Source organism: Pleurodeles waltl, chromosome 4_2, assembly GCF_031143425.1.
Source record: "Pleurodeles waltl isolate 20211129_DDA chromosome 4_2, aPleWal1.hap1.20221129, whole genome shotgun sequence".
Taxonomy (NCBI): domain Eukaryota; kingdom Metazoa; phylum Chordata; class Amphibia; order Caudata; family Salamandridae; genus Pleurodeles; species Pleurodeles waltl.
The window spans coordinates 73,279,508-73,423,686 of record NC_090443.1 but is presented as its reverse complement, the minus strand read 5'-3'; the positions used below and the strand labels follow the sequence as shown (position 1 = coordinate 73,423,686).

The following is a 144,179-nucleotide window of genomic DNA, read 5'->3' as shown; positions in this document are numbered from 1 at the left end:
CTTGGGCAACAAACAATCATATACTTACAGAGGCTCAATTGGGGTTTAGGCCTGAGGTAGGCACCCTGGAACAATGTATAAATCTTAACTTAATAATAAGCAAGTATACAATAGCAAAGAAGGGTCATGTATTTCTCTGTTTTGCAGATCTTAGTAGTGCCTTCAATCTGGTGAATCATGCTAAGTTGTGGAAAGTCTTAATAGATATGGGTGCGCCCTCTGATATAATAAGCTTCTTGGCACAACTATACAATAATCTAACAGCACGGGTGAGATATGGAAAAAATGGAGAATGCACGCCAGGCTTTAGGATAGGGAGAGGAATACGCCAAGGTTGTGTTCTAGCGCCGCTCTTATTCTCTCTTTATATAAATGGTGTAGATGCCCACTTAAAAAACTTAAAAATTGATTGCCCTAAAATAGGAAATTGCTCTATCCCAATTGTTTTATATGCAGACAATGCAGTTTTGTTGTCACGAACCGCAAACGGGCTACAGCAACTAATGGAGGGCTTCACGGAATTTATGGAGGAAAGAGATATGATGTTGAATATGAGTAAAACAGTGGTTATGACATGTGGACAGGGAAAGGCCAGGAAGAAAACTTATTTTATTAAGGGCCACAAATGCGAAGAGGTGAATGGATTTACATATTTGGGTATACAATTCTCTAATACGGGACACTGGAAACAACACTTAGAAATTACCAAAATGAAGTACATTAGGACAACGGAGGCAATCTTTAGATTCTCCAATAAAATTGGTAATAAACCCCTAAGGGAAATGCTGCAAATTTACAAAAGTAAATCAATCAGCAGCATTACATATGGTTCTACCCTTTGGGGCTCGATACCCGAGATCCATTCATTACAAGTGTTAGAGAATACATTTTTTAACAGACTACTTGCAGTCCCAAATACCACTTCCACATACATGGTACATAAAGAACTGGGTAGTCCCTATGTGGAGGATTCAATATATATAAATGCGTTGTCAGCTTGGCATGGTATTTGGTCAAAGGAAGGGGCGTATCCTACTCGAAAGATTATTAAAGATTGCCTTACATTAGAACACAGGGACAGAATCCCATGGTTCATGCACATAAAAGATCTATTGAGAGGTATAAATCTAACACCTAATTTAGACAACCCAGGCATAGTTCTCCAATTTAGCAAGAAAGAACTGAAAAATCATTTAATGGCTTGGAGGGCTAGCGAAAGAGGAAACAGAGAATGCATGAAATCAACGGTAGCTCTCTATATGATCGAAAACAATGAGTTTATACCAAATTATTTATTGACAGTTGTGAACACCCCGCATAGATTTTATTTGACCCGATTACATTTTAGAATGTTACATTTTTTAGTAGCCTTCCCAAAAATGAGAATTTGGAGTAAAAGCCTACCGAAGTGCCCCTGTGTGGGACGATTTGCACAATCTACAACGCACTTTATTTTATCTTGTAAATTTTATCATGATATTAGGAAACAATTCTTAAAACCACTATTTATTATTAATAAGTTATTTTATTGCAGAGAAGCTTTTAACTATTTATTTAAACTGGATCCGAATGAGAAATGCGAAGCAGTGAATTTTTTTATCTTACATGCAATTGAGCAGAGGAAAAAGTTGTCCTATTTAGAAAAACTCCGATATGAGAATGAGTAATCGCATAACTTGTCACAACAAAGATTTTTACCTTTTTTATTAGTAATGTATTTGGATTTTTTTTTATTGTATATCCGTTTATTTTAAAGAGACTGTTCTTCTTTCTTTTCTTTTTCTCTTTTATGGAGTAAAATCCGAATAAAGATTGTTTTGAATTGAATTGATTAAGAGAAGGTTCAAACACTGACCAACATTCCAAACAAGGAGGCTGCTTTTTAGCCTACCAGGCAGACAAAGAATAGAACACTTCATTTATCTCTCCACCAACTCTCCAATTATCACCTGAATGGAAAAAAACTAAAAACATGCCTTCTCAAACAGGATTGCATTTTCCCTATGTCCTTTTTTAGTTGGTTGTGTCCGCACCAGGTCACCCTTCCCTGGAAACATTCATGCTCTATAAACAGTGAAGTCAATAACTAGGACTTAAACAATAAATTGTGATCACACTGTTACATGCTAAAAGCAGGTGCTTTGTTACATGAAATCGCACAGATTAACCCAATAGGCAAGGTGGTAGAACAGTTCCATTGTGATAAGCCTTGTTAGGCCTTTTTGAGAAGGGTTGTATATTGTTTTGCCAGTTGTAATTCTGTAGATATTTGTAAATGTATAACTGAATGCATGATGATTGCCAGATTATCTGCACTTCAGCAGGCCTGTGTTGGCTATAGTTTCAAACCAGCAGTAGGCTATAGGCCTTGTTCATTATTTAGCAAAGTTAGCTTAGATGCAGTTTGTTTCGAATGGCTTATTATGAAAAGTTATGACAATGTTAGTATGCCCAGCTTGCTTATTGTGAAAAACACCTGTTAAAGGCAATATGCTTTAAAGGATGAATATTTATCACACTGTGATAAAGTCTGTGGGAAGGGACATTGGTACACAGGATCTCATAAATTACCTTTGTAGGCATGGGCTTTTGTTGCTCACCCCCTTTAAAAACTCCTAGAGTCAGATCTGTCCTGTAATAATTCTTGCTAGAATTTCTTTTGACCGACTTAGTTATGTGCCACGATTTTTAAATGTAAAAAGTCACTGGAAATGCAAGCATATATATAGATGGATTTTGGTTAGCCCTCTTCTGTCATTGGTCTGTTTGCTTCTATTCATGATTGCCAGCATGGGGCAATGAGTCATCCCACTTCAGCCACTGGCTCTCTTGTCCCGGAAGTGACAAAGTTTGGTTGATCACGTGCACATCCACCTAAAATGAATGTGCGTCAGTGCCGGGGCTGGTGGGTCTATCATTCAGTGTTCCATGGTCTCCTTTTGTAGGGCCCCTTTTATTTTATTCCCCTTTTTTAATTCTCACTTATTAGAGCATACTACAGTTCCCCAGATAGTGCTGATCATTTCATCTGCATTGCACCCCATTCTCTGCAGCCACCACCTCTAAACCAGGACTAAATAACAGATAGGTATGGAACAAAGTAGCTTATTGGTTTCCGATTCCAAGATGGCCAACACATTGATTCCAAACCTGGCAGCCATGCTGGAACCGTAAACGGTAATATACTATGTACAATACCATCTCAAGCATTTGCCTGCCATGTTTAACCAGAAACATAAAGTATAAGTGGATGTATAAGTGGATGAATGAGTGGATGCATGCATGCAAGGAAGATGACAGTACATAAGCGATCTTCAATGACGAAATCTATGAAGGACGGAAGTAGCACTTTTATTTATAAGCCAGAACTATGGACATTGCCAGAGCTTGTTCATTACTCATTCTTCCTGATATTGTCCTCCCTCGCTGGTTCAATAGGGGGACAGGGGAGTAGGGAAATAGGGGAGAGAATGCAAGCTAATGCCGAGCTAGGCTTCACACCGGAAAGTTGTGCTGAACTTCCCAGCCAAAGTCTGCATCTCTCTGAGGTTGCGTTCATAGTACAGTTTGCAAAATGCATGCAGATAGGATATGTTATTATATTGTTAGTGTATGCGTAGCACAGATGTATGGCCTTGTAGATGCCCACATGTTTCTGTGTTGTTCTAAAGTCTGGAAATTCCTGTGATAAGTTTAAAATATCGTGGCCCTGTGAAGGAGTGTATGGTGTGATCGTCTTCAATCCTTTTCAATGGTTGGGATGTTGGTAAATTATACTGGCATTAGGGAAAAGGTACACTGGGGTTGAGACCTATTACATATGTGCCTTTTAAGGCAGTAACATGGACAGCGGTAATAGAAAGGCTGTCCATCGTATTGCTATACAGTGGGCCAAAATATCACTCGTGATATTAAAATGTAAGACATGTCTGAGCTGTGGTTGTGATCTGTTCTGTTCTATGTAGGCGAGGTCTGTGGGAACGATGCAGCTGTTCATATGTTGAAACATCAAGTGGGACATCTAATTAATACAAAGCACAGTATGCCAGTTGTGCGTTTCATATACACACATACATAATCGAGTAATTGTGGGAGCTGTCTAAATATGGCAATGCTTGGATAGAAGGACTTTCATGTAGGTATGATATTTGGTTATAAACATTGAATATGATCAAGTAATACCTTATCAGACATGAGGCACGAAGTGACGGCAGACAGACTGATCAAGGACACCTCATCCAGGCATGCTCAAAGTCGCGATGTATCACAAGCCAGCTTTGGCGCAGCTCAGAGCCTGTCGTGGTCCCAGAGAGGAAGCAGGCGTGGAATGAGGACCCTTCTAGGACAAATGGAATCTGAAGAACAGTGATGGTACTGGTGCAGCTGAGGTCTGTGAAGTGTCACAACAGAAGTTAACAAAAGGAGGGTCAATGAGACAGGAGCCTAATGGGAAACTGGAAGGGTAGAGACATGATGGCCAAGAGCAAGGGCTGCAAAGAGGGTCAGGAGCTGGGGAAATGACAAGTGGCCAGATACAGAAACAAGACAACAATGAATTGCAATTCATTGTGGGAAGGTAGGAAGATGGTTACGAGTTCCAGGTGGTGAACATTCAGATCTTTGTTCTGGAGAAATCAGATGCCATGCCCCAAAGTTCCCCCTGCTGAACTGAGCTGAGTCAGTGGCCAGGGGAACAGTAGGAGCTAGGAAGGGAAGAGAGCTCACTGGAAAACCTCAGACTGTGGAGAATGTTGCAGATGACATTGGGGGTCGTCTAACAAGCAGAAAGAATGAGCCTCGAGCAGCCATTTGTCTGAATGAGGCTAACGAAGGAGCACTTGTAAAGAAAGATGGACTGCCACTGCATGAAGAACCTCCGAGAATACATGGTGAGCCGAGTTTAAAGTGACAGGTAGACATCAAAATCTCAGGTAACTACCATGCTCTCACTAGACTGTTACTGTTAATGACCACCTGAAAATAAGCACACGAATTATGCATCTTGGAGTTCAGTAGCTCTACTCGTGTCTCCACACTGTATGGCCTCCGAGGTCGGAGATAGCAAGAACATATAAAAAGTCTCTACCAGGGGTAGAACATTCACACTGTAAACATCTAATATTGGCTTGATAACCCTTGTCTTCTCTGCTACAAATGATTACATGGAGGAAACTCCAAGGCACTGCTAGTTCTCCAGAACTAGCTCAACCTCACTGCTCCTATGAATGAAACGGATTTGTATAGCGATTGGTTACTCTACCTGGAGTGTCTCCACGCTTATGTCTAGCTCAGCCATTCGCCTGAAAATAAAGTTCTGCTAGTCTAAAGTGGCCTGGAAAAGCCAAGTTTTCAGTTTTTTTTCAGGAAGACTGATTCCTGCTTCGCAAATCTCAGGACGTGGCAAAGTGTTCCACATTTTTGGAGCCAGGTGTCTGACAGAGCATCCCACCATTTGTGCTCTCTTGATTCTCGGAATAGATGCTAGGGCCATGGTGGAGGATCTGAGACTTCGAGAAGGACAGTACCAGGACCCCATAGGGAGCAGATATCGGGGGCCATTGCCCTGCTGTATTTTGTGGCAAAATCATAAGGCTTTAAAAGCCACTCTCTTTCTTATGAGAAGCCAATGTAGAGAAATGAGGGCCTGACCCATAGAGGAAAATTTAGGAAGATTGAGTATCAGACATGCTGCAGCATTCTGCACTCTCTATAGTTTAAGGAGTCTGTTCCTGGTGGCCCCCACGGTATATAACATTACAATAGTCTAAACTTGATGTGATTAGGGCCTGTACCACATTTTTCCTGGGATCTCTGGGCAGAAGGTCTATAATTTAGAAAAACAGGTGCCTGCCAACATCGATATCTTTTTATCAAAGCTCAGCTGAGAATCAAACCAGATCCAGAGATTCTGGACTACCGGCCTGGGGAACGGTACTGATCCCATAGTATCCAGCCACCAGACGGAGGACCAGATTGAGGGTTGTTTTCCAATAACAACCACTTCAGTTTTCCCGGTGTTCAGGTTAAGGCAGCTCTGTTCCATCCAGCTTACAAGACTGCCCCAGCATGATCTGAAGCATTCAGCAGAGGACCCCTGGTTCTGGGAGAGATTAATGATAATTTGGGTTCCTCAGCGTGGGACACTATTTTCACACCCCAACTCTCAATCACTTCCGCTAAGGAGCTTATGTAAAGAATGAAAAGCGTAGAACTCAAAATTGAACACTGGCGCACACCTTGTTTTAGTGGAAGCGTTTTTGAGACATAGGACTGATGAACCACATGGACAGTACGGTTAGATATGAAGCAATCCACTTTAGAGCCAGTCCACTGATGCCCATTGACCAAAGTCGCTCCAACAGAATACCATGGGAAACTATTTCAAACCCTGCATTAAGATCTAGCATTATTAGTGCGGCGGTATCTCCATCAACGATATGCCTGAGTGCTTCTGATGCTAGCAGCAGAGCAGATTCAGTGCTGTGGTGCGGGCAGGAGCTCCACTCGCTCGCATGTAGCACCTCTTCAGTCTTAATAAACTGTATCAGCTGCTGGTTAACACATTTCTCAGCTACCTTAGCAGCGAATGGCAGCAGCAAGACGGGCCTAGATTTATTGGCTTGCCAGGGTCTAGCAAGAGCTTTTTCAAAAGGGGGACCACAGTAGCATGCTCCCAGTCAGAGGGACCCTGCCCTAGCTTTAGAGACAGGCTCACCGGCTCATAAAGAGCAGGAGCAATAACCCCCATGCCTCGCTCAAGAATCCTAGGGGGAGCTGGGGCCAGAGGTGTCCCAGATTTAATCTTGGCAATCACATGTTGGAACTCCGTTACAAATGTTATTTCCAATTTGGGCAGACCTTCCTTTGATACACTGGGAACAAACCAAGAATCCTGGCAGGTGGCCTCCCTAAATAAAAAATAAATAAAAAAAAAGATACTGGCACTGCAACAGTGCAGTCCAGAGATTTAACAATGGTACATTTTTTGAGTGCAGCTTGCCCTGATCTGCGTATGATAGACTTTTAGGGTCTGTAGGTATGCCTCTCTGTCAAGAGTGCTATAATTCCTCCGCCATTGGCGCCCTAAACGTTTACAGTGTTTTTTTTAAAACTCTAAGCTCTTCATTAAATCACTCCACTGAGGGTGAGGAGTGAGTGGAAAAGCATCTCTTTATTGGTGCCACAGTGTCCAAACCATTAGTAATCCAATTTGTAAAACGTGAGCTAGCTACATTAGCGCAATCACAGGAAGTGGGGACAGATGCCTCTAGTGCTGTAGTAAAAAGCTCAGTAGTGACTTTGGCGCAGGTCCACATCGAGTTTTGGTGTCCAGTGATGGCCTGGTGAACAAGACAGAGCCCCTTTACTTGAAACAGTATAGCATAGTGGTCTGACCAAAACACTTGTATAGGAGAGGAGACGTTAACATTAGGGGAGTTCGCAAAAATTGGATTGAGAGTGTGACCCATCCTGTGGGTTGGATAGTGCACCAATTGCTTCATCTGGCATACGGCTAAATCCTCCTTTAAAGTTACTGCATTATGGCAGGATAGGTCCTCGAAATGCAAATTGAGGTCCCCCAAAATAACAAAAGTAGAGTGTTTCAAAGCCAGCGGGGGAATGATATCGGCTAAGGCAGACGTAAACTGAGCGGGTGGACGATAGATGAGTAGGCCCGCTGGTGTACAATTGCTAAACAGTGTAAAGTGTAATCTTTATATGTGTTAAAGTGCAGGCCAGAGATTGCTTGTGTATCTCAGCCATTCCTCCACCCCTGCCACACTGCCTATCCCATCTAGCTAGTGCCTATCCGGTCGCCTCGAGAATATCAGGAGCTGATGAATCCTTGAGCCACGTTGCTGATAGAAAGAATGCGCTCGGGCAGATTTCCCTAACAAAGTCCCAAATCTCCAATCTATGCTTGGGGAGTGAGCAGCAGGTTATGGTGAAAAATTCTGATTACGAGTCTATTGAAGAAGTCTCTCTCCCTCAAAGATGAGTGGACTCTAGTTTTCAGGCTAAAAATGCATTGGTTGCAACTTCACTCACATTTACAAATGTTCAGCGAGTGTAAACACTTCTTACACACCTTAACTTGGGCCAGCAGTGGCGTAGCGTGGGGGATTCAGGGGGGGCCGCCCGCACCGGGCGCAACATCTGGGGGGGGGGCGCGCTCGCGAGTGCTAAAATCCACGGGTTAGGGGGCGCAAATTACTTGCCTTGCCCTGGGTGCTGACAACCCACGCTACGCCACTGTGGGACAGAGAAATAATATCTTTTGATAAGTACACTTTGCACTCTAAGGGCCAGATGTAGCAAAGGGTTTTTCCCATTCTGTGCCAATGGGAAAATGTGTTGGTACATATGGCCCTAAGTCCTCACTTGCAGGGATCCTGGCCCCTGGCGCCGTCCAGGCGTAGACGAGCTTGCCTTAGCTGTGAGTAAAATAAAAACTGGGGCCAAAGCAAATCAGACTGGAGCACATTTACTCCTGCTATCTCTGGCAGACTACCCTCCCAGAGTTAAGCTACTGGGAAAGAAAGTTTGAAGTCTAAATAAAAATGGTAACTGAAAAGTGAGAACATTAACACATAAAGGGCTAGATGTATCAAAGGCTTTTACCCATTCTGTGTATATGGAAAAAAGTTTTGGTACATATGGCCCAAAATCATAAAAAATACCGGTGACTTCTGAGCCTAAAACGGCCGCCAGCCAGGATGGGAGCCAGGCACCTCTCAAGCCTAGTGCATTAGAAGAAACTGGAAGCTGGTAAGTATTATGCAGATAGCAATGCTGTAGAACGCAGAAGGGATCCTGCTTCAGGTGAGGAGGAGCCCTAAATGTCCGCGCTGCTCGCTTGATTAAGTAGAAGAACAAGTTACTTACCTTTGGTAACACTCTTTCTGGTGGATACTCTAACTGCAGATTATTTACCTTTAGAATATTCCCCTGGCACCAGACAGGATCCAGAAGTTTTCATAGCAGTGCTCCCGCTGCACAACGAGAAGGTGCTGTGCAGCCCTGCATTGACTTTGTTTGCCCTGGAAATGACAGAGTGGAGCTGCATATAAGCGCCAACCCGGTGCCCCGACTTCAGCCCGCAGAGCACAGAACAGTTAGAGGTGTCAGTGTGCAGGTCTTTAATCATGGACCTTTTTAAGATGGTAGAAAGGAGCATACTTCATAGAATGGTGAGGTAGGAGGACTGTGAGGAATCTGCAGTTAGGGTATCCACCACAAAGAGCATTACCAAAGTGTAAAGAAATGGCTCCCTGTTGCAGTTACCCCCCACTTTTTGCCTGATACTGATGCTGACTTGACTGAGAAGAGTGCTGGGACCCTGCTAACCAGGCCCCAGCACCAGTGTTCCTTCACCTAAAATGTACCATTGTATCCACAATTGGCACACCCTGGCATTCAGATAAGTCCCTTGTAACTGGTACTTCTAGTACCAAGGGCCCTGATGCCAAGGAAGGTGTCTAAGGGCTGCAGCATGTCTTATGCCACCCTAGAGACCCCTCACTCAGCACAGACACACTGCTTACAAGCCTGTGTGTGCTAGTGAGAACAAAATGAGTAAGTCGACATGGCACTCCCCTCAGGGTGCCATGCCAGCCTCTCACTGCCTATGCAGTATAGGTAAGACACCCCTCTAGCAGGCCTTACAGCCCTAAGGCAGGGTGCACTATACCATAGGTGAGGGTACCAGTGCATGAGCATGGTACCCCTACAGTGTCTAAACAAAACCTTAGACATTGTAAGTGCAGGGTAGCCATAAGAGTATATGGTCTGGGAGTCTGTCAAACACGAACTCCACAGCACCATAATGGCTACACTGAAAACTGGGAAGTTTGGTATCAAACTTCTCAGCACAATAAATGCACACTGATGCCAGTGTACATTTTATTGTAAAATACACCACAGAGGGCACCTTAGAGGTGCCCCCTGAAACTTAACCAACTATCTGTGTAGGCTGACTGGTTCCAGCAGCCTGCCACACTAGAGACATGTTGCTGGCCCCATGGGGAGAGTGCCTTTGTCACTCTGAGGCCAGAAACAAAGCCTGCACTGGGTGGAGATGCTAACACCTCCCCCAGGCAGGAACTGTGACACCTGGCGGTGAGCCTCAAAGGCTCCCCCCTTTGTCACAGCCCAGCAGGGCACTCCAGCTTAGTGGAGTTGCCCGCCCCCTCCGGCCACGGCCCCCACTTTTGGCGGCAAGGCTGGAGGGAACAAAGAAAGCAACAAGGAGGAGTCACTGGCCAGTCAGGACAGCCCCTAAGGTGTCCTGAGCTGAAGTGACTCTAACTTTTAGAAATCCTCCATCTTGCAGATGGAGGATTCCCCCAATAGGGTTAGGATTGTGACCCCCTCCCCTTGGGAGGAGGCACAAAAAGGGTGTACCCACCCTCAGGGCTAGTAGCCATTGGCTACTAACCCCCCAGACCTAAACACGCCCTTAAATTTAGTATTTAAGGGCTTCCCTGAACCTAAAGATTTAGATTCCTGCAACTACAAGAAGAAGGACTGCCTAGCTGAAAACCCCTGCAGAGGAAGACCAGAAGACGACAACTGCCTTGGCTCCAGAAACTCACCGGCCTGTCTCCTACCTTCCAAAGATCCTGCTCCAGCGACGCCTTCCAAAGGGACCAGCGACCTCGACATCCTCTGAGGACTGCCCCTGCTTCGAAAAGACAAGAAACTCCCGAGGACAGCGGACCTGCTCCAAGAAAGGCTGCAACTTTGTTTCCAGCAGCCTTGAAAGAACCCTGCAAGCTCCCCGCAAGAAGCGTGAGACTTGCAACACTGCACCCGGCGACCCCGACTCGGCTGGTGGAGATCCAACACCTCAGGAGGGACCCCAGGACTACTCTGATACTGTGAGTACCAAAACCTGTCCCCCCTGAGCCCCCACAGCGCCGCCTGCAGAGGGAATCCCGAGGCTTCCCCTGACCGCGACTCTTTGAACCCTAAGTCCCGACGCCTGGGAGAGACCCTGCACCCGCAGCCCCCAGGACCTGAAGGACCGGACTTTCACTGGAGAAGTGACCCCCAGGAGTCCCTCTCCCTTGCCCAAGTGGAGGTTTCCCCGAGGAATCCCCCCCTTGCCTGCCTGCAGCGCTGAAGAGATCCCGAGATCTCTCATAGACTAACATTGCGAACCCGACGCCTGTTTCTACACTGCACCCGGCCGCCCCCGCGCTGCTGAGGGTGAAATTTCTGTGTGGGCTTGTGTCCCCCCCGGTGCCCTACAAAACCCCCCTGGTCTGCCCTCCGAAGACGCGGGTACTTACCTGCAAGCAGACCGGAACCGGGGCACCCCCTTCTCTCCATTCTAGCCTATGTGTTTTGGGCACCACTTTGAACTCTGCACCTGACCGGCCCTGAGCTGCTGGTGTGGTAACTTTGGGGTTGCTCTGAACCCCCAACGGTGGGCTACTTTGGACCAAGAACTAAGCCCTGTAAGTGTCCTACTTACCTGGTTAACCTAACAAATACTTACCTCCCCTAGGAACTGTGAAAATTGCACTAAGTGCCCACTTTTAAAACAGCTATTTGTCAATAACTTGAAAAGTATACATGCAATTTTTATGATTTAAAGTTCCTAAAGTACTTACCTGCAATACCTTTCGAATGAGATATTACATGTAGAATTTGAACCTGTGGTTCTTAAAATAAACTAAGAAAAGATATTTTTCTATAACAAAACCTATTGGCTGGATTTGTCTCTGAGTGTGTGTACCTCATTTATTGTCTATGTGTATGTACAACAAATGCTTAACACTACTCCTTGGATAAGCCTACTGCTCGACCACACTACCACAAAATAGAGCATTAGTATTATCTCTTTTACCACTATTTTACCTCTAAGGGGAACCCTTGGACTCTGTGCATGCTATTCCTTACTTTGAAATAGCACATACAGAGCCAACTTCCTACACAAAGTAAGTGTCATTTCAGATGGATACTTCTAATCGCAGATTCTTCAGTTTTTAAAAATAAATACCAACGCAGTACCTGTCAAAGGTTGAAGATCTGTGCAGAGACTTCTGTTGAAAAAGTTGTGCAGGACCAATCCGCCAAAATGCCCTTTCTTTCGAACCTGGCTGTCATAGCCATCATGCTTCATGAACTTATACACTGACACCGACGTTGTGGTCTGCCAGGTGTCAAACACAGCCACAGTGCTTGCCAGCGCAATGGTAGCATGGTGATGACCCTGGTGAAGTGAGCTCACAATGGTTCCGAAGGCTGTTTCTTGGCCAATGTGTAGCGGATGTTAATGCAGAGATTTAGCCACCTTGACAAAGTCTTTTTCTGCATCATCTTCTCTTTCTTTACTTGCGAGAACCCCATAAAAATCTGATCATCCACAAAATGTTCTGTGGTGCAATTGATGTACAGCTTTTTTGCAGTAGAAGCTGATGGAGTCTCCTCTTTTTGAGTGGTCCGGTGGAGCACAGAACACTAAGAGAGTGATGGAGTCATGAATTTTGGCAAAAAGGGCATCCTGGGTCTCAACACTAGGTTGCCCAGGCAAAAAAGGTGGTCTAGGGTGACTGCACTGAGAGAGCCTAGTGCTCACTCACACGAAGAGCTGAATTCGTCAATTAAAGCTGAGGTAATCAATGAGGAAGACAATTGTGAGAGTTAGAAGATGCAAAAAGCAGCTGTGCACTGGCTCGAACGGGGTGCACATGAGGACGAACCAAATTAAGATCCTACTCTGGCATCACAAATGGTTTGGAAGGGAAAGCGCATGAAACCTTTAAAAAAACGAATCACAACAGGTGTGGTAAGCAAGGTTGGTTGGTCAGTCAAACTCAAAAAGGCCAAAAGAACTGACAACCTTTTAAAGCGCCCAATGCAAGGCCTTGCTGGGCCAAAAAGACAAAACAAACAATAAAACATGCAACAGTTTAGATTGAAAAGGGTTTATTTTGTGAATTCCATGCCAGCCCACAAGTTTGTCCAAGTGCCGAGCTGAAAAGGACTTCAGAGACAGACCCTTGCAGCAAGGATATTATCTGCAGCCTCAGGTGGTAGATTGAATGCAGTCAACAGCCACTGCTCATCCTCTATTCATGGAGGTGTAGATTGCACAGTTTCATGTGTAGAACCCTGTCCCTCCTGCTGCATCAGAAGATACTCCAGAAGTGGTAGCCTGATAGGACAACAGATGCTCATGCCAAGAAGTTCTGGGTACCACACTCTCCTGGCCCAGTCTGAAGCCACTAGGATGACTTGTGCCATTCATTCCTTATTTTCCTCAGAAATCCAGGCAGGAGAGGCAAAAATGGATACAGGGGTCTTGTGTTCCACTGTAGCTTGAATGTGTCTCCTAGAAGGAGTGTTTTTGTGAACTCCAATGTGCAGATGTTTTAGCACTGTGCATTGACAGTGGCAAAGAGATCCAGCCAGGGTTCTCCCCACTGTCAGAAGATGCCCTGCACAATCTCAGGGAACAACTGCTATTTGTGATCTGCCAAACACCACCCGCTGAGCTTGTTCACCCTGCCATTTAAAGATCCCACCAGATAAATTTACTTCCAGGCAGATGCCCAGAAGCTTTAGCCAATTGCAGAGGCACAGCCGCTTATGGCACAGGATCCAATACCCCATTCCGCCCTGCTTGTTGCAATACTACATGCCAGTGGTGTTGTCCATGAGAGCCTGCATCAGCCTTCCCTTGATAGGCAGCAGGAATGCCTTCAATACCAGATGGAAGGCCACAGCTTTAAAAGATTTATGCAGAGCCAGGTTTCCCCCGTGACCACAGCCCTCTGATCTCCATCTCTCCCAGATGGCCTCCCTAACCTATAAGCGAGGCACCATCAAGACCGTCAGCTCTGGGTAATGCAGGGAGAGGAGTCTGACTCTGGCCAGGCAGCTACCACAGCAGATCATGTGCAGTCTCCTCTGAAACCTGAATGACATTAGCCAGGTTTCCTTGTTGCTGGGCCCAATGAGACATCAAATCCTATTTCAGAGCTCACTTATGTCAACTGAGTTAGTGGACAAGCAGAATGCATGAGGCCAACAGGCCAAGAAGTCTCAGAGCGACTCTCACCCACCGAGATTTGCTGTCTTATAGAGGGCCCCCAGTACTTTGGCCTAGGACTCTTCTTTTCTCATGTTATTCTCTATATAGGCCTCGTTGGTAGGGTTACCACACATTAGCTTCCCCAAAAAGGTATAGGATTTTACTGTCTCTAACATTCCTGAACCCAGGGACCAAGGAAAACTAGTGTATTTAGGTATCCTCTTATCAGGCAAACACATTATTTTACTTTTAGATGTGTTTATCATTAAGTGATGTGTTTTGGTGAATTGTTGCAGTGCCTCCATGTGACTCTTTATACCTTTAGGTGTAAGGTCCAAAATGATGTTGTCCACATACAGTAAACAGGCTATTGCTCCCCTACCAATTGTTGGAGCTATACCCTTACTCTGAATTAATAGAGTTGAGAAATTTCAGATGTACAAGGAGAAGAGTAACGGGGCCAAGAGATTCCCTTGTTTTAGACCATTTTGGGTTGCTATTTCTTAAGGCAGGCTCTGATCACCCCCTAACAGTACCTCACAAAAGGTAGGTGAGTGAAGTGCAACTAATAAATCAAGAAGGGTGCCCGGCATGCCCAACCCAGCAATCTTTCTCCACAGCAATGACTGGTCTATCTTGTCAAAAGCTGTTGAGAAATCTATGAAGGCCGCATTGATCACTCCATTTTTTACTTTTACGTATTTCTGTGTGATCGACTGCAGTGCCGATATATTATTGATGATTCCATGATTTCTCCTGAAAACAGTTTGTTCAACTGGGATAATTTTATTACCTTCACCCCACTCACCTATCTGAGATAATAGGCATTTTTAGAAGACATTGCCTACAGCATCTAAAGGGACAATCTAATAATAAATCCCTGGCAATTTGCGGTCTCCCTTCTTGAATAACGGGACTATAATACTTCCAGTCCAGGAAGGGGGAACTCTCCTGGTCATATGACAGTTTTTACAGACCAGGAACAATATTTTACTTCAAAGGATTGCTTCCCATTTTATGGCGGAAATTGTGACTTCATCAGGGTCCATCGCAGCAGAGGCACGCATTCCCCTGATAGCAAGCTCAATTTCCTTTACTGATGGAGAAAAAATTGCATACCTCCCTGCTAACTTGGTAGAATCCTCAACTCCTACATTTGCTGCATACAGGTTAGAGATAAACTAGCTCCCTCAGTGGACGAGGGAAGAGATCTAACTCTTGACCCACAGCACTCTGCTTCTAAAGCTCAAAAAGACCTTGTCTGACCCTTAACAGCAGCCCCCCCCTTAGATTAATACATAGCCTGTCACTCGCCTCCTTGTTTAACCGTGCTTTAACTGGTACCTTCACCTCTAAGAGGCACACCCTAGAATTCCTCTCAGCGAATATTGCAAATATTGTTTCCTGACTAGAGCATTTATTTGTCTGTTTATTAAGAAAATCGAGAGGGGATCAGGTTTAAAATTACCCTTATGTTGCTTTTGGCTGGCAATTATTGCTATCTGCTTCATGAATAAACTAAAGCCATCCAAAATACTTTCTTCTTAAGCATCTAGGTTTTAAGTGGCAGTTCCAATTTACACTTTAGGCTATTAATCATTCTATGATCCCACTGAGTTCTCCCTATGTTTTTCAATCAAATTTAGAGGAGGTCCCATCAAACTTCCATGAACAAATGGTAGACATATTTAATCCCAGGGAGATCAACAAACGATGGTCACTAACAGGAGTATCCACTACCTTTAATTCACCCAACAAAGTGAAATGTGATACAGCTAGCTAGTGCATAGTCCAAAATGGCCCCTCACCTCGGAGATTTATGTGTGTATTAGGCTGGTTAATCAGAGGGATTCTCTCATTTGCAATAATGTAATCAATGCTTCTCAAATGGTTACATAAATGCTTCCCTCACTTATTGGTTCTTATTTTTTCCAGAAAGGCAATTGGGGGTATACGCAAGTCCTCCTCTTTTTCTTCATCACTTAATTGGTGCAAAGCATAATTAGATATTTTACAATTTAAGTCCCCTACTAATAATACGTGAGGGACCTGGTCCTCATCTACAAAGTTTTTGATAAAAGAGCAGACCTTTATCAAAAGGTCATCATAAAGTGTATCAGGTGGAATAGAAGTGTCTTCCAAAAATAGAGGTGGGCTCCCCATCAGGGTTGCACAATGTTACTGCCATAAATAGATTGGATGGATCTCTATAACAAAAGTATTTCCACATAAATGTATTGGACCGAAGGAAGCCAACCCCCCCCCCCTTTTGCGTGACCCCTCCTAGAGGGCAATGCTTTACAATCAAGAAAAAAAAATGTTTCACACTGTAACTGCCTACCACACCAAGTCTCCTGCTGGTGAGGAGGAAAAGACAAAGTCGACATGGCACCCCCTTCACGGTCCATGCCCACCAACCACTGCCTGTGACATAGGTAAGTCACCCCTCTAGCAGGCCTTACAGGCCTAAGGCAGGGTGCACTATACCACAGGTGAGGGCATAGATGCACGAGCAATATGCCCCTATAGTGTCTGAGCCAATTCTTAGACATTGTAAGTGCAGTGTAGCCCTATTGAGTATATGGTCTGGGAGTTTGTCATAATGAACTCCACAGCTCCATAATGGCTCCACTGAATACTGGTAAGTTTAGTATTAAACTTCTCGGCACAATAAACCCACACTGATGCCAGTGTGGGATTTATTGAACTAGCTCATTGCTAGTTACGGAGCATTGATAGCCGACTAGACGTACATGCAGTGTTTAAAACTCCAGGTAGCCAGTTCCACATTTGGGTTTTATCATTCACCCATAACTTTTTTGGGTTCCCTCATTGGCACCCATCTACAATATTCCTCTGAAATGGACTATCAGACCCTGGAGGTCTATCAACGGATCTTCATTAAGAGGGAAGGGAGGGCACCACCCTCCACCCCTCTCAAACCTTTTCCCCCAAGTTCGGGACTACTTCCTGTCCACCACCTTCTTCAAATACTAGAAAAACATCAATACCTCTACATTGCAGACTTTAGCAATTTTGTAATATCATATTCACAATTTTATAACGAAAGGAAACCCTAGGTGTAGTTCCTAATTCTGAAAATAATAACGAAACCAGAGCAATATCTCTACTTTGAATTAAGTTAAGAGTCTTGATCTCCGAAAAACATGCAAGTATGGAGGACCAATTCAAGATTAAATCAGAGTCAAAGAGTGGAATAAAATCTAATAAACAGATATCAGCATCACAATGGATGGAGTAGTCAATTTGGGGAGACACATACCATTGCCCCCACTATATTCTTTACACTTAGGAAACTAGAATTTACACGTGGAGGGTCCTTTGAGGAGAATCAGACCCATCTCTGAATAGCAGTTTTCTATGTCCCTTTTTGAAATTCGGCAATTCAATCTTCTTTTCCCTTTCCATGTTTTTTCTCACCTTTGGATTTAATGGAGCAGCTACATTTTGATTCTGCCTGGGATTAGGCTTGAAAATAGGACACACTTGCACTTCTGTGTGTGGAATTTTCCCTGCAGGTCTCCTGACTTCAAGATTATCCAGGTCTGAATCAAACATGAATCTAATGGAGCAGGGTGGCCCGTCGGCAGTGATGGCTGCTTTAGAGGTGGCTTTACATTGTGGCTTTCCTGCTTGAGAGCAGAAATCCACTTGAGTATACTCCTTGTTGTGGACACCCTCTAGATTTGTTGCTGGGGTCACCTCTGCCGAGACTACTTGGCCACACCCATAAAGTCTATTTTGTGCTGCCTCTCGCTTATCCATCAATCAGTTCTTTCCGAATTGCCATCACTGTTTCGAAAATACTGTCCAATTCACCTACAAACTTTTCAAGAAGGCCTACAATGGAAGATAAGAGACTCTCTAAACAAAGTAATGAGGATGAGACCTTTACCTCTTGATCTGGGAGGTGACCTAACTAATTGCCAGTTACTTCCTAGTCTGGGATAGCTGATAACTGGTGGGTGCTGTTTTGCAGCAGATTCAATTTTGCTTTAGTAATTGCCCTCTCCATTATCAGGCATCCTGATCTCAGTTTTCTTGCCATCATTATGGTTGTAAAGTACCAATATAATAATCCCACTTCTTGAAGTTCTGCGGTCAAAGTAATCACCTGAATCACTATACTGCAGTGCCCCAGACACTATTTAAACAAAGGACCAGCTAACACAGTCTAAGTTGGACCTCTCCTGCTTAGTGCCTGTAGTATTCTCAAGAGCACGCTGCAAACTTCCAGAAAGCCTGAAAGCCTGTGTCTTGGAAGGCATCTACAGGGTTCAACCACTGGTGCCCCACAGTGGGTATTTGGACACTTTGAAGGACAACTAGCCCCTACTCGTCACAGACTTCACAAATGTGCCCAACCTGAGCCCCCAACAGAGCCTTCAGGTCAGTAAGCAGAGCAGTACATAGGGGTGGCCACAAAACTAATAGCAGCGATCTTTTACAATTCCTAATGTAATGTAGGTTTTACCCACAGGATGCAGATCATGCAATTTTTGTTGGATAAGTTGGGAAGAATAGAGGGAGCTGGACAAGCGGTGGTGTGCAGCTGCAAGCTTCACAGTGACCTAGCGAGACCGCCTCTGCTGCCTTTGCGCTCTCCCCCTGGCGTTGTCCCTTCTACTTGGAGGATTCCCAGTGAATGTCTCTGCCAAGCGCTCACCTTGTGGGTCTAATTTTCCCCTCCAGGGCAGGTATGGCTAGAAACAGTTCAAAAGAACAGTAGCCGGTGACCGATGAGGAGGGCACCGTTGGAGAGCTGAAAGGCTCAGCAAGGCTTGTAGTCTGGAAGCCACAGCCCAGAGACAAATCTAAGGGCTCGGCAGTAGTCACTGCTGATGGCTTTGAAATAGCTGCTGCAAGCCATGAGGTGTCCTGCAGTGTCCCACACGCCATAATTGCCTTGCCACCTTGATTCGGCTCAGGCACCGGCTGCCTGGCCACAGAAAGGGGGGGGGAGGGGAATGCATCACCAAGAGTGCTGCCTGACGACTCCTGCAGCGCCCCGCATCTCTCCCTGCTCCTCACCCACTGTGGCTCTCTGTCATACGCATCTGCTTGCATCACTTCTGGTAATGACTCTGTCTAACTTAAATTTTGCTCTACCTGTTCATGTTTTTGTATTTTTACTAAATTGTTCAGTCTGGATGGTTTTTGTAACTTCTTTAAAACCTTTAAAAAAAACTGTGTTTCATGCACTTCTGTGCAAGAACTTGAGTGAAATACAGATTACACGTGTGGTATTTGCACACAGTACCTACAAGCCTGCTTCCATGGGCACCAATTTGTGCTGCACTGTAAGTAATGACTCCAAAACAGTAATATGAAATTGAGGCGTTTTATGTGTGAATTACATGTTTTACAAAAACTCAACAAATAGTTGTAAAGCCTACTGGAGAAGGGGAGCAGGGAATGCTTCTACATCCTTTCATCATGTGTGACCATCTGGATCTTGGCATGAATGGTGGTTGATGACATGCTAGTGCTTTCCATGGTTAAATTTGGTAGGTTTTCATTGCTGGGACTCCGACCCATTCGCAACAACTCAACTCTAAACTGTTCAGACCCATCTCATTGCACCAATGGAACTATGTGCTAAAATAGGTCGTACTGACACAGAGCTTGAATATGTAGCTCCAATTACCATAAGTTCATAATTACAAATAAATCTCCCTATCTGAAGATTTTTGCTGTGCAAAGGGTGAATCCTCCCTTGCCTAGTCCCTTCTCTTTTCTACATATATGTGTAGTTTTCTCAGTAGATTACGACCACTAGCTCTGCTGAATTAACCCAAGTGTGAAAGGGCAGTAGGACAGACAAGTAATAAACACAAAATGTTTTCTTGCCTGTAGTAGTAGTTTTGAGGCTTGAAGAGTTTTCTAGATTCACATGCTGGGCGTTATTCTGCCATTTAGTTGTTGGGTCTGGGATTCTTTCCTTAGTCCTCTTTTTGTTGGGCATAATTTCCACCTTTTGTAGACTTTGTTTATGTCCTTATTGACTTTCTTCTATTTGAAGAAAAAAAAACTTAACTCTTAATAGAAACATATTATGTGTTAATATTGCACCTCATTTCTCTGGGAGGTGGATGGGTCACACACGTGAATCCAGTAAATTCTTCAAGCTTCAAAACAAATCCAACAGGTAACCATTTGGTTTGTCAGTGTAAATTGTTTTGGGATTCTCATGCTGTGCATTTATTTTGTAGCTGCATCTTTCCTTTATTTTTGAATGCTGGGTCGAAATCAATTGGTGCTTTCAAATAAATGATTTTGTACTTTTTTTTTTACCCAGTTGCGGATCCTTGTTGACTTAAATGTCCACACAATAATGTTATGCGAATTTATGTATGGATGACCAGGTGGCTTCCATACAAATATCATTGATCGATAAGTTTGCTAAAAAAAGAGCAAAGGCGGATCCTTTTTTCGTTGTAAAATGGGCTATAGGCTTTTCTTCCAGTTGCATGACAGCCGGTGTGTGGCATTTCGGAATATCTTGGAATATCCATCTTACAATGGTGGCCTGTCACTGGTGAGCCCATGCTTACTCTCAAAAAGGAAACAGATTTGGCTTCCTGTACTGACTTCTTTCATTCTTTCCAGCTACCACGACTGCACAGCTTGCGTCCAGAGTATGGAGGGCTCTTTCTGCCTGTGTTTTTGGTTGTTGGAAAAACCCTTTTTGGGCTTGATTCTCATGAAACTAATATGACCTTTTGTGGGAAGACTGGATCAGTTTGCATGACCATCCCGTCCTTGTGTATTCGCAGGTGAGGTTCTTAAGTGGTTTAATCTTGCAGTTCGCTAACTCTTTGCAGTAATGAAATGGCAATTAGGAGTGTGTTTTCTAAAGTTACGAACTTTGGTTCTGCTTTATGAAGTGGTTGACATGGTTTCTTCATTAGTTGTAGTTAGTACCAGGTTTAGATTCCACAATGGTATTGGTGCTGATCTGAGGGGGCTATTCTCTTTGCTCCGTCTACCAATCATTTAGCGACTGGTATGATGAAAAGGCTTCTACCATTGTCTCATCTTGTGTAGGCTATCGCTGCCAAGGATAACATTTTCTTGTGCTTGTCCTTTTAGCTCTTTTTAAAATATCCATCGTTCTTTTGGGAAGATCTAAATGTTCAATCTCCATGAATTCAGGAGCTAGGCTGCTAGGCTCAGGTTCTTCGTTTCCAGGTGATAAACCCTGCACTCTTGCATGGAGAGTAAGTCCTGACCAGCAGGTAAGTTTATTATTTGTCCCTGTACCATTTCTATTAGATATGAGAATCGTGTTTGTCTTGCCCATTGGGCGCTATCTGGGTTAACATCATGTAAGACTGTTTACATTTGTTTATCTGTAGAGGTATCACAGGTGTAAGTGGAAAAGGGAAGGCCAATTTCCATGACCAGTCTCTCGCTAGGGCATTCCCCAGGCGTAGTTGGCGCGGATACCTTAATACGAAGTTTCTGATGGATACAACTACCTGTGGATTCCTCACCTGATGAATACTCCCATGGCGCCAGCATTCGATGGAAATCTTCTCACTAGTCTCTGCACGTCGACGAGGACGTCACTCTAGCCCACGCGACGCCGTCTGACGTCATACAGGCAATAAGAGGTCCTCGCCGACGTGCCGATGACAGTTCCCTTTTTTCCGTGCATTCGAAACGGTTATCTTCGAGGGAGCTACTGTTACCTTCGTGTTTACAGTGTATTGTCTGCTGCGTAGTCTTCTCTGCGGTAATAATGTCTCAGAGGAAGTCGGGTTTCAAGCCCTGTCGAGAGTGTGGGGGCAAGATGTCAGTTACAGATCCTCACTCCGACTGTCTATGGTGTTTGAGCTCCGACCACGACGTCTCGACTTGCGATTCATGTCAACACATGAATCCGAAGGCCCTCAAAGAGCGTGAGGCCAAGTTATTCATGGCAAAGTCAAAGAAGAAGGAGAAACATCATAAGAAGTCTTCTTCGCCAAGGTCTCACCGGCGTCATCGAGACTCCCGGCGCCGTAGAGACTCACGACGTCATTCCAGCAAGGAGTCTCGTTCGACGTCACCTTCGGCTCGGCGTCGGAGGACTTGGGAGGTCAGCCCCACGGTCACGCCGCATCCATCGACGCCGTTGCCCTCTCCGGCGTCACCGACTTCGCCTGGTCAGGCGTCAGTGATTGAGGTGGTGCAGCCTCTTGTGTTTTCTCCGGCGTCGCAGACGTCGAGGCCGGCGTCGGGGTCGCCCTCGATCCAGGCACCCCAGTATCCGGCTTTTCCCACTCCTGGAGCCGATAGTACCGCGTTTCTTAATGCGATGTATACCATCTTTCAGCAGATGGCTCCAGGAGCTGCTCCGGCTGGTCCTTCGGGGCCCTTGGCCTTTTCGTTGGGTGATCCTGCGCCTCTTCGGCCGGCACCCTTTATGCCCTTTCTCCCTTTTGGGAATGTGGGCTCGGCGCCGGTGGCCGCTCCGGTGGCTTCGGATGTTTCGGCCCGGAGGTTGCCCTTCCGTCGAAGTCAGGATTTTGCCCTGTGACTCCGGTTGGTCCATCGGCTCCAAGACCTCGTCCTCCGGCTCCTACCTCGGCGCCGAAGCTGCCTGTGGCGCCGGACGCGGCGTCAGATGCTTCTGGAGATCGGCGCCGTTCTTCGACGTCGGCGGAGGCCATGTCGACTCCGCGTATCGAGGAGAGGCTTCATTCGAGGAGGCGTGCTCTCCGTCTTTTAGAAGAGCAGGAGTACCAGCGAGTCTTAGAGGAGGGAGAGATTGAGGACTCTGGAGACGGACTACATGGTCTGGATACAGCCAGTGGGCTGGACACTTCCCCTGAGTGGGACCTTTCATCTCCAGGGGAATATACGGAGGAGGCTGCTTCCTTTCATGCTGTGGTGAGGAAGGCAGCGAGCTTTTTGGACCTGCCTTTGCCGGTGGCAGAGGCGAAGCAGAATTTGCTGACAGAGGTATTGCATCCGGCCTCTGCTGCAGCTGAGCCTCTCTTGCCATTTAATGAGGCTTTGCTGGATCCGGTGTTGGAGGGGTGGAAGAAGCCGGTGTCTTCCTCGGCCGTTCATAGGGCTGTGGCCAGGAGGTATCGAGCTGCACCATCTGACCCTGGCTTTCTCTCTAGACACCCTACGCCGGAGAGCTTGGTGGTGCAAGCCTCCTGTTCCTCAAAGTCAGCGCCTGGTTCCTTCCCGACGGTGCCTGGAGACAGAGACTCCAAGAAACTGGATGCGCAGTCCAAGAAAATATTTTCGTCATGCAGTTTGGCGTTGAAGGCCACCAACGCAACGTGCATTCTGGGGAGGTACATCCATGCTCTGATGGATGATATTTCGTCTTCATTTACGGAGCTCCCCCAGGGTCTCTTGGATGTGGTCTCGGACGCCCAGGCTGCCGCGACCCAGATTATCCAGTCTGGGCTGGACACGACCGACTCGGTGGCCAGGGCGATGGGCACGGCTGTGGTGGCAAGAAGACAGGCCTGGCTCCGAAACTCAGGGTTTTCGGCGGATGTGCAGTCAACCCTGCTGGACCTCCCGTTTGATGGGGACAGACTGTTTGGAGCCAAGGCAGATTCGGCCTTGGAACGATTTAAGGAGAGCAGAGCCACAGCCAAATCGTTAGGACTGCAAGCTCCTTCTTCCTCTGCCTCTTCTAGATTTTTCAGGAGGTTTCGGGGATTTGGGCGTGGCTCTTCTTCCTCTTCCTTTCGGGGGAGGTTCCAGCAACCCGCCTCTTCCCTCCCCTATAGGTCATTTAGAGGGAGGGGGAGAGGTGGGGCCCGTACCAGAGGAGCCTCTCAACAGCACTCTGCCTCTTCCTCGTCCTCTGGAGGGGTGCAGCAGGGGAAGCAGCCTTAGGCTTCCACCGTTTCCCACTCACTCCTCTCCTGTAGGGGGAAGATTACAGCATTTTCTCCACAAGTGGAAGTCTATCACCACGGACACTTGGGTTCTCGGCATTGTGGGGAAAGGCTACGCCCTTCCCTTTTGGGAGTTCCCGCCCCTCATCCCGCCCGCCCATCTTATTGTTCAGAAGAACACCTCCTGTTGCTAGAACAGGAGGTTCAAGTCCTCCTTTCAAAGGGCGCGGTAGAGTTGGTCCCAGAGCAGGAAAAGGGTCGAGGTTGTTACTCAAGATACTTCCTGATTCCCAAAAAGGATGGTCAGTTGAGACCAATCCTGGATCTGAGGATCTTGAATTGGTTCCTCAAACAGGAAAAGTTCAAGATGCTGACCCTAGCACAGGTGCTTTTGGCGTTGAACAAGGAAGATTGGATGGTGTCTGTCGACTTACAGGATGCTTACTTTCATATCCCGATACTCAAGTCGCACAGGAAGTATCTCCGGTTTGTGGTAGGGTCGCAGCACTATCAGTTTGCGGTCCTCCCATTTGGTCTTACTTCAGCACCTCGAGTCTTCACAAAGGTGATGTCAGTGGTTGCGGCGGAGCTCAGAAGGAAGGGGATAGCAGTATTCCCTTACTTGGACGACTGGTTGATCAAAGCCAAGTCCCCGGAGCTTGTGTCGCATCATCTGCAGTCAACAACCCAGTTGTTGTTCGACCTGGGCTTTTCGGTGAACGTGCCCAAATCTCACCTGGAGCCCTCTCAGCGCCTCCTGTTCATAGGGGCAGTACTGGATACAACATTGAGTCGAGCCTTTCCTCCGCCTCAGCGGATTCAAGATATTCAGGAATTGGTTCCAATGTTTCGAAATGGAGCGGTAGTTCCAGTCCTCAAGGTCCTTCGTCTGCTCGGTCTGTTCGCCTCCTGCATTCTGTTGGTCACGCATGCTCGCTGGCACATGAGGGCTCTTCAGTGGTGCCTCCGAAGGCAGTGGTCTCAACACAAGGGAGATTTCGAAGGTACTGTCAAGATCTCCAGAGATGCTGCTGTGGAATTGAAGTGGTGGATTGCGGGCAACAATCTTTCACAGGGAAAGCCGTTTGCGCAGTCGCCACCAGTGGCCACGGTCATAACGGATGCTTCCACCCTAGGATGGGGAGCTCATCTGGGGGATCTGGAGATCAAAGGGCTTTGGTCTCCAGAGGAACAGGTGTTTCATATCAATCTGTTGGAGTTACGGGCTGTACGTCTGGCTCTCAAGGCCTTCCTCCCATCCCTTCGTGGTCAGTCGGTACAGGTCCTGACGGACAATACTGCCACGATGTGGTACATAAACAAACAGGGAGGAGTAGGGTCGTACCTTCTCTGCAGAGAAGCTCTTCGGCTATGGTCCTGGGCAAAGGACCATCAGATTTGCTTGGTGGCAAATCATCTGGCCGGGGTCTTGAATGTACGTACGGACAGTCTCAGTCGACAATTCTCGGCAGACCACGAGTGGCGTCTCCATCCAGATCAAGTCTGTTTAATCTTCCAGATGTGGGGGTTTCCTCGGATAGATCTGTTTGCCACTCGGGAGAACGCGCATTGCCCGTTATTCTGCAGCCTCCAGTATCCGATGCAGGGAGCGTTGGGGGACGCGTTTCAGATAACCTGGTGCGACCAGTTGCTTTACGCGTTTCCCCCCATACCCTTGATTCCTCGAGTGTTGAGGAAAATTCGCCAAGACCGGGCCCAAGTCATCTTAATAGCTCCGGATTGGCCAAGGAGGGTATGGTACTCCGACCTTCTCCAACTCTCACTGTGCCCTCCGCTCCGTCTCCCTCTCAGGGCAGACCTCCTCTCGCAGTCGCAGGGGCAGGTTTTACACCCCAACCTCCAGAGTCTGCACCTACATGCTTGGAGATTGAACGGGGCAACCTGAGTTCCTTCTCTCTCCCGCCTGATGTAGTGGATGTTATCTTAGCGGCCAGGCGACACTCCACTAAATCTATCTACGCTAATAGGTGGTCTAAATTTGTTATGTGGTGTGGAGAGAGACAGATTGATCCCTTACATGCTCATCTGTCACATGTTTTGTCTTTTGCACTGTTTCTAGCGCAGAAAGGTTGTGCAGTGGCTACCATTAAGGGTTATTTGTCGGCCTTGTCAGCCTTCATTTGTCTTCCAGACCAACCATCGTTATTTAAATCCCCTATTGTTCTCAGATTCTTGAAAGGTCTTCTGAATCAATATCCTCCAAAACCATTCGTTATGCCTCAATGGGATTTGTCCTTGGTCCTGACTTTCCTTATGGGGTCCCCTTTTGAGCCTATGCATTCTTGCCCCTTAAGGTATTTGGTTATTAAAACAGTATTCCTGGTAGCTATAACATCTGCAAGGAGAGTGAGTGAGTTGCAGGCCTTATCGGTTAAACCCCCTTATATAACGTTTTATGGGGATAAGGTGGTGTTGAGGACCAAGGCTGCTTTCCTTCCGAAGGTTGTTTCACCCTTCCATTTGGCTCAGACAATCACTTTGTCCACGTTTGATCCTCCGCCTCATCCTTCAAAGGAGGAAGAAAGACTACATCGCCTGGACCCAAAAAGGGCGTTGAGCTTCTATATCGATAGAATGAAGGATATCAGGCTGGAGGATCAGCTGTTTGTCGGATACGTGGGCAAGAGGAGAGGAAAGGCAGTCCACAAGAGAACACTCTCCAGGTGGGTTGTTATTTGCATTAAAATCTGTTACTCTTTGGCAAAGAAGGATCCGCCTGAGGGCATTAGAGCTCACTCCACCAGAGCTAAGTCGGCCTCTTCGGCCTTGGCCAGGGGTGTTCCTGTGGTCGACATCTGCAAGGCCGCAACTTGGTCGTCCCTTCACACTTTTGTGAAACATTACTGTTTGGACTCTGAGGTCAGAAGGGACGGTCATTTTGCACGGTCAGTGCTGCAGGATTTCTTGGTTTGACCATTTAGGCACCCACCGCCGGACGTGGTACTGCTTTGGGACTCTATTCATCAGGTGAGGAATCCACAGGTAGTTGTATCCATCAGAAGAACGAGTTACTTACCTTCGGTAACGACTTTTCTGGTGGATACATTAGCTACCTGTGGATTCCTCACGGTCCCACCCGCCTCCCCGTTGCCTTTTTGGTCTCTCCAAGCAATCCTTGAGTGTGCTCCTTTTGGTCTTCAAAGTTGCAATACATTTTGCATATATGATATTTGTATATATGTGTATATTTATATATAAATCTATATATATTGTGTATATACATGATTCGTATGTATAAATATATTTATTTGTTTAAAAAAAAAAAAAAAGGTTATATTAAATCTACAGCTATTTTATTGCAATGTTGTGTGATTTACAATATTAAGAGATGTTGCTTTGCTCTTTCATTACATTGGGTTATTATTATTCTCATGCACGTAAAAAATGTTGGTACTGTCATCGGCACGTCGGCGAGGACCTCTTATTGCCTGTATGACGTCAGACGGCGTCGCGTGGGCTAGAGTGACGTCCTCGTCGACGTGCAGAGACTAGTGAGAAGATTTCCGTCGAATGCTGGCGCCATGGGAGTATTCATCAGGTGAGGAATCCACAGGTAGCTAATGTATCCACCAGAAAAGTCGTTACCGAAGGTAAGTAACTCGTTCTTTGGCACTTTGCATATTCTGGTGTTGCGTACAAGTCTATCTCTGATATACCCAATTCTTGAAACTTCCTTTGGAACACCTTCCGTCTTAACTACCATTTGCGGGAGACAGCTGCTTGTCTTCTTAACCTGTCTGCCTGTTTTGTTTTTTTATTTTCACCTGGTGTGTGTACTGCTTTCAATTTATTATATCTTTGTATAGTCCCTTTGCAAAGGTTTTGGGCTAGATTTGCTAATGTATAGGACCTTGTCTCTCCTGGATTGCAGAGATATACATTGTGGCTGTTTGGTCTGTTTGGACTTATATCATCCCTTCTCCTTACTTGTATGTGCAAGGCCTTTATGGCTACGAGGACTGTTTTCAGTTCTAACATGTCTGTGTGTTGGACTGCTTCCCTTGTTTTCCATAGTACACTAATGTTTAGGTTCCCCTTGTGCTAAGGTAATAGTCACTGTAGGAGTCAGCTGAAGGAAGGGCCTGCCTACTTTTGCTCGCGACCATTGATTTTGCAGCCAGTACTGAATTGGTCTCCTTGTATGGGGAATCAGTGGAATGCACGAGGCCTTCATGCCCATCATCTTTACCACTGTCAGACTGCTCCCTCTGGTAAGGGTGAGCTTGCTCTGTCAATGCCAGGGCCCCCTTTATTGTAGGAAAGGCATTTGCCCTAATTGTGCTGATTCTTGCTCCTAGGAAGATATTTTCCCTTTCTGGTTTCAGTGAGGATTTCTCTAGGCTTATAGAGAAATGGTAATACCATGAATCAGTAATGTACCAGGTTCATGACAAAGCATAGGAATCTCTTGACCCTGTTGTTTTAGGTATAAGCATCTGGGAGTCTTTAGGGTCCTTTGTTTCCATTGAATCCTTTGCGGTCACAGAATTACCTCCTGGAGTGGTGTAGTTTTAAATATGCGTGTTTTATGAATTTGTTTAGAAAGTGAAGGCTCAGAATAGGACGGAAATACATCCGGAAATACAAGCGCTAGTCTGCCTCTGCTGCAGGCATAATCGATCTTCTTTTTCAGGTGATCTCTGGTTTTAAGCTTGGAGGCGTTTTTAAAAGTTCTTTGTAGTAACCATGCTGAATAATGTCGAGTATCCATTGTCTGTGGTGATGTCCGCCCACATCTGGAGACATACCACTATTTAGGCAGCCCCACTGGTGTTAAGCGGTGAGATGCGCTAGAGGTAAGTCACCTGCTCGAAGATCCTGGTCCTGTGGGAGACTGTTCCCTTCCTCCTGCTCTGCCTCAAAAGGGCTGACCAAGTGCTGTGGCAAACGGCCCCTGCTTGCTATTATGCGGATTGTGGATCGAAGTTTGAAAACTTCCCTTTCCCGATAGCCTTCTCATGGGAGCCGATCCTCTTCATGAGTGTCCACGGAACTGCAGTGCTCTCATGGTCCTTGCTGTGTTATTGTCTTTTTTGATTTCTAGGAACGACTAGTCTACTGGCATCCTTAGATGTTCCCCAGTGATGGGGCATTAATGATGTTTGCTTTTATCTTGTGTTTAGAACCTGCTCACCTAACCTCACTCCTCAGTGGCTCAAGCACTGCTATGGCGAACTGCTGCCTGTGAAGAGGAGCTTCTCTGAGGCCAGAGTAGAGAAGCCTCTTGCCGTCCTGCCTAAAAGACATCACCTCTAGATGGAGATCGCTTTTCCATTGTTCTCTTGCCATCGCCTCTGTGTCAGAGAGCCACCTATTGCAGCATCAAAGACTGGGAAGTAAATGCACAAGAGATTTCTGGGGTAGATTACAACTTTTATGTTGGTTACCCGGGGTGCCCTTCTTCCTCAGCAGCCGGATTCTCCTGTAATTTCCACTTCCCTGGTGTCCACAGGCCTTCACACATCTCTGTTGATAGCAGCCATCAGTGACTCGACAGTCAAGGTTGCATGACCCAGAAACTGTGTGAAGACAGTGCTCCCTCTGTGCTGCAGACATGTTGGATGCGTCTTTATTACTCTTGGAATGTGTCCTTGAGCATCCAAAAGCTGACATTCCTTCCAAAATTACTATGGACTCATCCACCAGTCTAGAGTGTTTTCTCCGACTGATACTCTGACCACACCTAACATTTAATAGCACTCCAGTTGAGATCTTAAACAAAAAGCATGGTGCTGATGTGTACCAACTAAATCAAATTACTTGATCAAAATATGTGCTTAACCTCCTTTAATCATTTGTGCCACGCAGACACGCCATGCATAGATCATAAGTGTAAATTGTAACATGCTTGAGCTCCACTGTGCCTAGTAGAATGGGATGTTCAGAACTCTGTTGCTTTACAAAGAGTCACATGAGCCCACTTTTTGGTAGGAATATATGTAGACTTCTGAACTATTCCTTGAAGTGAGTAAAGTTCTATTGTTTTAAAAAAAGACAATAGCACCGACTGGACATTCTAATAAAGGATGTGTTGTTTTGAATGTTAAATGTATCCTTCGAAGTTCAAAACCTACATGACCCGAAGACCAAGCTTCTGCTGTTTTGCCACATTACACCGTGAAGGTCAAAACGAAAAAAGAAGGAACTTGGTATAACGAGCTTTGCAGTATTATCCAGCCCCTTAGAAAATAGACAATACTCATCAGAAAGACTGCCCAATACATTGGAGTGCCAAAAGTCTACGACTGGATGAATACTTTGGCTTTTTCAAGTCTGAGCTTCTGTTTTAAGCAGGAGGAGCCATACATTTTCCCTTACCAAGAGTGGTGGCAACCACCACCAACTGAGTGTTTTGAGAAGGTTTCCCATTACAAGTCTTTTATCCTTGGAGGGGTTCGTTTTGCATGTAAAGACTTCATGTACAAAGCACTGAGTGTGGTCTAGACCGCACAGCAACGGACCAATTCATCAAGCAAGATTTCATACTCAGTAGAGTGCTGGTAAAAAAAAAAAAAAAAAGTAACACCATACGAAAATTTGATTTAAGGTGGTGTTAATTCAAAACCCTTCATCATACTATAATGTGGTGAAAATAGTTGGATGAAAAGGCTCATCTTCAACATATGTATCATGAGCATACAAATCTATATCCACCTTCTGTATTCTTGGTCAAAGAAGGAGGAGATGTATCTGAAACACTGCCCACAATATTTGAATCTGCTACTAGTTGAGGTTCTAAAGATCGTACAGGGTCAGGATACAAATTAGATAAACACATTTCATCAGTTAGCCACACATGCAGATTATCCAATAACTGTACACGCTATGTGATCTGGCTGTTCTGTTTCTTCTTCGGGAAAAGCTGACAGTATTGTTGCTAGGTCACTTGTGACCACAGGTGGAAGAGTAGGCAATAAGGGATACACAGAAGTAGTGATAATAGCGTACTGCTGCGAGTTAAGAACTCTATACCAGTTTGTTTCTTAAAAACCCAAGAATAACCTGGTTAAATTTTTTTTTTTTTTTTAAAGAGAGCCCTGCAAAGGTAGCACACAAAGTGACCATTTTTGGGGCGCCAAGGCACTAATTCAAATGTTCTGTGGAAAAATATGATAAAGAATTATTAAACTGCGTGTGTAAGATTTCTATTAGCATGCAAAACAAATTGTGACAGAGCTTCCTGTACAGGATACCTACCACAATTAAAATTGCCAGTGGTAAAACGTACCGAACAATGAACACATTTGGTAGCACACTCTCCCCTTTCCTTTCTATCATAAATATTCTTATTTTTTTTCTTTTATTGCTATTGCTTGGAAGCGAAAACATAATCAAGAGACAAACTCTGGAGACATTGGTTTTGGCCTAAAGTCCCTTATTTTGCTGTTAGCAAATGAAGAGTAGAATAGAGTTGCTTTTGAATCATCGCCACCAAACCGAAATACACCTGGTTCTGATGTATTGTACCGCGCAAAAAGAGGGCGGTGCATTCAACCCTTGAACTGAGGGCTTAGACAACTCTCAAGGAATGTTTGCAGGAAATTCAAGGCAGGAAATTCAAGACAGGAACACTATCTCTGCTATACCACTAGGACTGGAACGGGATTCCACTGGAAGACCGTCCCTCTCTCCTTAATGGGCAGTAAAACATGTTAAAACTCAATTGACTATTCCTTTCTTATCGGTGTTAAGAGCTATGCAGAGACTCCTCGTAGTACTAAATCCTCTTAGAAACCCAAAACTGCTTCAGATCTGGAACCAGGTCCAAGATCTGATTTAGTATCAGCCCTTTTTTGGACAGCCACGAGGAGAGATGGTTCCCAGGAACTTATCATTTCAAGCATAAAAAAAACCCAAAAACCACAAACTCACCAAAGCTGGTTGTGAAGTACATGGACGAAGCGCTTTCTGTATGTGATGCACTGTTTGAAGCCAGTTGAATATGAACGTTTACAGCAGACTGAGGCTATATTGAAGAACAGTCTACTGCCAGAAAGGGAAACCACAGAAAACAATGCGGGAGAAAAGTACAGTTCCATCTAAAAGGGTTAAACGCAAGAATCTCTGTGTCTTGGCCGACAGGTGGAAAAACCAAGAACTGGAAGTGGCTCCTGGCATAGACAGCAGAATAGTGAACTACCTAGGGCACAGGAAATTAACTGAGTTTCCATTAATCTGTGTTACGAATAATGTTCACTTGGTTTACTGAGACTACTTTGAATCCCACATTTTTTTTTATTACCCCATGCTGGGAATGCCATGAGTGGGCTGTAAGTTGGCACAGTAGTTACAGAAAACAGCTGCACAAATAAAACAGTGGGAGGAAGGGTAGACATACAAGGTCTGACACTTCCTACTCTATAGTGTCGGTTTTTCCGACAATCGAGAATCTGGAGCAATCCAGCGGACCCTCCTTGAACAAAAGGGGAGATTTAAAGAATAGCATTCGCCACTTCTGTTTCTGCACTCCATCTCTTCACTCGCTATTTTAATTTTTTCCCTCTTTCCCCACGGTATCTGAAGATATTTCACAGTTTCTGATCTAACCACTGTATGACAGAATAGTGCATAATAAGTAAATCTAAGGCAGATCCACACTGCAAAATATTTAATTTAGTTTTAGTGCATGCAGGGATCTCTAGGCAATTTCCATCCAAGTGGCTGAAATTAATGAAATGTGGTGGCTGCCTTTCTTTAGGTCTAGCTAGCACACCATTTCAGCTGTCGAAAGAGCGATTGTGCACTATACTGAGGCTTAGAGTGGCATTTGGGTCAATCCATTGCTCATTACTGCTAGGTTTTCTGGTTATTATTCAAATATTATTAAAACACTTTCCTTACTCTACTTGTTTTTGTCCCTCCCCTGAAGCTTAGCTCTTTCACAATATTTCTTACTGCATAGGTTATTTAGTCCTGTTAACAAATAACTACTTTTTTCTTGCTGTTTCAGCACTCATTAGGAGTGCATTTTTGCTTGTTCCTTGTGTGCTTCTTACTTTTTCATTTTCACTGTGAGCTGAGTTCCACAGTACTTCCTCCAGTTCCACCCATCCCTGCTTTTCTGTTGCTTTTCTCCATCCCCACCAGTTCTAGTGTTGTTCTACTAACCCTTCATACTTCCATTGATTTTCGTCCACCCATCTGTCCATCTGTTGCTCTTCCACCCTCCTCTGTTCTGTTTGTCCCGGCCAACCCCAGCTCATCGCTGCTGAAACCTCTGTCCCCCCAGTTCTTCCACTGCTTTCCCATCCTTGCCCATCTTCCGTTGCGTTTTGCTCCCACAATCAGTTGCCCTACAGCTCTGCCATGCCTTCCTACTCCATGTCCCAGTTGCTTCTCTGCCAGTGACATTCCCCCTTTTTTTCATTAAAAAAAAAATTCAGCTTTTTCTTATGGTCCAGCAGTTGCACCCTAACAATGGGCTGTTCACTCCTTTATTTTTAAGGTAATGCGCTCACCTTAAAAAAAAAAAATTAAAAAAAAATTCCTGATTGAAAATGGTCGCCTGTCACCTTGGAATGGTATATTAAGCAAAAATAAATAAAGAATGGCTACTGGTGTTTTAAAATATGTTTGCATTGTGACATTATAAGACATATACAAGCACTGGTGGCTATTTTGAAATGTTGATGTTTCAGAAAATGAGTTTCAAAATGGCTGCCAAAGCGTGTGGATGCGTCATGACACACGGGTGGCCATCTTGGGACAGCTAAGACGCACAACAGGCCATTTTTAATTATACAGACATATTTTCGCTACGCTTTATAAACATGTACCGGAATAACTCAGCCCCACATGTTAAGGGCTGGACATGTTGGCTTTCCCAAAGCCTGTTAGGAACTGGATAAGAGAAAAAATTAGACCAAAATTTACAAGTTTAAAATTCAAAAATCCAGACAATAAAGACAACAAGGATTGGAATTACTTAAGGGCCTGGAAGTGTCTGATCGTATATTTCTACTTAATATTTTTTTTATATAGCACTTTACCACAACCATCTGGCAAAGGAAATGAACGGACCGTCTCAGCACAGTGAAGTTTCCTCTGTGTATTTTTTTTTTTTATCCTTCAATGCAGGACCACCAGTTACAACAAGCTGCCTTGTTCCAGGGCTTCCAGCACGCATCCTGGCTCCAGGTTCTACCTGGACCTCATTCTCCAGTACTGCACTAATAAACAGTTGGGCTCAACTCAGCAACACACTGGTGTTCTAGGTCTTGCCACGGTGGTGACAATACCACACTACACTGCCACAATTTTTCAACACACAACTCAGTCCCAACTGTACCTAGTCAAACAATGAAGACACAGAAGTTTCCTATTCTTTAAATTATAGAACTTAGTTTTTTAATTTAGGAAAAGTGATCAGAAAAGCAGTACATAAACTTTTTAAAAACCTATCATGTGAGACCCATCAATACAAAATATCTGAATGCTGAACAAAGCCCACAGATCAGAGGACGCAATTAGCACTGAAACGAGATTTTTAAAAGTGATTGTCCAAGATTTATTTTTTACCTTTCAAATACATTTTTAATGGCTGTCGGAGGGCTATCAGCTTCCTCAAATAGACTAAAAACATGCTGGACAGTCCAGTTCAACCGCAGAACAGAACCATCCCGGAATACTGGGCTGCACTAGAATGCAAAAAGGAGTGCAAACGGGTAGCGATACGGAGCTGCTGAAGCAGCCCAGTTAAGTCTGGACATTAACTGCCTATTCACCCCTCTGCCCAAACCCCTTACACTTTTTTAACTTCGTGAAAAAGTGTCGACTGAGAGCTGCCTGGAACACAAACTTTGGGGCAATGTTTTCAATTTGAACCTCTTGCTTTACAGATTTGCATTCATCACTGGCAAGTTTAATACTTACAAAACCTCCGTTCCACACCAACGCAGATGCTAAAGTGCTTAAGATTGGGTTTAGCCCTCTGCCCATGCTCTCCAGTTGCAAGATGTTCTACCACTCACAACTTTTCTTCAGGGTCAGAACTCAGGAATCTCTCATTTCCTGGTACAAGTTCTTTACTTCCATATTACAAGATGCTCATCTCTAACAAGACCTGCACTCCAGTAAAGCAAAGGTCTCCCCACAATTGCAAGCAGGGAGGGTAACTGAAATGCATATCCTTTGTGCTCCGACTACTGGCATTAGCATGTCCCCTAGACTACACTACACTATGGGACCCTGAAGTCAAAATAGAAGGCGTACGGGATTCTGGTTGGGTGAGAGTTGAAGAAAGTTTAAGAGGGTGGTGGACATAAAGACTTTCTTAGCACAGATTCAAAAACTAGTGCAGATTCCATATACCCACAATGCATACTGTAGAGGACGTTCCATTAGTCGGCAAGAATGGCGTGACCAAGAAACCCAATGAGAAATGGGGTCGTTTTGTAACGCCGTTGCTGTTCTGAGGTCCAGAATGACCATAACTCCGGGTACGGGGCCCAGCAGCCTTTTAGAGTCACCTGCCAGTCAGGAAAACTGCCTGTAGCCTAAACTCTAGCAACCAAACAAAGGCTGCAATTCGGGAAAACTGGAGGAAGATTTATGTAGAGAGCTTCCCCTTGACCTCCCTTACAACAGTCTGTTTTCCCTTGTGGTGGTATAAACCTGCAATTTACCATGCTCATGATTCCAAGTTCTTTGATTCAGAGGTATGGGGCACAAACGAAATAGAAACATTGAAAAGACTCTGTATTTAAAAGAAAACACAAAAAAGTTGCAATAAGTGTAGACACTAGTGTAGACACAAGAAAACAGAAAAACAAGGATTCTTGTGATACAGGACCAGCTGGAAGGTTTTTCCAGCTCCTGGGGTACACAGCGTGCTACCCATTGATCAGGTTTCACAAGTATTGCAGAGGTTGAACAATAAGGCCATGAAAATGAACTATTCTGGTTTTAATACAATGCCAGCAGATACCACTGACCTCCAAGCCAACAATATGGAAAAAGATGGGAGAGTAAATGCATAAAAAATATTCAGGACTGCCAGCTCAAGAATCTCACTTCTGAAGAAATTACTTGGGAGAAAAAGTAAGTCTGCTTATGGCATTCCTTTATTTTATTACGGGACGCTGCTCCAGCACTCATTACCCTCTTTTGCTAACACGATGCTGCTTCCTCACAAACTTCAGCTCATGCCCAAACGTGGCTTGCATCTAACCTGCTTGAAGTGCTCATATGGCTCTGTCTTTACTTATAAGAGACTACATCCCTAACTCAAACAGCATAATTAGAGTTAGAGGAGCATGTTTAAATTGAACAATCCCCAAAAATAGGAAGCATATAAAACGTATGCTTGGTGCAGCCATCCGCTGTTCCTCCCGCCCCATGACCATTAATAAAACAGAGTATAAACTTTGATTCAGCCTAAGGGATTGGAAAGAGTTTTATGTATATATGTACTGTTTTGGTGTTTAGCTGAGGGCATGGAACCACCAAGTGACTTATCATGAAATGTCAATTGTTGACAATTCTAGTAGTCCGGAAAAGTCAGAATCACAAGGCCTCATTTTCATTCTCATTTGCCTTCACTTTCAAACTGTAAGGTAAAAGCTTGTTCAAGTCACTAGGTCTTGCGAAAAGCAGATATCGAACTTTACCCAGAAGACAAAATCAGTTCACCATGATAGAAAAAAGACCTCTTCCTACTTACTACCTGTATACGTTAAAAAAAAACAAAAAAAAAAAAAAACCACAGAAGATAAAAGATAAGCTTTGTTTATTTGATGGCTTTTTCACCATTGCCGAGAGCTTAAGGATAACACTGGGGCCTAAGATGAGATGTGTCCACCTCCCTGTGTACAAACCAAGAAATCAAACAAGTGCAATAGTACCCAGAATCTATCTGCACTGAAGAAACCACAGGCCCATTTCCTAAACTTGCACAGAGGCTTTGTGGCCATGGATGTCCGAGTGGTCCTGGCCAGACTTACCTCCAACAAAGCAAATAAGAGATGTATGTCTTGTCTGTTTGAGCTGGACAAGGTTTCCGGGTAGAAAGGGAGTGTCCAGATTCCTTGTTGTCAGGATAAGTCTTCAAATTACAGACCATGAAGGAGGGACATTACAGAACAGACGATTATCCTGTGTGGATGCAGCTTATTATTAACAGCCATGCTCAATTGGAGGCTTTATAACACGCACTCCGACTGAGAAAGAGGTGGGACCAGGACAACAGAGCATGTGTGTTAATTTAGCTCCCAAGAACAGACACCTTCATCACTGTGAGGGAATGACACAAAGGACCCAAAGAAAACTATTGCCAAAACCACCTAGAGCATATACGATCATACACATCACTGGAGTGCAAATGAACTAGATGATGGGATACAGGGGAGGTCCTGAAACTGCTCACTCACTATGGCTTCTGCAGATCCAAGCGCCCTCATGTCTTGCTCTCTGGACTTTCTATAAGCCTCACTCCAATGCCCCCAAACCGAGCCACACTGCAAAAATCTTTGGTATGGATAGAAGAGGTTTTTCTTTGAAACTAGAAACAACTGATTTAATAATTCCTCAAATAGCACATTATTTCTCTTTAAAACAGCAAGTGAGGGGAAAAGATATATTTCAGAGCGAACCCACTAACAAAGACAGACACCTAAGCTGAACCCACTGCCTTGATGGTCACGCAGCTGTAAATCCAACTTCTATTTGTGGGTTTCACTCCAGAGTTAAATCATGTGTCCAGAAATTATACTGTCACAGACTCGCTGACTTCTATCTTTGAAATGGTCGTCTGACTTTCTTCCTCTTTTTCGGTTTAGTCTCCGTTTTCGGCAAACTGTCTGGCTTAGCTGGGTTCGGAGCAGATGCAGCCTGATGTGGTGGAGCCTGCTGAGGGGTGGCGAAAAAGCCTCCATTGGGTATTGGTCCAGGAGGGCCCTGAAATATCCTGTTAAAAAGGTCCTGTAAGTCTGCTGCTGAAGCAGGGGGGCTCTCTGGAACAGTTCTAAGAAAGACGAGAAAGAAATATGCGATTACATGACAGATTCCTCCTACCTTCAAGCAAACCCAGCTCATTTGCACGCTCCATTTACTCAAATTTGAACAAAATGTACGTTCAAGTTATTTCAGCAAAATGCACTTTTAATGTAGAAGCACAATTTGAAACTAGTTGCTTTGAAATAATGCACTTCAAACAAATCTAATCTGAACTATTTACAAAGAATATTCTAACCGCAGTCCTATCACCGCTTTCACTCATTACTTCAGTGAACTGTCAGTGTTTTGTCCAACCTGCTGCTATTAACAAACACGCGAGTTATTTTGTCAAGAAAAGTTTATTTTAATTAGCAACCTGTACAGTGCCACTACTGCAAAATAGAACAGGGCATACAACAAACATTTAAAAACAAATAGTATTGAAAGAACCAATTAAAAATAAAGATTGGCGTGAGTGAGTGCAGATCCTTCAAGCATAAACGACAGACCTGGCGATATCTGCTTTGAGTATAAAGCATCCAGATACATCACAATGCTCTTATGTCTCATTTTCTTCTGGGGTTTCCATTTAATGGGATTAATCCTCCACCCACTCAGTAAAATGATGACAGATTTGGCAATGGCTAAAGGGAAGGCCCCAATCATGTGTAAAGTTGGAAGCAGCAGGGCGCCCCATACACAGCTCAAGTCAGCAATGGTTCACAACATTTAAATAGCTTTCAAAAGCACGGTGCTTTTACTGCTCGGAATAAGTGTAAGCCTTCCAAAAATCAAGTTAGTCTGCTGCGTTCTTAATAACTGTTCCCTATAGACATGCAAATATGGATCCCAGGGTGATTTTCTTAGAAACGTTCTACATGTGCCACAAATGTAAAACGCTAAAAATACTTTCCCAACCTAAGTGAACCATCTCAGTTGCCCTTTACCTGGATACCTCAGAACATCATACATCATCTATCTGTTATGAAAAAACTACAACGTATCCAGAACTCCGCAGCCAGGCTACTACTACATATAAAGCCGCAAGCCCACGTCTCCCCTGCCTTGAGAGCACTACACTGGTTACCCGTTGCCAGAAGATGCACTTTCAAGCTGCTTTGTATCACCCACAAAGCTATACATGGAACAGGACCGCTTTTTATCAGAAAGAAAAATACATCCAACAAAGAACCCTCCGCTCAAGACTGGCACCCCACCTTAGAACACCACCATACAAGAAAAAGACTGTAGGTGGTACATCCTTCTCCGTCCAAGCAGCCAAACTATGGAATTCATTACCCCCAACTATAAGAGCCACAGATAACTTTCTTGTCTTCAGAAAACTACTCAAGAGTTGGCTCTTTCCTTCATAACCACCTTTTTCAAACAACTATGAACTGCATATGCCTATGTGGATAAATATTTTTTTCAGATTATATGTATATTTCTATTTATTTATAGTTTCTTTGGAAAATATGTATTGCTACTGTCATAACAATAAAATACACACACACTCTTTTAAACCTGTCTGACTAAGTATTTTTACCCATGATTCTAATTATGTGTTGTATGTGCATATGTGTGTGTATTCATGTGTGTGTGTATGTGTGTATAAATATATATGTGTATATGTGTATATGTTGTTTCTGTGCTTGGCATGTTTGTGGATCATTGCATGGCTCCTGGTTTTTGGGTTGTTATACTAGATATCTATGAATTTCTGCTCTCATTTTATCACACTTATCTACTCATCACTCTTATGACATGTCTCTATCAAACTACCCTCCATTCTCACTCTGACTCATCCCAAATCCCTTCGACCACTTTCATCTCCTAAATATCTCTGCCTAAGCTCTTCCCTCCACCTCCACATCTAACTCACCAAACCTCACTCTACCTCTGTGACCTCCCAGACAACCCTACTAAATTCTCCTGCATTCATCTCACCCTGCTACTATGCTCTCCCTAACCCTTCCACATACTCTTCCCCCTCCGCCCCCCTTTACTCATCTCAAGCCTTTGGGTTGAGTAAATGAAGGATATACTCCCAATTAACACTTCTGGATTTCTTTCCTCCTCCACCCCTACATTACTCCAGTCAATCTAACTAACAAACTCTTATATCCGCGGCTCAAATTAACTCATAATACTAAAACTGTACTCATTATTAAATGATACTAATCCATCACTAATTCTTGTTGGGTTCCGGAGTAGCGTGCTACTCATCGAAAAGCGCGTCGACGCCTCGTCAGGGGTAGTAAGCGCTATATAAATACAATTACAATACAATACAATACATTATATTCCTGCTCTGCCCTAACGTCGCCGTACACAAGATCTATAGTCAATACAGGAGTCATCTTAATTTAGCGAGAGTCTATTTTTAAAGCCTAACTCCAATAATAGAGCAGCAGCCACTTAAAGAAGACGTCCTCACTGGTTTCTAGTGGTGAAATATTTGTAAAGACCCATATTTCTGCCCCTTGAAAAGAGGTAGTTTGTCCCTAAAGCTTGTATACCTCCTGTGCTTGACTTTCCTATCCCTAGGGATCAGGATGTTGGGGTGACAGTTTGTAGGATCACCCTACTGACCTTTCTTGCATACTGGGAGCCATATCTGCACTAAGAGTGGAAAGGGGAATTAGGGCACCTATCAAAATTACATTGCTCAGGAACAGGATATACTTGCTTTACAAATGGATATTAGTTTTATATTGGTCAGCTGGAATTATGTCAGGTCCTTTATCTATCCCACATTTTTGGTGTTTGATCGCAGCTAAAGTCTCTCTCTTCAAGAGTGAATAGGTGGCCGATTTTGGTTGTTTGATCCCAGCTAAAGCCTCTTTAAGAGTAAACTGGTTGGGTACATTATAAGATTGTTGTTTCTAAGGGGCATGTTTGTTAATGCCATACCAGGTCCCTAGAGAAAGGAAACCAATTTATACCAGCAATCCACAGTTGAATGGCCTTCAGCTTCGTGGCTGAAGCTCTACTATCTTTTGTTGCTAAGTGCCAGAAATCTTAAATCAATGACTGATTGACTCTATGAATTTGAACACTTTTGACTAGCTTCACCACTCTAATTTATATTACTGAAAGTAATCCCTATCTTTCGTAGGGTAAAGAGTGTTTAACAGCAGAGGTGAGTTGTCCCCGCTGGTTGCTAGGAATGGTAAGGAAATAGATGATGTGCAGGATTGCAGAAAGCCTTACAAAACCCCGCTCAAAGAAGAAAATGATATAAGGAAACACAGATAGTGGACTGAATTCTCTCACATAACACTAACAGCCCGATATATGTGGCTCTTTTAGCCCCTTAACCAGTGGAATATAAGCACCCTTGAGGACTGGGTTGACAGCTTAGGCTTCCAGAAAAATACAAAAAGCATGCTTGGCAACAAAGTCAATCTATACTGGTATTCCTAGTGTTAGACAAAGGGTAGCAATGTTCAGCTAAGTATGCTCACTGTTGCGGACAGTTGCAATACTAATCTGTTGCAATAACATAATTCCAAGAATGATTGCAAGTCTCAGTTTAAAAACTTAGTTGGAAGCATGCATTTTACTTGATTACATAAACTCGGGTTGTGGGAGAATGGTGGCAAAGGCAATATGTACAAGGCCATTCAATTTGAACTTATATGGAATGGCCAAGTATAGTGGTACCTGCCTTCAAAACTGGCTTACCCTATGCAACAAGTACTAGGGATACAATAAGACTGTGTGCAAAGACCTCTTTCGAGGGATCGTCTGAAACATTCTCCATTACTGTCCTGCCACATGCATTTCTTTTGCAGTTAATCTTCAGGTTGTTTTTTCCTAGTGGAATTGAGGTCTCTTGGACCGTCTCATTGAATATCCTTCAACTTAAACGGTCATGAGCAGTGGTCATGTTTTTCTGTTTAAAAGTATGCTGTGGTTTTCCTAGCCTCTGAATGAGTACATATTCTAATGATAGTATACTGGATGTTAGAATTCCTAGGTTTTCTAGCAATTTTCTTATTGAACGTAGACCTTTACAGCTCTCATGTGCCCTTCATGTTACACAAGTTGTTTCATTTATCTCTTTCCTTCGATGAAATTCGAAAAAATGCGGAAAAAGATATGGAGCTGCATCACTGCTATCAATGAAAATAAGAAAGGACAAAGTAAGCATGGAAGACAATGCAGGTCACTTGACTCACAATGGAAATAGGTGCATTGGATAAGGTAAAATAAAAAAATAAGAGGGACAACATTTTATAAGTGGTATGCTGCAGTAAAGTGCAGGAGGACAATACAAGGGATGCTACCAATGAACTGCAATCCTTGCTGGAGAAACACCACAATGTAGCAGAAACCCCGAACGCAGACTAGAAGAAAACCTGTTATTTGTGCAGCACAGATACAACCAACAAATTAACTCTACTAGTGCACAGACTGCGTTCTGATCCCTGCTAGAACAAAAGTGAATCCCTAAAGTGTGAGTTTGGGTCTGTGAGGACTATATAGTAAAAAACAACAATTGACAAGTTAGTTACTGATTTTTTATTTATACTTCCTCACCCCCCCAAATTCCTCAGACTGTGGATAGAAGTATGCCCCAAAAGGGTCTGGCCATACCAAGGCAGGGAAATAATCTCATATTGCAACCAACAATCCAGTGAGTAGAAAATAATGAACTAAATATATTTTGCCCTAACTGAGACAATCATTGGTACCAACATTTCAGCAAGGCACTCTTTTTGATAAAACAAAATCACTTTTAGGTGCACATCCATCAAGTTACATCCATATCCCTAACTCAGAAATATTATTAGTTTGCTTACACAGAAGAGAAGGCAAGATAGTTGCCCTAGTCTTGAGGAGACATATAAAAATACAAGTGCCGAAACATGTTAAAACTCGTAAAGGAAAGACCATTGACAAGACAGAGGGGCAGTAACCTTTATAAAAACTAGGTCAAATTAAGTAAAGCCCTGGACATTTTTATAGATTGTTCATAGCTTCTTTCAGATATAAATTAATCCAACTAACAATCCTACATGGTCCATTCTATTTAGAATACAAAAGGACTTGCGTTACAGAGCATTTATTTGTTTTCAACGTATTAGAAAAAGAAAAGCATCTATTCCAAAAATGAAATTCCTTTCACACATGACCACGTGTGATGCACAGAGTAAGGGCACTTTAATAACAAGGACATCATGAAGAGATAAACTTAATGTTTGCTGATTTCTCCTGCACCAACTATCTGGCAATGGTTACTCATAAATATTTTAATTTTGAAAAATACAATGCCTGTGTAGGAAGTTGGCTCTGTATGCACTATTTCAAAGTAAGGAATAGTATGCACAGAGTCCAAGGGTTCCCCTTAGAGGTAAGATAGTGGCAAAAAGAGATAATACTAATGCTCTATTTTGTGGTAGTGTGGTCGAGCAGTAGGCTTATCAAAGGAGTAGTGTTAAGCATTTGTTGTACATACACACAGGCAATAAATGAGGAACACACACTCAAAGACAATTCCAGGCCAATAGGTTTTTGTATAGAAAAATATATTTTCTTAGTTTATTTTAAGAACCACAGGTTCAAATTCTACATGTAATATCTCATTTGAAAGGTATTGCAGGTAAGTACTTTAGGAACTTTGAATAATCACAATAGCATATATACTTTTTACATAAAACACATATAGCTATTTCAAAAGTGGACACAGTGCAATTTTCACAGTTCCTAGGGGAGGTAAGTTATTGTTAGTTCTTGCAGGTAAGTAAACCACCTACGGGGTTCAAATTGGGGTCCAAGGTGGCCCACCGTTGGGGGTTCAGAGCAACCCCAAAGTTATCACACCAGCAGCTCAGGGCCGGTCAGGTGCAGAGTTCAAAGTGGTGCCCAAAACACATAGGCTTCAATGGAGAAGGGGGTGCCCCGGTTCCAGTCTGCCAGCAGGTAAGTACCCGCGTCTTCGGAGGGCAGACCAGGGGGGTTTTGTAGGGTACCGGGGGGGACCCAAGTCAGCACAAAAAGTACACCCTCAGCAGCACGGGGCGGCCGGGTGCAGTGTGCAAACACACGTCTGGTTTTCAATAGGTTTCAATGAGAGACCAAGGGGTCTCTTCAGCGATGCAGGCAGGCAAGGGGGGGGCTCCTCGGGGTAGCCACCACCTGGGCAAGGGAGAGGGCCTCCTGGGGGTCACTCCTGCACTGGAGTTCCGATCCTTCAGGTCCTGGGGCTGCGGGTGCAGATTCTTTTCCAGGCGTCGGGATTTTGGATTCAGACAGTCGCGGTCAGGGGGAGCCTCGGGATTCTCTCTGCAGGCGTCGATGTGGGGGCTCAGGGGGGACAACTTTGGTTACTCACAGTCTTGGAGTCGCCTGGGGGTCCTCCCTCTAGCGTTGGTTCTTCACCAGTCGAGTCGGGGTCGCCGGGTGCAGCGTTGCAAGTCTCACGCTTCTGGCGGGAATTGCAGGGGTCTTTAAAGCTGCTCCTCTGGAAACAAAGTTGCAGTCTTTGTTGAACAGGGCCGCTGTTCTCGGGAGGTTCTTGGTCCTTTTAGAGCAGGGCAGTCCTCTGAGGATTCAGAGGTCGCTGGTCCTGGGGAAAGCATCGCTGGAGCAGTTTTCTTCTGAAGGGGGGAGACAGGCCGGTAGAGCTGGGGCCAAGGCAGTTGGTGTCTCTATCTTCTCTGCAGGGTTTTTCAGCTCAGCAGTCCTCTTCTTCTTAGGTTGCAGAAATCTGAGTTCCTAGGTTCAGGGGAGCCCTTAAATACTAAATTTAAGGGCATGTTTAGGTCTAGGGGGGTTAGTAGCCAATGGCTACTAGCACTGAGGGTGGGTACACCCTCTTTGTAACTCCTCCCAAGGGGAGGGGGTCACATTCCTATCCCTATTGGGGGAATCCTCCATCTGCAAGATGGAGGATTTCTAAAAGTTAGAGTCACCTCAGCTCAGGACACCTTAGGGGCTGTCCTGACTGGCCAGTGACTCCTCCTTGTTATTCTCATTATTTCCTCCGGCCTTGCCGCCAAAAGTGGGTCCGTGGCCGGAGGGGGCGGGCAACTCCACTAGCTGGAGTGCCCTGTGGTGCTGGAACAAAGGGGGTGAGCCTTTGAGGCTCACCGCCAGGTGTTACAGCTCCTGCCTGAGGGAGGTGATAGCATCTCCACCCAGTGCAGGCTTTGTTACTAGCCACAGAGTGACAAAGGCACTCTCCCCATGTGGCCAGCAACATGTCTCGAGTGTGGCAGGCTGCTAAAACCAGTCAGCCTACACGGGTAGTTGGTTAAGGTTTCAGGGGGCACCTCTAAGGTGCCCTCTGGGGTGTATTTTACAATAAAATGTACACTGGTATCCGTGTGCATTTATTGTGCTGAGAAGTTTGATACCAAACTTCCCAGTTTTCAGTGTAGCCATTATGGTGCTGTGGAGTCCGTGTTTGACAGACTCCCAGACCATATACTCTTATGTCTACCCTGCACTTACAATGTCTAAGGTTTTGCTCATGCACTGGTGCCCTCACCTATGGTATAGTGCACCCTGCCTTAGGGCTGTAAGGCCTGCTAGAGGGGTGACTTATCTATACTGCATAGGCAGTGTGAGGTTGGCATGGCACCCTGAGGGGAGTGCCATGTCGACTTACTCGTTTTGTCCTCACCAGCACACACAAGCTGGCAAGCAGTGTGTCTGTGCTGAGTGAGGGGTCCCCAGGGTGGCATAAGATATGCTGCAGCCCTTAGAGACCTTCCCTGGCATCAGGGCCCTTGGTACCAGGGGTACCAGTTACAAGGGACTTACCTGGATGCCAGGGTGTGCCAATTGTGAAAACAAAAGTACAGGTTAGGGAAAGAACACTGGTGCTGGGGCCTGGTTAGCAGGCCTCAGCACACTTTCAATTCAAAACATAGCATCAGCAAAGGCAAAAAGTCAGGGGGTAACCATGCCAAGGAGGCATTTCCTTACAGCCTGCAATTACATCTAATTTGTCTCATTGCATGAAAGGCTGCTCTGCAGTACACAAAGTATAGTATACGAGTCAATGGCAAAAGGGGTACTTCACTTCAATTTATATAGTAAAGGCCCAACCTCTTATGAAGCCATACAAAGTCAAGATCACAATTTTGTTTTATGGTGTAAATGTTCCGGCAAAGGATTTAAATTCAATCCATGCCTTGCCCCCACCCAATAAAGCAAATAATTTCTTGTTTCTGACATTTCCAAAGTATACAGGGGCACACTTGAGTACAATTTGTGGATATCAGACAGTACTGTGCTGTTCTTATAGATAGGACCAGTCCTTTGCACTGACCAACTACTTGATTTCATAGTTATTGGTGCACGGGTTTGTAGTGTGCCTGCTATTCCAATCATTTGTGAATTATTTGAAGCTAGTAACCGACCATGCACTTTGCTTGATATATTACTCTCAACTATGACGGGGTTCGCTAGAATGTAAGGGTCGGGGGGGGGGCGAAGGCGGGGGGGGGGGGGGGGTCTGTTGGTTTGAGAGCATGGCGAGTGGCTGCATTTTTTTTTAAAGCTTTCGGGGTTACTGCAACTAATATTTCCAGTGGAAGATTGTGAACCTTTCCCTGTCAAGTGAACCATCACAAACTGAAACACATTCCCACATTACTTTGGCTCAGGCTGCACAACCTGAACTACTGCCTATTTTCTGACTTCGCTATCTTTTCAGCTGGCATGAAAAATACAGGGCCGACACCTTCTAGAGAGCTTGGAAACCTTGTCACCTACGTTGTTCATCAATAATCACATGCAGCGTTTGGAAGTAAATGCCATCCTCCGAGCCAGTCAGACCCACTTTGGAACCACGAATACAGAGGGACACTGGTCTGTGAACTAGGCTTGCAAATCTAATGTGGTCACACCTGGAATGCAACTTAGGGACAAGATAAGTATGATAGTGCTTCATATAAACCTCTCTGCAACAAAGTGTAGGAACTTATCTCTACACATGCATTTATACATGTTTTCTAACCACTTATCCAGACACTTACCACTCCAGTTGCTCCTTCGCTACAAGAGCCCGCTTAAACAGGGCGCAGGGCCTACGGCAACATGACAGCACCTTTCTGGCCCTTACACAGCACACACTCTGCTTACACACCAGTGAAATTACTCATCCAGGCTATCGAATACAACATCTCCCGGAAAGGTAACAAACAGTTCTACGATGCCATACTAACAGCAGCCTTGTTCTATACAACTACTAGAAGACATAACATATTATGGCACTAAGAGTATCCTTAGGCCACTGTGCAACCACTCAACTCAACACAACAATAGTTGCCAGCGTATTCCAAGCAAGACCACTGCTGCCACTTTATTGGGATATCACATTTAATACACTCAAAACTGTCCTAACTGTAATACGATCGGAATTCTCATGCCACTGCAAATACTCACTTCAAATCTACTTGTCAGTGATTTCAACCCACTGTTGCCACTACTTTGAAAAGCACTTGCCGAAACATTGTCTACCAGAAGCTCCATCGTCCAAGAACGACCCCCATTCTATTTCTTCCAGAGTATCAAGCACTCACTACTTTATTTTTCAACTGCCTTATTGTTGGCTTGTTGACAACAGACCACAAACCGCACTACCATGTCAGAGTCTGTAATTATCAAGGTCCTATACTAATTACTACCATGGACCATACAAAATGAGAAGACCTGCCTTCCATCAATCCGAGAAGCCAACTCACACCCACCACAACGCTCGCTGCCTACCTCAGTGCAGCTGCCTTTGTAGCTAAACCTGGTACTTGGCTCAAAGTGTCTGTCGAAATTCATATGTTTCAAAACAACTACAAGCAAAAATGGGAACAATTACCAAAGCCTCCAAGTCAGCAAGGACCGAAAAAGATGTCTCAGAGCCTGTGGCATGGAAGGTGTGCCATGGGCTCAATCACCTTCAGTACTGAGATGCAAGGTAAAGGAGAGTAGGGGTGCATATTGGAGTATCAGCGCAGCGGACATACCGACAGTAGCGAGTCAGTAAATGATGCGGCTCAGCACACAAAACAATGTAAAACCAGTCCTTTGCCTGAGTTTATCAGACACACATTAAAAAACGGTTCTTCATTATTTTCTGCAACATGGTTGTAGCCTCAATGGAGACTTTCAGTTCACAGACCTGTTACACTATAACCGTTCACATCTTCAAACAGCAGATTCGACCAACTGAGACAACACAGAATGGATAAAGAGTCTTAATCCTCACTCTTCCTCTATCATGACTGATTGGGAACTGCCTAAAACTGGAAGCATGACTGGAAAGACAACTCCAGACAGAATAAGGGCTCCGAACATGAGAGCCCATCTTTACGTGAAGGTCATTATGTTATAACAAAACACATACTCCAGCTGAGAAGGAGAACAACTGAAAACACGACTGACTATGGCAAAATGTGTTCCTTGCGCCGCATTTACCAGCCAGTAATGATGCAACCGGAATACAATATATACCAGACGAAGGCTTCAATAATAAAGAATGCGTATAAGGTCTGGGACAAAAGCAGAATCATTATGAGAAAATGCAGTCATTGACTAATGCTGGAGCGGCCCAAATTGTTGCTCTGCCAATATCTTTCAATGGACACTCTTCTTTAAAAAGGTAAAGGTACTGCTTTTGCCTCGGAGAAAACACTACTGTGAAACGGAATTCCATTTGCACTTTCCTGACAAAGTAAGAGGTTGTCCAAAGGACCACTTTTTCACAACTGAAGTTACACACTTGTGGATTCTTCAAGCAGATACAACTGTGATAGGAGCATAAGGCTGATTATAAAGTCAGTGTCACAAGCCAAAGGCACCGTAAATTGAGGACTATGAAAGACGTACATGGATTAGATCACGCTGGATTGGTTGTCACCAAGGAGGGCAGACATGCCACCAAACTATTGCTTCACAGCTCCAGTTTTCAGGGTAAAAAATTGCTTAACTAGATGGATCACTTTTTAGGTTTGCATGTGAAATCTATTGTGTTAAATATACCTTAAAAGGGACTTCCATCCCTCCCTTGTTTTTCCCTTGCTTTTCAAAGGGTCCTGTGCTAGCAAATACCTTTCCTCTGTTTCCATTGGGTGTAGCATACTTCTTCCCTTTACCAATGCTTTTTTTCTTGTATGTTTGCTCTTACGAGTGTCCCGAGGCCCAAATACTGTTTCTTCCGGTTCGTGGGACATCTTTTTTAAGCTGTTGCCTGCACAGCGCATGTGCTCTCCCATTTATAATGTGCAGTACCCTGCACAGCGCATGCGCTAGGTCGAGCGTTCGACCTAGTGTAGACTTTTAAGTATACTTATATTGTGGGCTCGAAGCAATTTAATTTGTTGGTTGCAGTGTCCTTTAAAAATCCTTGCTCGCTAGTGGACAGTTCTGCCTGTTTGTCCCTCCTTTTTATCTTTCAGAGCAAAGACCAACTACTGTATAATTACACTTTGTCCTGTTTATCTCTTTGTATGGGACATTTCCCCCTAGTTTTTGCCTGCTCGTCTTATATTGTGGGTGGGTGTTTCAGAGCAGCCACGCTTCCTCTGGCATGTCCTACAAGCAAGTCTCCCTTCTCCCCACTACCCTTTGCAAACATAAAACTACAGCAGAGCGGGCATTTCCAGGGCCAGATTGCCCTAGCTCCCTTTGTCTTGTTCTTCTGTCTCTCTGCTTCACGCTCATGGCAGCTATGGTGTTTTGAATCAGCTGGCACTGACATCCTTAGCACCTCCTGTCCGTCCCTCAGTTTCCTGTTTGTGTCTGCTGTCCCCACTACCACTCCCACATCGTTCCTTGTTTGTATTGAGGATCAGTGAAAGAATTGGTGGAAAACTGCACTGCACCATTGTAGAGTTTATTGTCAGGCACAAGACAGTTACTTCTACAAGCAATGTAACAAATGCACGTAAAGTTAGGATTAGGTACTTGGAATTACACAGAAACCCATATTTTAAGGCTCCGACCTGTGTCTGAAATAGGTTTACAAAATCAGGAAAGCTTAAAGATGCAGATTCTGACAAGGATGTTTATTGACCCGATCAAAAACAACAGCTATGATAAAGCAACAGTTTCTTTGCCAGAGCCAGTGCTCAGATATCATTAACATTATGGCAAGCCGGATAGGAAACAAAGAAAAGGTTTTGCTTTTAGGGTTGAGCTGCTCTTATTTTAACTTGGCTTAATCCCTTTGAGCATCTCATCTTGTGTGTAGGGGGAGTGGCAGCGGGAGATTTACCAGCAGAGGAAACATTGTTGTATAAAGTCTAGCAGCGCATACCTCTTTCCCCAAGCTAACCTGGCATTAGTACTTAGCCACTCAAGAATAGGGCTGTGATTAAACAGATTTTCAGTGTTTTCCTATATCTCATTCAACAACCTAATTCCTTAGATAAGGGTCAGTACTGTAGTGTTTGTAATATCTTTGCAATAGGTCTGTAGCCTTGGAAATGCGTAATGCACTATGACCTCTGGGGGGCTAAAAAAGGAAAATGTCACTTACCCAGTGTACATCTGTTCGTGGCATTAGTCGCTGCAGATTCACATGCTGTGCATAGTCCGCCGTCTGGTGTTGGGTCGGAGTGTTACAAGTTGTTTTTCTTCGAAGAAGTCTTTTCGAGTCACGAGACCGAGGGACTCCTCCCACTTCAGTTCCATTGCGCATGGGCGTCGACTCCATCTTAGATTGTTTTCCCCGCAGAGGGTGAGGTAGGAGTTGTGTATGCTAATAATAGTGCCCATGCAATGGAATAAATACGTATGTACAAAATGAAGGTTTAATGTAATATATTTACAAATGTACAAATGTTCAAGATCTACTTCTAAACGGCTACAGGCTCCCGGGGAGGAGGGTGGGCGCATGTGAATCTGCAGCGACTAATGCCACGAACAGATGTACACTGGGTAAGTGACATTTTCCGTTCGGTGGCATGTGTAGCTGCAGATACACATGCTGTGCATAGACTAGTAAGCAGTTATCTCCCCAAAAGCGGTGGTTTAGCCTGTAGGAGTGGAAGTAGTTTGAAATAAAGTTCTTGGTACGGCTTGACCTACTGTGGCCTGTTGTGCAGATAACACATCTACACAGTAGTGTTTAGTAAATGTATGAGGCGTAGACCATGTTGCTGCCTTACATATTTCGGTCATTGGAATATTTCCTAGAAAGGCCATAGTAGCACCTTTCTTTCTGGTTGAGTGTGCCTTTGGTGTAATAGGCAGTTCTCTCTTTGCTTTAAGATAGCAGGTTTGGATGCACTTTACTATCCATCTGGCGATACCTTGTTTTGAAATTGGATTTCCTGTATGAGGTTTTTGGAAGGCAATAAATAGTTGTTTTGTCTTCCTAATTTCTTTTGTCCTGTCAATGTAGTACATTAGCGCTCTTTTGATGTCTAATGTATGTAGTGCTCTTTCAGCTATTGAATCTGGCTGTGGGAAGAACACTGGTAATTCCAATGTTTGGTTTAAATGGAACAGTGAGATAACCTTTGGTAAGAATTTTGGATTTGTTCTTAGAACAACCTTATTTTTGTGTATTTGAATAAATGGTTCTTGTATGGTAAACTCCTGTATTTCACTTACTCTTCTTAGAGATGTGATGGCAATGAGAAATGCAACTTTCCACGTTAAGTATTGCATTTCACAAGAATGCATGGGTTCGAAAGGTGGACCCATGAGCCTTGTCAAGACAATGTTGAGGTTCCATGAAGGAACAGGTGGTGTCCTTGGTGGTATAATTCTCTTTAGGCCCTCCATAAACGCTTTAATGACAGGTATTCTAAATAGGGAAGTTGAATGAGTAATCTGCAGGTAAGCAGATATTGCTGCGAGATGTATTTTTATGGAAGAGAAAGCTAGATTTGGTTTTTGTAAATGTAGTAAATATCCTACTACATCTTTTGGAGATGCATGCAATGGTTGGACTTGATTATTATGGCAGTAACAAACAAATCTTTTCCATTTACTTGCATAGCAGTGTCTAGTGGATGGTCTTTTAGCTTGTTTTATGACTTCCATACACTCTTGTGTGAGGTTTAAGTGTCCAAATTCTAGGATTTCAGGAGCCAAATTGCTAGATTCAGCGATGCTGGGTTTGGATGCCTGATCTGTTGTTTGTGTTGTGTTAACAGATCTGGCCTGTTGGGTAGTTTGACATGAGGTACTACTGACAGGTCTAGTAGTGTGGTATACCAAGGTTGTCTTGCCCATGTTGGTGCTATTAGTATGAGTTTGAGTTTGTTTTGACTCAATCTGTTTACTAGATATGGAAGGAGAGGGAGAGGGGGAAAAGCGTACGCAAATATCCCTGACCAATTCATCCATAGAGCATTGCCTTGAGATTGCCGGTGTGGGTACCTGGATGCGAAGTTTTGGCATTTTGCGTTTTCTTTTGTTGCAAACAGATCTATTTGAGGTGTTCCCCAAATTTGGAAGTAAGTGTTCAGGATTTGGGGGTGAATTTGGGTGATCCCGAGAGAGATTGTCTGCTAGCTGGTTCTGGATCCCTGGAATAAACTGTGCTATTAGGCGAATGTGGTTGTGAATTGCCCAATGCCATATTTTTTGTGCTAGGAGACACAACTGTGTCAAGTGTGTTCCCCCCCGTTTGTTTAAATAATACATTGTCGTCATGTTGTCTGTTTTGACAAGAATGTATTTGTGGGTTATCATTGGTTGGAATGCTTTCAACGCTAGAAATACTGCTAACAATTCTAGGTGATTTATATGAAACTTTCTTTGATGTACGTCCCATTGTCCTTGGATGCTGTGTTGATTGAGATGTGCTCCCCACCCTGTCATGGAAGCATCTGTTGTTATCACGTATTGTGGCACTGGGTCTTGGAAAGACCGCCCTTTGTTTAAATTTGTATTGTTCCACCATAGAAGCGAGATGTATGTTTGGCGGTCTATCAACACCAGATCTAGAAGTTGACCCTGTGCATGTGACCATTGTGATGCTAGGCACTGTTGTAAGGGCTGCATGTGCAATCTTGCGTTTGGGACAATGGCTATGCATGAGGACATCATGCCTAGGAGTTTTAATACCATCTTTGCGTGTATCTTTTGTGTTGGTTACATAGTTTGTATCACCTTGGGAAAATTTTGAACCCTTTGTGGACTTGGAGTGGCTATCCCTTTTGTTGTGTTGATTGTCGCTCCTAAGTATTGCTGTGTTTGACACGGCAAAAGGTGTGACTTTGCATAGTTGATGGAGAAACCCAGTTTGTAAAGGGTTTGTATAACATAATCTGTGTGGTGTGAACACTTTGTTAGCGAGTTGGTTTTGATTAACCAATCGTCTAGGTACGGGAACACGTGTATTTGCTGCCTCCTGATATGTGCAGCTACTACTGCTAGACATTTTGTAAAGACTCTTGGTGCTGTTGTTATTCCGAATGGCAACACTTTGAATTGGTAATGTATTCCTTTGAATACGAACCTTAGGTATTTCCTGTGCGAGGGGTGTATCGGTATATGGAAATACGCGTCTTTTAGATCTAACGTTGTCATGTAGTCTTGCTGTTTCAGTAGTGGTATTACGTCTTGTAACGTGACCATGTGAAAGTGGTCTGATTTGATGTAGGTGTTTAGTGTTCTGAGATCGAATATTGGTCTCAGAGTTTTGTCCTTTTTCGGTATTAGAAAGTACAGTGAGTAAACTCCTGTGTTCTTTTGTGTTTTTGGTACTAATTCTATTGCGTCTTTTTGCAGTAATGCTTGAACTTCTAGTCCTAGAAGGTCTATATGCTGTTTTGACATATTGTGTGTTTTCGGTGGGACGTTTGGAGGGAGTTGGAGAAATTCTATGCAAATGCAATAACCATGTTGGATAATTGCTAAGACCCAAGTGTCTGTTGTTATTTCCTCCCATGATTTGTGGAACTGGCTTAGTCTTCCCCCCACTGGTGTTGTGTGAAGGGGTTGTGTGACCTGTGAGTCACTGTTTATTTTGAGGGGTTTTGGGACCCTGAAACTTTCCCCGGTTTCTTGGGAATTGGCCCCCTCTGTATTGGCCTCGAAAGCCACCCCTTTGATATTGTCCCTGGTAGGTAGGTGGTCTTGTTTGTGAGGTGCTGGCTTCTGTGGCTTGACCTCGAAACCCTCCTCTGAAAGTTGTTTTGCGAAATGTGCCAAATGTGCCTCTGCCCTGCGGGGAATAGAGTGCGCCCATGGCTTTGGCTGTGTCAGTGTCCTTTTTTAATTTTTCAATTGCAGTGTCTACTTCTGAGACAAACAATTGCTGTTCATTGAACGGCACATTGAGCACTGCCTGTTGTATCTCAGGTTTGAAGCCAGATGTGCGCAGCCATGCGTGCCTCCTTATTGTCACAGCAGTATTTATTGTTCTTGCAGCTGTATCTGCTGCATCCATAGAAGAACGTATTTGGTTGTTGGAGATATTTTGCCCCTCTTCAACCACTTATTTTGCTCGTTTCTGGAATTCTTTGGGGAGGTGCTCGATGAGATGCTGCATCTCGTCCCAATGGGCCCTGTCGTATCGCGCTAGGAGTGCTTGCGAGTTGGCGATGCGCCACTGATTTGCAGCTTGTGCTGCAACCCTTTTCCCAGCTGCATCAAACTTGCGGCTCTCCTTGTCCGGAGGTGGTGCGTCGCCTGATGTCTGCGAGTTGGCTCTTTTACGAGCTGCTCCTACGACTACTGAATCTGGTGTCAGTTGTGATGTAATAAAAGCAGGGTCTGTGGGCGGTGCCTTGTATTTTTTCTCCACCCTTGGAGTTATTGCTCTGCTTTTAACAGGCTCCTTGAAAATCTGTTTAGCGTGCCTTAGCATTCCCGGGAGCATGGGAAGGCTTTGATAATGGCTGTGGGTGGAGGACAGGGTGTTAAAGAGGAAGTCATCCTCAATAGGCTCCGAATGTAGAGATACATTATGAAATTCGGCTGCCCTAGCTACCACCTGTGCATATGCTGTACTGTCCTCAGGTGATGAGGGTTTAGTTGGGTACGACTCTGGACTATTGTCCGATACTGGAGCATCATAGAGGTCCCATGCTGCCTGATCATTGTGGCTCATGGTGGTATGAGCTGGTGATTGTGGTGGAGTCTGAGCCGGTGATACAGGAGTTAACTGTGGTGGAGAGGGTGGTGGAGTTACCCTCTTTACCACCTTTGCTTGTGGTGGCTTGTCTTGTTGCTGGAAGTCAAGTTTCCTTTTCCTTCTGATTGGGGGAAGAGTGCTGATTTTCCCTGTACCCCTTTGGATAAAGATCCGCTTTTGCGTGTGATCTACCTCTGTAGTTTGTAATTCCTCCTCAAATCTGTGTCTTTTTAGTTGGGAGGACAGTGATTGTTCCTCTGAGTAGGAACTGGTTTTTGGTTCGGTTACCGGGTGTTTTGGCACCGAAACCGTGTCTTTAGTTGTTTTCGGCTCCGACGAGATCTTTCTCTTTTTCGGTGTCTTGGCCTCTCGGTGCCGACCATCTTCGGTGCCGCTATCTCGGTGTCGAGCCTTTTCTGCACCACTCTCTCGGTCCCGAGAGTGTTGCGTGCCTGTGTCTCGACCTGAGTCGGACGACTTCGGCACCAGCTCGCCCTTTTTCGGTGCTGATGGACGGTCACCTACTTTATGGGTTATGCCATGGCCTGTTGGCAGTGGCGTCCCCTGGGCTTTGTCTGTTTTTTCGTGTGTTCTTTCTTTCGACGTCTTACTCACGGTTGGTTGCTCGTCGACGTCGAATTCTTCGGAATCCGATTCGCGGATGGAGAAAGTTTCTTCTTCTTCCTCCTCCTCGAACCCTTGTTGTCCTGTCGGCGTGGAAGCCATCTGCAACCTCCTGGCCCTTCGGTCCCTGAGCGTTTTTCTCAACCGAAACGCGCGACAGGCCTCACACGACTCTTCCTTGTGCTCGGGGGACAGGCACAAGTTACAGACCAAATGTTGGTCTGTATAAGGATATTTACTGTGGCATTTAGGACAGAATCGGAACGGGGTCCGTTCCATCAGTCTCGATGTTGCACGCGGTCGGGCCGACCAGGCCCCGACGGGGGATCGAAAATACCCCGAAGGGTTACCGGAGCTCTTTAAGGCTCGGTGTCGATTTGCCCTAACTATCCCGATACCGAACGAAACAATACCGACGAATTTTCCGTTGATTCTGACTAACTTTCCGACCCGAAACATGGAGCGAAAAGGAACACGTCCGAACCCGATGGCGGAAAAAAAACAATCTAAGATGGAGTCGACGCCCATGCGCAATGGAACCGAAGTGGGAGGAGTCCCTCGGTCTCGTGACTCGAAAAGACTTCTTCGAAGAAAAACAACTTGTAACACTCCGACCCAACACCAGACGGCGGACTATGCACAGCATGTGAATCTGCAGCTACACATGCCACCGACCATATAGTTTCACTGCATTACTTTCTCGCATTCTTTTTTCATGTGGTTCAGCTGACTGTATGGTTACATGACAATGTTTCTTAGAAATGCTATTTTTGTTGTGGTGTCCTCTAGGGGCAGTTCTGAGCATTGCAGTCAACATACTGTAATATTTGAGGTACGAAAACCTGCCCCATAATGCTTTGCAGGGCATTACTTTTACATAACACTTTTACTCATAACTCAGTCTTTGGTGGTCCTAAGACATTGGGACCACCTTCAAAACGGTCTGTCTACATAATCTCTGGCCCCCACACTAGGTTAGTGGGAACCCCAAAATAATAACCACTCCTGCCATTTAGTGTCTTTAAAGATTTTTCATGGCTATAACTTTTGGTTTACAGCTGGGAGAAGTTATGTTTTAAAGGCCTTGTTTGTAATATCATTGCAGTATGCCTGCTAGTCCTAAAAATGTTCTCTAGGGGCAAAGTATATGGTTACACTGCATTACTTTCTCCTGATTTTTTTCCATGGGGTCATCCCCTCTAGGGGCTAACAATACGGTTACATTGCCAGGTTTCTTTCAAATGATATTTTTGTTATGGTGCCCTCTAAGGTCTGTTTTGAGCATTATGGTCTAATGCCAAAAGTTTATTTCTGATAAAGGTTTATATGATAATTGTATATGTTTTAATAATCTCTCCTTATCACAATTGTGACCATAATTCAGGCCAACTTAACATCCTCACTATACTATGACTGCTTGAACACTCTTGATATGTTTGGGTGACCTTTCTAGTTTAATTCTCCTGTGTGGCTGTCTTGTGTCTTTTTGGGGGGGAACTGTGTTAGCCAGCCAGCAACTCTGATGGTGGGGTGGTGTAAGTGGTTTTCTATTTGAATTAGCATAGCAGATTTTAATTAGGATGCTAAATGGCAAAAAAAATATTTTTGCTGCAGATAGAGGAAGAAGATAAATGGATGTGCTTTAGTTATATGCAGGGCCACTGAAATAATATGGCAGGAAAAGACGAAATTATGAGGCTTGGTTGATCAATTTATGTGGCAAGAAAAGTCCAGTTATGAATTTACAATGCCAATAGCTCTAACTCAAGCAAAAGGGAGACCTATTGCATTCCAAATGCTTGTTTTCTAAAGTAGTGCTTACAAGAATCAACTCGGAACCCTGCACTAGGCGAATGTTGCCTAAATGAAAGAAAATTATTAAAAACAGTCACTGGCAAAGCTAACAGGTCTCTCCTATGAAAGAGCTATTGGCTTTGGCATGTGTTTTAGCCCTGTTGTACTCTAGAATGGCTGCTGTTCAGAATGACTAAATGTTAGTGGGTACAGTGGAGGTGAGTGGGGTGCTGTGGAGCTGAGTGCAGTGGAGTGGGGTAAACTGGAGTGGAGAGGGGTGGGATAGTTAGGGGTGGGGTAGTTAGGGGTGGAGTGGGCGGGAGTGGGGTAGATTGGAGTGGAGTAGATTGAATTGGAGTGGGGTAGGCTGGTGTAGGGTGGGGTAGAGTGAAGAAGGGCTGACTGAAATGGAGTGGGGCGTATTGGGGTAGAGTGGGAGTAAAGGGGGTAGAATGGGGTAAAGAGGGGTAGAGTGGGTAGACTGCGGTGGGTGAGGCAGACTGGAGTGGGGTAGATTGCAATATGGTAGATTGGAGAGGGGTGGAGAGGGTAGACTGGAGTTGGGTAGACGGGAGTGGGGCAGATTGGGGCAAATTGGGGAGGAGTGAGTTACAGGGAAATGGAGTAGATTGGAGTTGGTTAGATTGGGGCGAAGTAGATTGGAGAGGGATGGAGTGGGGTAGAATAGAGTGAGGTGTGGTAGATCGGTTAGAGGCACTTGATAGGGGTGGGGCAGACTGGAGTGGGTCGATTAGGGTGGATTGGAGTAGGCTAGACTGGGGTAAATTGGAGTGCAGTGGGGTAGATTGGGATAAACTTCAGTGGGGTGGGGTAGATTGGTTTAGGGTATACTGGATGTAGTAGATTAGAGTAGGGTGAGATTGGAGAAGGATAGAGTTTGGTGGGTTAGGGTGGTGTTGGGCAGACTCGGGTGCAGCAGGGTGAGTATGGGTAGTAGATTGGAGTAAGTAGATTGGAATTGTGTAAACTGGGGTAGACTGGAATCAGGTGGGGCAGATTGAGGTGGAGTGGGGTGGGGTAGTTTGGAGTAGAATAGAGTCAGTGGAGTGGGGTGTAGCGGGTGGAGAGGGATAGACTGGAGTAGAAGGGTAACTTGGTGTAGAGGGAGAGGATTGCAGTGGAGTAGACTGGGGTAGAGAGGGGCAGATTAGAGTGAAGTGGGGTGGAATTTAGGGAGGCAGATTGAAGTAGAGCAGATTGGAGTAAAGACTGAAGGTGAATGGGGCAGATTAGGGTAAATATGAGTGGAGTACACTGGAATGGGGCAGATCAGAGTTGGGAAGGGTGGGGTACACTGGAGTAGAGTGGTGGGGTAGATTAGGGTAGACTAGGGTGGAATGGAATGGGGTAGAGTGGAGTCGGTATATTAGGGTGGAGTGGAGTGGGGTAGATTGTGGTAGAGTGGAGTCGAGAGTGAAGTGGGGTAGATTTGAGTGGATTTGGGTAGAGAGCAAAGCAGTTCCTTTATAGGTGTTAAGCAACATGCTTGATGGACCTGAATTACCCCTGCGAAACCTCGAGTAATTCAGTAAAATGAGGCACACTTTTTCAGACATCAAGAGAACTTTGTGACAATCAAAGCGAGTAACAATCCCACTGGTTAAGAGCGCACCCGGAGCAGACTGGCAGAGACAAGGATCCAGGATAAAACAAGGAAGAGGCAAGCAGGGCTGCCCCACCGATGCACTGGTAGTCATGGAAAAGGCTCAAGTGGTTTCTTATGTTATGCTTCAGATCAAGAACTCATTTGACTTCTGGCATCTGAGCACACGTTGTCAGGAGTCCCTGGCCCAGGTGACTTAGATATAGACTGGACAATGGCTAGGACTAATATTAAGGGTGGCATTGGCCATCATCTAAAAGACACATCCAAGTCATAGATGCTGCAACTCAAGCAGCACTGGTGCTGAAATCATTGAAGGGTTATAATTAGTAGTCTGGGGGCCCGTTTGAGATGCTTGGTGATTACAAGGGGTGGCACAAAGCTGAGCAATGACTCAGTAACAATGATGGTGACAAAAGTGCTAGGACTGGATCATCATACGCCAAATAGATGGGCACAATGGGCTTTTCCGGCAGCATAATTCCTTTATTAAAAAACTTCAGGAGGGCTATAGGCTCCAGGTATAACCTGGTATGGCCATTCCTCTCAAACGACACAAAATATGTGCCTATCACTGTACCTACATCTTGCTTGCCTGCAAGAGAAACACCTCCTTGCAACTGAACTCCAGATGGTGTCTCGTTGGTAGAGGGGGCAGGTATTTGGCACAACCTACTCATCATTCGCATGGGGGGTTGGAGGGGTAACTGGCAGGGTTCTGGTCCCTTCGGGGTCCTTTTGATACATCATCGAACTTGTGCCGGCACTAAGGTCAGATATTGGGTAGCTGAGGGTAAACTAGACTGAGACCATTGGCCGTGACAATTATACAATTCACAGAGGCTAATGCTCCCAGATATAAGGGAGTAATCATTTTTACTCCGCTGTGAACCAACTGCACATACGGATTTAATGTTATGCAGTGATGCTCTCGGACCCAAAGTGGTTGACTCAGAATACTTGGGCCGAACTCTCTCTGATCACTGCCCGCTTGGATTACTGCTGTTGTGGGGTGTGGTGCGAGCCCCAATCACCATGGTGAAACTGCACACAGAGGTGCTGTTGGAAGCTCTGTTTAGAGACACCATATGCACTTATATCATGCAATATCTGGCCAAGAATGAAGGATTAGTGGCAAATTGTGGAATGGCAAGCCTTCAAAGCGGTTACCCAAGGACACTACATAAGACTATGTGGGGTACAAAGCAGGTTAGAAATAAGGACCTATTAGAGACTGAACGTCTTGTACGCGAAACCGAAAATCAAGCAGGAAGCTGGGCAGTGGGTTGTAGCACTACAGAAACAACAGTAGGAATTATTGGACAGGTTGGGGAAGATTAACTCTAAGACATACATGTCATGACGACATGCAAAAGGTGTCAGGACGGGCTGAATTCTTGCTTGGTTGCTGAGAACGGATAAGGCCCATATCACTAGGAGCCATTAAGCCGTGAGGTGGCTTGGTGCTTAATACACAGGCAGGTTTAAACAAAGCCTTTACAAAATATTACTCTGCTGTCTAGAGTGCTATTCAATAAACTGAACTACATCGACTGCTCTCATATGTATTCAATACCTACTCCCCAGATTCACCGGTTACAATACCATGACTTGGAAGAGCCACTGAAAATAGAGGAAATGTATGCTGATATATATTAAATGACAGGTAATAAAACACCAGGTGTAGACGGACTCCCCTTTGAGTTTTAGAATACCTTCAGATTTCATGTTGTACAAACGCTGCTTAACATGTACCATGCAGCCTGGCAAAACGGGCCACTTTTATTGTGGTTTTCCCCAGAGTAGAGACCCTCTGGATCACACTCCCCCAGTTCCTAATAAACTCTGACGGCAACATGTTATGTAGAGCACTGGCCAATCGTCTGCTAGTTTAGAGGCTAATACACCGATGACCAAAATTGCTTTATATCGAGGGGAAACACCTTCCTCAACATTTGCAGTCTCTTTTACTTGTTGCAGGAGGCGGACGCCAGAAATGAATTATATTTGACAGTTTCACTTCACACAGAAAATGCCTTTGACAGATTGGAGTGGACTAACATAGTGTCGGTCCTGGAAAGAGGGGGCGTTCAACTGGAGTTTTTTTTTTAGCTAGATGTGGCTGCTGTACATGGACCTGGTGGCCAGAGTTAGAACTGGCCAGATAGTTTCAGACCGTTTAAAAATTCACAAAGGCATCAGACAGGGCTGGTCTCAGTCTCCAATCATGTTCTCGCTAGTTATGGAACCGTTAGCCTGTTTGCTGAAGTCAGAAGGCCCGGACTGGGGAATCCTAATACCTCACTGTTGGCGCAGTGTTGCATGATCTGGTGGTCATGCTGAATGAGTCTGGGGATATCTCTAGCCTTATACTGAATTGGACAAAGTTATATTTATTCACCCACCGATAGCTGACAAGATAGCAGGTGGTGGGGGTATTCTCTCATGCACCAAACTGAACTGGAAAGAAATGTGATATGTTTAAATATCTGGGAGTTAATATCTATCATGTGGTCAGAGGCAGTCTAGTTGGGGTCCTTACAGCTACACGTCAGTTCATGCTTTTCTGGACCAGTCTACCACTGTTCCCTCAGGAAAGTGTGGTGATAACCAAGATGCAGGTACTTCAGAGAATATTGTACTTATTCATGGCTCTACCCGTTACGCTCAATAAAGCCTGCGGCTTGAGCGTGGCTCTAACCTTTTATGCCTCGCCCACATCTATCACATAATGGCAAAAAGAAGACAAAGGCACAGGAAGGATATGATTTGACTATCAGACAATTTGGAGAAGCAGGGGTAGCAAGGTTTTCCTATCTCTGAAATAATTTCAGAAAGTGATTACCCAAGAGCTCACAATTTGTCACAAAGGGAGGTCGCTCTTCAAAAAACAGAAAAAAAAACATGCATTTTGATTCTGAAGGTGTGACTCAGCCACTACTCTCACCAAGAAATGGTAACGTTTTGTGGAAGCTGCTCATAATTTAAACAGAGTTCACAATCGGCATTTTGTAGCTAAATGTTAAGCCAAAGAAATGTGAAGTCTCTAAGCACAATGGAAAAAAACTTTCCCACTGTCACATGTACAGAGGTGGAGGTTGGGTGTTTGTGTCTGCCCACCACAGTGAATTGCACACCTTGCTGGGGTTATTTGTCAACAGTTTTTTAATAGCACTCGCTACATTAACAGATCATGTTTCTAAGCATGCCTAATGTTTACAGATAAGAGAATAAAGGCATGAAGAGATTGTGAGGCCTAACATTATATATAATTCCAAATCAATAATCAAGTCGCTTCCTTTGTACACTTAACTTGCCAAAGGTAGAGAGAGCAAGCAGAGAAGGCTTATCTCTGGGTGCAGTAGAGGTATAGTGACTCAGATAAAACAATACAATATGGTTAAATCTATGACTTTTCCAAAGCCTAGCACCTTAATTCAGAGGGAAGTATGGAATGAAACATCAAGATAACTCCATGACTGTCTACATAAAACAAGCATCCCTTTCCCTACATCCACCTTTAACCTCTCCCACACCCTTAGCCTCCACTCTGCTTGCATCAGTGTAGCCTTCGGTCACACTACAGACAATACTTTTTGGCCCCTGGGAAAATGTTTATGAGTACCCATCATGTAGACAGTCCGCTGTGGACTTTTAACACGTGGTGTATGTTGCTCACTACTGGCGCCAGCAAGGGTCACGGTACTAGGTTAATATCAGAACTCACTGACCACGATGTAACCCCTGAGCCACACAACATGCCTGTCTGCTAGGCTTGATGCATAGATCAAAGAAAGATAAATATGTGCACACATTTGTGAATGGACACTCATCCTGTTTACATGGCACACTGCAATGTCGTAAAAGTCACAGCTTCCCCCAACATTAAGTGATGTAAGTAAATGGGCAACTGCCAAAGCTGATATTCTCACCATGCTTGCCAGGCAGGTGCCCCGTAGGGTCGATTTGGGGCTCATACATCATAAAACTGGACATGATAACTGATGAAAGGCAACGGTGAAGATCAAGAGCATACCCTGTTCTGCCTTATGCATGTTAGTCCCAGTCAAGGTTGTCTGCTGGGTTGCACTTGTAAGTGTGGCAGGTGTGGGCTGCCTCCGCTTGGTTGGGTTGATAAATAAAGGTCAAGTATTAGAACATGGGTCAGGTGCACCCTACTCGATGCTGTCCACAGTGCTACACCTGCGTACTTGACATACGTACACAGCGCCCAGTTCAGGAATCTAAAGATAATGCATTATCATTCTGTAAAGTATCACTGTTGCTGATGTATCAATTTGTGTTATCCTTTTAATTTCCATTTTATTGTTTACATGGTTACAAAGATAGTTTTCTATAACTACAAATTAACGACATGATACTATAACAGATTCTATAAGTCCTTTGCCGCTTAAGCAATATTACTTGTGCATCATATCTCTATTGCAAATACACTTAATGTTATAAAATTGGAAAACCTAATGAAGACAAACTGGGGAAAAAGATCAGTAACTCTACCTTGAGCTGAATGAGAACCTGAGAAGACGTCAGAGATCTTATGTGAATGAAGGCGACTGAAGACCGACCTTGTTGAGGCCAGGACAGCCGTATAAATTATGAGTTTCTGGATTTCTTGAAATTCAGAAATGTGCAAGAATTAGGGGAGTGGCTGGGAAAAATCAAAGAGCTACGTTGACTAGTTTAATAGGACTGCCTTCGTTTTTTATAGTTTCTTCTAGGAGGGGAAAACTGGAGTAACTGAGAATTTATCTCTGTAGCATAGAGATGAACTACTCGAAAGCAACAAGTCTGGAGTACCATCTAAATTACTTGGCTGGTAAACTGCCATTCATGGGGAGTACGACAGAAGTCTAAGTGGGATGCAGCCGGAAACATGAAATTCCTCAAGGATATGTTGTTTATAGGGTTCAAGACAAAAGAGCAGAAGTTTTCCCAGTTGGTAACCAAACAATTGTTTACTGGAGGAAAGAAAGAAAGGGAGAGAGGTGCAGAAAGATAAACTGCTGCTTAGTAAGACTGAAGTAATGCATCATCTCTTCACACACCCACAGGCCAAGAGTTTGACAACCAGGTACAAAGGCTAACCTGAGAAACATCTGTTGCCATTTATTGCGCGGTATGAGCCTAAAGGTTGACTGTTGGAAGTTGACTCTTTATATGGTATACCAAAATGAGGTACACCGTGCAAAAAGTCCAGGGGTTCCCTTATCAGTGGAGAGGGGCTTGCTCTACCAATCCCAAGGTGCTCTATTAGGGGTAGTGTGGTTGAGCAGGTTTAGGCTTATCAGAGAAAAGTGTTAGACATCTGCAGTAGGCACACAGTCAATAAATGACGCATGACTCAAGATGGAGATCTACACTAATTTACAAAAATATAAGTATATTTATATATGTTATATGCACCAGAATCAATATAAGTAAGTTTTGCAATAGAAATTGTTAGAGTTTTGAAAGGTCGATACAGTGCAATATTCTGCAGCTGCAATTTTAACCTAAGGAGGAAAAGCATATACAGCAAACAGGTACTCTACAGTGACTTACAGGACCAATCTTCCAAACTTAAGGCGAGTATGGGGCAGCGGATGAAGTGGACTGACCCTGTGTCTTATGCTGTAGGGTACGGTTGGAGAAGAAAAAATGAAAGATACTTGAGAAGACTAATGAATGCCCTGTGCTGATGAAAGCCCCTGTATGCACGTTTATAGGTTTGTATTTTAAAAAAATACTAGGATGGGGAAGTAGGTAAAGTTGTCTTTTGGCTAGAGCAAAAAACAAAATACTGAAATCAGGAAACTCTAGATATAAATAAGCACTGACAAAACCAATAATTTAGGCTTTTCTTCAGTGAACGGGACACAAGCATGTAACAGTGAGATAAATGTAGACATGCAGACATAGTAACTCACACAAGCACTCATCCACACACTCACCAACAAGTACACAAACATGCACAGCAATACTGATTTAGTCAACGATGTGCACAATCCAACAGAAAAGCCAAAACTCATCCAGTTTGGTTCCTTCTGCTTGGCATCATTAATGTCCATAAATGCGGCCATTAATGATACAGAGGACCAGATTGCATAGTCTCATAAGACAGAAGGAGGTGTGAAGCTAGCAATATACACATCATCACCTGGGCTATATTTTCTGCTACCTTGATGGAAACACTATAGATATTTTTTAAGCAGTCCATTACCATTCCTGGTATTACGCAAGGAATACTGCCCCCTACGTCTTAAAAGCCCATGTACTAACAAGAAAGTAAAACACGTTTTCATATCGGTTTGGTATCAATGAAAATAGCAACACATTAAATGTAAAACGGACTGGGCAAACTAATATAATAAAAAAAATAAAAAAAAAAATCAATAAGCACAACAGCCAGTAGTCTTTCGGAACTCGTACTCAACTACCTGAAAGAACGTTTTCAGACCGCTATCAACTCAAGTGTAACTAAAAGATGGGACTGAATCCCACAATGCTATGGTCCATTACTATGTTATTCTTGTAATAAACGGGAAAAACATAAAACTAATCTAGCGCCTGGGAACTTCTAAATATTGCGTATCTACCTGATTTGTGCAATACTGGGATATTACTGAGGATATTTCTGAGGACAGTTCGACATAGTTAAAGCCCTTTACTTTGATCCTTAAAATGTACATATGCACCTGAGACCGATAGATGTTTGAGTGAACACGATTAATGAGGGTGCGAGGTTACATAGATCTGTGAGGGTGCACACATGAATAACACTGATGGATCAAATGGATAGGTGTATGAAAGACATCATCCGTTTATGAATGTTACTGTTTTTTGTTTTGCTGTTTTAAGCAGATTGAGACTGTAAAGTTGACGTTTTGCTTCAGGGTGTTGTAACAGTAGTTATGAGTACTGCATACTCAGTTACCTGCATTCTTCACAACAAATATTTGTCTGATTAACCACAGCAGGTTTCTAATGTTCACCCTGCACTGATAACATCCAACAGCATAAACATATAATAAATCCTTAAAAAGTATTGACTTAATTGTCTGAAAAACATTAATCGGACACAATCATTTGGGGTACTTCTGAAAAAGAAAAGCAGACAGTGCCCTTCTTTCAAAAAAGCACATTGAAAATGCAGGAAAAAAGTTATAACAAATGACTGACCCCATCAATGAGATAGAAGAAATAAGCACATGCTTAATACAACATGGCAATGACATGAGGTAACCCCATGCTAACAGCGCCACATGTAAACTCCACAAATCATACATTTTTCCTTGGAAAGCACCAAACAGAAAACTTACTATTTGCCTTACATAAGAAATACATTTGCCATGGAATTCCGTTACAGTCACACTGAACTGGCATTAACTCTTTATTCAAAATGGATCCTTCCCACCCCCTCAAAAGGCACACATAGAAAGGCCATATAGCTCATGCTATTTCCTCACCTCGGACGTCCAGTGGTCCCAGAATTCTTAGAGCCAAACGAAATGTGGTATGGGACTCGATGCGTATCTGGAGATATTCCCACACGCTGGCAGCCGGCCCACTCTGTGAAGAGGGGAGAGGCAGATCCCAACAATAAAAAAAGATCAGCATTGGTAATTAATAAGTATGGTGTGATTGAACACATAGATTGTGTGTGACTATAATCACACAGGGACAATCTGCAATGCACTATTCACCTGTGATGTCGTACACCTTGCCATCCATCATGGCAAAGTAGGTGATCTTCAATCCCAGCATGCTGGACTCAGCCCAGAAGTCCCCTTCCTCAGCAGGATGGCTCTTGTTGCACTCAGCACAGTAGCGAGCAGACAGGGGGTCACGCTCCATTTCGAACCTCCTAGTGTGGAAAGGGAAAAGCATGAAACGATGCTAGGATTAGGCACTTGCTTGGTTCCATTCCACCATCTCTTCTTCCAAACATCACAGTTTCAGTATTTTTAGCATTATAGCTTTCCTAGTTTTCATCCTCCCTGACTGCCCACTATAACCACAGGTGGCGCAATTTCCAAACCATTCAATATATCGATGAAATACCATACATTTACTTCCCTCGTCTTTCCCTGGCAAGGATATTCTCCAGTTAGCAATGGTTTCACAAGCAACTCAGAGTGGTTCTGTTTTCCAAGTGAAATTCATAATACCTATAGTAAGATTGTGAAGTCTATGCCAACATCAGGGCACCAAACCCTAGACTGGGAACTGTGACTAAGAACCTTTCCGTGATGGGCTGGGACCTTTCACAAGAGTCCACATTTCCCGTATCTTAATGTAAAAATCCTTAGAACTTTATCAGAAGCCACTAAAGGATGAAAGCTATAGAAAGGTTTTGTGTTGACTACATCGGAACACAAAGGTTTGTGAATGCAGGCTGTTAGAAATGGGATTTCTGGTTGGCTAGGATATGCACCTAAGCAAGGCACAACCCACCACTCTAGTCAGGGCCAGGGAGTAATACACATAGATAACCCCTGCTCAACCCATTGGTAGCTTGGCACGAGCAGTAAGGCTTATCCCAGAAGCAACGTGTGAAGCGTTTGCACTACACACATGACAAAATAAATACACCACAAAGTAAACACAACAACTAGTTATTTAAAAATAAACTGTATTGCATAAAACATCATTAGACCAAACAAACATGTATCAGTTAGACTATGCTACAAGAGCAGTTGTCAGACCATCACACAGGCAGTGGGAGACTTCCACAGGTCCCTTGCACCAACCCAGACCAGGCAGCTACTGACGCTGTGGGCCTGGTGAACTGGGGTATTCGGAATGAGCCCTCTGGCTCCTGCACAGGAAAATACCCAGAATGGGTGACTCCTGCAGAGAGATGTTGCTCGGTCTTCACCACTGTAAGGGGCTCGCCCGCGAGCCCCAAGCACACCTCACATTCCGGCCCAGCGGCTTCTCGCTGCTCCACTTCTACTCCGTCATTCAGCTGCCCCCGCTGGCAGGACGGCTCCAGCTCTCTTCTGGTAAAGAGGGCACCGCGTCTCAATTCTTCCAGACCTGCTTGGTTGCCGCAGGGCTGATTCTGGCGGTGTCCTCTCTCCTGCTGTGCTATCTCTAAAGAAGGACAGGGGGGATGCTCTGAGAGGAGCTCACCAAGCGCTCCCAGAACAACGGAGTGCAGCGCACACTAGGCGCTTATGAAGAAAGAACAGATTTCTCGTCACGGACTCCCTTTGGAAGACAAGAAGCGCCCAGCTAAGCGATTTGGACAGAAATAGTGGAAAGTGAAGCACTCCTCTGGCGCTAGTTTACCAGGGACCAAGGAGAGGGATGCAGCGCTCCCCATGCACTGGCCTCCTTGAGAGGCACCGGTGGGGACACAGAGGGGAAGGCAGGCCAGCACACACAACAAGAAGTTCAAGTGCTGGTTCCTTCGAGCTGCCCCACAGAATCTTGGCAGTCCAGAGTCAGGGGAAAGGCTGGCAGCAGGGCAACATACAGAGAAGCAATCCAGATGAGTTCTTTAGGCCACCCAGCAAGCACCAGGCAGCAGGCCAACAAAAGAAAAGCAGTCCAGATGAGTCCTTTGTGCAGTCAGGCAGTACTCTGGCACAGGTTCAGTCCCAAGTCCAAAAGTGCTCCACAAGTGTGGGGGACAACCCCCTGTACTTATACTCATTTTGCGCAGCCTCCACAAAAGGGGGAGGTGTTCCAACCAGCACTAACCGGTTCCAGGGATGTCACCTCTGTCCTCCAGCATTCACTCCAGACATCAGCAGGGGGGTAAACAAGCTCTTTGTGTGAGACCAGGGCACAGCTTTTACAGATGTTGATGTGCCCCACCTCTACTTCTCCCAGTCCAGGAAGACCATTCAGTATGCAGATGCACTTTTGTGACACCTTCACCCTCCCTGTGTACCGGCTGTCGGAAAAGTATGCACAAAGCCCAGCTGTCACTCTGCCCCAGATGTGAATTGGAGTCAAGCTGCAAACCCCAAGTCATTAGCACAGAGAAATGCTCACTTTCTAAAACTGGCATTTCTATAATGGTAATAAAGAATCCACCTACAACAGTAAGCAACATTTTTCACTACCCTCACCACCAAACATGCCTACGCCGCCCCTAATAGATCAGACAATACCACTTAGCCATATGTTAGGGCATTTCAAATGCAATCCTATGAGTGGTAGCGCTCACAGTACTGAGAAACTACATGGGCTGTTTGTCACTAGTAGGACATGTAGTACATGAAGACATACGTCCTACCTTTTACGTACACAGCACCCTGTCCATAGGGCTAGCTAGGGCCTACTTTAGGGGTGACTTGTATGTAGTAAAAGGGGAGTTCCAGGCGAGGCAAGTAAATTTAGATACCATGTCCCTGTGGCAGTAAACTGAACAAGCAGGCTCTGCGGTAGCAGGCACTAAACAGGTTTGAAAGGCTACTTCTGTCGGTGGTGCAAGCTGCGTGGCAGGCCCACTTGTAGCATTTAATTTACAGGCTCTGGATATAGGGATACCACTGTACAAGGGACTTATAGGTAAATTATATGTGCTGATCAGGTGTAAACCAATTATACCAAGTTTAGAAGGGAGAGCACATGCATTTTAGCACTGATCAGCAGTGGTAGAGTGCCCAGAGTCCTAACGTCAACAAAAAGGTTTAGAAAAAAAATCGGAGGAAGAAGGCAAAAAGATTGGGGGTGACCCTGGAAAAAGTGCCAGGTCTAACACAGATAAACTTCAGTCTAACGGAGACTGACATTTAACACCAGTGCCTGCCTGAACAAGTGCCAGAAAGCTGAAAAACTAAGCACTGATTATTTTCTTTAGCAACATTTATTGCCAGTTACCATATGATCAGGACCTACTGGAGTACCTATGGTACAGTGTTCTAACCTTAAATGCGTGAATCCCAATTACTGTGAGTGTCCTCCAACCACGAGTATTAAAATTATAAGTAAATACAAAGAGTAACCTAATAAAAAAAAAAATAGGATTGTTTAGTGGAGAAATCAGTAGTGAGGTAGTGGAACATTTTCTGCTCCTGCACAGGTGTAGCCCAACTATCTCTGAACTTTGATGAGAACATACCAGTATAGTGAAGAGGCGATAATGCACTCAAGCAGAAGGAAATGTAGGATGGGGGAAGGAGAAGGGTATTCTTGCCTAATGTGAGTAAGAAGTTGGACAACACCACATGGGGAAGATGCCAAGGCAGATGTCAGAGAAAATTAAGAACCTCAAACTAGATGGTGCTGAAACAAAATTAAAAGACAGAGTATGTATCCAGGAGAAGTATGATAGGAAGTAGACTGGCAGGAAAAAGCCATGACGCAGAGTGAAAATTTGCAGAGAGCAGGACCACAAGCATTAGGGTGAAAAAGAAAGCAGCCGCAGTAAGAAGCAGGCAGAAGAGGAGCTATGATTGAGTTTAATAAGAGCAAATGTAAAGTATCATAAATCATATGACTCTGAAAGACCAGTAAGGAACAGGAACCGAAAATAGAGAGGAATTAAGAAACAGATGGGATGTGGAGTGAGTGATGAGGGCAATAAGAAAAAATACATCAGCTGGTAGGAAGATAAAAGACAGGCCTGAAACGGTGGAGTGTAGGAAAATAATTAAAACTAACAACAAAATGACTTGAAGTGAATGGCTGACATTTAAGGTACTGTAATGTAAAATAAAGACCTGAGATAATCATTTTCATTTTTCACTCAATTTTGTGATAACTCACATTTAATCCTCGATAGATTCTTACAGCAGGCTCAGTAACTGATATACAGATTTCTAATTTTGTTTGGTAAAGGGGATGAGGGGCTTGTAAAAAGATTGTTTCCCATTTTAACTCCCATCAGATATATGATATAGGATATTTTATATTGCTTTATTTTGATATTACTTATACCCTCAAAAGGAGATAGCAGTGTTCAATTGCTTTATAATTCAGACAACTGTGGTCTTGATAGACTAGATATCTACACACAAAATTTCAAATGACCATAACCAAGATGAAGAACCACATGTGCACGTAGACTGAAAAGGCAAGCCATAATACAAAAGTAGCTGATATTGATTGGATCATTAAAGGGACATATCATAAATCTACTAAATGCTATTACATTTTAAAGAGATGGTAAGGGCAGAAATCAACATAAGATTAAAAAAATAAATACATAAAGTGGATTGTTTATAAAAACAAATTATATGAAAGAGTTTAATAACCGTACTAGATAAGCATTTACTTAACATATACTGTTTTTAGGTTGAAATGGGGTACACACAAATGCCACAAGGAAGTGAGGCCATGCAAAACGAATGCCCAATATGTGTTTATGTAATTTATAGATCACAGAAAGGAGAATGGACTATTGTTGTGATCAGGACTGACCCTGTCAATACACATTGACAGAGATCAGTATTCAGTCTGATGTCACAAATGATAAAAAGAAATTCACAGCACGACTAGCAAGTAAAAACAGTGCACTGTGTGCACCCCGGCCTCCTAGACTGGTACACTGTGCCCAGGAGTCACTGTGTATGGCCAAAGTCTATGAAGAGCTGCTTTAGTACCACAGAAACTGGCACTGGAAATGACTCTACTGTGTGCAATGCTGAAGTCATGCTCAGCTTGTTTAGTTGCACTGTAGCAGGGTATGTACTCCGAGTCTGTTGCATACAGCCAAAGACAGCAGAGATTGAGCGCATGCAAGGCCGGACACAGGTAATGTGGTGAATCCCTGCTTACACACAGGAGGCTGGGCATTCAGCTGGGTACAGCAGGAGTTGGATGTGCAGGTGGTTGCTGCAGCACCTGACCAAAAGCCAGGCACATTGGTGTTTGGGCAAACAGCAGGCTGGGTGCAGGTGTAGGCCAAAGACCAGACTGTAGCCAATCATATATATAGATATAATTATATAGCAGTTTATTTTGCTCATAATATTTACCGTTTGCAAAAAAAATCTAAACCGGAAATTCTCTTGTAAAAAATGTAATGTTATTGTACCATTACAGAAACTAGCATGGCATGGGCATTACAGCATGTCCTACAAAGATTCATCTTCCCAACCTCACCATGACACACTCCTAATCACCTTTTTAAAAGTTTTCCATCTGCGAATATGCCTATTTCAAGTTTCACTGTCTACAGCGCCTGCTGGAGCAGTCCTTACAATCAGGCAGATGCGGGAGTAATGGGGCTAAGAGTATGGAAAACTGGCTCCAGGGCATGCTTTCGGCAGTGCTTCATTTGGTATACAACACTATTTGAAATGAAAATGCACTGTTCGGTCAACAAAGCAGGGCAAGCACACAAGTGTGATATCCTTTGCTTGCAGGTGAAGACATTAGCTTTGAAGCACTTTATAAACATGTTAATTTCAGCAGTGGAACCACACTCCACATTCCGATTAAGGTGACTGCTCTGTGAGGCAGAGAGCCATCCTTCAGTGTCCTTCAAAACTTAATCCAGTAATGGGCCTACAACAGCTTAATGAAAGAGTGACAACCTCCATAGAGGACATTATGGATGTCATCTCCAGCCCTGGACTTTTGGGAGATAGCCTAATGCATTATGGGTGTTGTACCCTTGATATACTCCCAATAAACTAATTAGACTAACACTTGAAGTGAAATTTACATCCACCACCTGCGTCTTCCTTAATTATTCCCTGTAATGCTTATTGGAAAAATATTCCTACATTATTTGTATTTTATTCGATAAAGCTAGATTTTGAGAAATGTTGAGGCATCTTAAATAAATGTATTTTATTAACGCCAAGTAAACAGAAATGAAGTATATCCAGTCCTTCTTCTGTCTTATCCCATTCCTGGCTCACTGGTCACAACATCTCGAAAGTGAGAGGTACCGGTTACGTTACAACTCGCCTAGCCGTAGTGTTTAATGACTCAGATGCTACAGTTTTAAGCAATCATGAAAAGCCAAGATCTGGGACAGAGTGACCTCGGCAGAACATGTTGATCAAGCTTTGCTTTAATTTGTGTCCGTACTTGCTGCAAGGGGGGCTTGTTACAAACGTACTTGTGCTTGCCCTGGCATTTGCTGCACATCATGGTGTTCATTGCCTCCTTCAGGTCATCCTGTAACTTGCTAAGCAGTTCAGTCATCGATTTGGCCAGCTCACTCTCAGACATTCGCTTTCTGTGGATGAAAACAACAATGGTTAGTGATAAAAGTGCTTTGCTACACTCGTCCTAAAAAACCAATAGGTCTGACCATAGCATGCTGAAACAAGATCATTGTGTTATTATTTTTTACTGCAGGTACGCCACAAAACTAAAAAGCATAAAACATGATACTCAGATAAAAGATGTTAAATTGAAAAACAGTGGTTTTTCATTTTTTACGTAAAACCAAAAAGGGACTTAATGCATCTGCCTTGGACTGATAATGCTTATTCCATATTGTGATGACACCCCCAAGAAGGCTTGAGATGCGGCCTTGCTCGGGTGGAATTTCTTAGTTTGTTTCAGTGAATGACCACATTTGAAGGAGTAAATAAGAACACAGGAGTACCAGATAGAACGTAGTTTCCATAGTCAATTTTGATAAAACAGGGCCTGAACCACCTCCCAAAAGTAACTGGGCTGAAAAAAGGTTTTTTTCACGGCATGCAGAGCGGCTCTAGATTTAAAAAAAGACTTAACATGCTCAGCTACAGTGAGATTCAAGCCATTTTACATGCCCAGTGATTTAACTTCACTGGTCAACAAAGGACAGAAACCTTTAATACTAAATTCATCAAGCAATTTTCGTAAATTTTAGTGCCTGTTAATGACTGACCAGTGTGCATTCTGTTTTCTCTGGCTATAGGAGGAATTTCCCGACATCAAATTTTGTAGCTATACTAGTCATTATTTTAGGAAATAGATGTTGTTTTGATTGAGGAGCTGATTCGTATAGACCAGGGTGTCATCATATTGATGTATGGTTACCTTTCGTTCCAAGTACCTGAATGTAGAGGCAAAGTCAAACATCCTACCCTAGCTAGTGGGTGTTTCGGAAAAGCACCTCTTAAGAAGCAGGTGCTGCCTTAAGTCATAACAGGGAGATGAAAAAAAGGGTTTACATTTGACAGAAGTTTACATAATGCACAATTTCAAAATTAAGAGGTGTTCATATGCCTGTTTTCTGTGTTATGATGTATACACAACAGGAATATTTACAGAATTAAAGTGACTGATTGTAGCACTGACAGCACAGCGAAGATAAGTGATAAAGTAGAAGTATTAAAGTATGCTGAAAGCTGAAACTTGGTGTACTGTCAGAGTCCGGAAGGATGAGTCAGAAAGACTCCTTTGTTAATTGAAACAAAAAGGATTCAGTCCCATCATTAGGCGTTGAAGTTTCAACACTGCAGGAACAGGTTCTCTACAGGAAGAGGCAATTCAGACTACTAACTATTTTTAGATAGTAACCAAAACTCACTTACTGGAGTCAAGTGAAGTAACAGTGATGTAAAAAAGGATTTACTCACAATTCTGGTCTTATGTGTGAAATAAGTTAGGTCTAATTGTCAAATCTAAAAACTGAGCAAAATGTAAATATTGCTCCAGTGCTCTAAGCATTGTGGTCACAGACAAACAAAATTGCCATCTTATTAGACACGAACTGATGATTGGATGATGCTGAAATCTTAATTCTCCGTGTATACCCAATTCAACAAGGCTAAACATGTTGAGGGCAAAAAGTGAGTGTCTGGTCAATTGTGGTACTAACTGTCTTTTCAGGGGAAATGGGGTTGGATAAAGTCAAAGGGGACAAGAATTTGTAAATTATTCTTATTAGCTTTCAACAGTGTCTTTTGCAAGAACTTCTGGCAGGCTGGGCGAAACCAAGGATTGCATGTGAAAAAATACAACCTAATACGTGTCAATTTTTTTACCCTCCTAAAAATAGCGACAAAAACAGACCTTGACCGCTCATAAAGATAGACATACAAAGATCTTGACCTGACACAGAGTACTTACCCTTAAATATGCGAGAGCTGCAATTTCATTGTGGACTTGCCTACATGTAAAAACTCTATACGGGTCGAAATTTTTGTAGGAAGATATACTGGCAGTTCATATGTTGGAGTCCATGTTTTTTTTTTTTTTTTTTTTAATATATATTTTTGAAGTCTTTGCTGTTCATATGGAACCAAACACTAGCTGTGTGCTGTCTCTTTGGCAAAGACCATTTCCCAAACCTAGAGCTGATTTAGACATCTATGGATATGGCTGACGTATGGGTGAGAGTACCAGTACATTACAGCCAAATGCATGTTTTTAATATATTTTTTTTAATTACACATAATTAATCAAGGGTTATACATAGATTGAACCCAAATGCGTATATGGTGTATTCCAGTTCAGAAACCAAAGGGTATTGTCGTCCTTTCATCAACCAGAATGTCACATGCTCTTGGAAAACAATAATTTCTGTGGGTTTCTAATTTCAGAACTGCTCAAATTGGGACGTTTGGTGCAGTCTTAAGCAACTTCCCAATGCCCTGTTGGCAGTGATTCTCTGGAGGCACTATAACAGGCTTACAAGCTACTGAACGAAATCATGAACTTCACAGAAGGCATAAAGGAGAGGCCAATCAGCTAAAAAAATAACTGTTGTAAACACCCCCCTACCCTCAAAAAAGGCAAAATCCCCAAAAGCAGCTGGTTCATAATGAGTGATGACAAAGGATGTGACTGGGTAAGGAAGGTTTAAGACAGTGGCCGTCTGCCCTTTGATAATTATCTGGGCTATGAATATACAGAGCCTGGAAAGTACCCCCAGGAAATATTGAGTTTGTCACGCCCTACACCAATGTGGTCTGACAAGTAAGGCATTAGACTAGAATCATCCCAGTTCCTCAAACATGTACATACTGAAAATTAGGTTCTATCAAATCAAGTATATATAGACGTTCGAGTGTATTAGTATTTATTTAGTGAAAACCTATCTGGAAAGCAATACAGTACTTGGTACCACATGGAAAGCTGATGATACACAATCGTGAACAAACATCGAACAGCAGATGGAAGAAAAATCACATTTGACTGGAAACAGAAGGATCCTTTTTATTGAATTATTATGTGCCGACCAGTTCCAAACAAGTCAAGCCTCAAAGCAATGACAAATTAAATGTTCCTAGAGGAGACTGTTCTTCAGTTCTTTTCTGAATTGTAGAACTAAGGATGAAGGCAGTAAGGAGGAGCAGTATTCCATTAAGATTTATTATGGTACATGACATTCATCTGAAATTCTACAACCCTTTCTTGAGACGTGTGCCAGTGTTGATGTTACTTGGTGGGGCTCAGATGGAATCGGGTGTATTGGCAAGAAGGTCATTGCCATTATCAAGTGTGACAAGACCAGAGGCTTGAATAAAGTTATTAAGTCTGCCTCGGGGAAGCAGAATTTTATTTTTAGTAGCAGTCAGTGTGCTGTCTTGCCAATTTGAGTATCAAAAGAGGTTGGTGATTGAAGGCAATGCTGCATCATTTTGCTTTTGAATGAACGAATGATGGAGTTTTGTATAGTGTACAGCAACTCCTATGAGTGTCCTGGCGCTAGGAACTCACATTTCCCATCAAAGGGTCTTAAATCAGATTGACCTACTGCTAAGAGTGAACCCTTCCATGTTCATACTAGAGAGAGCAGTTCTTATGTTTGATCTTTTTAGGTTGAGCGCAAATATACGACTTCAAGTATGCTTTAGTATACATCCATGTGGGCATAAATCCATCACCCTGCTTCTCATTTGCTTGTTTTAGTGTCCTTTAAAAATCCTTGCTTGCTAGTGGTCAGTCCTGCCTCTTTGTCCCTCCTTTTCTCTTTCGTTACACCCAGGGAACAGGGACTAAGTACAATATAATTCCGCTTTGTTGTGCTTATCGGTTCGAGAAGGGACTATTTTATTATTTTGCCACACTGGTGTTAGTGGTTTGATTGGCTTGCTCACTCATGTCGGTTTCTTCACCCCTCCCTCTAAATCAGTATGTGGCAGTTTCTACTCCTCCCCCATCCTGCTTATTCGTGTCGATCTGCAGGTGATTGTTGCCGGCTACCTCGTTAGCAACATTCATATTGCAACTTTAAAAACTCCCTGCTTTAGCTCGCCTGGATTTATCTCGCTCTCCAATTGGGCTTTCATGATATAAAAATGTGCATTTCTAATAAATGCAATTATTTTTCATTGAAGTGTGTGCGCATAGCTGCTTGTTAATCAAGCCAGTGCCAACCCAGTCAGCAGTACAGAGGACCAGGATTCATGTCTGCTGTTAGGGTGCCCCTTCCCCACTCTCTGCTCTCCACGCTGCGGTCATACAGCTGCCCTGGATTGTGTGCTGCCCACAGGCATCCCCTCCCGCTCCTTGCTAGGAGAAGGCACCTCAGCACAAATGTTATACCCTTTAACACACACCAAGCGCCACGTGTCTTTTTATTCGTCGCTGAGCCCCGGGCTTTCTGAAGTCCCTGCCCCCCTCAGGGAGAAGCCTGTCAACAAAACCTTTCTCCTTCCCACCTGTGGAGATTGATTCTCCCCCACCCTCTTTCTGTCCCCCACTGCACCCTCTCCCCACCGAAAAGAAAATCTATCTACTTAGAGATGACACTAAAGACTGCAGTTGGCTGCTGTGTCGGCAGATCTCCCTGCGGCGTCTGGTATAGAAATATCTTTTTTTTCCTTGGGAATGCCTTGCCTCTCCCCAGTGCCCTGATGGTGTTTATTCACTTCTGTCATTTCCTTAGATAATCCGCCCGTAAGAATTGGCCGGTCCTTTCCCTGGTTGGCCACATGAGGATCGGTCTGGCGGGCGGCTGATGGACAGTAGGGCAGGAGTGCAGTTTGACAACTGACTGACTATCCCACTCCAACAAACTTTCTGAGGTTATGGCCAACGACTAGCAGGAGACAGACTTCTTTCTAGTCCCGCAAGCACACTGTTTTCAGCATCATCTCACAGTCCCGTCATTCCCCAATAGCACGGTCTGTTTTCTGGGGGAAGTTCTGTTGGTGTCCAAAAGCAGCACTCGGTGCTAAAATAACACAGATCAAAATATCACAGATCAATAGGTACAGCCATCAATAGGTAAATTAAACTATCTGGGCACATGGTTTTCACTCAAAAGAATAAAACACTGAATCAATTAGCACACAAATAAATGAGTGAATGAAACCTGTGTAGGGAAGGCAGTGACCCGTTACGCCTAAAGTCATTCCTGCTAAAGAAGATGACCCTTGGTGGTTAGAGGTAGCAAACGAGAGGTGCCGAACAACCCCCGTACAATAAGGACTGGGTCACACTGGCACTCAAGCGTGCCCTCTCAGCAAAGAGCCCATCAACTGATACCACAGACAATCTGCTCTACTCTCCATCCTTCCTGGCTTAGTAGCACGGAGGCAGGGCGCCTAGAGGTGATTTGGTTAACAGTATGGTCCAGGAGTGATTCATTTAACATCGTGGCCTAGAGGTGAAAGACTCAACATTTAGAGATGGATGAGGATCGGGTGACACCAGTGGCTTGATTTAGGGAAATTCAGTTTGTACTAGCGCTTAGATGTAATTTAGTTATAATTGGTGCCCAGAGAAGATTAATTTCTCAGGGATGCATCCACGCCCGGTTTAGGTCACCCCGCTGTCTGCGCTAGAGGGGATTCAATATCACGATGGCATATCGCTTTTGATCGTGCAGTGTGTGCTGCCCAAACCCTGGAGTGTGCATTGTGTAGATAACTTGCATCTCCCAACTCGGCCGTCTTTACACTTTTCTGATATCCCTTTCCTTAGTTTCACTGTACAACCCAACACATATGCATACGCACGCACTCCAGTCCCTCTTCATTTCACCACTCTCTGCTCTTATTCCACCCTGATGCTTCCATTTTCATCCCTTCTCTTGTCCTTTCGCTGTCTCCATTCTTATTTTTCTTTTCTCCTTCTGGCTTTCATCTCTCCCACATCTCATCCTCTTTTCTCTCCTTTTCTCTCTCCTCTCTCATTAGGCTTCCTCAGTTTTCTTTCCAACCTTTCACCTAGCTTCATTTTTTTCCTCTCCCTTGTCATTTTCTTTTACTCCAACCTTACATTTACTTCTCTCGCATAGTTTCGGTTGTCACTTTGCGTTCCTCTCGCCTTGCTTCTCGCGCTGCCCAAGTTCCTCTTTCCTTTCTCTTTTGTTTTCTCTCTTTTCCTCACCTCATCTCTTTCTTCGTTTCATTTCCCTTTCATATATTGCCCCTTCCCCTAAATTACATCTTCCCTGTGTGCTCTGTTCCCTTTTATTTCCCTCTTCTCTCCTCTCTCTACTTTATTTCCATTACTTTTCTGACTATTTCCTGTGCATCTTTCTATCCAGCCACATTTTCGAAATCTAACTCCTACTCTTATTTCTTTCCGCCAGGTGTTATCCTGTCTTCTCTCCTTTCATCTTCACTGACTTCTTCTCTCCTGCCCCTCTCTTTCTTTCTCTTTAACTGACACCTACATCACCCACCCACCCACTTCCCGCCCTGGCACATTTCTGCCCAGTTCTTGCCTCATGACCACTTTCCATGACCTCCTTGGATTTCTTCTTACACAGAAGTGATCTGGTCTGTCCTGAGTTTGAGAGTTCTTCGCATAGAAATTGACTGAAAGCCCACTGGCGCTCCAAATCACGCATAGGACTCGAGAACCTGGAAGTGTTGCATATATATGTGCGAGGCGCTCAATTATTTTTGCAGTGTTTCATTTCTAAAATGTTAATTGTAGAGACCGATTTATGTTCACTCAATGCCCGGGTTATCACACCCCAACCTCTTGATTCCATCACATTGGACTCACATGTACTTTCTTTCACTGCCTACACATCCTGTCGTTTAAGTTCTTTTTCTTCCCAGGGTTCCCGCATAGTCTTTATTTTCCTGTTTTTTATTCCTTCAACTTTCTTACTAACTTTTTGGCCTTCCTCTCTCGGAGTCAAAGTGTGATGAAGAAAAATAATTCCCAGGCAACAAAACGAGTGCCGTCACTCATCTCCTGCAACCACAAGCACAGTCAGTGTGGCAGCGTCAATCACGTGTCACTGGTTACTCTCAGAGGTCAGTAGTATTGGGGAAGGGCAGTCACAAGTCGAGCCTGATGATTTAACAGTGGCAATAGGGCGGAGGAATGACCAATTTGACTAAACTGCATCCATGCCAGTGGCTACATGCTCACCAACATTTTAAGAGAGACATACCATACTCAAAACCTTTTCTTACTGGCTCCAATTTCAGCCTTTTTCCTCTCTCCTGTTTTCTCTTCAATCATCTATCACTTTTCTTTGCTCTCGCTCCCTCTGGTCACTCCCCCCAGCCCCCCCCCCTTTTAGGCAGTGCGCATGCGCTGTCTGCAAGACATGTGGTATTCAGTCTATGGGCTTTAACCACGCCCACTACTGACATTCATTCTTTCTTGTGCTGGTCTTAAATGCTCTCTTTTTATTGGTGCATTTTTCTAAATGTCCCTCCTTTGTGTGCTTAGTTCCCTCTCAAGTGATTTCACTAAGTGACCATTTTTGATGGCCTTCACACCCCGTTCACGCTTCCTCCTGTTACACCGTGTGATGGCCCTTGCTCCCATCTGGGCACTGCATCCTTAGTATTCTTTTTTGGTTGTCCATAGCAATGTGTTCAGAGCACACCAGTGAAAACAACGTGTTTAGAAAGGCACTAAAGGTTTCAGGTTTCATTTGTGATGGCGCTTTGTTCTTGGATATCTCTCTCTCTGCACTTTGAGCGCACCAATGGCACTTTGTTCTTGAATCTCTCTCTCTACCTCTACTTTTCTCTCTGCCTTTCCACAACTCTACTTTTCTCTACACACCTTTTTACCTCTACATCTCCCTCTCCCCCACCCCCAAGGCACTTATTGATTCTGACAGAGCGGGCAGTCACAAAGCATAACGGTAGTCTACTACAAGGTGCTGGCTAATGCTGTGAACACAGCCCCAACTGTCCTTTCATATTTTCGATGCATGTGAATATGGTGTCAGATACATATCTAGGGCTGTTTTTTCCAATGCAAGATGCTAAACAATAACACAATAGAAACCTAAAAGTAGAGCCTTCACCTACTCACATCCTAAATGCAAGACCTATTGGCTATGCCAATGCTTGTTTTAAACAGATCACTAGTGCCAAGGGTGAATTCCATCTTGATTGGGGCCCAGAAATATGTACGTGAATGACTGAATAATTACAACCCAATGCACAGTGACTATGAAACCCATGCTTGTGGATAGGTTATTGATACAGAATTCGTAATCAATAACGATGTATAATTAAGAGCGGAAAGATGAAGAAAAAAGGGTCACCTTGTTAGCAAAGAATGAGTAATACACAACTTCAACTGTGGCTGTTGCAGTACTGCAAAGTGGGCTGAAGACACTCTGAAAATCTAGTAGAAGGACTGAAGTTCAATGCCAACAGCTTTTATATGGTTTTGCTGATGAACAGAAGGTGGGTAATCGTTAGATAACTGGCCAAGTCATCATGGCACAGAACTTTCTTTAGAAGCAGAGGAACCTGTCCTGTTTCGTGAGAGTTCATAATATGCATTGTGTGAGGAAGAAGTTGGTAACAATGAGAAGTGATGCAAGGGCTTTGTTAGCAAGGGATTTCAGAATGGTCACAGGAGTCTGCCTAGAAAGCAGTAAGTCTTGTCATGGTGTCTTAAATTAAAAGGAAACTAATATTAGACCAGTTGGATGTGCTCCATGGTAGTAGTTTTAGTGCTGATGTGCTCTCAGACTTTCCTATGCAGAACTTGAAGTATTTGCATTTTTCTGATAAGGGCAGAACTGAGGATGTGACCTTTGACTGTTTTAATAAGGGGTCTGACCCTAAGTTCTATATAGCAGATGTAATTGTGAGGAGGTTACAGCATGCTCATCTAGAGCTTTTTCTTTCTTTACATAGTCCTAATGTTGTCTTTTGCATAATTTCCTCCCTGGTGTAAGGAAGGAGCCTATGGATTCAAAGTGCTAGGGAATGGAGAGTTTCGTTTTTAGGTTAGCCCAATGACAGTCTTAACTGACTAGACAGCCTCATGTACTAAAAATAAAATCATAAATAAAAAAATACATACTTCTAGACATAAGTATACGGGCTTTGGATAAGGTCATATCATCCATTGGTCTATTCAACTGTCAGGCGTTTTGCTTCACCCACAACAGCACATGGCAATGGTTCAGCCCACTTCAGCCATTGGCTCTTTTGCATAGGGTGCTACAGCATTTTGTCGGATTACATGGGAGCATCTGCCTAAAAAGAAGTGCACCTGAGTGCCAGGCTTAGTTGGCCAATACTTTACTTTGCAATGCTTTTTTCCTTCCATTCTAAGTCCCTTGTTGTCGTTCTTGAGTATAAACCAGTCTTCAGGCTAGATTATTTCATAGCCAAAAGTACCTTTTCTTTGTATTAAAGAGAATATTTTCCTGTGTTTTCTTATTTTTGAGACACACTTGCAATAATAAAAAAAAGAAAATTCCTGTGTTTTCTTATTTTTGAGACACACTTGCAATAATTAAAAAAATATATATAAATTTTTTTTTTTTTAAACCTTGCACCACCTTACTTATTTCCAGACTAACTGGTTTTACCAATGCTTGTCATGTCATATAATTTCATTATTATATCAATTTTGACATTGAATCTCAAGGTGTTCCTTAGATGGTCAAGCAGTGCGCTTAGGATGGCTGCGGAATAAATGGGGTTATGGGGTTTATGCCTGAATGAGGACGTGTTTGAAGACATAAAAACATTTGGCTGGTTTTTGATACCATGGAAAACAGCTGATATGTATTGGAAGGTGAACTGTCTGCCCAGTCGGGAGATTTGGGCATTGGAAGATGGAGCAGGAATGCCAAGATGGTGCTCGCGTAGATGGTTGCTGGCCCCAACCCCTGGACGCAGTGAGGATGGACGTCGTGTTGCAGCAAGGACGTGGCGCGGTGAAGCTGGTGTCCTCACTGAGCAGAGCGCTGTGTATGTTGCTACTCACCCCACCCCTGCCTGTCGAGGCTGCTGGATTGCTGGGCAGGTTCTGGGGAGGTCCGTAGTCGCGGAGTTCTGAGAATTCGATTTGGATGTGGCCTAACTGTCGTGATGTGAGTGGGAGGTAGTATTGAATCCTCCCAGTATCATGCAGTTGCAATGTGTGGCACAAGGGATACGGCGACACGGATGCAGCAGCAGCAAGGCTGCTAGATGGCAGGATATAAATGCAGATTGGGCTTGGCTATAAGGGGACGCCTGAGAGGGCGAGGATTGGCTCTGTATGGGGACTGACTGGATTACTGAAAAAGTACCCTTAAACTCGATGTGAGGGAAGCCGAGTGCTGGCACAAGAGAATCAGAAGGATCGGTAAACTAATTGGGGTTTGGCCTTGGTTTGTGGTTGCGGATTTGGCACCAAAAAGTACACTAAATACTGGAGATAAAACAGAAGGGGCTTGTCAGACACGTGTGGCAAAGGATGGCAGTGATGGATACTTGGCAGGCAAGCGGCCTACTGCTGGGCAGACTAAATTAAGTTGCAAAGTTGGTGGCAGGACGGTTAAAGATGTTAAGGATCTGCCTAGGAGGGTTCAGCCTGATAACAAAGCTAAAGACAGATCACAACCAGTTATTACTAACTTTTTGACCAATGGAGAGCAAGGGAATGGCAGCGTGAATTCTACGCTCCTCTCTAAGGACACGCCAACATGCATGAGGGAGGTTTTAAAGATAATAAGTCATAGAGAGGAACACTTACAAGCTAAAAATGGGCTCACTACGAGCAATCTGGACTCTAACAGATCACAAGCCTGTGTGTGGGAGGGGGGGGGGGGGCGATCAGACGAACCCAAGAGCCTGAAGAGGCAAACCGTGCAGACTGAAGGCTCCATCAGGATACCCACTAAAGACAGTGCGCAAGAGCAAGTGGACAGTTATAAACAAAGTATTATAGATATTCAAGACATCGTGACACTGTCGATGAGCCCCCAGAATTCTGCACTAGAAAAGTGAAAGAATTAAATCTAGCAGGCTATGATGTGGTGAAAGACCCGGAATTGGAGACCAGAATTCTTGAAAGGGGCGGAAAGAATATAGACTGGTCTAAGGATGGAGGAGATAACTTTTATTCATCAACCGAAGACTCAGAAGCCGTCAGCAGTGGTTATAATCTGAGCGAACATGAAGGGAATGTATCACTTGAGGCCGAGAGCTTATCTTCGGCGGCAGGCCCTACAGTAAAACTACAGTGGCGTCACCGTAAGCGCATAAAGTCCAGAATTGGCTCAACCGGTGGAGTGGACTCTCCAGAACGGAGTGCTGCGACGCTTAAGTGGGACTACTGTGGATTAACGAGTCTGGAGAAAGAATTTAAGGACTCTAAGGACGTCTTGTCTTCCAATGCAGGCGCGGGTGAAAACTGCCCGAGTGCACCTATCAATAATTTGGCTAGCACAGACACAAAAATGCTGCAGTTGATATATGGCACTGTAAGGGAATTGCAAACTGAGACACGGGCAGAGAGTCAGAGAGCCTGGATTGACACCAAGCAATGACGGGCTACAGTGCGAAAGATTGCTAAATCTTGCGTCGAAATTGAAGAAAAGTTAAACACAATGGAGAATAGAACCTCTGTAGTGGAGGTAGAAGTTGAGGCTTTGAAAGAGCAGGTGGAAACTCAAGGAGGACAATTAACTAATATCATGTGGAAATTGGAAGATTATGAAAACCGGGAGAGAAGAAATCATTTGCGATTTTTGGGCACAGAAGAGGGGGCAGTTGGAAATTATATCAGGCATTTATGATTAAGCTCCTGCGGAATGCTTTTCCAGAACTTACAAAATGGGATTGGGAGGTGGAAATTCAAAGAGCCCACAGATTCCCATTGGCTAGGCGAATGGGAAAGCGCAACCCTGGGTTTAAACATCCCAGAGGCGTTCTGTTGGTTTTTTTCGGTAATTATCTGTTTAGGCAAGCTATTTATGAAATCCCGTCCTGATGCCCCACAGTGCGCTTATAACATTACTTTTTTTACACGACCGGATTACTGCCATGTTACTGTGGAGCGAAGATGGAGGCTGCGACAGTTGATTAAACCTTTTCAGGATAGGGGAGGGGGGGGCTTTTCTGTTGGCTCTAGCGCGGCTGAACATGTGATTAATGGTAAAATTAAAATACAAATATTTATGTCTGAGGTTCAAGCAAATGAATATCTGATGGAATTGAAAGTACATAATTCCAGGAAACTGATCAGAAACAAAAAGAATCTTAAGCTGCAATGAGGGTGGGGGTAAACACATATGGTGGAAGTACGGTTGTCCGGGGAGGGTCTTTGACCAGCACTAAGGGATACCATCATTCAGACCAGTGGTGGTCTGATTGCTCATCTGGTGGTGGTGGGAGGAAGGGTGGGAAGGGGGGAATGGGAGGAGGCATAAAGAAACAAGCATTTGCAATGCAATGGGTCTCACATATTTTGAAGCAGTTAATTGTCATCGTTAGACAACAGCTCCCACAATCAAAAACAAAAGAAAACATGAGAAGAAACTGAGAAAAGAAGGCTTGGTAAAAATAAAAATAAAAAGTTAGCTTTAAAAAAATAAAAAACAAGTTTGTGCCAGCTGGTCACGTTCTTTCCAGTCACAAGCCTTCTGTTTGCAGAGCACTTGAAGTTAAAAACAACAAATATTACCTCGATCACATCGGGAGCAGCAGAAGGGCACTAATTATGTTGCATTAATTAGTGCTTGATCCCTGCGCCACACAGAGAAACGGAAGTGATGCCAGGCGTGCCTTGGCGAATTTCGAGGCTGTAAATAAGAGTGCCACACAAACCAACAAATGGTGAGTGACAGGCGGGCTCCAAGCCCTGTACTGAACATAGCAGTCTCTCGCAAGTGAGATGCATGAGCTAGCGCATGGACTCACAGGCTCGACCATAAAAAGGAAAAGAAAAGGTAGGTTGGAAATTTAAGACTACAGGGATGGAAGGAGCGGAGGAGCAGGCAAAGGGTAAAAAAGGGATGAGTAAGTTTCAAAGAAGGTGGAAGGATGCTATTTGGTATATAAAGATGGCACTCAGAAATTGTAAAATGTGCACATCAGTTAATAAATGCACATGCCTAAGGAGATTTAGCGGATAGATGGCTAGATTGCGATCAGCATCGATCAATGTATGTGGATTGAATAGTCCCCGGAAGAGGCAAAAAAATTCTGAAGACTTGAGGGCAGACATATATTGCCTGCAGGAGATGCATGTAGAATATAGTAATAGATCGACGTTAGGTTCTTTAGGTATGAAGGTAGTAATCTGCACTGAACAGAATGTCAAGACCAAGGGGGTTGAGATATTGGATGGCAGTAGTAAATTGAAGTTTACGAAGCAGACCGCAGACAGAAATGGAAGATTGGCGGCCATAGAGTGTCATCACAGTAAAGGATGTTTTACCCTTTGTGCTATCTATGGTGCTGTGGTGGATGATCCAGCTCTGATGGACTTTCTGTCAGTGGAATTAGCAGAGTGGCCTCCCCCCTATATTTTATTGGAGATTTGAACTTTAATGGTTCCTGGGATGGGTTAATCGATCTGTTAAGTATCACCCCCAATAGGTATCAAGGATGTAAACCACAGGTGTATAAGGCTCCCTCTAGCTTGCAAAAGGAATTAGGGCTGGTGGATGCATGGGTAAAGCTTTGTGAACCTGATCCTGGTTATACGTATTATTCTGCCCCCCATGCGAAGCTGGCTCTATTAGACTATTTCTTAATTTCCCCTGAATTATTAATAGGGGCTGGAATGGAAATATATCCACGGTTTATGGCAGATCATAACCCATTAATATTGGAAGTAAATTTGGAAGGCTTTAAAAATAATAAGAGGAGGTGGACCTTTGAGAGAGGGCCCCTTAATGATCCAGAATATCATTATCATATGAATATTTGGATAAAGGAATTTCTGGAAATTAATAGGGGGACTGCGCTGGTGGAGATTGTTTGGGACACTTTAAAGGCTGGGATATGGGGGGAAACCCTGAGTTTTAGCCTCAGAAGAAAACAGCATGCCCAAGCCCTGGTTAAAGAGGCATATTTAAAGCTTAGAGAGGCAGAAAGTCATTTGATCTTGGTTACTGAAGGGGTGGGGGGGATGCGAACACCGCTTTGGAAAAGATCTCTATAGCTAAGGCAGCAATTAATGAGATCTCAGCTAAAAAAAAAGTAGCAGAAAAATACCTTTTGAAGTGTTCCGAAAGCTATGAATATAGTGAGAAGATAGGCTGCCTATTGTCGGTGCACGCGTGTCACAAGGCGGCCGCTGGGGTTATTAGGGAAATTAAAGACCAACAGGGTCAGATTATAGCAGATTCTGAAGGCATAAGAGAGGTTTTTTGCAGGTATTATGTCGAGCTTTATAAACCTGCTCCTCCCATAGACGAGCAAGCAATGTATGGGTTTTTAAGTGCTATAAAGACCGGTAAACTCTCAAAAAAGGAGCAGGAGCTACCGGGGGATGGAATTAGCATGGGTGAACTGGAAGAGGCAATTCAGTGACTCCCTACGGGAAAAGCCGTCGGCCCAGATGCAATCCCTCTAGAATTCAATAAATGCTTTAGAGTTCTACTACTGCCTGTGATGCTGGAGTTGTTAACTCAGGTGCAAAAAGGCAGTAAAGCGCCTCCTTCTTGGGCTTCGGCTAATATAGTAGTTTTTTTTAAGAAGGGGAAGGTGCCGCATAATCCAGGTTCATATTGGCCAATTACATTAATAGTGATGTTAAGATCTACTCTAACATTTTCGCAGCTCGGCTTTCTACTGTCATCAAGAAGCTAGTGGAACTAAATCAACATGGGTTTATTCCCGGGAAAGACACTACTGATCATATTAGAAGGGTCATTACCCTCTTTGTGGCAGAAGTGCCGATGGCAGTAGTATTGCTGGATGCGGAGAAAGCCTTTGAGAGGGTGAACCGGGACTATCTCTGGCAAGTACATAAAATGTATGGTCTTGGGGAAAATGTTTTGCTGGCAATCAAAGCCATCTATATGTCTTCTGTTGCTCAGATACAGTTAATGGGAGGCCAATTAGATAGTATTCGAATTGGGCAAGGCACTAGGCAGGGGTGCCCTTGCTCCCCATTGTTGTTTGCAATATATATTGATCCTTTGCTCAGGCAGCTAGAAAGGAATTCTGTCATCTTGCCAGTTCATAGGTTTGGATGGGATACCAAGGTATTGGCATATGCGGACGACATAGCTGTTTTAACAGCCAACCGAATGATGCGTTAAGGGAAATAGAGAAGGAGACGAGTAAGTCTGGGGAGTTTTCTGGGAATTTATTAAATAAGGAGAAAACCCAGCTGCTAGTGAATAAATATGTGACTTCCCAAGATTCTCGCAGGGTAGGCCATGCAGTGTATTTAGGTATAGATTTTTCCCCCAGGGTGGAGAAGATAGCTTAAATTTGGAGCTGGTTTTAGGGAAAGCAAAGCAGGACTTCAGCAGATGGAATAACCTGCATATGTCCATAATGGGGAGATGTAATATGATTAAAATTATATTCCTCCCCAAGTTACTGTATCTTTTTAGGGCAATTCCACTAGTTTTTGAAAAATCATTGTTTACAGAAATAGATCAGCTAGTAACTAGATTTATTTGGGAATATGGTAAGTGTAGAAGGGCGAGTAAATTAATGTCTTTATCCAGAGAGGAAGGGGGGGATGGTCAGTCCCGAATTTAAAATTGTATCAGATGGCAGCGGCTTTCCAAAATATGCGCCCACTGATGGTGAGAATTATGGCAAGACAGGGGCAGAATATCGCCCAAACATCTATGAATTATTATTTGGCTCGATAGCTAATGGGGGACTGTTGGTTTTTGTGGAACCCAGTTACTACAAGAAAGTTCAGTTTAAGGTATTAGAAGCTGCCTTTAAATGTTGGCGTCCTTGGCGGAAAAAAGGCAGACTTGGCAGGTTTCATCGCAATACGCCAATAGATAATAATGCTGCCCTCCCAGAGATACTTAAAGATCATTATTTTGCCAAGTGGGCCATCCAAGAGGTCCGACGACTAGGAGACTTTTACGACAGGTCAGGGTTTGGATCATCTGAGGATTTCTGGGAAAAGTACGGACTGGAGCAAAGGGATTTTTTTAAAATACCTGCAGATAAGAGATTTTTTAAGTAAAAAAAGCCAGGAGGGCTGGAGGAGTTTGCAAAAACCCTCCCTTGGAGAAGGTAACAGAGAGAAACTGATTCTCAATAAGTTTTATATATTCAATGTTTATGTCCGAACAACCTAACTATCTCAAGAAGTATAGCAAGAAGTGGGAAAGCAATTTTAATAAGGGAGGTATCAAAATTTATGAATCCCTGGAGCTTGGGTATACTATGTTCATGTCTTCTGCACAACAAGCACGGCATTTTAAGACACTATATGATCTATATTATACACCAGCTCAAATAGCTAAATGGGGAAGGTTGGAGGGAACCCATTGCCCGAGATATGGTGCAACAAGGGCAGATATTAAACATATGTTTGCTACCCCTGTTAAATTGGTGTTGTTGAAAGGGGAGATCAAGCAGGTGTTAAACGGGGTGGTAGGATACGATTTAGAGCTTACCACGGACAATATGGTTTTAGGGGTTCTGGAAAGAGGGGCTTTCATTTTTATGTCAAAGCCTGTATATTGACTCTGTGTAGCATCCACATGGCTAGATCCATGGCCCCCTTCATGTCAGCAGTGGCTGGGAAGACTTTTATCTGTTTATCATCTGGAGGTAGCTCTGAATCAACGCAAGGGGAGGCAGGCAAGATGTAAGGGGCAGATAATATGGGGGATTTTTGGAGATAGGGTGCAGTCACAGTAATGGCCTAGTGAAAAAGCATGTAAGGCATTAAGCACTTTAATTATAATGAATTGGATAATTGTTTTTTTGATCTCTCTTTTCCCCATTGTTTGTAATGGATTATCTTTCTTTCCCGAATAAAAAAAGATATTTAAAAAAATAAAATAAAAAGATGGAGCAGGAGAATTGTTGAGGGATGCAATGGACGATAACGAGATTTACAGTTTTACCTGTGATTCTTGTAGGTTTGAGGATTTGCATCTGGGATAGTACTTGTTGGTAGCGTCACATGGTTGTAACACCAGACGGAGAAGTAATTGGTTTGCTAATTTCTGAGGTGGTCAATGTTTTCTATGGTGGTGTTGTATCATCCATGGAGTCCGACTGTCTGGGAGGCAGCACTGAGAAAGTGGCAGTTTTCTACAGAGACGGAGTTAGATTGTTCCTTCAAAGAGCATGCCCATGTGACGTCCAAAGTTGCCACATTGTCACTTTTTTTAAAAAATAGAGGTACAGATTGCCATAGCCATTTTAGCAAAAGCTCTCAAGAGGAAGGGTAGAAGGTGGGGAGGGGTAAAGTGTGTATCTGTGTCTGTGCTGATACGTAGGTAAGCTATGTTTAAATGTTGAAGTGTGTGTCAAGATGAATAAGGGAGGTGTCTGTTGGGTCAACTTCTTGGGAAATTGTGGGATATGAGCTGATGACAATAATATATAATAATGTTAGTTTTGTACGTGGTTTGTGTGTGGTGAGGAGTAAGATGTGGGTAAGATGCTGTGATTAAATGGAACTCAAGAGTCCCTGGAAATTAAGCAGAAGAAAGGTGAACGGCAGCAATGTCCCTCTATTGCCTGTCTGACTGTAGAAGGGTAAGAGAGGAGTGTTTGATGTTTTGTGTGTACTACCAAGAAATACTGTGGCTGGTGTACTTCAAGAACTGATTTTGTGCCTTGTCACATGAAATGGAAACAGCCAGGCTTCTACTGATTTGAAAGACTTTGCACTACAACGGTATGCCTGCTAAGCCCATATACCCTTCTTTAATATCCCTATTATGCTTGAGATCTTGTTTCATGATGTAATGCTTTAGTAGAACGCTGGAACGTTCGGAGCTCCATTGGAGACAATGGAGTGCGCAGGCTTCTAATGGCTAGTAAAAGCCTGTAGCCTCAATATTCCAATGTTCTTTGTTCAAAGCAATGGCTGTGAAAAAAGGCTGCATGGAGTCCGAGGGGATTTCAATCCTCACAGGCTCCATGAGGCCTTTGTTTAATTTATTAGAACATTCTGCCCTCTAGTGACGCAATGTTCTAACCTTTGTAGCTGGGATATACCAGCAATTAAAGTCCTGCTCCATTGTTAAAGGCCCTTGCCTTTGGCTCGGGCCTTTAATGCTGGAGCTGGCCTTTAATGGCCGGTATAGCCCACTATGGTGGGCTCTAATTCTATATTAGAACATTGGAATGTTGGACACTCCATTAAAGACAGTGGAGTGCTCTGGGCTTCTAATGGCTGGTAAACGCTCAGAGCTTTAACATTCCAATATTTTTCACACACCAACAGCTGTGAACAAAGGCCTCACGGAGCCCAGGGGATTTCAATCACCTCAGGATATGTGAGGTCTTTGTCTTATTTATTAGAACATTACGCCCCCTAGGGGCGGAATGTTCTAATAGCCTTATAGCCCTTCGTAACTGGGCTATACCGGCAATTAAAGTCCCACTCCCTTGTTAAAGTCCCTCGACTCGGGCCTTTAACACTGGAGTAGGCTTTTAATGGCCGATATAGCATGCTACAGCCACCTGCAAGGCTGATTTAACTAGTGGAATGAAAAGGACATCTAGAATAAGGATGTGTCCAGTATGTTGTACAGCACAGGGGCTAAGGGCTGCCCCTCTCTCACCCCACTTCCACTCCAGCTAAGGCCATCGTACCTTTAATGAAGATCAGCATGCACCACAAAATGAAATGGAAACAAACTGAAACTGAAGGTTGCGGAGCCATTTCGCTTAGGAAGCTTCCAACTCTAGAGCTGCCTTTGAACACCAATTCCAACAACAGAGGTCCCGTTCATAAAGAGAGCCTCTCCCACTTCCAGTGCTACATATCCTTAAATGATTCCTGCTTGAGAATGTGATAGTCTTCATGCCCACTCCCTGACACAGGTAACCACACTACCATAATTTTGGGTGCAATCACATTTTAAACCCACCTACCTGTATCAGGATGCATTCAACATGTTTTTGGTAAACCCAAGATCCTTCAGCCCCCCCACCCCTACCCAGTACGGACTGGGAAGTTTACCTCAAATGTGGTCACACCAAAAGGGCTCTAAAAAGGCCACTGGGCACACAATATAAAGGGACATAAAAATGTGATTTAGAGGCCCGTCAACTCTCATTCCTCCCAGTGCCTTAGACACAAGTTTGTTCTGCATCACACAAAACTCTGAAGGGGACAGAGTAAGGTTTTTATGACCAATCTACTAACCGACTCAGTTCCTCTCCCTCCCACCTCGAAATACACTGGATCTGAAAGGTTCCCTAGAGATCATTTAAACTGACACTAATTTGAATGGACTGAGAGGCTACGACTTCTTGCAACTAGTGCTATCACTTGGGTTCCCTAAAACTTGACACCTTTTTGCTCAAAGAGCTTATCGTGTACTTTGCAGAAGGCAGATGCAGCTGTTTCGGGAAGTGGTAGTACTCTACAAAGGTTTTTTTAACTGGGATAAGTGTGGACTTTTGCTTTTCTCTAAAGTGTTTTCCATCACAGAAATGTAAGGAAATTTCGGTAGTTTACCCAAAGTTCACATTTTCAGGGAAAATTCAGGTGATTCTAGATAACAAAAAGTGGTAGGGGCCACACACGTCGCATCACTCGGGCCCGACTGATTCCTAGTTTCAAGAAAGCTGGGGCCAACAGGTTTCCCTAGGTGCTGGTCGACCCCAGGCCCAAACACAGCAGCTAACCACACCTGAAAATCAACTTTTTCAAAGTAACTTGGGAGCATTTCACATAGTTGCATTTTGGGGACTTTAGGTGGTAAGACATCTATGGAATTTCCTCATAACTTTCCATAAGTTTTTGAAAAAACTTTGAACCGTCTGACATTTCTGCTAATCCGAGATATTGAGTGCCATGAATTACTCTAATCTCTAAACTCAGACTGTTGGGCACACTTCAAAAGTACATGGCTTTCTTTCAAACCTAATTTATCAGACTTTTCTTTATCTAGTGATGCGTGGTCAGTACACAATAAAAGTTCACTGTAAAGCTGATAGAAATTGTAGGCCCTGGGTATCACTGGTTTTTGGACAAAACTCAAACACTATAATCTCTGCAATCAGAAGAACCAGGGGAACGTAATCTTGTATTGTTTTCATAGATGAGAATTTTGTGCAAAAAAAGATTACAGAAGAAAACCTCACGACTGATTACTTTTACTCCCCCACTAACTTTTTTTTATTTTAACAATTTATCTTTTTGGAAAAGATTGAGCAATATGCACAAAATGCTTTGTTGAATTCAAAACTGTGTCTAGTTTGAGAAATGTCTATCCTTTTGAGCCAACACCCGTCTAACCCACAAATTGCAAGAAGGTAGCAAGCGTAAAAATAGGAAATCAGAAAAGAAAGAAAAAAAGATGTCCTCCATCCCTACCACTACCCCCCTTCTGCGTGTTCCAAAAGCTGGGAAAGGGAGATCCTAGCACTGCAAACCATTTGTAGATTCACTTTTTTTTAAGAAAAAAAACAATTCTTAAACAGCATGACCCCCTTTTTAAAAAATAAATACCATATTTTAGCTATTATTATTATTATAAACCTATGGACCTCTACAAATCATAAAAAGGCTTAGCTCTAGAAGGGGAAAGGGACTTAGCATTGTAGTACAAAGAAGATCTTAAGGGGGAAAACCAGTTTAAGAATGCAACTAAATCGTTTTGTTGAAGAAACCAGGAGGGTTTAAAACAATTAATTCCCCACAATCAATCAAAGAGCTACAGAATATCTAATTTCAAAATGAGCGACGACTTTCTGAGCTGCACGCACCTGTGAAGCAATGGATTGTTATGGCCTAACCAGACAGGACACCCCACTCTGCATGTTGCGTTAACTGTTTTCATCAGTGCCCCAGCCCAACATACATTTCATATTCCTTGCGTTTTTCTGGGTTGCTTACGATGTCCCAAGCAGCTCGCACCACCTTGAAGGCCTCCTCCGCTCGCGGGTGAGTGTTTTTATCAGGGTGTACCTGTGAAGAGGATAGAAATGTCTGTAAACATCATCTCCTCTTCAGGAGGGTCAGGGCTCCAAGTGTTAACAACTCTGCTCCCCCAAACATGAAACACACAATTTATAGCAAATTTAAAGAAGCAACATGAAAGAATATACATATATTGTAAACTAGAACTCTGGTCTTGCCTTGGAAGCATTCATAAAGAAAATATGGGCAGTGCAACACTGATCTGAGTCATAGCTCTAAAATTACACTTACCAGCACTGCCAGCTGACGATAAGCTTTCTTGAGCTCCATGTCGGAGGCGGTCATTTCCACACCAAGCACCTGGAAGGGGTTCAAGTCCTCCTCAGGGATGTCTGTCAGAGAGAGGAGGCGCTCCATCTCTCCGCCTGACGGGGCGCGTCCTGCTGCACCAGGGGAACCTGTTGAGGCTGATCCCATTTCAGTTTTCAACTTCTTGGAAGTCCATGGGAGCCACAACCACTTTTGCAGCAGTTGGATCAAATACTTGCAAGTCCTCCATTCTCTGACCCAATCCCACAGCCTTTGTACAAACTGAAGGCATGATGATGAACTGGAGCTGGTAGTGCTGCTGCCAGTCCTGCATACTTTTTCCACAACTGCTAAAAGGGCAGATCTGGTGGGGCGCCAGCAGAGTCGCAGACAGCCAATGAAAAGCATAAGTACGAGGAAAAGCAGGGCACAGAGCATCTTCAAAAGGCGAAACGCCAGCATACCCCACGAGCAGCCCCACTGCTTAAGTCTCATAGAGAGGCCCCTGGACCGCTGTCCCAGAACCTGGGCAGAGTTTTGCAGGGAAGATTTTACAGAGACCATGTCACATGTTTTTAGCTGGCAAAATGTGTACAGGAGAATGCCACCAGATTCCACATACTCCCCACACCGGTGGGTGACAAAGACTATGAGGTCAATAAACTTTCTGAAGAATGACACACAGAAGAGAGCCAGCTCCTCCACTTGCCTAGGCACGTCAGGTCTCACCAAGCGCCTTCCCTCTACTTGGCTTCTCTTACGTGCTGCCCTGTGCTTCACAGGAGGAGCCCGGCATTCTTTTTTAGCGTCATCCTTCCCTTCATCCCGATCTTTAGTGACAGACCGATTCCTCTGCCGCTTACCGCCCTTTTTGCGGACAGAATGCTCAATATGCTGCCTCTGCACATCTTCACCTAGCCCAACCCAATCATACTGTACATCCTCATCAAAGTCCTCTTGCCCATCCTGTGACCCTGCTGGATCAGAGCTGCAGTTGTGACCTTGCTCAGAAGGAATGCAGTAGCATGAAAGACCGCAGGAATGTGTCCTATTGGCAGAATACAGATGCAGTGGGTCCAAATTTTCTCCCTGGGATGTACCAGATTTTGGGATCGCATCACAGGTGGAGCGTTGCTTTTCACTGACCGACTGTGGTGGCCAATCAAAGTAGGCATTATTACAGACGCCATCATTCACATAATCAGAAGCATCCTCATCAGCCATTTCCTCTTCTGACAAGTCCTCACTGAGGGGACCATCAGGAGCCAGTAGTGGACCATACGTCTCCACTTCCAGCTTTTGGAGGCTCCCCAAAGTGAAAGGGCAGCTCGTGCTTTTGTGTCCATTGGCTGCAACTTTGGAACCAGAGCTTTCTGCGCCAAACCCAACACCATTGACTGCATTTCTGTGAGAATCTCCAGAGCCTGTTAGCTGCTCTTCTTCAAAAGGGGCTTGACCTAGTATGGGGTTAGATTTTTGTGGGTTGACCTCTTCAGGAGCTTCTGAACACCACGGATAACGTCCCTCAAACGGGTTCCAGTGAGATCTTCCTCTTGCAGCTCCAGGGCTCTTTTTCCCCATGTTCGTGTCCCTGCTTCTCTTTTATGAGCCTCACAGGACTCAAGTCACAGCCGTCATGGTGGAATTCTCTCTCTCTATATATATATATAAAAAAACAAAAGAACAACAAAGAAAACTAATTAAAGTTGTGGTCAAAAAGGCGGGGTTCTTTTTGTGACTATAATTACACATGTACAGATGCACACAATAAAACACTGACAGGAATAGACACTAACAGTTAATTAAGTATGCTTTGCATTTGGAGTAATTTGGTAAGAGGGCAGGTTTGGGTGGGAAATGAGCATAACCACCAGAATCAATAAATAAGGGGTCCGAGACACATACTCATTATAGAACAGAAAAAAGGAGAACTACAAGGTGCACAGCACAAAAACAGGTCTAAAAGGTCTACAGCAAGTAGGAGATAGAGGAAATATGGATTGACTTACATTTTTCAGCTACATGTCGCTCTAAGTAACAAAGCATCATCTGCTTGATGTTTGAACAAGTACACCTGCAATGTCTACCAATTTCTATGCATTCCCTGTAAGCTCCTAAAGTACAATTAATCACTTATTTTAACAGCACAGCAGGTAAAGTGCAACTGCACAAGTATTGTTTACTTTAGCCCAAATACCCCAAAACACAAGGAAAAAAGATAACCTCAACAACAATTCTACACCACCATCCTAAACTTCAAACCCTCTATGTCAAATCCCACAAAACCTAAAATACTTCAGTTATAGCACACAATGAAATATCCCAGAGCACAACAAATAGAACTCTATATAACTTCATTTAAACCCCTTTAGAAAATGTACTGTACTTCACCAAACACCCTCTAATATCTCAGTTCACTACAAATGAACTTTACACCGACGTCACACAACATTGCAAGAAGAAATGTGACTCAAAGCACTCCCTTCTAAGTTTCTCTGCAGAGTAAAAAGCTGTGAACTTTACAACACTTTTTGTACCATCTTGCCTCAGAGACTTTATACTGTACAGCACTGACACTAACTACCTACTAGAAAACATGAACATGAAAACACTGCCATGAAACATTTAACTGCACAAGAAAGAACTAATACAGAATTCCCTGTGACACCATACTGTCTAAGATGGCGTGAAGCATCAGTGAAACATATCAGTGAAACATAATAGTGCAGATGTGCACAACTTTATAACTATTTCTGTGACAAGAAACTACATGGGAAGAAATTTGGAAAATCTATCATTCAGAGAAACAGCTAATACCAAATTGGAGAAGTTAAATTGATTGCAAACACCTAACAGTTTGCAAAATATCTGAACTTCATAGGACTCTGTGTAATTCTTCTTAATAATTCCAGCAACATCATGTTGCACACAATGCAAATATGAAGATCAGCCCTTCAGACTTCAACAGCAAGAGCAAAAACTGAAATGTAAGGCAAATCCTGCAACATCAGCTGCAGGACTTTAAAATCCCACAGCACAGAAGTTCACCTTGTGAGGCATGGGGTGTGACCTGAGCAAGATGGCAGTCTGAGCCAACTTCTAAGCCCACGATCCTCGCAAATGGGGCATCTAAAGGCAAACTACCTCGAGGCTTTGGAGGATTTTGACAGATTGCATTGTTGCCAGCCCTGGGAAGAAGAACAAGCATTTACAATGCATCGGGTCTCGCGTTTGCTCATGTTAGAGCTGATCGCGTTGTAAACTCCTAACCCGACTTTTCATCTATCGGGCAAAAGTGCATTTATGTACATAACCCGAAAAAGTGAAAATAAGTACGTAAAGCGCTCGACTTCTGCCAAGCGAGATCGGGCTCGTAAATTAGAGAAAAAAAAGTCCACGAGCCCGATGGAAAACAGCGAGCCTCGCATGTTTTCTGTACTTGGTCGCTGCGCTGGAGGAGGGCTAGCCACCAGAAAAGGCATGCCATATGCGTGCCTTCGACTAATGAAAGCAAGCAGATTTTATTAGGGAAGCCCACCAACCAATAAAAAAAACACTGATGTGAAGTTGACAGGGCTCCGAGCCCTTTTATAAATACAAAAGAGTCTCCCTGCGAAACGCATGCGCGACCCTAAAAACAGGATGTTGGCTCCCATCGGATTAATAATACACTCTACAAATATGGAACGAGTCTCTTTGGCAAAAGAAATGGTAAAACAAGTGAGGTCCCCTAGAATGCATTAATCGCCTGGCAAGGATCTCTATTCCCATCCTGCTGCACCAACACTCCATGCTACATTGTGCGACACTTCAATTCCATTCTGGGCCTGAACCCAATATGTATGGGACTTCTCAAAGCACGGTAGGCCGCACTGAGGAACTGTATCCATGCAGCGGCAGCACTGATCAACCCCAATGCGCATAGAGATGCACTGTGGCACGGCAAAAACCCGAGCCCTCCGGACCACTTAATTTTGGTGGCATAATCACCAATATGACATAACCCTGAGCAACTTACTACACAAATCTATTACACCACGCGGTTCAAAGGCAAAGCCTGCAAAATACCCAGGCCTCGAAAAATCTACTTGCCCACTTGCAATGGCAAGTCAGATTTTATCAGGTTGAGCTATTTTAAGGACCTGCTTGTCCCTTCTGGCAAGTTGACAAACAGGAGGTGTTCTGTCCTGTTCAGTCAGAAAGTAAAGGAGCAATAAAGATGCCTTTAAATCTTGTTCTTATCTTGTCACATTTGTTTTGTATTCAGAGACAGAGGTCAAAAGTTAGTTTGTCTTACAATTAATTTTCTTTCTGACTGCAGAGACCCAGGATTCTGTAAGGTGAACTGAACTGCTGTACAAAGAGTGTGAAATGCAAGGCTGTAGAACTGTGGTTCCCAACCTTTTGACTTCTGTGGACCCCCACTGAATCATCATTTGAATCCGAAGAATTCCATCCCCCCACCCCCAACTGAGCCATTACTGGAAACCGGAGACCAGGCCTAAACATTGTTGATGATGTGAACCATAAAACAATACACAAAAAACAGAGAAACATAAAATCCATCAAACACATGTACAAAAGATAACATTTTATTTATTCTGCAAGCAAATAAAATAAAAAAGAAAACATTTTAATAGGAAGGTTCGAGCTTTTCTAAATTCAACTGAAGCCACACATCATCCATATATTCTGGTTGATGCATCTGCACTGCTCCCACAAATCAATTTGAGGATACTGATTTAATTTTTACCCAACTTCAATTTCTTTGACATTTTATAATATGTTTTAAAAATGTACATTGTACAGTTAGCCACTTTATTAATATACACTGTAGCAATCTGTTAATATTCGTTAATTTTCTAAGCAGTCATGGACCCCTGGAGGAGGCTTTGCAGACCCCAGGTGTTCCCCTGACAACATTTAAATACCAAAACCAACCGAACAAACTTAAAAATATATTTCAGTAGTTGTGAAAGCACATTTTTTGTACTAGGGTGATTAAAACAATATTTTAACAGGATAAAAACAAATAAGAACACTTTACTTGGCGGTGTACAAAGAATAAATATGTATTCTGAAACCCAATTTTCACAGATTGATAATACTCTATATAGTTTTGTCAGTAAAGCTGCAAGATAGTGGGAACGTTTTTGGACGGTTATTGGAAACTTACTGTCGGTAAATGACAGCGTGCTACCTCATCATGCTTTAGTAATATATTTATTACAAGTTAGTGTTTAAACAAACTGAGAAACACTCCTGCCCTGTTGGCAATGCTATTGCTATAAGTAAAGTAAGAGGCAAGTCATGGATCATGTGACCCCTGTATGTGGGCTAGATTCTTATTATAGATGGAGCAAATATTTAGTCTATTTAATCAAACAAAAGAGGGTTTTTTTGTTCAGAAGAAATGCTGAGCTCACATATTTGAAGGTGCACTCATATGTGAGAATGAAGCAAAAGGAGACTCTGTAAACTAAAATATTTGCCAAGGATCACAATATTTGAGACCCATTTACGGGCCAAGTACATTACAGGTAGATGCAGTAGATTATTTAAGTTATTTGACCTGCAGGTCTATTAACATTTTCATGATTTTTCGAGGCCTAATACCGTACCTGCAATGTACACCACTCACCGACTCAGAGCAACTTCTGATTACAACTTAATGCAGCAAAGGCCCATTCTCAACAGCACTTGCATCAAACCGTACCCACAGTGCCCTTTAGCACCCTGTTATAACACAGACTTCTGCACAGGTGTGGAAAAACGCTGGCTGAACATCTCTTCCATCATGAAGGACATGTACATGCTACCTAAATATCTGGGAACGTCAGCACTGATTTGTTTCCCTCTATGCCAAATGCTAATTTAAGTCTTTCTAGGCCCACCTTGTTACGCTTCCTATCTCCCAGAATATGACCCACTGCTCTAGAAACACAGTAACCATCCCAAAGGGTACAATGGCAGTAACAGGAGAAAGGAAGAGTAAGACAGCAGAGACATCAAGAATGCCAAAACAACACAATAAAGAGCCAAAGCAGAACCACCGTTGTTGGACTCACTGGTAAAACCAAAAACAGACTCTGGTACAAGTTTGAATATTATCCTGCAAAGACAGGGGGCTCTACATCACTTAGCTCAAGATACTAAATCCAATAATGCGCTCAGTATGTCACATTAACTATAAGATACAATTTTTCCTCTGCGACTACATAGTACTGAATCACTGATCCTTGCAGTAACTATGGTTTATGGAATGCTGGTGGTATGTGGGCTTTTCTGAGGTGGGTACATTGTTCAACACTAGCAGGTGACTCTACACAGTCTTTCCATGCATAGATCCTGTACCTCTGGCTCTCAACCTTATCCCCAAGTCAAAATGGTTATGATTTGTGTAGGAAGCTGGCCTAGTGTGTGGTGGAAAGCTATGGTGTTTGCACTATATACCAGGTCCAGGCAACCCCTATTAGTTAGTGAGACAGTGTCTAGAAAGCTAGGGATCTCTGGTGGCAGCTGTGGTTAGTAGCCAAGACTTATCTAGGAGGAGTAACATTGAACTAGATGACTTATAGGCAGTCCTCCAACTGGAGGTAAGTACACACTATATATACACTTGGTGAGTATAGGAATTAGCATTAAAAACAACAAGCATTGGCAAGAAATAGCAGAAAATAGCTAGGGCCCTATAGGCGGGCCAAACCATATAGTAAAATAGTGGAATGTGAAGTTAGGTCACCCACCCAAGGATGTGGAATAGTTAGAAAGGAGCTGAGAGAACTTGGTGACCCCCAGCGACCAGGAGAGTAGAGGTAAGGTACCTGGTCTTCCCAAACACTAACAAGGGAACTTGAAAAAAAGAAGAATGCAAGACCTGGACCAGTCCAGTGGAACCCAAGGGTGGATTCTGTCACAAGAGGGCCTACAAAAGAAGGGGACAAAGTCCAGTCCACGCAGGAGTGCGAGATGGGGCAGGAGACACTACCCACTCTTCTGTGGATGAAGATCCAGATCGACAAGGGAAGATGAAGATCAGCTGTGGTTCCCAGGAGCTGCAGGTAGGTCGCTGGAGTCGTGCAGATGATGTCCCAAGCCAGTCACCAGGTTGCAGATCGTCAGTAGTCAGGAGGACCACCAACAAGTGTTGGTAAATGTGCATCTGGGCAGAAGAGGATTTGAGCGAAGAAGAGAACCAGCAAGGTCCAGGGGACTCGACCCCTGGAGGGGAGTCCGGTCTGACCCTCAGCAGTCGGAAGAGCCAGCAGAAGCAGTTGTAACCCCTACAGGCAACCGGCACAGTAAGTTGCAGTGACGCCCAGCTGCCACAACTGGAGAGGAGTTCCACGTCGCTGAAGCAGCAGAGGAGAGACTGTCCTTACAAGGAAGAAGTGCTGGAGGACGGGGCTACTTGAAGCCTGAAGATCCTTTGGAGCAGGAGCCAAAAAGCTTTAGTTGCTGCAAGAATCGCGGTGCACAGGGGTACTGTCCTGAAGGAGAGGCTTTGGCTCATCTTCTCCCAAGTTGGAAAGAGGGCAGAGAGGACCACTCAGGAACACCACCTGTGTTGGAGGATCACAGTTCCTGTGGAGAGCAGATCCCAGCAGCCAGATGTTGTTACCTTAGGTGCCTGCGGATGAAGGGGAGTGACTCCACTCCAAGGGAGATTCCTTCTTGCTTCTTTGGTGCAGCTGAAGTCTTGCTGACCCCAGAGGATGCACACCTTGGAAATTTACTGGAAGATGCCAAAGAAACAATGTTGCAAGGCAAAGGCGTCTCTGGAGTTGCAAGCTTTTTGGGTTCCTGTGAATTCCAGCAGTAGTTCTGGTGGCCAGGAGCAGAAGCGGGTCAATGCAGAGGAGTCCTGGTGGAGTCTTGCATGCAGAATCTTGGGACCCACCTGCAAGGGAGTACATAAATAGCCCTAACAGGGGGCTTGGTCACTCTGCAGGGTGAAAACCTATGAGAGGGGATGACTGATGTCAGTCACCTGTCCTGACCAATCAGATGCTCCCAGGGGCCTCTGCACATCTTGTTTCCAAGATGGCAGAAACAAGTGGCCATCTGGAGGAGCTTTGCACACCACCCTTGGGATGGTGACTGACAGGGGAGTGGTCACTCACCTTTCCTTTGTGTGGCTTTGCGCCAGAGCAGGGGACAGGTGGTCCCTGGAATGGTGCAGACCCTATTATGCAAGGAGGGCACTATATGTGCCCTTCAAAGCAAGCCAGTGGTGCTCGGAGGCTACTCCTCCCCAGCCTTGTAACACCTATTTCCATGGAAGAGGGTATTGCCCCCCTCTCCCACAGGAAATCCTTTGTTCTGCTTTCCCCTACTTTAGCTGTTCAAGCAGCAGGAGAGCAGAAACCTGTCTGAGGGCTTGCAGCAGTGTGGGCTGCCTGCAAACGCTGGAAGACTGGTAGGAGAAATACTATGGGTGTCCTCTAAGAAGCACCCAGAGTGCAAGGAATCATGCCACCAATAATGGGATTTGTATTGGGGTATTGTATTGTAATAGTATGTATATAGCACTTACTACACCGGATGAGGCGTTGAATCGCTTTTCGGCGAGTAGCAAGCTACTCCGGAACCCAAAAGGAATTAATGGTGGATTAGTATAGGGAAATATGAGTACAGTTTTAGTATTATTATGAGTTAATGTGTGCCGAGGGTATGCAAGTTTGTTAGTTGGATTGACTAGAGTAATGGAGGGATAGAGGAGGGAAGAATCCAGAAGTGTTAATTGGGAGTTTATAGTAATAGGATGAGATTTGGGATAAGTAAAGGGGGGATGGAGGAATGAAGAGTCTGTGGAAAGTGTTAGGGAGACCATAGTAGCAGGAGGGGTTTTGGATGAGTCAAAGGTGAGATAAATGAGGGAGGATTTAGTAGGGTTGTTTGGGAGATCATGGTAGTAAACTGAGGATTTGGGTGAGCTAGATGTGGATGAGGAGGGAAGAGCTTAGGCAGGGTTATTTAGGAGATGAAAGTAGTAGAATGGTTTTTGGATGAGTCAGAGCGGGGATGGACGATAGATTGATAGAGACATCACATGGTGATGCGTAGACAAAGTAAAGCTTACAAGAGAGTACAAATATAATATTTTTTATTTATAATTTTATATATATGCACATTTTTTATCATTATTTGTATTTAATTTATTCATTATTATTATTAATACTTTTTTTGTATTTACTTATTTATAATTTGAATTTTATTTATAGATTTTATTTTATTTGTATTTAATTTTCTCCAGTATAGTAGGACTAGAGTAATAAATAGATATGTAAATACACAGTGAGGGAATACATGCACAAGGAATATTATAATGGGTATAACATGAGAAGAAAAGTAGTATTGTATAAACACAGACTTTCAAGATTTGTAATATTTGAAGTTAATTAATAAGTAATTTTCTAACAATTATTTATCTTTGCTCAATTTTTGAATAGCAAAATGCTTATGATAATCAAACATTTGATCAGTCCGATATAAAAACAGCACCTATATAATCCTAAAGGAAGCAATTATACATTCTACTCATCCCCCACATCACTCCTTCTCTAGGATAGATTACATAATGGTTAGTGAATGTTTACTTCAAATATCTCATTCCCCAAAATTAGAACCAATAGTAATATCAGAACAAACATGCATATCGATGGCCCTTAATTTGAATGACACCCCCCCCCCCCCACCCCACTCTCCGGCAATGACCCTGAATGATTACCTGCTGGAGGATTTTAACAATAGAGAAGAAATAGCAAAGGCTATTGATCACTTCCTTGTAGACAATTGTTTTGAGAACACATCACCAACCACAAGATGGGAAGTACTTAAAGCCATGCTAAGAGGCATTAGGATCCAACAAACAGCACACAAAAACAAATCCAGATCTGAACAACTCACACAGAGTTGGAGATTCTGCAGTTGGACAAACAATGTAGACACACTAAAGGCTCAGAAGCTTTAAAATAAACTGCGTGCCTTACAATACGAAAATAATCAAATTTTAAGGAAGAGAGCCCGGAAATGGGTTGAGTTCGCAAATGCGGGGAAACTTTGTAATAGAAATATTGCCGGGAAAACTTTGGCAAACTACTAGAAATACACAAAAAATAAGACACTCATTTCTGCAATATAAAACTCTGCTGGGGAGGCTCTCTCTTCAACATAAGCCATCTTTGATGCATTCATATAATTCTACTCTAACTTACACAATTCCAATAAGCCCGCCTCCTCTCAGTAATTGATGAATATCTTGAGTCCTGTAATCTCAATCATTTGTCACAGTCAACACAATCAATCTTAGCACACCTATTGTAGTGGACAAAATCATATCTGTGATACATGCTCTTAAATCTGGGAAAGCCCCATGGTCCAGATGGTCATTCGGTCAAATTTCACAAAAATTTTGCTGAAAGAGTGGAGGAACCTATACGTGCTGTCTTTCAGCACTATGCTACATCAGGCTCTATCTCTGGCTCTGCCACTGAGGCTACAATCGTTATCATCCCAAAGTGAAGGACCACATAGATGTTAAAAATTATACATGATCGCCCTTATAAATCTCGACTGTAAAATATATGCAAGGACTGTGGCCCACAGACTGGAGTAGTTAATATTGAAACTGATGACTACCTCGCACACTGGATTTTTAAGAGGCAGACTCCCCTCAGATAATATTAGAACGTTTTGCCATGTCCTAAAAAAAAAAGTAAAACTGACCCAGACACCAACAGCTGCACTTGCACTGGATGAAGAGAAGGCCTTTGACAAGGTCTTTTGGTCCTTTCTGCAAGCAGTCCTAAACAGATACCAACTGGGGAGGGAAGTGTTTATACAGATGATCATTGCTCTTTAGTCCAATCCAATCCAATCCAATCCAATCCAATCCAATCCAATCCAATCCAATCGCGAAGTTCAAGAGTCAACAGCCATCTATCTCATTCATTTGCTCCATCTCAAGGGTTTTGTCAGGGTTGTCGGCTTTCAACCCCTCCTTTTTCTCCCACTGATCTCATCATTCAGGAATAACCCAGATATTACAGGTATCCATTAGTAGTTTAGGCAGACAAGTGGTGGCAGCCTATGTTAAATATGTGTTGAGTTCACTTAGGAAGCTCCCAAGGCATTTCCCATCATTATGAAGGAAATAGAGAGGTACTCACTGGAAGTGGGCTACTCTTTAAATAAGGACAGAACTAAAGCCTTCCCCTTAAATGTCCACTGCATGTTTGTAGGAATTGGTAACCTGGGCCTAAAGTGGCAGACACATGCTATCAAATACCTAGGTATCTGATTTAGCAGAGCTCTTTACCACTTCATCTCCATAAACTAACACAAAATCCTTACCAAAATAAAAGGAGCTACTCAACACATGGTCTCCCAAAAATATCCTCCCCTGGTGGTGTCAGGTGGATACCGTTAAAATGATGGTGGCACCTCTGATCAACTTTCTCTTCAGTATGCTTTTGGTATCCCTTCCCCCCTCCTTTTTAGGTATAACATAGCAGTGTGCAATCATTGCTTTTCTGACGTGTTGTTATCTATCTATGGGCTTTTAACCACGCCCACCTCATGCCCATCACTTTCACCTGTGTGTGGGCTTGCATTTAAAAAATCCTTTGATGTAACTGGTAAATGCTATACATTTCTCCCACCTTAGGGCGGTTTTGGCACCGATCCTCTTACATTGATTACTGCACGATTGCCGATATGTTTACCTGTGAGTGAACTACGTATTCTTTTGAGTCTCTCCTTCGCAATCATGTTCATGGCAGCCATGGCGCTTAGAATAGTCTAGTTCTTCATTTTATTATTGTTTTATGCTCGTTCTTCTGTACTCTTGTTGGTTATGAGTTTATTTTTTAGTTACTACGAGCTGCAGTTTTTTTTGTACAGCCGACATCAAGACTCGAACCTGGCTCACGTGGTTCCAAAGTCAGCAGCTGTGTATGTTACGCCACTGCGCTAACTTATTCTTTACAAGAAGCACTTCCCAGACTAAAACCTTCCACATTCAGTCCCTGCTTCCGGACAGAGTGCGAAACAAGCACCTCCCAGTGCTGTCATCTTTTGTTTTTTTTGGTGCATGGTGAGAAAAGAAAAACTGAGGCAGATTATGCCTACCTGACTACCAAGTCAAGAACGTATTAGGCATGCCTGCGTTTAATAACACCAGGCCACGGGTTTCCGAGCAGAGCTTCGGGCACAGCACTTTTTTTTTTTCACACAAATGTAAGTAATGGAATTGTTGTAGAACAAACTTCTTTCGCCTCCATCCCCCCACCCAAGCTACATCCCTAGATCAATAGCAATCCTCATGGCAAATAGGTAGCTGCTTTGAATGTTTGTAGTGAGCCATACAGTCCCTATGCACGACGCACACCTGGTTCAGTCAAAGGGATAAATAAATGGACTTGAAATCGGTAACAGCCTTATCAGTACTAGTACCCCTGGTGTCATCATCTGGTCTTTCTACGCACCCTCTGCTGTTCGTGCCACCCAACCACAACAGCATTTGACAAAAACCGTATTATTTTTGTGACAGCAGACAAATAAGACCAATCTTAGTACAAGCCATCTGTTTGATCACCTATGCCTTGCAGCAGTTAAGACATGTATATGTTCAGATTGTTCACAGTGAAAGAGTACATTCACATTTCTAATATGTATGCAAAACATCTACACTATTCTCGACATCTGCTGTGAAGTTTCTCATTCCAGCCACCTTTGAGCTTCTCTCCATCTTCCCTAATATGGGATTTGTTGTTTAAAAATGTTGCTCTATTGTACTGGCATTCAGATTTGACATTGAAACTATGCACACGTTAGCCATTCTTATGTTTCGTTTTTTTCCACTTAGTCCCATTGCACTTTATTTTTTGAAGTTCCTGTTTTACTCAGTAATACTGGGTAAATATTTTTTAATACAAAACGTTTAACAACCAGTAGAGTGTTAAACTTCAAAGTGAGACTGAACTTGAATTTTGCATCAATATTTCGGAGAAAATGTTATGTGCTTGGACAGTGAATTTACTTTTTGCAAGTAATTTCCTCCCTGTTCTCTTTAACAGGAACATGTTTTGTTGTTGGTATTGGTACTGTTTTCTGTAAATCGCTGTAATGCAGCATTTTGCTTTCTTCAGCATTTAGATCGCCTTGCTCTAAGTGCCAACCCTTCGCATTTTTCCTGTTCATTTCCTGAAATTGTCATAGGTGCTTGGTATTGGGAAATATGCACAAATGTTAATTACAAATATATACCTATGTATACGTTGGAAAACTTTTGATCTAATGACAGTGAAACAAACGCATCATGGTGGGTGTAGGAGTTAAGGGCGAACCTGTTTTTCAAGTATTATTACATTTTAACTCTCATGTACCCTCAATCTGTCGATGTTGAGAGTATGTGGTTGAGTGCACATGAGTTTATCTTATTGAGTGACTTAAGTTAATTGAGTCTAGTAGTAGGCAGAGCCACTAGACTTACACCGTAGTGTTCGGCCAAATTGTGGCAGTGTTGAGTAAATTATGCCACAAGAAAAGGCAAATTATGCGACATAATGCACACATTTTGTGCTAGTATTACTTCATTATTTAATCATTTTTAGGTTGCGCCAAGGCAGCACACAAGCTCTGTATCTCAACATATTGTAATCTACATCTGTGGGATTGCAACATGCCCATCTCACTTCCATCATTATCATTCATTCCTTGGCCTGCCTTTCAAACTTCTCTTTGTTTTGTAGGTAAAAGCTTTATGTTTGCCCCACCTGGAGACTGCTTTGTTACTGCCTTGGAGACTGACCCTGTTAAATGGATTACTGCACGATCTGCCAAATACCATAGTGTGGCGCACTACTTTCTAGGTCGAGAATGCAAAGCACTTCAAACCTGTTGTCATCGATTCTGTGGGCTTTTTGTTAGTCTCTCTCCAGACTGCAGTATAGGGACAGTGATCCAGTAAGTACGCATTCTTTGAGTACAATTATTTATTCACTGCCCCACGGGTAATGTCGCCTGTACAAACTGCCAAGTAAATGTGTTCTGCACCTGAGAATAGTTTGTGTTTTAAGGGCCGTGTTTAAAAAAAATATTCAAATAGGCCTACTAGCCCTTAAGTTATATGCAGGGCCACTGGAATTATGTGGCAGAAAGGACCAAAATATGCATCAGGGTTCACCAATTAATGTGGCAAAAAAAGTCCAGTTATGCATTTACAGTGCCAATAGTTCAAACTCAAGTAAATGTGAGACTTATTGCATTGTAAACGCTTTTTTCAAATTTGTGGATAATTATACATCCACATTTTTATGGAAGGGTAATAAAGCAAGAATTTCCTTGATCACGCTGAAGATGAGTAAATCTCTCTGGAGGTAAAAACCTCCCTCACTACCCACAATATCAAAAGCATTCTTTATCTCTCAGGAATCCTGGAGGTTTCGGGTGCATGGAAACTAACTCCTTCGTTGGCTTACTATAGAGACTCAGTTAACATACCCCTTGCCTCTCAGCGCCATCCTCTCTATACACTACTCAGCCAGATTCCCGTTGGATCATTCACGAGCTATCATAAAGGATACCATTTCGGCCCCCCTATTGCTTGATAAGCAGCTGCACCATCAAGTATTTGGCTCTATTATGGCTTCCCAGTAGCACAATCGTAGGACTCAATGGGGTGGGAAGACGATATTTTGTGATTCATGGGTGAGAAAGGGTATGAACTTTATAGAGGATTTAGGCACCCGTTCACACAATCTTTTGTTTCTGACCCTACGTCGGACTTTTCAGTTAGCAAACAACGACTTTTATAAATTCCTGTGATTGAAAAGCGCAGTTGGTAAAGTGAAGTCTCCGCACACACCTGATCTACCCTGCTAGGTTATTTCAAGAGAAAGGGCCAGTCTGCATCACACATATATAAACTGCTAGAATCACCAAAGAGCTATGTGCTGAAATCACTTACCCAGAAACGGAAAACCTACACATACACTTTACGAAATGCAAACACCCCAAACAGCTCACGGAAAAATATCTGCCAATCCCCATTTTCAGCAAAAAATTACACGGGCTCTGGGGCATTATAAGATTGGCTTGACTACATCTTATGCTTCTTGGAGATGTGGAGAGGAGAAGGAGATGGGGACATAATGCATGTTTTTCACTTGTAAGATGGCCTGTTTGCTCTGGTCTCAGATACAGTCCTGATTCAAGACATAGCAGGAGAAGCCTTCGAGATCTATTTCTTACCATTGCCTCGGGCTTGCACACAAGCCTTCAGGCAATGGATCTTAATGAACTTACATTGATGCTAACTGACCTGCTGCTGCCCCTGGGCACTAAAACGATTCTTTCAGATTGGAACTAATCTCAGTGAGCTCCTTTGAAAATGGTGGAATTTACTGTGCTCCATTACAAGTGCGAAGAACATCTTATATGCTAAACCGCACAATACTTCCAGCAAGAATACTCAGATAAATATCTACAGAAAAACAAACCACCATGGGAGCTCTTTTGAACAAAAGGTTCCTAATGACAGGGGTGATCACTGCTTACCTCATTCTATTACCAAGGTCAGCGAATATGGGTGCTGGTGGTCCTGTTGGATTCCTATAGGGTAGTCTATCCTCTCTTTCTCGTTTCCTATCATCTTTCCCCCGTTCTTTCTTGGGCTTTTATCCTCTTCCCCATTTATTTTGCCCTTTACCACAATACCGTTTACAGATACCATGAACGCTTCTGTTGCACAGTATTGAACACCCCCATGCCACAGAGATCCATTTCTTGTCCGCCTTTTAGATATGTACTCCGACCCTTTAACACAACACTTAAACCAACCAGTGACCTTCGGTAGAGCCAATATCTGAGGGTACATGCTTCAAATGCTGTATACAATTGTGGTCTCTGTAAGCATTCCCTCCATACTATGTGTCATTGCAGAAGTGTATTGTGTATTTTGTATCATGCCTTTATGTAATGAAAATAAAATGTCTGAAATAAAAATAAAAAAATCCCACAGCGTAAGTATGAAATAAGCTACACAGCATGCCCAATAATAGCCCACTGCAAGAGGGTAAAAAAGATAATCTTACAAGACTACGTATTGTTAGGACAGGTTTTCTACTGGCAGGTTAAGCTCATCAGAACTGCTCTGTAGATGACAGTGCTTACACCATTGGGAACTCTATTTTGGGCAGCAATTAATTTTCTGACCTGGTTCTCTTTATGCCTTTTGTGTACATTTGACCGGAACCAGCCCACATCACCTGCTCTGTGCAGTATAGATGTCAAAGATACTTCCACATATTGCACTAACTCTTCTGCTTCTGAGACACAGGTATGGAAAGAACCACAACCAATTGAAAGATGTGCCACCCTTGGCTCTATCAGCACCAGTACCTCTCAAACAACTTACTGAAACACATTCCAATTACTTTTTATGGTTATGAAGAACAGGTAGAGGTGGATTTATTTGTGTTTATTTAAGGAAAGGGTTTCTTTTAATGTGGAAAGATGCACTAGGATTAAACTTGTATTGGTAAAATAACCACTGGCTGAGTTGGCCACACTAGCCTACAGGTTTCAGGCATGAGACACAGATTGTGCAGGTGGAATCAAGAAGTTCAACACAATATAAAAAAACAATGAAAGTCATCTCTTAACTAAGCAAGGAAAGTATCCAACTGCAGGGAGACAGAGGTTTTTGGCTAGGCCATCACAAAGAGCAGATCAGAAGCAATAATGTAAAAACTTAAAATACAAGGTTTATGATAATTTCCAAAAAGCAACGAATATACTTTATTGGCTTCTGAGATGAATGCATATGCCTCACTGCATGCAGCACTTGTACATATGGCCTAGCTTCAGTCATCTCTTATCTACATTAAAGTTACCTACTAAATTTGGTACAATGGGACACGAAGACAACTTAACAATCCTTTGACATCTTGGCAATTCAAAAAAATCTCAAAGCTGTTTCAACTGAATTGATGGGTCTTTGTCAGAATGAGTAAACAGGAAGTGTATATTTCCATCCGGTAATAAACATTTAGTAAAAAATAAAGAAAACATTTGCTACTATCTGAATCTTCCCCGTTGGAGGAATGGCTTCTCTTAGACCCCACATCAGACGAAGCCATCTCCCTGACATAGGAAATTAATTAACAATTCCACGGACCCTATGCGGTCGCTACAAGAGACCTGGGAGGGTGACACAAGACTTATAGAAGAAGATGACTGGGTGGAGGCAGTCCAAAGTCCTAGAGAGGATACAATATGGACAAGCTTTTGTTTAATACAGCTCAGGATACTACACAGATCGTACTATTCTAGATAACTTCTACTCTGTTGGGGGCGATATGATTCTGATCTGTGTGCCAGGGGATGTGGAATGATGGGGTCCTTCTTCCATATCCTCTGGGACTGTCCTATAATCCAGCAGTACTAGAAAGGGGGAGTGAAAATTATGGCGAAATGTACAGGTCTCACTATATCCAGGGCCACTGGAATCATGCAGAGGGCCAAATTATGCGGCAGGATTAAGTCAATTAAGAAGCAAGAAAAGGCAAATTATGTGGCATAGTATTGCACATTTTGTAATAGTATTACTTCACTATTTCTTCATTTTTAAACTTGGTAACACTATATCGGCATTGGTTACACCTCATTAGTACCATTTTAATACCCAAATATAGCAATAAGTAACAAAGAGGTGACAGGTCCTTTCACTACGCAGTATCACGTTCTTGTATTTTTAGTAACGTTTGAACGGTTTGAGCTAGAAACAATTTTGTTGTTAAAATCTTCTGATTGTATGGCAGATGATGGATTATGTGGCAAATTCGACAAATCTATAATGATGCAAAAATTGTCGCAGCAGCAAATCGCATAATTCCAGTGGTCCCGACTATACCATTAGAGGCCAGGTGGCTTGTGCTACATACAACAGGAGAGGAAGTGTGGCCCAGATATCAGAAGATCTGGTGGGTGCTGGCAGCCGGGTAGTTAAGAGGAATAGAGCGAAAGCATGGCGAACGAGCAGTCCCCTGAGGGTCCAAGATTGAAAAAATTATTTGGCACCTGTGTCAGCGAGCTGACACAGGTGATATCTTAAAGCCGAGGCTATGCGAAAAAATACTAGAAAGTATAGAATCAATGGAACACTTACAGGGAAACATAATTCCGTGGGGTGGATAGGGGTTACTTATGGATTCAGAGTTTGTTTAATGTATATTGCCTTTGTTTTGGATCAGAAATGCAAGTATATGTTTTTTATTACTGTCTGACATTGGCTGTGCTTGTGCCTCTCCTTTGCAATGTCTTAAATTCTCTGTCAGCAATCTTGTACGCAGAGCAAGTATTAATTTAAAAGATGTAAAAAAATTGTTTATATATATATATATATATATATATATATATATATATATATATATATATATATATATATATATATATATATATATATATAAAGAAAATACTTAAATCAGTTCACAAAATTAAAGTCACAAAAATTATAAATTCATTTCCAAAGTACATATTGGGATTTGAACTGTGGGCCTCTTTGTATAAAAGCTCCCTGTACTACCCGTACATTATTCGGGTAATGGCCGAGTTAGGTATTTTCTACAACAGACTGTTGTGGTCTTGGCTAGACTCTGACATCATTGACCAATGATGTCAGAGAATGGAAGGGAGATGTCCTGAGGATTCTCGGAGGGACGGTTGGAGAGAGAAGGAAGAAGCAAGTAAGCAGCAGGCACTGTTGTGGATGCTGTATAATAAAGACTTAACCAACAAGTCTTGGATCCGTGGATTTACTTCATGTAACACAGACAAGCAAGCCCGAGACTGAATTAAGATGGGTGGCAATGCAAGGGATAAGCCTAAAGACAGTGCAGATTGTGCTGCCTAGAATAAGCAGGAAAGAGCAGGTGGTCCTGGTGGCACTTAAATGCCTTTAGACCTCATGGTACCAATCAAGCACTTTCACAAATAATATGCAAGCAGAGAACCTTCTTATCTACAATTTACCTGGACAGTGCCTGTACTATGCTACCATGAGAATTGCTCGTCTGGACACACAAATCAACCCATCCTCAACTGGGGTTAATCTGATAATCCAATAAGCGAACCATCTGCCAACGATTACTGAACACCTGTCAAATGACGGGAAATATCAGACCATATAGGTTCCAAGAAATTAAATTATCGTAACTTTCTATAGGTTAATGCTTTCCTTTCAACATACATGGATGTAAGAGCAGAGAAATCTCTTCATTAGTTTGGTCACATTGAAAATATCACTCATAACTGCACCCCGGCTGCCGGTGTTACTGGATAGAGGAGGCAGGAAGTGATCGTGCTGTATCTCAGGTGATAAAAGAGGAAAAAAGCGACTGCGTTGCTGTACTCCTCAATTTAAGGTGTGACATACGAGCCACGGGACAACGAACCCTGCAATGGCCGCCAGAATATTTTAACGTTCCGCGCAACAAAATAATAATTAACATATTGCTATGGCGGCTCGTGGTCATCAGGCAACACTTCTTACAAAGAACATCCTGCACTTTAGACAACAAACCAACCAATAGTCATAGGCAGTCAACCCTGTAAAGGCAGACACCCGGCAAAAACATCGTGATAATGACGGGTAATTTATTTCAGATACCAATGGAGCCTGTAGCAAACAAATTAGAGGTGCAATAGTGTAAACACGTTATTTGACCTAGTCGCATTCTGCAGTGAACGCCTACAGCAAAATTCATCATCCGCAGAAGCAGTCACTAGTGTGATCCAAAGAAGTCTAGGCTGAACTAAATATAGCTCTAAATGCAGTTTTAAAGCGCACAGACAATGCCAGAAGAGCACAGAGCTGTGCCAGAAAGCAATTTAAAGAGAATAAGAAGTAAAGTATTTTTCCTTTCAGTCGACGTGATTTTTCTTAGTTTTTTAAATAGTCATACTTTCTACAGGTATCTATCTGCCACGTTACTATATCTGTGGCAAATGGTTATATCCTCTAAAAGAATGACTAAACACTAAACAAAGGCTGATAACTTCATACAAATCAACAGAACAAAGATTTCATGGGCAAATGAAAGATGCGATACGAGGCGCACTAAAATCACACAATCAAAAGCCATAGGATGAACCAAATAAATAGCAGAGACATTACAATTCTACGATACGCAAAAAAAAGACTAGACCAATAATGCTCAAACTTCGGCCCGGAGGCTGCATGCAGCCCTCCTGACCTTTACATTCGGCCACCAGTAAACAGCAGCAAGGGGATGCTGTTTACTCGACTAAGCACGAACATCAAATAGACGTTAAATAAATTGGCACCTATTTATTTAAAGGTTAATGTAAGATAAAGAAAAAAAAAACAGTGTGCTGCAGTACTTAACTTTAGGGAATCCCTTCACTTTTAAAGACGTCTTTCAGCAAAAGTGTGAAAATAGAAGTTCTTAAAAATTCAAAAAGTGTATTTCGTTAAAATGCAGAGCCGTTTCACCTTAGTACGTCACATTACACCAGTGCATTGAGAAATGTTTTTTTCAAAGTGATAGTTTTCAAACATAAATTCATGCTACCCTCCACCCAGCAACAGTGAACAGGCAAGTCAGTCATTATGTGCATCGTTTCGGTGGCCTGGGTTGATATTATATATGAATAGCAATATAGTTTATTAAATCAAACAGAGGAGAAGGTTTTGGACAGCACACATTCTGAAGGTATGTATTTTGAGGTCCTCTTATACGTGATAATAAAGAACAAGCATTTGCAATGGGTCTTGCGTTTGCTCGAGTTGGAGCTATTAGCGTGGAAAATTACTAACTGGACTTTTCTTGCCACACAAACTGAAAATATTTATTAAAACAGTTGACATGAGCAGGCCAATTCAAAGCACCACCGTAAGCGTGTAGGAGACAGACTAAAGGAAAAAGAAGTTAACTCGCAAAATTATCGGCAAAAGTGCAATTATCCATGTAACAGGGTCAATGGACAAGGAGTAACAAAACTGCCCTAAGAAAGGACAAACAAAGAAGTTGCCAACGAAAAGAAAGGATTTTTGAAAGGCAAGCCCACGAACGAGTGATAGTGATGGGTGTGAGGTGGTCGTGATTAAAATCCCAGATACATACCAACATGTCAGAAAAGCAGCGCTTGCGCTCTACTAAGCTCAACCTAAAAAGGAGGGGGAAGTGAAATAAGACAATTGCCTAGGATCACACAATTTGGTCAATTGGGGAAGCAGAGATTGAGCCCAGGTTGTCTTGTTTCACACTGTGCAATTTAGCCACTAAATGTACATGCTTAGCTTCCCACACACCTACATTAATATGCGCATAATCCCTGACCACCACTCTCCTGACATTAATAGGGCCCTTGTTAACACCACAGACCAAAAGCTTTGACCCCCTGGGAAAATGTCTGCGAGTACCCATGGACTGTATGACTCTAAACCATTCACTTATACAATGGTAGCAAACACCAGACAAGACAATATAATCAAGCACAAAATGACAGCACAGATCAGATCTCCATACAGCTAAGTAATGACAGCAGAGGCTAGGCAACTGAGCAATACACTCACTCAGAATGACAGCTCAGACTAATCATACCACAGAAACCACAGAATTTAAAGCACCCAATAGACCAATCATTCATTTTATCTGTGTAATGAAAAAAGAAACCAAAAGTGTTAAAATCAATACCTACCTAATAAAATCAATCATACACTACATGCCATTAAACAAGGATGAATATCACTGTTGGCATGGCACATATGCCAAGACCAGCCCATTGCATCTCCCTCATTCTACGGAGGTACTTCAGAGTTTTGGTGCATGCTCCTCGCCGGTGGCCCCCAGAATGGCTGCCTGGTATTGGACTTGGTAAAAGCCTTTGATTCAATGGAATGAGCCTTTCTATTTGAGACGTTGCCACAATATGGCCTGCGCTACCAATCTGTCAAATTAGTGAAACTATTATACACCTCACCACTTGCCTGGTTAGAACAGGTGCCCCCCATCTCAGACCCGATTCAGATAAACAGAGGTATTAGCCAGGGTAGTCCGCTCACCCCTTTGCTTTTCCTCTGCCAATAGAACCTCTTGATCTTGCCCCATGCTCGCAGGGGAGGGAACTGGGGGAATACTATTGGGAGACGGACTTCACACAATCTCCCAATATGCGGATCACCTACGCCTGTATTTCATGGATTTAAGTACAAGCCCAACATCAGTGGCACTAACACTTAATAGGTTCACCAACCTCTCAGGCTTTAAGGTGAACTGGACGAAAACTTGTCTTTTCCCATTTACGCCCACAACACAAGACCCTGCAACCTTAGCAAAGTCAGGACAACCTGGCAACCACTATGTTCCGGTACCTCGGCAATCGAATATATCATTCAGGTGTGGACCTATTTGATGGTAACCTCTCTCGTGCAGGGACGTCACTAAGATCACAAGTGAACTTTTGGAAAACAGTCCCACTATCAGTCGATGGCTGTGTTGTTTTCCTCAAGATGATCATGCTTCCTCGCCTCATATTATTTTGCCAACCTTCCCCTTTACATCCCACGGCCCTTTTTCTGTTCCCTTGGATCATTGATGAAGTTTATCTGGCATTATTACAGCACAGGGTCGCACTCTAAACATTTGTACTTATCCACAGATGGGGGAGGCCTAGTGGTTCTGAACTTTGAACATTACTATCTGGCATCCCAACTCCAATGCGTGGCCAGATGGCTGGTGGGCCAGCAGATGGCTGACATTGACACGACCACCCTGGCCTGGTCCTTAACCACCGCTCTTCACTTGTTCCATCCTTGCTCTAAAGTAATGACACTTACACCCACTCTCCTACAGGATGTGGGGCGATGCTATCACCAAAGCCTTTTCATCACCAAGTTGACCATTCCACGTGCCACAGTGATGGCCCTGTAGGACACTCCCAGGTGAAATCAGGTAACCTCTGCAGCAGAGGTGGCTTCCTGGCACAAGGTGGGTCTCCACTCTCTGGGGGAGTTGTACCGAGAGAGGACTCTCATCCTATTCGACTCCATGATGGAGGATGAGGCCCCTTTGGCCATTTCTTTCTAATCAACTCGTTAATTGGTGCACTGGTGAGAAAGTGGGACAACTTGACACAACCAACACACCTAACACTACAATACCTAAATGTGATGGGGCGGGCAGACACCTAATCCACTGGCTTGCTGGTTCATTGAGCAAGCACCCAACTCACATGCTTGTGCCAGCGCTGGCAAATATACATGACTCACCCCTGCACCAACAAAGAATGGTCCGCCATATTAGAAAGCCCTGTCCATGTCCAAAGGAGCGCTTGTTTCTGGCATATCCAATTCTACATTATCCACTGAGCATACCTTACCCCTGAGAAGATTCATCGCTACTTCCATCAGGTAGATGCCACCTGCCCCTGCTGTAACTTAGTGGATCCAAATGTACTACACATGCTATGAGCTTGTCCAACTCTGCACCAGTCAGCAAAAGACCACCACGCATCTAACTGCCTGCACAGGGCGCCCCACATTGCGCACTTGGGAAGCATGCCTCCTGGACCTACAACACAGGGAAAAAGGTATAGGGATACTTCCCACTTCATGGACCTGGGGTTGTTGGTGGCCAAACGCCTAATTATCAGGAAATAGAAATCACGTACGTCCCTGGCACTCAGCCTGGGTTCTATCCACTATCACATGGGTGCACGTGGAGAGTCTAGCGCTGCACAAAGAAGACACCAAGGTCCTATGTAAATATCCCATTGCTACCAACCGGAGCACCATATTGGTTGATTTAAAATCTGCTCCACAGCCTACACACGATCCACCGGATCTCTCACCTGACCCCCACACAGCTGAGGTAGACACACTGGGGCACCCCTGCCTTTTTGCCCTAATCGGCACACAGCCCTCTGCACCAAACAGCCCCTCAAACGAGCCACATACCCCCCTTAGTTAAACTGTTGTCATACACTAAAGCATGTAACTGGGCTGAGAGGTAGCTGACACGTTCCTCACAAGTTGAGGTTAAAATTGTTAATGACTCACTTTTTTATTCCTTTCAATTAACAATTGTTTGAATCCCACCTCTACGCTGTACAATGTATCCAAACCTGTTCGATTATTCTGTTTAGGACATGTTCACATTTCACCAGCAACACTGTCAGTCATATACTATGTAAATGTCAAGTGTACTGCCAATCGTGTAACATGCGATGTATTGCCGCAGATTATACTGTACTAACAAAAGGAAAAATAACAATAAACAGATTCAAACAAAATTTAAAAAAAAGAAAAAAAAAAAAAAAGGAAACTCACATAAGCAATGAATGACACTAAACGCCAGGGATTAGTAAAACTGTACACGTAGCAAGACCAAAGCCCAAACATATTACACACGCTATTGATGACTGCAAAATTTGAACAATGCAACACCCGCAAAATCAACGATAGGTGACACCTGGGGCTGCAGACCGGCACTGACAAGAGTGTGAGAATGAGCAGTTGTGCAAGGGGTAACATTGGTTGGCACAAGTGTGAGAAATGTTCAGAAAGCCCTTACTAGTGTGAATTCATGACAATGCAATAAGATATAACTGAAAATTCGTGCTGACATATTTCCCCTTCTACTAGCTACTCTTACATTTACAGCATTCATTTCTGGTTGTGCGTGGCTTATGTGACGTGTGTACATTTTGTAATTTTAGTTTTACACGAGTGTTTCGGGGTACTTGCTTTATTTGCAACGTAATCCCGGCTAGGAATGGAGTCCTTTGACATAAAAAAAAAATACCCACATAGGCGTGTCTAGACAAAGTAACTCCGCGCTGAAAAGCTCAAAACATAACGTATACTGCTAGAGAAAGAGTACACAAAGAGGTGCACCCGCCCCTTTTAATGAGGCAAAGGGCAAGTTCTGAATTAGGACAGACCAGAGGGAGAATCGTCCCACTTTCCTTAGGCAATGAGTGCTCTCTAGTCCCAGATCCCTGGTGCACGCAGTGGTTCTTGGATCCAACAACAACCTTCAAACCATGTAATGACCACACTGGGAGGGGGATTCCCATTATGACAGAGTACGCTTCTCCTCTCCAGCCACCCCACACTCCTGATCCTGAACAATAAATAAACACCAAACAAGAAACACCACCTTAATGCCTGACACCCGGGGCCAAGAAGGGATACTTATTGTCCGGCTTTCAAGAGCACTTCTGACCGAGTCTGTGATGGAACTAAAAGCCCCTGGATAATAAGTGTAACCTACCCCACCCTGAAGCGCCTCATTAATGTTCCTCCCGGATCTCAACAATTATGACAACATTTAGACAGTAAAAGCATACGCTCCCTCTACTACACAATAGAGTGGGTCCCACACTTCAGAACAAGGGGACACATCCTACCCCCCACTTCCATCTATGGATAGGGTGTACCCACTCTGAAATCTCACCATGAAAGACCGGCAGTGTTTCCAGCCTCTGGCAATAAAATGCTCACATGCCTTCTCTCGCCCCAACGCCCGCGGGCTTACCGACCTGGGCACAGAAGTGCCCCCCGACCCTCCTCCTGTGACTCTCGGGCTCCAGGCCCTAAACCACCTGAGCCTCAGCTGCAGCGTTTCCGCTCCACCGAGATTCACATCCGGGGTCACGGCTCACTGTGACGCCATCGCACTCGGATCCCGGGACTACAAACATAAACAGAGGACTGAGCGCCACCTAGTGCCGCCACGGGGTGATTGAAGTACAGAAGCAAAGGGAAGGGGAGCTGAGCTCTCAAAGACAAGAACGCCTGAGAACTTCGAAGCTGCAGAAAGACCAGAGTTTGTAGGTCTCCCTAATTTGTTTGCCTTCAGTGTAGGCCTCAATAAGCATTACTAATTTACATTTAATCAATTTTAAAATGAGTGGTGAATTTTTCACTGTAGACCAAAATATTGTAAGATTAGCGTTAGAACAGTATATCCCTGACTGCGTAGATAAGTAAGTGGAGGTGTACATAAACCTAGGTTGGGCATGCACCCTCTCCCTATATGTTTCCCTTCCATCAAAGTGTTCATATTCATGAGTGTAGCTCTGTGCGTGAGAGTTAGAATAAGTGGTGGTGTGAAAAAAACTGGACCTGCGTTGGGAAACGCTTCTTCACTGTATTGTTACCTCCATCGGAGCATTCACGAGTGCGCATCTTAGTGAGTGGCACTGTGCGTAAACCTGGACCTGCTTTGAACATCCACTGCCTCACTATACTCTGTCTGCATCGGAAAGGTAATGCAAAATTTCCTAGCTAGCTTGAAGGAAAGTTTCAATTCTATTAAGGACAAGGAGGTGAGGATTATGCAGTTCTTTCTTCACTCTTTATTATAGAGCAGGTTCAAAGTTCAACAAAAAAATATGAAAAAACCACAAGTCCCATGAGTCCGTTGTCATAGCAACCAATGAGACTCCGATAATGCCAACAGTATAAATACCCAAAGTAACATCACTCTCCCTCAACTTCACTGCGAAGGGACATCTGGTTCATCAAGTGGCCACTGCCTCAGTTCCTATGAAGAATATAGAACGTTAAACCACGCGAAACCAGGAATCATAGAGCTAACTGAAAACCTGTAGTCACGCATTAAACAAGGTTCAAGACCATAAGAAAACAAAATCTATAGAGTAATTCAATACAGTTATGCACAACAAAAGAATACCACCTTTGAACAGTTTCCAAACCACAGCTTCTGGGTGGGCAGGACACGTATTACGTGTAGGGTGGGATAATCCTCGCCTCCGTGTCCTTAATAGAATTGAAACTTTCCTTCACGCTAGCTGGGAAATTTCGCATTCTATGTCAGGAGCAGAGGCGAGGCTTATGCAAGTTCAAAGCTTACTCACCACCAACGGGGCCGCCTCGTGAATCGGTTTAAAATAGAATTTTTTAATGGCCGACTCCAAAGACCGCGTACATGAAATCCTCCAACCTACAGCCCACGTGGACCGTCTTGGAGGCCATGGCGCCTCTAGTCGAATAAGCCCCAAAAACCTGAATGTCAATACCAGCTTCCGCTAGGATCCATCTGATCCACCTAGCAATGGTAGGGAAGGAGACCGCTTCAAAGGGTTTCTTCAGGGATATCAACAGCTGACGTTCACCCGGGGGATGAAGGTCAGCTGTCACCTCCTCATACGTCCTTAAGCATCGCACCACTCACAGTTTGGGAGCTAGAGGAAACGCCGGGTAAGACACCAACCTGGTATTACATTTGGTCCTGCGGGTAATTGTAAAGGTTACTCCATCCGGAGAGAACACTCTACTGAAACATCTAGGGCTCTGACATCCAACACCCTTTTGCAGGATATGAAGCACAGCAACACAGCTAGTTTAGCTGATAACTATTTCCTAGAGAGAAATTGATTATCCTGCCATGAGGATAACAGGCGCAGAACTAGATTGACATCCCATAATTCCGAGTATCTGGGTTGCGGAGGGCGGGAAAGTCGGATACCCTTGAGAAGCTTACACACCCAAGGATGAGCTCCCACTGGTTGATTATCGAGAAGGGGATGACCTGCTGAGATAGCCGACCTGAAGGAATTCACCGTACAATACGACAGGCCCGCAGCCGCCAGTTATGCTAGGAAATTCAGGACCTCGGTAATGTGGGCCCGCATGGGATCTGTATGCCTGTCCATACACCAGCAAGTCCATTGAGACCATGCAGACCTGTACCGCTTACCAGTCCCTGGAGCTCAGGCCTGGGCAATGAAACCTTGAGCTTCCTGCGAAAGTTGGCAATCTTGCCATCGAGTCCTGAAATCTTCCAGGCCACCAGAGATAAGTGACCCTGAAGGACCAGAGGGTGGAAATGACCCATTGGATCCAAAAGGATCGAGGGATAGACCAGAGGGCCGAGAGGAAAGTCGCATGAGAGCTCCAGAAGAGATGGAAACCATGCTTGAGAGCGCCACAGGGGGGTCACTAAGATGACTGTCACTTCCTGGCGACGTACCTGGGCCGTTACTCTCTGAATCAGAAGAAAAGGGGGAAAAACATACTCCAGGAGTGGGCCCCAGTTCTGCAGAAACACATACACTGCTTCCGCCCCCAGATCCGGACACCAGCTGAAATACCGAGGAAGTTGGGTGTCCCATCTGGACGCATAGAGGTCCACTGAACAAGAATCCTACAGAGCCATAACCGCCTGGAAAATCCTCGGATCCAGCTGCCAATCGCTGTAATCCAGCAGGAACCTGGAATTCCAATCCACGAAGGAGTTCTGGGAGCCCGGAAATACTCCGCTGTGATGGATATCTGATGCGTGAGGCAAAAATGCCAAAAGTCCTTCGCTAAGTCCGCCAGGGCCCTCGACCGAGTGTCCCCTAGAGGATTGATGTACTGTACCGCAGACACGTTGTCCATCCGAAGGAGTACCACGCAAGAGACCTTGTCCCGAGTCAGGGACTTGATCACAAACGAGCCTGCTAGGAGCGCCAGACAATTGATATGCATGTTGAGTTCCTGAGGGGTCCAGCGTCCCCCGAAAGATAAATTCCCACAGCGGGCTCCCCAGCCGTGAATGTTGGCATCCAACTCTATGACCAGGTCGGGGGAGGTCCCAAAAATGGCCCTGCCATTCCATGCATCCATGTGGTCCAGCTACCACTGTAACTCCGTCCTGGCCTCTGGGTTGAGAGAGACCATTTCAGAGTAAGTGAGACCACAGCGAAGGTGATGGGCTTTGAGGTGTTGGAGAGCCCTGTAATGAAGTGGGCCTGGAAAAATGGCCTGAATCGACGAGGAGAGTAACCCCACCACTCTGGCGAGTTGCCGAAGCGAAATCCTGCCGTCTCTCAAGACTATCCGCAACTCCTTTTTGATTTTGGCGATCTTCTGGAGCGGGAGACTCAGAGAGGCTGCCTGGGAGTCTATGAGGAAACCCAGAAAAACCATAGACTGCGAGGGAAGCAGATCGGATTTCTGTTGGTTGATCACAAACCCCAGGTCCTGTAAAAGAGCAATAGTCATGTTCGCGTTGGATATAGGTTGTGACCTGGTCTGATCCATCAAAAGCATATTGTCCAGGTAAATAATGAGGCGAATCCTCTGAGACTGGAGGAGTTCCACCACCGGTTTGAGGAGCTTGGTAAAGCACCAAGGAGCTGATGACAGTCCGAACGGGAGAGAGGTGAATTCGAACACCTGACCCTTCCACAGAAATTGCAGGAACCTGCGATGAGGGGGAAATATGGGTACCGTAAGGTACGCGTCTTTGAGGTCCAGGCGGACCATTCAATCTCCCCGTAGTAGGATATCCCGTAGCAAGTGTATGCCCTCCATTTTTAAATGTCGATATACCACCCAGTCGATGAAGGAACGAAGATTGATCACTGGGCAAAGGGCCAGATGTAGCAAAGGGTTTTTCCCATTCTGTGTCAATGGGAAAATGTGTTCGTACACATAGCCCAAAATCCTTTGTCCTTCTTTTCCACCAGAAAAAGATTGCTGACAAAGCCTCTTGGGTGGAGAGCTGAGGGACATATGGCGCCTTTGCGCTGCAAGTCTTGGACTTCTGCATCTATGAGGTTGGAATCTGATGTTGAGAAGACTAGAGGCCTGGGAAGTTCTTCCTGAATCAGAGTTCCCCAAAACTCCATGTGGAAACCAGACACCATCTGAAAATCCCACGCATCTGAGGTTATGAGTTCCCAATTTCGTTTGAACAAATATAGCCGCCCCCCAGCTCTTGAGGGGAAGAAAGGGTAATTCTTACCCAAAGTGCCTCCTGGGGTGTTGGTTGCATCTCTGGCGATCCTACTCGCTCTGCCTTTTCCTTTGCCACTGTTGGGGAAGAAGGTTCCCTGGTGACCGTCCCGCCATCCAGACTGTATGTAAGAACCAGGGCCTTGCTGGAACTGTCGGCCGGAAGAGCGACCCCTACCTCGTCCGTCCCCTCCAAAAACCTTGCCGGGAAAAATCTTTTTTATTGATGACTGTGCCTTATCGAGGGCCGAAAAAGTGGCCACAAATTTGCCGAGCTCCTTGGCTCCACTAACTTGGGGTCTTTCTTTATAATCAGGGAGCGGCGTCTCTCGGCTGAGATGGCGCAATTGGCGTTGCCGAGAAGATATGGTGCCCTCTTGGCCCGTCCCGCCACGACTTCCATCTGAAGTGGTGTATTTGACTGTTTGGCGCGTTCGGCCAATTGTATAATTTGGGTTAAGGGTCCCACGACATCCGGGAGCATGTCCTGACACACCCGCCAAGATCTATCTATCCCCTTCTTAGGGGCCTTGACGTACTTTGCAAAAAAAGTACACATCTTGGGGTCGATGTCAGGCATGGCTGCTACCTTGTCGGGAAAGGTAGGACGTGGACATTCGGCCTTCAGATGGGCCCGAACCTCTTTGTCTAGAGGCTGACGAATTTTACTCCCCACATAGTGAGCCACCTTCTGGTCTGGGCGCCATTCTGAGGAGCGGGGGATGATAAATTCCCTCCGGCTCAAACATATCCGAATCCGACTCCCCCGGATCCTGCGTGTCCGGTAGGGAGGCACCAGGACGCCAAGGACAGCCCGCTTCTACCTCCTCGACCGAGGAAGAGTCCCCCTCAGAGTCTCCAGCCATGCCGGAAGGTGACCCCATAGTAAGGTCCAATTTTTGGTGAAACTTTTCACCTATAATACTGGGTAAGGAGCCCTCCCGGAAGGGTAAGTGCACCTGCGCGCGCCCACTCTTACTGGGGACCCCGGCAAGGAGCTTGACGTCCTCAAGGTGCCCCGCTGCGTGCTTGCGCGATTTCTTGGGTGATGCATCAGGTGCAACCCCCATCACCCCAAACATGCCCGGCCCTTTGGAGACTTGTTCCGCAAGCTGCGCCACACTCTCCTTAATAGGAGCCAGAGCCTGGGCGATAGCTTGCGACAGCAACACATCCACCCCAGGGGGAAGGACGCAATGCGAAGGGCCCTCACCAGGGGACATGAGGGAAAAAGAGTCGTGCTCCTGGGCAGGTTGCATAATGAGACTCTCAGGAAAAATGACAGGAAAAACGCCCCCAAAAATCAAGGGGTAGCCCCCCACACTCCTGTCAGAATCTGAGCCAAATTAGGCCCACAAGCCTAAAATTAGAAAATACGCGCTTAATAGCGTGTCTGAAGGCCTGAGAGCGCACCTCCCGCTCTGAGGTATCAGCCGACCACAAACGCACTATCAAGTGGGGGGTTGGAGGGGTTGAACAGAGCCTAGGCTCCTATTGAAACCCCTGGCGCGTTAACAAAACGCAGCGCTGAACGCAAAGCAACTCGAGCGCTGCCAACGTGCTAATTTCTGTGACGTGCGCCCTCTAGTGGGCCCGACGCAGCACCGTGGCAATTGCGCTCGGGCTGTCAAAATGAGCCTACCGCGTGGAGTCAAAGCGTCTAGCAACAGCGTTGCTACAGCAAAATAGGAAAGCAATGTGGAGAATATAATAGCGAAGCACAATCAAACATCAAAGACACAACTTTCACTGTGTATAAAAAAGCTCAGAGGCAGAAAGACACTTATCTTTCACTGGAGCAGTGAAGAAAGAGGGAGAGTGACGTTAGTTTGGGCATTTATACTGTCGGCATTATCGGAGTCTCATTGGACTATGGTTGCTATGACAACGGACTCATGGGACTTGTGTTTTTTTCATATGGTTTTTGTTGAACTTTGAACCTGCTGTATAATAAAGAGTGAAGAAAGAACTGCATAATCCTCGCCTCTGGTCCTGACATAGAATATTCCTGCGTGTATATACCAGTGAATGGTGGAGTGAGTAAACGTGGACCTATGTAGAAAGCGACACTTTGTACATGCCAACTTTTTGAACTTGACAAGAGGGAGAATTTGTGGGGGAAAAAAATAATGGGGGGCTAGGGGCGCGTGAATTTACTCCCATGACTTTCATTGAAGTGGAGAGAATTTTAGCCTGAATAAGGACTGTTGTCATGTACGCCACCTCACTGTACCTTTGCCTCCATCAGAGCAGTGATATGCCCGATTGTAGCTTAGAGTGCATATCTGAGTGAATGGTGGTTTGCATAAATCTAGACATCTGTTTATACACAAATAGCTTAATTGTACCTTTATTCCATGGGAGCACTCATATCTCTGAGTGAGTTGCTGACTGAGTGGCGGTATTTGTAAACCTGGTCTTGTGTTATACACCAACAGGTTCACACTCAGAGCTACACTTTGGGATGGGAATGCTCTGAGGCAAAGGTTCAAAGAGGTGGTTGGTGTCCAACACAGGTTCATGTTTACACCTACTCACATACACACTCTAGGCTGCACTTAAGGATACGAACTGTCCGATGTAAGCAAAGGAAGTTAGTCAGTGGGCGTCCAACACAAATCCAGGTTTATGTGTACAACATTTTACTCTGATACGTAACACAGGCCAAGGTTTACACACACACGTTAACTCACTCAGATATGCATTCAGGGTTACACTCAGTTATATGACTGTTCAGGTGAAGGTAAAGCCCTTATGAGGCGGTGGGTTTTCAATGCAGGTCTAGGTTTACGAACACAGACCCTAGCTCAGATATGCACTAGCGCTTTGCTCAAGGATAAGTGTGTTCCAATGGAGTTAAAAACACATTGAGGTAGTGGGTGTCTGATACAGCTCCAGATCTACACACACTGCCATTCACTCATATATGCATTCAGGGCTTCACTGAGGGACATGAACGCCCAAGTGGAGCATAAGGCAGAGTGAGGTCGTGGGTATCCAATGCAGGTCGTGGTTTACGCACACCACAACTAAGATATACACTCAGAGTTATACTTAGGGATGTAACACTTTGTTGCTGCCAAAGGTGCAGTGAGGCGGTAGATGTTCTTGTTTACCAAAACCGCCATTCACTCAGATACGCAGTCAGCACTGTATTCGGGGACATGAACGTCCCACTGGAGCCAAAGAGACAGTGAGGGGGTGGGTGTCCATCTCAGATCCAGTTATACTCACTCACATTCACACTCAGGGCTCCACTGAGGGATATGAACATTCACTGATTCACTTCCTTTGCCTGTATCAGAATCTCCAACGCAGGTTCACGTTTGTATCTGCCACCACTTACTTAGATGTGCATTTAGGACTACACTCAGGAATATTAACACTTTGATGGAGACAAAGGCACAGGGAGGCAGAGAGTTTTACGCACACCAACACTCACTCACATAGACCCACTAGGCTACGCTCAGGGATAGATACACACTAATTATGGCAAAGGTACATTGAGGCTGTGGGTTTTCAACACAATCCCAGGTTTATGAATACCGTCACTCACTCAGATACACACTCCAGGAAACAAATTCTCCGATGCAGCCAAAGATAGTGATTCGGTGGGTGTCCAACGCAGGTCCTGGTTGAGGCACATCTCCAATCACTTACATGTACGCTCAGTGCTACGCTCAGGGATATGTATGTTCTCATGGAGGAAGGCAATAGGTGTTTAATACAGGTCCAGGTTTACACTTGCCAGCGGTCTCTGAGATGTGCACTCAGGGCTACGCTCAGGGATATGAATGCTCCTATGGAGCCAAGGCTACAGCGAGGCCAGGGGGTGTCCAGTGCAGGCGTAGGTATGCAACCCCACCCTGCTAACTCAGATACACACTCAGAGCTACACTCAGGGATATGAGTGCTCCTATGGAGCCAAGGCTACAGTGAGGCCAGGGGGTGTCCAGTGCAGGCGTAGGTATGCAACCCTGCCCTGCTAACTCAGATACACACTCAGAGCTACACTCAGGGATATGAGTGCTCCTATGGAGCCAAGGCTACAGTGAGGCCAGGGGGTGTCCAGTGCAGGCGTAGGTATGCAACCCTGCCCCGCTAACTCAGATACACACTCAGGGCTACACTCAGGGATATGAGTGCTTTGAAGGAGGTAAGATTACAGTGAGGCAGAGTGCATCCAATGACTGCCACTCACTCGCACACTCTGAACTATACTCTGGGATATTAACATTCTGATGAAGGGAAAGGAACATTGAGGTGGAAGGCATCCAACACAGGTCCACGTTTACTCACACTGACACTTTCTCAGATTCGATCGCAAGGACCCTCTGTTTTGTGGCATTCTCTAAAGAAAAATTATGGGTCGTATTTCTGTTGAAATTCTCTGAAAAAAACAGTTAAAACTGACTATCATAGTTCTAGTTCAAATGTACAAAACCATTGGAATTTGTCAATGATTGTTCACTGCGCAAACCACAACGTATACCTTTTCCTTGTGTTGCAAATTACATCACTCAGTCAACTATTACATCATAAGGGACATAAACCATCACAGCAGGTATGACTTCATCAGTGATGTTACTGATGACGCCAATGCTCTATGAACCACAATTAAGACATAATCCTCACTAAACAGTATTAATAATTCTAAAACTGAAAACAAAACAGCATAGGCAAAGCACCAATAATAGTGACATACACTCACTAAAGTAAGCTTACAGACCCACTCAGTGGCGCAAACAGGAACCTAGATGCACCCCACAATCAGAAGCACATTACACAAACACAAATGTACTTAGTCATTGCCCAAGACACACTGGAATATCATTTGGAAATCTCCATTGTTTCAGACACTTAGGCCCTCATTCCAAGAACCGCCGCCCGCCAAGCGGGAACCGCCAATTGGCCGCTCCGCGGTCAAAAGACCGCGGGGGCCATTCTGACTTTCCCGCTGGGCCGGCGGGCGCCCGCCAAGGGAGCGCCCGCCGGCCCAGCGGGAAAGGGCCTGCAACACAGAAGCCGGCTCCGAATGGAGCCGGCGGTGTTGCAGGTGTGCGACGGGTGCAGTTGCACCCGTCGCGCTTTTCACTGTCTGCTAAGCAGACAGTGAAAAGCATACTGGGGCCCCCAGGGGCCCCAGGACACCCGTTCCCGCCATCCTGTTTCTGGCGGTGAAAACCGCCAGAAACAGGCTGGCGGGAAGGGGGTCGGAATCCCCATGGCGGCGCTGCTTGCATGGAGGATTTGCCCAGCCGGGGCTAATCCGGCGGGAAACCGCCGGACCCGGTTTTCCGACCGCAGCTTTACAGCCGCGGTCGGAATGGGCACTGAAGCACCGCCAGCCTGTCAGAATGAGGGCCTTAATCACATAGGCACAGAGAGACACATAAAGGAGTAGGTATATATATGCACAATCCTACTCACTCTCACAAACACAAACATTGTGTCAAAGGCACACATATGCAACATTGGTGAGGGATACTCAGGGACACCTTTTCACACCACTACTTACTCTTTTGTAAGAGCAGCACAGCACGTTTTACTCACCTTGTGGGAGGATGCTGAAGAGGAGATGTGGTAGCAGCCCTCTCAAGCGAGCAGGGAGACAGCTGAGAGAGTTCTGTTCCTTCAGTTGTCCCCAGCAGGCGAGGCAGTGTTCTTTCCTCTGGTGCTGGGGATAGTATCCCCTTTGAGATCTTGCTCATACCCTTATTTGTAGATCTTGCCTGAGACAGCATATGCCCTGTCGCTTGCATGACATTTTGTTAGCTTACAGTGGGCTTACAGCCCGACCACTGCTTACCATTGGTTGGCTAATGGTACACAACAGGTATACTGTGCCATAATAGCAACTCCTCACTACCAATTTGGGTGAGGAGAAGAAGTCACCCAAATCAATTGCTTATAAGGAGCCTCACCCACCATTAGATGGCATGCTTCATCATCGGGCTTGCCTCTCATCGGGTGGCACTGCAATGCCCGACAGGCTCGGCAAAATGGCTCTTTGCCAGAGATTGTTTGTTGAAAGGTGCTGGGATGTGCCAGAAGTGCTGCATGGGTTCCTGAATGTGAATGGTGAAGGACTGGAAGGAGTGTGTTAAAACTGACCATAGGTACCTGTGCTGTAATTTTACTATGAGCGATGGGACCTATGTCAAGGCTAAAACAAACCATGGGAATTGTCAGGAATAATGGTCTGATATTCCCTAAGTGTGAGTCTGTGTGTGGAATGCCCTACACTACAGATTTGTGGTTGTGTAAATCTGTGTCTGAGATTACCTGCACTACACAGATGTGGTCGACATGTTTCATGCCCTTGGTAGTTCAAAAGAATCTAATGGCATTTCATCAGGACCAAAAAGAAGAAGAACGTACTCCTCACTATGATTAAGAGTGCTCTCACAGTAATGTGTACCTACAATCTATTGCACTTAAATAGGTGTTTATATCCCCTTGTAGGTGACCTGTAAAAGATAAATCATAAAAGAACAACAACACACTGATAAAATGGACTCTCTATGTAAATTCACGGGGTGTGTCCACATGCACACACTGGTGACTCAAGCAGTTAGTGAATATAACATGCCAAACTCATGCCTTCACATACGAGAGATGAGGTGAATTCTTTCACATCATGTATATCACTTCAAATGGTTTTTGTGATGTAGTGTATAGTGATAAACACACAGAGCAAACGTCTTACCCTCCCAGAGTCAGCAATGGGCCCCTTGGAATATTGTGAATGCTAAAGCTCCTGTAATACTGATCATGAGGAGTTAACAAAAATGTAAATATGGAAAAATAGACTGTGTATCAGCACTTCATACGAAAGTGTGTATATGTAGCACCATCCTGTCAAAAGATGCTGGAGGGCGAGCGTCATTACCACACTTGTATATAAACCCTTATTCATATGTAGGAGTGGATATGAAGGGATATTGAAAATGCTCCTGCCTGGGATGCAGATAGGTATCTTTAAGGGTAAGTATGTACGTTGACTGTACAAAGCAACAACAGTTGTCAGTACACCCTATTTTTTTATATCATAGTGCAGTGGTTCCCAACCTTTTGATTTCTGTGGACCCCCACTTTAACATTAATGGAACCCAGGGATTCCCACTGAATCATCATTGGAATCCGGGGACCCCCGCCTGAGTCATTACTGGAAGCTGGGGACCTAATTTGTCAATATTTGTTAATATTTTTTTATTTTCTAAGCTCTTGCGGACCCCCTGAGAATGCTTCGCGGACCCCCAGGGGTCCCCGGACCACAGGTTGGGAACCACTGTCATAGTGGATATGTATCAATATTAAAAATATTCCTGCCTGGCATACAAAAGGGTGTCCATCAGCAACCATAAGCAAGGTAGGTAGAAATAATATAGTTGAAAAATGCTCCCACCCGGGTTTATCAAGGAACATATAGGCAACCAATAACCTAAGTGAATATAAAGAGCCAAACGATCTGTGATGGGTAGTAGTGGATATGTAGCAATATTGAAAATGCTCCTATCTGGGATTCTGAATGGTGTCCATCGCCAAACCTAAGTAAGGTAGGTAGAAAGAATAGAGTTGAAAAATGCTCCCACCTGAGATAGTCAAGGAACATGAAGGCAGCCAATTGCCTAGGTAAAATGAACATCCAAATGAGTTGTGATGATCATCAGCAGACAAAGTGCATGCGGCAGCAACTACAGAAATAGAGGTAGATAACCGGTAACCTCGAAGTTACGAGGGTACCTAGAGGCTAAACAGCTCTGTGGGCAGGAAGAAGGATAGCATAATCACTATCAATGCAACAGAAAATTCTTCCCGCACCAAAATACAAAAAAAGTACCACAGACCAGGGGGCAACTTACTTCTTCTCCAGAGGCTGCGGTCCACTGACCTACCTGTCACCATGAACCTAACAGTATCTGGCATCAGGGGTCGGCATGTTAAAAGGTGTGGACTCTGAGCGCTCTTGCATCCTGATTGAGCAGGCAACACCAAGTCCCTACAAGAAATAGAAAAGGGACTCAAAAATGAAGTGCTTCAACCATAACATTGTGGCTGGTGTCGGCTATGATGTGGAGGAAAGGAAAACCAACAGAACATATATAGGGAAGAGGTAATTGTTCATAATTACGTATCTAATGCTCAACATAACAAGTAAAAAACAATAGCAGGACTCCTGCTTACAAAAGAAATACAATTTGGCCATGGTGAAAAAAACAAGCAATTGCTTTGGGTGACATCTCCTCCTCTCCCAAATTAGTAGTAAGGAGTTGCTATTATGGAACAGTGTACCTGTTGTTTATCATTAGTTGACTCATTTGCGACTGTACACTGGAACACCCAAAATCTCCCACTCCCTCACTTCTTTTGTACCATTGGTTGGCTTCATCGTCACTTATTTCCTTGCTCCTTTTTGATTAGGGCATGCCAGCTTCTCTTCCTCTTTGTGTTTTTGTCCCTGTCCTGGAACCTGGCCCAAGTACATGTGTCCTTCCACTGCTTGCACTTTCATAGCTACTTTTTTCTTTTAGTTGAAGCACTCCAAAAGAGTGCTTGTGCTTGATGGCCGTCTCCCTCATGTTCTTCTAGCCCCATCCGGCCCCATGTTGTTGCTTGTCCCTTCCTACCCTCCTGTCCCTAATCATGTTCTTGCTTGCCCCTTCTACCCTTACTACTATCTGATTGTTTGCTCCTCCCACCCCATCGCTCTCCATGTTGTTGCTTGTCCGTTCCCTTCCTACAGTCCCTCTCTGTGTTGTTGACTGCACACTCCCCTCTTGTACATGTTGCTGCTAAACCCCCTGCCTCTCTCTGTGTTGTTGCTTGCCCTCTTTGACCCTCCTGTTGCTCTCTGTGTTGTTGCTTGTCCCCAGCCACTGTCCCAGTTTTGTTGCTTACCCCTCACACTCTAGTCCCTCTCCGTGTTGTTGCATTGTCCCTGCCACCATCCCAGTGTTGTTGCTTGCCCCTCCAAGCCCGCTCCGTCCCATTGCTCGTCGCCTCCCATCCCTCTCCGTTCCATTGTTTGCTCTCTCCCACCATGTCTTGTGTTGCTGCTTGCCTCCTGCCACCCTTCCATTCCGCCCCAGCCCACCCGGTCCCTCCCATCTTCCCAATCCATTGCATGTTGTTGCTTGCCAGCTGTCACCCTTCTGCCACGTACCAACGCTGGGCTTGTCATAATGCTTCTTTTTTTGCGGGGGTGGAGCAGGAGAAGTCTACAACCTCTGTGTTGCACACCCTTTCACCCTTTTAGATGCCTCCTACCAGCAATAAAAAAGAGCGCTATTAAGCGGCCAGCGCTGCCCAGCATACTTATTGTTTTTTACATTTCAGCCATGCTGCACAGCAGCCACGCTGCTGTGCAACATGGCTGAACACATTGACTTGGCTTTGCCAAAGCATGTTAATTTCTCAATTTCCCACCCCGCCCCCAACCCTAGAGGTAAGACAAAACAATATATAAAATTGAAAGGCTTCTTTCCTTCGTATTTTTCTCTTCCTCTGCACTGCCTGGGCACACTGGTGAGAAAATGATGGGTGGAATGCTTGAATTAATCTCTGCCACTGGTAATTATTTGCAGCCTCAACACTGCCTATTTTTGTCCACTACGCTATAGGACCCAGTCAAACACCAACAGGAACAGTGAAGCCCAAATTCCCAGGCTAGGTAAACTCAGAAACACACCACTAGATCAGATAAAGGCTTTGTGGGCCTCATCAGCAAGGTGCAACTGGAGTCCTATGGCACAGTAACAGAGGGTCACTGCAGGAGGCATCTGATCTGCAAGGACAGAATCCACTCTAACTGTTATCATCTGCAGATGCCTAATGGCTGTGGATCTGGAGCAGAATGTTAGAGTCAGCTGGTTGTGCGGAGTCGCTGGGTATGGTGGTCCTACAATACTGGTCTTTGGGCCTTTGTATCCATTGGAGGCTTGCAAGGGTTGTTATTTTTCTTCTGACAGGCATTTGCCTGTGAGTGGAGTGGTATGTGAATGGTACATGAGCTTTAGGGTTCCATGGGCTGGACAGAAAAGCACTAGGGATGCTTGAGCCACCAGAGGTCAGATTCCACAGGATCTTCACCAGACCCTGAAAATCATTAAAATGACCAGTCCGGCAGGCCTAGTGATTTGAATAATCTGCTCGACCTAAATGTAATGCACTTGACCCAAAAACTGGTCTCAAATTGTGTGATCCTAGGCAAATATTTCATTTCACAGGCACCTTTTTATGCAAGTTCAGCATGTTTCCTGTAAAAAAACGAATTTGTTTGATTTAATAGACTAAAATTTCCTTCATGGATAACAAGAATCTAGCCCACATACAGGCACACATGATCCACGACTTTGCTCTTAGTTCTGTAATAGCATCAGCATCAGGGTGGGTACAGTAATGTGTCTCACTTCATGTTTAAAATCTCATGTTTAATAAATATATTACTGAAGAAGATGTGGTAGCGAACGGTCTTTAACTGAGAGCACATTTTTAATTGAAACGGCCACAATCCATTCCACTGACATGCAGTTTTACTAATAAAACGATATAGTGTGCAAACGATATTATATGGAAACCTGGTTTCAGCAAATATTTATTATTTGCACATCACCAAATAAAGTGTCCTGATTTGTTTTGATCCTAATATATCTTTGCTTCCATCACACTTCAGAATTACAAAAATGTGCTTTATTTTGCTTTTCTGATGGCTGAATGTGTACAGTTCATTTACTGGCATTTAAATGTGCTCTCCTAACTGCGGGTATATTTTTAAACATTTGTATGATTCATTTTCAAAATGTGTGAATGTGTGCTAGAAAAAAAACTAAACTGGCATCCTTCAGCCTTTCATTTTACACTCCCTGTACCCCAGCACAATTGTGAGATGGTTCACATTAGAAACCCCCTACAGCTTTTCAGCCAGAGAAAGATAAGTGAACATGAATCTCCAGGATAACAGAAGCAGATATTTCTAGGAAGATATAAGCTGACATGTGACCTATGTCTTTGAACACACAGCAAATGTGACAAGATGAAAACAAGATTTAAAGGCATCTTTATTGGTGATTTACTTTCTGAATTAACAGAACACATTTTCTTTGCCAGCTTGAGCTCTCTCTCACCAGAATGGGTGAGTAGGGCCTAAAAATAGAGAACCCTGATAAAATCAGACTTGTCATTGGAAGTGGGTGAGTAGATATTTCAAGGCCATATTATGCCACCCATGCAACCATGGACATGGCTTGAGCTGATGAGGAGCCATCCAAAATACAGAATCACCATCTTCTTGTAAGGCATTAAATTGCCAAAATTGGTTAGTATGACGTGTTTTGTTAAGCATTATGGGCACCGACGTGGCTAGTGCGAGACAGGGGCAAAAAGGGGCTTTGATGTTGAAACAATAGTATTATTGAGGTAACTAAAGTCAACTAAGACAGTGCCACACACTAGTGGGAGAATACACCATATTTAACTAAATCACATAATTCACACTTCAGAAGATCATACCCAAAGTTAACATCAGTTGATTTTTGCACATAACACCTACTTCACCACAAGCACCAGTATACACTCCACCCCATGTGAAATGCAGTATTTGTGACTACAGAAAGAACACACTACAAAACAAGTACATACAAATCTCATCAATGTTTTAGCAGAGGGTGACATTTGATCTAGCAATGACCTGGACCAGTGTGACATATAGGAAAACTCATATTGTTAAAATGTTGGAAATTCAAAATGACACAGTCGTGGCCACTCAAACCAGTAAAATACAAGAACTAGCAATGCCAATACATCTAGTGTTGGGCATTAGCATTTGGCTTTGTGAATATTTTGTAGTGTTTTTTGCAACACTTTGTTGGGGAAGCTACCAGACTGTTGTCCGTCTAAAGGCAAAAATATTCTTTTGGTCTCAAAAAGCACTCATTACCATACTGATCCCTGACACTGAAAGGATCTACTTTGGGTGTAGGCCTGCTCCTTGTACACTGTAGTGGGCAAACTAAAAGTTTGAATGACACAACAACAGAGCAGTGGATAAGGAGAGCTGGCTGAAAGCCCCTAAAAGTAAATATATTACACATATAATTTTAGTAACCTCAAAATGTGTTAACCAACACCAGACATAAAACCAAAAAAGGTAATCCTGGAGTTTAATTAAGTGCCTTTAAGTTAAAGGAGACTGGGAGTTTGAGTGAGACGGTGTTCCAGGGGATCAGAAATCAATCTATAGCTTTCAAGTACTGTAAATAGCACATATTATTTACAGTGATTTGAAAAAAAACAAAATTGGAGGTATGAAGCCCTATATACAAACAAATTGAAATGCATCATTGAAAGAGACTGAAGTATTATTTGGGCTGGGCGACTTCCCTCCCCAAATAATAATCCCAACCTTTGTTATAGTGAACCCTAAAAGTCACTAAATTAACCTGAGCTCAACCCCTTGGTCACTGTGGCACTGAGCAGACAGGCTTAATTAATGTGCGGAATGTGTAAAGAATTTATGCAGTACCAAGACGGTAATAAAGCCGAAATGCAAAACAATAAAAATCAAAAACTAAATTTTAACATTACAGTAAACATTGCTAAACAAAATGACACCAAAAAAGACAGAAAACCTGTAGTGGGAAGTGGCGATATGAACTTTTAAACTTATAAGTAGGAAGCATAAAGTGATAGTCGATGTTTGCTTCGGACCGTAACCCAGGTGCAATGTAACGCTGACTGCAAAGGAGCGTGACTCTGATACACCAACCAGGTTTGTCTTCTAAATCCCAATCCACCACAGGAGTACACTTCTAAAGCCCCCAAGGACCTCAAGGGAGGAACTTATATACTCAGAGGGTACCAGGCAGAGGCCAAACAGTAGGGTCCAGACCAGGTACCATGTCTACTGGTCAGTTGTATAGTTGCGAGAAGCCTTATGACCCTTAGAGTCCACTTCTTTGTCTTGGGTTCAAGAGACAGCAGGTCTAGTCATTCAGGGCTCTTCTCAAGTCAGAGTCAGCATGTTCGGTCCTCTTATCTCCCTTAGGTGCAGGAATGTTCTGAAGTGGGCACCTGGAGATATCACGTGTTGGCCTGGCACAAGCTAGTGGTGGAAATGACTTGTTAGCATACCCTAACCACTGTGGTAAAAATTCACTGGGCCAACCTTACCCACTTTTGGCTTTTTCAAGATGGCAAAAGTCTTTGGACACGCTAAACTTTGGCTCTGAGGGTTGGGTGGCTTTGGTGGTGGAGGGTGTACTATGATACTCCTAGTGTCCTCCCACGTCAAACACTAAACTTCAGTTTGTGGCAGTTACTACACCCATAATAAACCCAGAGACAAGTCTGGTAGAACAAAAGTAGGATGTTCAGCAACCAGACAGTGGACGCACAAGAACTGTTTTGACATCTTATTTCCCTTCTTTTCATATGCGCCCCAAAGTGTTATATATAAACTCAGCAGACATGTCAAGCAGCATTTGACATTCAAGCAGGATTTGACACTGTAAGGTCAGAAGGGATGCTCAAAACAACACCCTGCACATTTTGTCAGGTTCACAGGAGTTTCCCCTCCCCATTCAGTTCAGCCTATTGTTTGCTCCGGAAAAGGCACCTGGCACCTTTTTCTCCTCTACTAAAATGCTGATCACTTGCTGGTAGGGGTAGGAGGGTAAAAGCAAATTTAGCCTACAGGAACTTCAGGCAGGGAAAGTTAAATTTCTAAAAAGTTACTTTTGCTAAACATTTATTAAAAATTCAAATTCACAATTGTAGGGAGTTGGCTCTGTATATACTATTTTAAAGTCAGAAATAGTGTGCACAGAGTCCAAGGGTTCCCCTTAGAGGTAAGATAGTGGCAAAAAGCGATAATTCTAATGCTCTATTTTGTGGTAGTGTGGTCAAGCAGTAGGCTTATCAGAGGGTAGTGTTAAGCATTTGTTGTACACACACAGGCAATAAATGAGGAACACACACTCAAAGACTTACTCCAGGCCAATAGGTTTTTATATTGAAAAATATATTTTCTTAGTTTATTTTAAGAACCACAGGTTCAAGATTTACAATTAATACTTTAAATGTACAGTACTTCACTTTAGGAACTTTGAATGAAAGCAATATCATGTACAGTCTTTGTAAAAATGGCAATAAGCTATTTTCAAAGTGGACACTGCAAAAATCAACAGTTCCTGGGGGAGGTAAGTAAAAGGTTAGTTTTGAAGGTAAGTAAAACACTTACAAGTCTCAAGTTTGGGGCATAGGCAGCCCACCGTTGGGGGTTCAAGGCAACCCCAAAGTTACCACACCAGCAGCTCAGGCCCGATCAGGTGCACAGGTCAAAGAGGTGCCCAAAACACATAAGCGCCTATGGAGAACAGGGGTGCTCCGGTTCCAGTCTGCCAGCAGGTAAGTACCTGCGTCCTCGGAGGGCAGACCAGGGGGGTTTTGTAGAGCATCGGGGGGGACACGAGAAGGCCCACAAAGTACACCCTCAGCGGCACAGGGGCGCCGGGTGCAGTGAGCAAAGCAGGCATCGGGTTTCAGGTAGGAATCAATGGAGGGACCCGGGGGTCACTCTAGTGATGCAGGCAGGCACAAGGGGGGCTTCTCGGGACAGCCGCCACCTGGGCTAGGCAGAGGGTTGCCTGGGGGTCACTCCTGCATTAAAGTTCGGTTCCTTCAGGTCCTGGGGGCTGCGGGTGCAGTGTTGGTTCCAGGCGTCGGGTTCCTTGTTACAGGCAGTCACAGTCAGGGGGAGCCTCTGGATTCTCTCTGCAGGCGTCGCTGTGGGGACTCAGTGGGGTCATCTCTGGTTACTCACGGGCTCGCAGTCGCCGGGGAGTCCTCCCTGAGGTGTTGGTTTTCTCCAGGTCGAGCCGGGGGCGTCGGGTGCAGAGTGTGAAGTCTCTCGCTTCCGGCAGGAAACCTGAAGTCTCACGCTTCCGGCAGGAAACCTGAAGTCTCATGCTTCCGGCAGGAAACCTGAAGTCTTTGGAAGTTGCTTCTTTGTTGCAAAGAAGTTGCAGGTTTTGAACAGGGCCGCTGTTCACAGGAGTTTCTTGGTCCTGTAGTCCAGGGTAGTCCTCTGAGGCTTCAGAGGTCTCTGGTCCCTGTCGGATGCGTCGCTGGAGCAGGTTTCCGAAGTTGGAGACAGGCCGGTAGGGCTGGGGCCAAATCAGTTATCGTCTTCCTCCTTCTCTGCAGGCTTGTAGGTCAGCAGTCCTTCTTCTTTCTTCAGGTTGCAGGAATCTGATTTCCTGGGTTCTGCGGTGCCCCTAAATACTGAATTTAGGGGTGTGTTTAGGTCTGGGAGGGCAGTAGCCAATGGCTACACCCTCCTTGTGCCTCCTCCCTGAGGGGAGGGGGGGGCACATCCCTATTCCTATTGGGGGAATTCTCCAAAATCAAGATGGAGGATTTCTAAACGCAGGGGTCATCTCAGCTCAGGACACCTTAGGGGCTGTCCTGACTGGTGGGTGACTCCTCCTTGTTTTTCTCATTATCTCCCCTGGACTTGCCGCCAAAAGTGGGGGCTGTATCCAGGGGGCGGGCAGCTCCATTAGCTGAAGTACCCTGGGGCATTGTAACACGAAGCTTGAGCCTTTGAGGCTCACTGCTAGGTGTTACAGTTCCTGCAGGGGGAGGTGTGCGGCACCTCCACCCAGAGCAGGCTTTTGTTTCTGTCCTCAAAGAGCACAAAGGCTCTCACCCCAGGGGGTCAGAAACTCGTCTCCCAGCATCAGCCTGGCACAGACCAGTCAGTCCTGCACTGAAAGATTGGGTAAAATACAGGGGGCATCTCTAAGATGCCCTCTGTGTGCATTATTTAATAAATCCAACACTGGCATCAGTGTGGGTTTATTATTCTGAGAAGTTTGATACCAAACTTCCCAGTATTTAGTGTAGCCATTATGGAGCTGTGGAGTTCGTTTTGACAAACTCCCAGACCATATACTTAATATGGCCACACTGTACTTACAATGTCTAAGAATAGACTTAGACACTGTAGGGGCTTATTGCTCATGCAGCTATGCCCGCACCTGTGGTATAGTGCACCCTGCTAGAGACCGACCCCCCCTACCGCCATCCAGTTCCCGGCGGTCCGCCCGCCGGGAACCGGATGGCGGTAGGGGGGGTCGCGGAGCCCCTGGGTGCCCATGCCACTGGCATGGGCACTGCAGGGGCCCCCGTAAGAGGGCCCCTAAATGTATTTCACTGTCTGCTGCGCAGACAGTGAAATACGCGACGGGTGCAACTGCACCCGTCGCACAGCTTCCACTCCGCCGGCTCGATTCCGAGCCGGCTTCATCGTGGAAGCCTCTTTCCCGCTGGGCTGGCGGGCGGCCTGAAGGCGGCCGCCCGCCAGCCCAGCGGGAAAGTCAGAATTACCGCGGAACGGTAACCTGGCGGCGGGACTTTGGCGGGCGGCCTCCGCCGCCCGCCAAGGTCCGAATGAGGGCCAAAGTGGCATAGAGGGTTAATATGCCTGCTGCAAAAAACGGAACAATGGGGCATATTTAAGAAAAGTGGCGCTGCACACAGTCCAGCGCCACTTTTCATGCACCCCTTTGCGCCCCCCCTAACGCCACCATGTGTGCATCATATTTAAAATACGGTCTACCATGGCGGTAGTTAGGGGACTAGCTTCAGAAATGTTTAAGCTAGTTCGGCGATTTGCAGGATTAGCGTCTTGCAAAGCACCCAGAAACCTATTGTAGTCAATGGAAGCCTCCTTTTAATGCCTGCTCTGAGCAGGTGTTAAAAGTGCCAGATAAAAATGACGCAAAGAAATCTGACAGATTTCTTTGCGTCATTTCTTTGCCCCCCCCAACGGGGGATGCCCCCTTTGCATACATTATGCCTGGCGCAGGCATAATGTAGCGCAAAGGTTTACAAAGTGGTGCAATGATTGCATTGTGCGTCTTTGTAAATATGGCGCTGTGTTTTTGGCTTTCTAACGCCACATTAGTGTAAAATAAATGACACTAATGTGGCTGTAGAATGGCACTAGGGGCTCTTAAATATCCCCCTACGGCAGTGCTTAATTTGTGCTTGTTGTTTCTGGTGCGGAGCACCGGCACTTATTTTTGAGAGACGGTGCTTATTTTTCTGCCTCAAGCATTTACTGCGAAAAAAAGACACATATGGGAAAGACGGAGGAAGAGAAAAACGAAAAAGCGTCACAATGGTAAAAAGCAGAAATCTTCAAGAGGGAGGTGAAGGGGCTTGGGGCGTGGCTGGGAACATGGTGGCCGTCTAAGGAGCCGGTCGCGGGAGGGCGCCACTCCTGAAAGAGTATGCGGAGATAATCAAGCCTTACCGGGGGATTGCGAAGGCTTGATGAGTTGGCGGAAGGGGTCCATCTTGCCCTTTTTTTGATTTGGTGGCGGTGTGGCGGACGAGGGAGCTGGCGGGAATGCGGCACACTTTGGAGCGCGGGGTTGCTCCGTTGCTGAGTGCTTCCCCAAAGCTCATTCGGGTCGGGAGGCGGTGGCTCGTGTTTCCCTCCGGGGAGATCAAAGCAGACTCAGCACAGGAGCGGAATCCTCTGGAAGGAAGAGCATGAGTTTTAGGATTTCTCAGCGTGCTGAGGACTTGGGGATTTTCGGTACTGGTAGGAAAAAAACAAGACTTGAAGGTTTTTGGCTCCAGGGTCATGTTATTTTTGGTATAAATTTTGTAGAAACGTATTTTGACCTTATGGTGGACAGGGTAAAGGGGCAGGTGGGGTTCGGGAAAGAAGGGGGGAAGGTGGCATTTAAAAATAGTTTTGGTCAAGTAGCGTATTCCCTCCGTAGCGCTAACAAAAGTAAGAAAAGAGTGGAAATTGAAAGTCTGACACCCCCCCCCAGAAACCCCATACAGTGAGAAGTAATTCAGAACAAGATAATAGTTCTGTTATAAAGAAGCTGGATGCGAAGAGTTTTGGTGGATTGAATTACAGGAAAGCCCGTGTTACCCCTTCAGTTAGGACTTATTTTCGAGTACTGCCAGGCTCTCCCAGAATGTTAGCCGGGGGTACGAATATGCAAGAGCTGGATAAATTGGACAGATTAGAGTCTGCTGCTAGTTCAGAGGGTAGCGGCCTAGACCTCCGGATGGATGGGGGAAGTGTTTAACAGCACTCTCTATCTGTGAGGTCCATAGAGAGGCAGGCCGAAGTGAATGCAGTGCAAGTTTCCCAACCTGTCGGAGAGGATCATGGACAATCAATTGCGGATCTGTTGAAAGCATTATCTGTGGAACTGAAGAGTGGCTTTGAGACTTCTAATGCCAATCAGGTGGAGATTAGGGGTCTCTGTGAAGATTTAGGGAAGAAAATTGACGATTTGGCAGATCGTACAGCCGCTTTGGAGGAGGAGGTGGGGGAGTTAAGGGTGGGGGGGGAAGAAAATAAGGAGCAAATAAGATATTTAAAGGAAGGGGAAACGGGTGATGGCTAAAATGGAATCCCTGGAAAATAATCTGAGGAGGAATAATTTGAGGTTTCTCAGGGTCCCGGAAGGGCTGGAAGAAGGTGCCTTAAAAGGTTTTATGGCTCGACTGATAAAGCAAGATGTGAATGTGAAAATAGCAGAGGAAGACATTGTTAAAGATATTCAAAGGGTGCACCGGGTCCCGGCAAAAATGCCTTCCAACAGGGACAAACCAAGGAAAATCCTAGTTTATTTTCAGACATACTCTCTGAAGGAACATATTCTCGCCCTGGCGCTAAAAAAGAAATCGTTGATGGTAAACGGATCCCCTTTTGAAATTAGGTCGGACCTTGCATCTGTGACTTTGAATAAACAGTAGCAGCTTGGTAAAAGAATAGATATTTTGAAAAAACTTGGGGCAACAGCTCAGTTGAGATTTCCTGCTTCTCTAAAAGTTATGGCAAATAATAAGATGTATAATTTTGCGGACTGGAAGGAGGAGGATGAGTTGATTATGAAAATTGAGAAAGAAAGCAGGAATGAGGCAGGTCTAACCTAAGATTGGATTGTTCCCCCGGTGAGGAGGTTTTGTGGGCGATGCCCTAACTTAGGAGCGGTGACCCTCCTCTGACTTTGGTCAGGTTAATGTTTGGGTGGGTTCCCAGGGGAGGAGGGGGATTGGGTGAGGTGCAGGATGATGGTGGAGGGGAACACTGAGTGGGGAGTATAATAGGGAAAAAAAAGTTCATCCTTGTTGTAAGTAGATTGGAGGGAGGGGAAGTGAGGGGTGGTGATGGGGAGCACTGGGTGGGGGGCATATTAGGGAAAAAAAAGATCCTCATTTTGGTAGGTGGACCTGGGGGGTGGGGGAGTGATGGGTGGGGGGTGGAAGAAGGTAGGTGGTTTCGATGTCAGAAAATGGCAATAAAGAACTTTAGACTCCTGTCTTGGAATGTAAATGGTCTTAGGGTAAAGAGTAGGCAGAAAAGGTTGGTGCAATATTTGAGGGATGCCCCGTTTGATGTTTTGATCTTACAAGAGACTCATCTTTCTAGGGAGGAATGTTTTGAAGTTTTTAAGGCATGCAGGTGGGTTCAGCAGATAGCTCGCTCACATTGTTTGAGTGGTAGTAAAGGGGTGGCTGTTCTAAATAAGAAACATGCCAGTATTACTTTTCTGGAAGGCCCCATAGATAACTCAGGGAGGTGGGTGATGGGGAAGCTGTCTGCTTTTGAATGTGTCTTTACCTTGTTAGGATACTATGGTCCTAATAGGGATGATGTAGGCCCATTAAGGGAACTCTCAGATTGTCTTTTACAATATTTAGATCCTATAATATGGGCAGGTGACTTTAATGTTGTATTGAACTATGAATTAGATAGATCAGCGGGTAGTAGGTCAAAAATAAACGAGAAAATGAGGGTCAGATTCGGGTAATGATGTCCCAATGGGGGTTATATGATGTTTGGAGGGATAAGAAGGGGTCAGAGAGAGGTTACTCTTATAATAATAAGAAGTATCGGCATCAGTCCAGAATTGACTATTTCCTTTTGGACACGGTTTTGAGGGACTTTGTTGAGTCAATAGTACCATTTGGGGTCCATTTATCAGATCACTTGGCGGTTAGTTTAGTTCTTAGGTTGCCACCAA

At 44.2% G+C, this 144,179-nt stretch overlaps 1 protein-coding gene across 4 annotated transcripts; it reads right to left on the bottom strand.

Moving 5' to 3' along the window:
* Positions 1 to 36,650: 36,650 nt before the first annotated feature.
* On the bottom strand, positions 36,651 to 120,043 carry DNAJC14 (DnaJ heat shock protein family (Hsp40) member C14). 4 transcript variants are annotated; one of them, XM_069230711.1, is made up of 7 exons: positions 119,822 to 120,043; positions 94,320 to 95,992; positions 93,970 to 94,076; positions 72,991 to 73,110; positions 66,665 to 66,825; positions 66,428 to 66,530; positions 36,651 to 37,900 (listed from the first exon to the last, which is right to left on the bottom strand). In XM_069230711.1, exons 2-7 carry the CDS (start codon positions 95,916 to 95,918, stop codon positions 37,669 to 37,671), a joined length of 2,322 nt encoding a protein of 773 aa, XP_069086812.1. In that variant the 5' UTR covers positions 95,919 to 95,992; positions 119,822 to 120,043; the 3' UTR covers positions 36,651 to 37,668. The 4 variants fall into 4 exon arrangements, with proteins under 4 accessions (XP_069086812.1, XP_069086813.1, XP_069086814.1 ...); XM_069230712.1 differs by having other exon boundaries at positions 119,903 to 120,043; XM_069230713.1 differs by having other exon boundaries at positions 119,907 to 120,043.
* Between the last annotated feature and the right edge of the window lie 24,136 nt (positions 120,044 to 144,179).

What these genes read in the sequence shown, in the direction of transcription:
- DNAJC14 (XM_069230711.1), bottom strand. Translation starts at nt 95,918, where the DNA reads ATGGGGAAAAAGAGCCCTGGAGCTGCAAGAGGAAGATCTCACTGGAAC. An exon ending in ATCGTCAGCTGGCAGTGCTG is followed by an intron (nt 94,077 to 94,319) that starts GTAAGTGTAATT and finishes TCCTCTTCACAG; the next exon opens with GTACACCCTGATAAAAACAC. An exon ending in AAATGCCAGGGCAAGCACAA is followed by an intron (nt 66,826 to 72,990) that starts GTACGTTTGTAA and finishes TTTCCACACTAG; the next exon opens with GAGGTTCGAAATGGAGCGTG.